General features: G+C 42.9%; 4 protein-coding genes across 10 annotated transcripts; all 4 read right to left on the bottom strand.

The window, feature by feature from the left end:
- Window positions 1–5,725: 5,725 nt before the first annotated feature.
- ASB11 (ankyrin repeat and SOCS box containing 11) lies at window positions 5,726–24,122 on the bottom strand. Its single transcript, XM_072138461.1, has 7 exons — window positions 23,922–24,122; window positions 17,683–17,762; window positions 15,944–16,051; window positions 15,615–15,765; window positions 11,590–11,724; window positions 11,179–11,370; window positions 5,726–8,802 (listed from the first exon to the last, which is right to left on the bottom strand). The coding sequence occupies exons 1-7, from the start codon at window positions 24,097–24,099 to the stop codon at window positions 8,678–8,680; spliced, it is 969 nt and encodes a 322-aa protein (XP_071994562.1). The 5' UTR covers window positions 24,100–24,122; the 3' UTR covers window positions 5,726–8,677.
- Window positions 24,123–27,268: 3,146 nt separating this feature from the next.
- On the bottom strand, window positions 27,269–51,381 carry PIGA (phosphatidylinositol glycan anchor biosynthesis class A). 4 transcript variants are annotated; one of them, XM_072138458.1, is made up of 7 exons: window positions 51,256–51,381; window positions 48,242–48,355; window positions 46,482–47,237; window positions 36,832–36,964; window positions 33,946–34,078; window positions 32,697–32,903; window positions 27,269–32,123 (listed from the first exon to the last, which is right to left on the bottom strand). In XM_072138458.1, exons 2-7 carry the CDS (start codon window positions 48,246–48,248, stop codon window positions 31,866–31,868), a joined length of 1,494 nt encoding a protein of 497 aa, XP_071994559.1. In that variant the 5' UTR covers window positions 48,249–48,355; window positions 51,256–51,381; the 3' UTR covers window positions 27,269–31,865. The 4 variants fall into 4 exon arrangements, with proteins under 4 accessions (XP_071994559.1, XP_071994558.1, XP_071994561.1 ...); XM_072138457.1 differs by having other exon boundaries at window positions 51,166–51,365; XM_072138460.1 differs by lacking the exon at window positions 48,242–48,355 and having other exon boundaries at window positions 51,256–51,369.
- Window positions 51,382–60,603: 9,222 nt separating this feature from the next.
- VEGFD (vascular endothelial growth factor D) lies at window positions 60,604–102,225 on the bottom strand. Of its 2 annotated transcripts, XM_072138456.1 has the most exons (8): window positions 101,987–102,225; window positions 101,767–101,898; window positions 93,457–93,658; window positions 77,224–77,414; window positions 74,951–75,096; window positions 67,730–67,833; window positions 64,120–64,294; window positions 60,604–62,734 (listed from the first exon to the last, which is right to left on the bottom strand). In XM_072138456.1, exons 2-8 carry the CDS (start codon window positions 101,851–101,853, stop codon window positions 62,620–62,622), a joined length of 1,020 nt encoding a protein of 339 aa, XP_071994557.1. In that variant the 5' UTR covers window positions 101,854–101,898; window positions 101,987–102,225; the 3' UTR covers window positions 60,604–62,619. The 2 variants fall into 2 exon arrangements, with proteins under 2 accessions (XP_071994557.1, XP_071994556.1); XM_072138455.1 differs by having other exon boundaries at window positions 101,767–102,225.
- A 171-nt stretch (window positions 102,226–102,396) lies between these two features.
- On the bottom strand, window positions 102,397–142,223 carry PIR (pirin). 3 transcript variants are annotated; one of them, XM_072138453.1, is made up of 10 exons: window positions 142,116–142,223; window positions 137,602–137,749; window positions 130,766–130,858; window positions 124,276–124,359; window positions 122,563–122,769; window positions 116,319–116,403; window positions 107,574–107,618; window positions 106,997–107,079; window positions 105,828–105,894; window positions 102,397–104,316 (listed from the first exon to the last, which is right to left on the bottom strand). In XM_072138453.1, exons 2-10 carry the CDS (start codon window positions 137,713–137,715, stop codon window positions 104,201–104,203), a joined length of 894 nt encoding a protein of 297 aa, XP_071994554.1. In that variant the 5' UTR covers window positions 137,716–137,749; window positions 142,116–142,223; the 3' UTR covers window positions 102,397–104,200. The 3 variants fall into 3 exon arrangements, with proteins under 3 accessions (XP_071994554.1, XP_071994552.1, XP_071994553.1); XM_072138451.1 differs by lacking the exon at window positions 142,116–142,223 and adding an exon at window positions 141,684–141,838 and having other exon boundaries at window positions 137,602–137,892; XM_072138452.1 differs by lacking the exon at window positions 142,116–142,223 and adding an exon at window positions 141,684–141,837.
- Between the last annotated feature and the right edge of the window lie 1,956 nt (window positions 142,224–144,179).

Below are 144,179 nucleotides of genomic sequence, written 5' to 3'. Positions count from 1 at the left end.
GCCCCCTATGTATAGCCAGACAGCCCCTGCCCCAGTGTATATAGCCAGACAGCCCCTGCCCCGGTGTATATAGCCAGACAGCCCCTGCCCCGGTGTATATAGCCAGACAGCCCCTGCCCCGGTGTATATAGCCAGACAGCCCCTGCCCCGGTGTATATAGCCAGACAGCCCCTACCCCGGTGTATACAGCCAGACAGCCCCTGCCCCGGTGTATACAGCTGCCAGCCCCTGCCCCAGTGTATACAGCTGCCAGCCCCTGCCCCAGTGTATACAGCTGCCAGCCCCTGCCCCAGTGTATACAGCTGCCAGCCCCTGCCCCAGTGTATACAGCTGCCAGCCCCTGCCCCAGTGTATACAGCTGCCAGCCCCTGCCCCAGTGTATACAGCTGCCAGCCCCTGCCCCAGTGTATACAGCTGACAGCCCCTGCCCCAGTGTATACAGCTGACAGCCCCTGCCCCAGTGTATACAGCTGACAGCCCCTGCCCCAGTGTATACAGCTGACAGCCCCTGCCCCAGTGTATACAGCCAGTCGGTCACCCCTGTATACAGCAGCCCCCGGTATACAGCCAGCCCAACCCAGTACATACAAATAAAAACACATGAAACTCACCTCTCCGACGCCCCGACGCTGCGCCCCTGCTTGATCCAGTCCGGCCGCGGTGACAGCTCCGTACGGGCCGGCGTCGCACAGAGCATGACGTCAGACGCTTGCCGACGTCATGGTCTGTGCGACGCCGGCCCGTACGGAGCTGTCACCGCGGCCGGACTGGATCAAGCTGGGCCGCAGCGTCGGGGAGTCGGAGAGGTGAGTTTCATGTGTTTTTATTTTTTCACCGGCCCCACCAGTCCAGGACCGGCCCCGGACCGGCCCTAAACCAATCGGCCCACCGGGATTTCTCCCGGTGGGTCTTATGGCCAGTCCGCCCCTGCCTGTCCCCAATGGGGCTCACAATCTAATCAACCTACCAGTATGTTTTGTTGTTTTTTGGAGTGTGGGGGGAAACTGCAGGACCCAGAGGAAACACACACATGGAGAGAACATACAAAGTCTTTGCAGATATTGACCTGGGTGGGACTTAAACCCAGGACCCCAGTGCTACAAGGTTGTAGTGCTAACCACTGAGCCACAGTGCTGCCCAATGTAAATCCCTTCTATGGTATAAATCTTATGAAGACTTATAAAGATCATTTTAACCCTTTACTTTACAATTTTACTCAGTGTTATTGCTGGTTTAGCTCCTATCACTCCCTAGGCTGCTCAGTGCAAAATCCCAGGATGTGGGTGCGGACTCTAAGCAGACACATGACTGTGTTATCCATCTAGTTCTGTGGGGTGACATTAGTTCTGTGTGGTTTCATTATCAGGGTACAGGGTTCATATACACTTTCATCAGACTTCTGACATTGTACTAACACACTGACATATAGAGAGAGAGATGAGACAGATCAGAGATACATGATGCCTATTACACAGAAGCTGACAGACTTTTACACTGCTACACTGTGAGCTCTGCTACATCTCACAGATATGTGCCTGCTTCCCCCTTCCCCCGGATCACTTATCTCGTTGTAGTTTGTACTTTGAAGCCTCTCTCTGCTAACAATCTCCTGTGAGAGACTCTGAGCTCTGTGCAGGGGGCGTGGCTACAGACACACAGCAGGGAGAGACAGAAATCTCAGCTCCATGATCTCACACAGAAATCCAAGATTGCGGCCACCCGACCTTAAGTCAGAAGTTGCAGGGCCGTGTCTAGGGGCAACTGAAATTGTGTACAGCAGAACTGATAGAAACTGGTTAGAATTATATCTGTGAAATGCCGCATTTTTGTTAATAACAGTGAATTAGAGAATGTGTTATTTTGTTATCCTGAGTAACATATAAGAAACTTGTCTTCGTGGGAATAACCCTTTAAAACTAAGTATAAGAAATAGGCAATTGTCTGGTAACATGATGTGCACATCAGCTCACAGGATTCAAATGTATCATAGTATCATAGTATATAAGGCTGGAAAAAGACGCAAGTCCATCAAGTCCAACCTTTAAGAATTAAATAAATGTTTTATCCCCATAACCCGTGATATTTTTGCTCTCCAGAAAGTCATCCAGGCCTCTCTTGAACATGTACATAGAGTCGGCCATAACAACCCCCTGCGGCAGAGAGTTCCACAATCTCACTGCTCTTACAGTAAAGAACCTTTGTCTATGGTGATGGTAGAATCGCCTCTCCTCTAGGCGTAGAGGATGCCATCTTGTCCTGGTCACAGGCATAGGTATAAAAAGATCTTTGGAGAGATCCTTGTACTGTCCGTTCAGGTATTTGTACATTGTAATGAGGTCTCCCCTCAGTCGTCTTTTTTCTAAACTGAATAATCCCAAATCTGTCAGTGTATTCTAATCCCCCCATTCCCCTAATAATCCTGGTTGCTCTCCTCTGCACCCGTTCCAGCTCTACTATATCCTTTTTATACACTGGTGCCCAAAACTGTACACAATATTCCATGTGTGGTCTGACCAGGGATTTGTATAAGGGCAAAACTATGTCCTTATCATGATAATCTATTCCTCTCTTGATACATCCCATAATTTTATTTGCTTTAGCAGCAGCCGCCTGGCTCTGGTCACGAAAATTAAGTTTACCATCCACCAATACCCCCAAGTCCTTTTCAGTTTTACCAAGTAATAGAACATAATTATACTTTTTGTTTCCATGGGCCAAGTGCATAACTTTACATTTATCTACATTAAACCTCATCAACCATTTCTCTGCCCACTCCTCAAGCTTCCACAAATCCCTCTGTAATGCTAAACTAACGACCTCAGTATTTATTACTTTACACAGCTTAGTATCATCTGCACATATTGAAACTTGACTGTGTAAACCCACTACAAGGTCATTAATAAAAAATATTAAAAAGAAGTGGCCCCAATACTGACCCCTGTGGCACGCCACTGGTAACATCAACCCAATCTGAGAATGTGCCATTAATGACCACCCTCTGTTTTCTATCACTAAGCCAATTACGTACCCAAATACACAGATTTTCTGCTATTCCCAGCAGTCTCATTTTATATACCAGCCTTTATGTGACACGGTGTCAAATGCCTTTGAAAAGTCCAGATATACAACATCCATGTAGTAAATAGGAGAGAAATAGTAGATTAAAGTGTTACCTTAGATTAGTCTGTACCCTGAAAGCTTAAAGACGTCTTTTTATCATTCAGATGTCAAGGCTGAGGGAGTATTCCAGGTGCTTCATGATATGTGCAGTTGCAAATGTGCAGAACAAATGTTCTTTGTGATATAATAATTTGAAATTTGCAGAAAGAAATTGTTTTCTGTTCATCTATTTTGCAGGATAAGACATTGAAGTTAGCCAAGGCCGCACAGTTGTAAAGTAGTCGTGATAAAGATTGGGCTTGGGAAAAGTCTTCATATTTAAATGAGATTTGCTGCATTTTTAAAGGGGTTGGCCACTTTACGTAATGTATTTTATAATGTGTGTGTAAGTGTGGGGGACAGGATATTAGGAAATGTACCAATATACATGCATAGGGTTGGTGTTGCAAAAGTGCCCCTCCGTCTGTCAGGAGCGGACTGGTGAGCCTACGCAACTCACTCAGAGGCCTCTCACATGGCAGCTGTAAACTGGGAGGTCATGAGTTAACTGTTCTAACCAGTAACTGGAAGCTGATGGGCCCCAGTGCAAAGTCTGTGCCAGGCCCCCGACTTTAATGTTTTGTTTATAGTAATAGTCTTCTCATATGGGAAAGTGACACTTTATGGGCCCCCTAAGCCACTTGGGCCCGGTTGCGACCACACTCTCTGCACCCCCTCAAGTTACGCCCCTGGTTCTAACCAATGATATGCTCTGTCATTACAGTAAGGAAGGAGTCTGCTGGTTGGACAAGTGCCTGCCACCTAATAAGGGGGAGTTGATAAAACCCCTTGTGGGTGGGAGCACATGGTCAGATTAAGTCAGCACACAGAAATGTGCAACACAGTGCTGCAGAGTCAGTGTTTCAGCCTAGGAAGCAGAGATGTCACAGGCCTGCTGCCTGACACCTTAGCTAGTCATAAGAGACCAGGCAAGAGCTTGCTGGTGGCCAGGCCCCCTGCAGCCTGTGTGTATGTATGAGAGATACAACAGCTCCAGGATGCAGCCATGTTATAGCAGAACATGCAAGGTACCTGTATAGCTGATGTCTGTGTCTCTTACATGTGTATTAGGAGGACAGAGCATGTCAGCAGATAAAGCACAGACACTAGCAATGCTTTACTATACATTACACACAGACATGAGCAGGGGGAGAAGAGGGGAGGGGTAACAGCATGACATCTCTACCTCTGACCATGTGACCAGCCTAATTTACATAATAAAGAAAATATGATTTTGCAATGATTAATGTATGAAATTACTAGATAAAGGCTGTGATGGAATCTTTGTGAGCTGCTCCAACAGGTAGAAGTGACATAAATAGTGACAGAGAGCTGATGACAGGTGTCCTTTAAGGCCGTTGCCTGCTGTTTGCTGTTCCAATAAAGAACTGTAAGACGTTCTGCGCCAACATGCCTCATAGTGATCCCTGGTTTAGGCTGTTCACCATCACGGGTTCTCCATCCTCCATCACCCAGGGATCCCTACACATAGGGGTTGCTCCAGGGAGCCTCTCCCTCCATTTTCTTGCACACACCAGCTGCTGGAGACCTGCCAGGCCTGGACAAGGCCTCCGTTACCATAAACCAATCACTGTGACCATTGTGTGCCTAAGGCTGCACGAGACAGTCACTCAGGTATTCCTGGGCCCAGACTTTCTTGATATGTGAAGTGAAGCCTCCTGACTTTTACCTCATCAGCCAGAGATTCCTGTCCATAACATGGCTGCAGATGGAGGGTCATGTGATCTACTGCTTGCTCATGGACAGATAGAGATCACATGACCCTCCATCTGCGGCCATTTTATAGACAGGAATGTCTGGCTGATGAGCTAAAAGACAGGAGGCTTTACTTCACTTACTAATAAAGCAGTACAGAAACTTTGATACATGTTTATTGGGACATTACCTAATAGTGGCAACCCCCTTTAATACTATAAAAAGGGTTTTGTACATTTAGAAAAATTGTCCAGAATTGTCATAAAATAAACAGTTTTTCATGCTACATGTTCATTAGTGTGCCCCCTAGTGGTACTGTTGTATTGAAGGACTTTGCTATTGATTCACATTCAGGCTCTTGAGTTCACTGACAGAATAGAAAATAAATATTTAAAGGGGGTTTCTTATAAAAAGTTATCTCCTATTTACCTGGTGGATGATAATCGATTCTGTGAATCTGAATGTGGTTGTTTCCGCTGCATGGATTTCTGCTGGATATGATGAATGGGGCAGTGGCGGCATTTTTTGCAAGAAATCAATTGCCTGTGATCTCACTAGTCTTTGGCTAGCCAGTGGTTATCATTAGCAATTATAAACAAATTATTGGTATAGTAGACAATATTCCTTACTGTTCTCATTCATCTGCGCCCAATCACCAAACCAAATTGACTGAATCTAGTTTGATCAAGGCCCCTGCAAAACTAGTCACCACCACCACTAGGCACTGGTCACCACCGGTAGTTGGATGTCATATGACCATTGAATAATGGTCTGTATATTCTGCTGCTATCAACAATCTAACACAAAGATTTACCATCTTTGTGTTAGATTGTTGATAGCAGCAGAATATACAGTAAAGTAGCAGCTCTGATTATAACATGCCCAATCCTGTGTTCAAACAAGAGATAAGCAGGTTGTAAGGCGCCTCTCCCGATGGTGATAACATCTTAAAGGGGCATTCAAACTTTTTTAAATTGATCGCATTGAGTGCAATGGCACGCTCAGTAATCATACAGCATACCTCCCAACATCTGTGAAAGGGAAAGAGGGACAAAATGGCGGCACGCGTAGCGATCCCCCTAAGCCACACCCCCACTCACTCCCTGGCCACGCCCCAAATTTTAGCCATATTATAATAATAAAAATCATCTCAATTAAAAAATAAAAAAAAATTTCCTCGTTGGGATTTGAACCTAGAACCTGCAGTATCCATGAACAATAATAACACAGCGCCCCAACCCACTGAGCTATTAGCTCTGTGATTATCAAAGATTAGAATTTTGGTAACTAACTACCGGGCTGAGTCCTCTTCATACAAGGGTGGGGGTTGTTGCATATTGCAGCAAACCCCCACCGCTAATAACCGCGGTCGTTGCTTGCACCGATCGCGGCTATTAACCGGTCCGTTGCCGTCGCCATCTTTATTGCGATCGCCGCACCCTCGAACATCATCGGGGGGCGGCGATCGGTTGCCATGGTAGCCTCGGGTCTTCGTTTGACCCGAAGCTATCTGGCTTCTGCAGATTTGTTACAATGAGCCAGTGACTCATTTTAATGAATGAGCTGCAAAAATGCCATATATTGCAATACAGAAGTATTGCAGTATATAATAGGAACGATCTTACCATCTAGGGTTAATGTACCGTAGATGGTCTAAAAAAAAAGAAAAAAAAAGTTTAAAAAAGAAAAAAAATTTATAAAATATTAAAAATTCAAATCACCCCCCCTTTCCTTAGAACTGATATAAAACATAATAAACAGTAAAAATCACAGACCCATTAGGTATCGCCGCGTCCCAAAATGCCCGATCTATCAAAATATAAAAACGGTTACGGCCGGCGGTGACCTCTGAGGCGGGAAATGGCGCCCAAATGTCCGAAATGCGACTTTTACACCTTTTTACATCACATAAAAAATGGAATAAAAAATGATCAAAATGTCGCACAGACCTCAAAATGGTAGCAATGAAAACATCGGCTCATTTCGCCAAAAATGACCCCTCATAAAGCTCCGTGCGCTAAAGTATGAAAAAGTTATTAGCTTCAGAAAATGGCAATTTTTTTTTTCATTTTTGTACACATTTGTTAAATTTTTTAAAATGTATTAAAACACAATAAAACCTATATAAATTTGGTATCACGGCGATCGCACCGAACCAAAGAATAAAGCTGAGGTGTTATTTTGAGTGCACAGTCAAAGTCGTAAAAACTGAGCCCACAAGAACGTGCACGTGCATTTTTTTGTGCATTAGTCTGTATCACAATGTAACACTGGCTGATAACACTTCTTAGTTACCAGAAATCCTCAGCTCTGTATCACTGGGCTTATAGCTCAGTTAGATAAGCTTCTGTCTGCAGTGCAGAGGATCCCAGGTTTGAATCTCAGCCTGGGCAAAACTTTATGTAATTTAATTAAATAAATAGCTTGTGTCTGGGGAAGACCTGGAGACCATATATGGACAGATAGAGATCTGAGCTGATGACGTGGTCCCTGCTCTCTCAGCTAAGCCGACACTTCTCTGAAAAGGATTCCCTGCCCGATGTCTGCTCTGGGGAACCCTAGGAGATGCAGAGACCATATATGGACAGATGCTGATCTGACCTGATGATGTGGTCCCTGCTCTCCGCTAAGCCCGACACTTCTCTGAAAAGGATTCCCTCTCGATGTCTGTAGAAGCCATTCTGTACTATCAGTTCTGGCTTTCAAAGTATTTACTATGCGAACACAGCGGGACCTGGGGGGAGAATCCGTGACAAGCTCATAGCTGCCCGTGACGCGGGGCAGAGGTACGAAAAACGGGAAAGTCCCATCAAAATCGGGACGGTTGGGAGCTATGATACAGTATGTCTGAATGTCCGATGGTCCCTTACAACAGAGGGGTAGGACGTATCCCACCACATGCTCATACAGTGGCCTACTTTGTTCTGTTCCAACCCCTTCCCCTGAAATTGGGAGGAGGAGTGAACATCAGCAGCAGCCAGTGATTGGCAGATGACAATTTTCAGGGTATTTCCTCCTTATATGGACAGTGACATCACCGGGGATCTCCCTGTGCATAAGCTCAGCCGGGCGATGGATGTAATACTTTGTATCCGCAACCCATTGCCTCTCTGCTGACTGTGTATGTCGCTCATCAGGAGGGAGCAGGATGCAAAGATATAGTTTGCGGCGCCTTCCCATCCTATGTGTTCCACAGTATACAACATATCTACAGTATATACTGGAGGCCTCCATCTGTCACTATATATAGTTTGGGAGCTTTCCTAGCATATACAAAAAGATGTGAATGTAGCCTAAAAAGGACAGGACAATTGAACAAGTTAAAGTTAGGAAGTACAGAAACCTTGTTAAAATTCCCCAAAATCCTGCCATGCAAGCCAGTATGACCCTGAGGCCTAACTGGGGGAGGGTGCAGGGGGTACAGCTTCACCCGTAAACAGGTGCCTTAGTAATTAATATGGAGTCTCTTCCCAATATGAGAGAACAGTCCTACAAAGGATGCATCATATAGCAGGGCCGGTAACTTCAAGTCCCTCCTCTAGGAACGGTTATAAAATCTGCATTTACAATGTGGAGATTTGAAGCCTTATTCACCGCAAAATATTTTTTCCTGGGAAATTGGACAAACCCTTATAGAAGAAGTGTTATATTAAAGTCCTTTTATGCTGATTAACATAAAATAATTTAAAAAAAGTATCTAAGATATAATAAATAATATGTTTGGACCAAACCATTGAAAATCGGACTTTGATGCTCATGATATATGATCTCGATCATAGACGCATTAGTTAAAAAAAAGGGTCTATCGATATAACAAAAATTGTATTAATCTGTTCGGTAACTGGAGCCTGGGAACCACTTGAAGACATGAAGATCCCAATGTTTTCCGAATACTTAGACGACACAATTGAGCCAAGGACGCGGGACCTAGAGGAGAAATATGATATGAAAGTTAGGAAATCGGAATCTCAGCGTTATAGGATTATGTAGCCATAAAGAATAGGTAACGTGAGGAAATTCATTCAATTATTTTTTTTCAATGACATTTCTATTATAATAAACTCTCTTCACACTAAATTACTTTACAAGGTAGGTGTAAACCTACTATTATACCCAATCCATTAGATTCAGGTACAGTGCAGCATTAAAACAGATGTAGTCTCTCCAGGAGAGGGGAACAAAAATCTATAGGTTAGTCTAGTTTCTTAACTTCTTCAAGTGACGCCCCTTTCCAAAAGGAAACACCCGTTTTCTGCTAAGCCCTTAGCAATGCAATATTTTAAATGTATTACAAGGGGTTTGACACTCTATGATGCTTTCGTCTGACAAGTGCCGCCCTGTGGCAATATGCTCCACGACATGCCACTACCGTCTTCACAGAACACATGCAGGTGTTGATATACAGAGGTTAAAGTCCCACTACAGTCTTCAGCTGAAGCCTGTAGTAGGCTATAGAGCAGTGACGGCAAACCTTTTAGACACCGAGTGCCCAAACTACAACCAAAATCCACATTTTTTTCGCAAAGTGCAAATGCAACAATTTAAGCAGTAACTTATTACTCTCTGCTCTGTCACAGGTTTAAAATCTATAGACACCTGAGGACACCAATACAGTAGAAAGAAGGAGAAGAAGTTTGGATCATCATTGTAGCTTCCTTCTAGGGTCCTGGGCTGCCTGTGATTGCAAGAGGCCTTGAGTTCTGTCTGGGGAGCCCTGCCCTGGGGTGATGGCAAGGGTGCCCATATAGAGGGCTCTGAGTGCCACCTCTGGCACCCGTGCCATAGGTTCGCCACCACTGCTATAGAGGGTCGTGGCTTCACTGCTGAGCCTGTGTGTACTAAGTGGTGCAACACAGAAAGGTAAGTATACATTGTTTGTATTTACACAACATCTAGAGGCCCATAAAAAACTCCTGTGACAGACATTTCCCTTCCATTTAATAGAACCGCAAAAGCAAAATGTGAACATAGCCTAATCTATATGACCCATTACTATAGCTTTCCTTCTCTTATTGAACGAGTCTTTTAACATTTTGAAAAAAAAAACACTCAAAGAATTTTATTTATTAATGTCACAAAATGGAAATAAATTTAGAATTTCAGCCTCAGTTTACTTGTTGCCTTTGTTAGTTAATGAAGTCCCCTATGACACACCCCTCTTGCTGCGGCGGTCTCCATATAAAAACCCCCGTAGTTTTATTTGACAATTGATAATTACATAATATGAAGGTTTTGTTCTAAACACAGTTCTATAATAATGTGCAACCTCTTCCTGGAGCTTCAATTTAAAATGTGTCACTAACATGAAGGTTTAATCCAAACAACACAGAATACATTTGTCATTAATTTTATCCCTTGCAGCACACAGGAAAAAAAATGAAAGCAGTTGTATCCTTTATTCTGGCGACAAGTGCAGGTCTCAGCATTTGGAAGCCTTACAAAAGACAATGGCAGCATTTATTATTGGCTTTCCACCATTTTTATGGTATCATTTTTCCCCTTGCTGGGCCATTATGAAGTGTTGGTGCTACAATATTGCAAATTTTCCGACACTCACACCTTTAGTTTTTTTGGTCGCTCGATTTGCCCACCATTTAGTATTCTCTACACTTTTTCTACAGTTCTAGGTTTCCTCTGCACAAACAGAGGAGCTAAAAGCTGGTTTACCAAGTTCTACTTCACCTTCATGAATGTGGAGACAGTTCAGGACCTTTTCGGTCCTGCTCCAATTCTATAACCCCTCGCACCACAATCTTACATCCCAGTGTAAATTCCTGCAAAATTTGTGCGCCATAAACACGTACCCTGTTGCACAATTGATGAATGCTCACCAACTTTCATGTCTTTATCCATACAACACATTTTCAGAATAACTGAACTTTCTTCATATCTTCGTTTCCGTAAAGGGGTTGTCTGGGATGGCTCTTTTTTTTAACTAATGGCCCCAGGTGGTGTAAAACATGAAAAAAAAACTTATTCTTACCTCTCTGGTTCTCCGTACCAGCAGTCTCCCATTACCATCAGTCTCTGTTGCTGTACAGAGGCTCAACTGAGACAGAGAGCCCAATACATAGCAGGTGTCTGCGGTCGACACAAAGTCAAGGTTGAGGCTCTGTATACCAACAGAGACCGATGGTAATGAGAGGCTCTATGCTGGACTGAAGAACTGGAGAGATGTAATTTTAAGTTTTTTTTCTTATTTTTACACCACCTAAAGCTAGTAGCGATCCCAGACAACCCAAACTCAAAATTGTCACTTGTTAGGTCCCAAGTGGTATAGACTACAGATGAGTAATGTCTTACCTTCTGCCACTAGAAGGGCTCGCTCCACTGGACTCCGGGACGCTGAGAGTTCAATGGGGTATTTGCCCTCCATGTTTTTATACTTGACATTAGCTCCATAATCAATAAGCAGTTTGACAATGTCCTCACTTGTTCCTCTGGCTGCAGCGTGCAGCGGAGTGTCCCGCTGTTTACCATGGTTTACCTCTGCACCTAGAATAAAAATGCAAATGCATTTCATGTTGTGGTGCTGAGAGGAGAGTAACATCCTTAGTGTAATAATAAGGTGTAATAATGTCAGTGATTATCATATTCATTCATTTATTACCTCAGGATTATAAAAGTGTCAGCACTGTGGGCAAACGGAACCACTGTCAAATATCCACTGATATAATGGTAACTTGTGTATCATTGCCTCAATGTCATGGTTACCTAATTCGAGGAGTCTTCGGACACATTCTGTTTTCTGATAGGCGCAGGCTAAATAGAGTGGGGTGCCCTTGTTCTGGAGTTCTTTCTCAATGTCAGCTCCATAAGCGATTAACATTTCGGCACATTCCCTGTGACCTGTGAAAATAACACATAGCGGCCAAATGATCCCAGTCCTACTGTTCCATTTGAACAGTCAACTTTTGACTTGGAGAATAAGAATGAAAGAGGACCTGTAAGCTCAGCTGAATTTTCTTTTTTTTTTATAAAAGTATCCCATGAAATAACTTTTATGTAGGGTACAATTACAAGGCATTACCTATTCCATGGGACACAGTGAAGATGGTCATCGAGAAGTTGATACTTCTGGTATAACCGTAACATTACTGAGAAATGGAGCTCCTTCAAAATTTGATGAAAAGGCATAAAGACAACAAACTATTATATTCCTTGACACAAAAAGAAATAAAGCTCCCATATAGAAATGTCATATTGCTGTAAAACTCAACATACAGTTATTAGAGACTTGACGTCCAGGTTAGGCTTTCGGGTTCAGCCGTCTGACCTGTACGTATTGCAGACAATTTGGCAAATGAAAGCCCCTAGTAACTAGCTATGGCTAGGGCGTTCCCATGGACAATCCTAGGCGTGGCCAATAGCTAGGGGCGTTCATTTGCTGGATTGCCTGTTTGGCTACCTATTCGGCAATATGTCGGAGTGAACCCTAACGCCGAACCTGGACATCGGGCCTGCTCATCTCTAGCAGTTATGTCTCACATTTGTAAAAATTACATGTGTTGTCTTATTAGACGCCGAGCCTCGCCACAAAAGGACATGAAGTTACTTTCCTGTTGACCTATAAAGAAGGCCCTCAGACACTCTCAGAAGACTTAGGAGGGGGCACATTACTGCACTAAGTGGATGGATGCAGGGTGGCTGTTTGCATCATTTATGTCAGGAGTCCCCCGGGGTTGCGGCCCAATACTAGCTCATGGTCCCAGGCTGTGACTGGTTGGGGACCGCTGATAGAAATCAGAATTTTAAAAAAGTCTGATACTCACTTTTGCCTTTTCCCCCACAACAGTCCTCTTCACTTCCATTACTTATCCTACATTTGACATCAAAGTCGCCTTTAGTGGTGTATTAATTTGAATGAAGACAACACTTGATTCACTGGATCACAACAGAATACTACTGCTGCTTCCTTGGGTGTAGTAAATGAGAAACTTGGACCGCTACAGCCGGGCCTTCCCAGTCCCCAGATGTTTCACCAATAAAGAATTGATGGAACCTTCTAAGACCTCAACTTGAGCCACCTTGGAGTGTGTAGGCCCAGACGCATCAATCGCCAAATCTGCTACAGCATACCCTATGAAACCACTTCTGTGCCTTGTCATTTCTTATTTTGTATCCAGGTAAGAGGCCTGGATCCACCTTTTAAAGGAAATCTACCATTAAAGGGGTTGTCCACTTTTAACAAATAATTTATATTATTTGTGTAATGAAAAGTTATACACTCTTCAATATACTCTCTGTATCAATTCCTTACCGTTTTCTACATCTCTACTTGCTCTCATATATAGGAAACTTCATAGTTTACTTCTTATGGATAGAAATCAGTGCCTGGTCATGTGATGTCATATAGGTGCACGGCTCGTTATACCACAGAGAGGTATGCACCTGTGTGACATCACGTGACCAGGGACTAGTGTTTATCGACGGGTAGTAAACAGCAAGCAGAGATCTAGAAAACCATGGGGTATACAGAAAGTATGCTGGATTGTGTCACATAATCAATATCAATAATTTGGAACTATCTGTAACTTTAACAGTTAACAACCTTTATCAGTGCAGGAACTGATCGTGGATGTTAAAAATGTAAGTGTCATTTAAATGGTGGTGGCTTGATGTCATCAGGAGGCCACCTTTTGTTTTTTTGATAAGTCTTGGACAACCCCTTTAACAATCAAGGAGTCTTCTTCTTGAAAACAAAACAAAAGAAATGTCAAAATGGCTGGATTATTGTTTTTTATGACTTGAGACAGTTTAAAAGTAAAATTAGGCCTTAAATAACTGTGCATTACTTCTAACGATGGGCTGTGCTATTGTACCTGAAGGGTCAAAAGCCATCAAAAAGGAAGATAACTGAGGACTGATCATTTCACCAAGGGGATCCTCCAACATCTAGGAAATGAGCAAAGGCTCATGGGTAGAAACTCACATGACCTTGTCTTGTGGCACACAATCACCAGTGTCCTCAGGTAGGGTATTGACCACCCTATTTATAATTCACTGTTTTATGTGAAACCTCAATCATTTACAAATAAAAAATCTCCAAAGTCATTTGAAAATAAATCAAATGAAAACTTCATATTCTCCTACAAAAAAAGAACACCTTACACAACTTTGTATACCAAATCATAAAAGTAAGCATGTAACAAAATGGCACAATCAATTTCCCCACATGATTTTATGTTTCATTCTTATAGTACATAGCACAAAATATTAAAGGGTGCCACTAGAAAGTACACTTTGTTACGCAGAAAACAAGCCCTCATGCTTTTCTGTAAATGGAAAAATAAAAAAAAAGTTAAAGGGAACCTGTCATCAAGGACCGGCACAATAAACTTTATTCACACCCCTGTGCCTTTGCTGAAAAGTGCAGGAGTTCCAGCTAAATCTGCGTCCTCCCACCAGTAAAATCATGCCCAACATTTTCTGTCTTTGTCTATGTTGGCCTCACCCATTGGCATGTGGCTTTACACGCCACCACTCTGACCCATCCATCGTGGGGTGAGTGAAATGGTGTCCCACTCAGTGCTCACCACTACATACACCATGCAGCAAGAGGGACAGCTTTCTGGTAAGGACAGGAAGAGGACTTCCTGGCTGCTCACACCAAGATTTGAGAGACACTGAGCTGTCAGCCAAAAGAAGGAGGTGTGATTCACTGGCAGCCTGGAGAAAACATGACTCTTCTATTCAGAAGTTTACTCATTTCTACCTTTTTCATATGAGAAAAAAGGCTGTAATTAAGGTACATGCCTGACTGGCAAATAATTTTAGGTGATATGGGAAGCCCTTTAAACCCTTTACCGGCAGGTATTACTGGTGTGAGGGGTAAAATTCTGTTGACAGGTCTTCTTTAAATTAAATCTACCATTTGATTTCATGCATTATGAACCAAACATACCTTAAGAATGCTGTAGCTACACTGATGCAGAAACATGTCTTGTTTAATCTGTGAGTTGAGTGGTTTTGCTGAAAAAACTATTATAACATTTAGGACTTTGGAAATGCATGATTGCATTCAGCCTGTCATTCATAAACACATTACACATAGATGCCTGCACTGTCCAGACAGGAATAATCAACCTGAGCTGGATGACTCATACACTGCAGCTGTGGGACGGTGCAGGGATTGATTACTTCTGCCTGTCAGGCACAAGACAGTGATTACATCATTCTATGGAGCAGTGCATAATTAGGGTAAGAGGAGAAGCAGGGGCAGCCATAAGAGCGACAGAGCCTCATTATTTATCAAATTTTTATAATAGTTTTTTTTTAGCAAAACCACTCAGCCCAGGGATTAAACAAGATGGGGCAGATTTACTTACCCGGTCCATTCGCGATCCAGCGGCGCGTTCTCTGCGCTGGATTCGGGTCCAGCCGGGATTCATTAAGGTAGTTACTCTGCCGTCCACCAGGTGGCGCTGCTGCGCTGAAAAGCATCGGAACGCGATGGAGTTCACCGAGCCGGGCTGAGTGAAGGTAAGTGCAAGCTCCGCGACAGATTTTTTGTTTTAAATGCGGCGGTTTTTCCCCCGATACCCCCGATATGTTGCTGCATCAGTGTAGCTACAGCATTCTCAATGTATGTTTAGTTCACAATGCATGAAATCAAATGGTAGGTTTCCTTTAAGGCTTTTAGAACGTGGGGAGTAAAAAACAGAAATGCAAAGACATAAAAGGGAATCTGCGTTTAGATTGATCGGTTGTATTGATACGGCAGAAGTGTAACATGTTACCTCTTACAACGGCCTCATGAAGGGGAAAGGCAAGTTGAGTTTCCAGCTCTGGCTTGGCGCCATGGTCCAATAACATGCTAACACAAGCGACACTTCCGCTGCTGCAGGCGTTATACAGGGGAGTGATTCCATCCACTGTCACAATATTTATCTACATGGGATCAGAATTTTTTGTTATTTGGTGTATCCATAGCTGCAGCATGCAATGATCTGCTCTGTATTCAGAGGTAGCAAGATATTCTTATTGTCATGCACAGTAATACCATGAATGTATGTCTGCCATCTAGGGGACACTCTTGTTATTGCACACAGGTTATAATCACACTCACACGAGCCCTATTCTCCAGTAAGACTTTTGCACAGGACACATGACCTCCTAGACAAGCTTCATGAAGAGGGGTAATCCTGTCTACCGTCAAAATGTTCACGTTAAAACCCTGCAAAGAAAAAATAAATATATGGTTAGAAAAAGATGAACTTTAAAGAGGACCTTTCACCATCTCCCATTTGTGAAGATGAACATGAACATATTGTAGGGGACAGCTACACGGAATCAGGGGCAATTTGAATTTTCTTTCTAGCCCCCATGGTTGCTGAGATATCAGCCGCAGTATCTGACCATTGTAATTCTCTCCACTGTCAGGGAGGAGGAGCTAGGAGAGGGCATGTGTTATGCTATTCTTCTCTGACAAGTAAAAAATTATCGTAACACACACCCTAACCTCTGCTCTAGCTCCTCCTCTGTGACAGTGTAGAGGATTATAATGGTCAGATGTCTTTAATGATATCTCAGCAACTGCAGGGGGTAACATGAGTAGCACAGCACTACCTCAGCAGGATCAGCAGGGGATTAACCAAGTAAGTAATAGTCACTTTGTTGTCACATTCCCTGCTTTGAGCCCATTTTTTTTACCACATCATGGACAGTTCCTTGAATAAAATAGTAGAAGGCTTAAAGGGAACCTGTCACCAGGGACCTCATTTTCACTAAATACAGTTTGTAGAAGCCCGTCACACCTGCAGTGCAAATATGTCTTTCTGCCTTCTCTAAGCATTTGCATTAGAATATAATTGTGTGTTATAACTTACCTTGCACCCTGACAGAATCCTCTGTGTAGTCACAGGGTTTGATCTTTGGTTTGGATGCATTTCAAACACCAACATGTGACTTGTCTGTGTCACTGCTCAGCTTTCAGCCCCCACCTTTGTGCTCCTGTACAACTCCTCCCTCCACCATTGATGTCAGCTGACCAGGCTGTGAGCTCTGTGAAGGAGCAGGAACTGTACAGGAGCACAAAGGTGGGGGCCAAGAGCTTAGCAGGGGCTGGGAGCTGCAGCACAGACAAGTCACATGTTGACTGTTGACTATTGAAATGCATCCAAACAAAAGCCCAACCCCTGGGACTGTTGGGATGCAAGGTAAGTTATAACACACAATTATATTGTAATGCAAATGCTTAGAGAAAGCAGAAAGGCTTATGTGCACTGCAGCTGTAATGGGCTTTTGTAACCTGTGAAAATGAGGTCCCTGGTGACAGGTTCCCTTTAAAACACATGAACTCTGGACTGCATGGTGAATGTTTTTTGCATACTGAATGCTGCAAATCCTCTGGACAACAGCGGCAAACCGTTATCATGATTACAGTGTCTGCGATCTACACAGAAGAAGGGACTCCATACATCATATGTCACTATGATGCTTGGAGTCTCATGAAACCGCACCCTGTACTGTAATTATGTTAGTTAACATTGCATTGATCTAGTTTTTAGTTTATTGATAGATACTAGTCTTACATAGCCCTAGAGAGCTGTTTAACCAAGCCTGTGACAACCATGCTAGTAGCTGCAGGACTGTGAAAAATTCATATTCTAACTACACACACATTAAAGTTATAACTGTACAGCTCTCCGCTGCTACCCATTTGCAGTCTTGTTGTTTTTGCTGACAGATTCCAATGAATATACTTTACACACAACCTTGGAGAATATTTCGGATAAGAGAGGATGAATACACAAAGCAGTGGACTAGAGGAACACATCCAGACAACATGTAATACACCGGAAGTACCTGAGCAATCAGTGTCTTGACAGTCAGGAGTTGTCCATGAAATGCAGCATCATGTAGAGGAGACCTGTCAGCCCAGGACCCTGCAAAGTACAATGCAATGGGCAAATGAGGAAATATGGAGGATTTCACTGCAAGTGATGAAAAGTGCATCATTATTGTAAGAAGGTGTAAGCCAAAGGATAATGAAATATTCTCTTTGGTAATAGCTGAAAGGGGTGTTATTGTTTTTATTATAAAAAGTTATACAAATGTCCAATATACTGTCTGTATCCATTCCTCGTGGTTTTCTAGATCTCTGCTTGCTGTCATTCTATAGAAAGTTTCTAAGTTTACTTCTAGGGAACAGAAATCTGACCATGGTCACACAGGTGCACAGTTCGTTAGTAGCACACAGAGCTGTCAGATCTGCGTGATATAACGAGCTGTACGCCTGTGTGACCATAGTCAGCCGTGAACCTGTGTGACATCACATGACCATGGATATAACAATCCGTGCACCTGTGTGACATCACATGACAGGGATATAACAAGCCGTGCACCTGTGTGACATCACATGACCAGGGATATAACAAGCCGTGAACCTGTGTGACATCACATGACCATGGATATAACAATCTGTGCACCTGTGTGACATCACATGACCATGGATATAACAAGCCGTGCACCTGTGTGACATCACATGACCAGAGATAGAATGAGCTGTGCATCTGTGTGACATCACATGACCAGAGATATAACAAGCCGTGAACCTGTGTGACATCACATGACCATGGATATAAAAAGCCGTGCACCTGTGTGACATCACATGACCCGGGACCATTTTTTTATCCACAGGAAGTAAACAATGAAGCTTCCTGTTGAATGACAACAATCAGAGATCTAGAAAACCAGGAGGAATTGATACATAAAGTATATTGGAAAATTGTATAATTTTTTTATTACACAAATAATATTATTTACTGAATGTGGACAACCCCTTTAAGTCATTTAACCTGCTCATACACTCAGATTCTAGATCCTTTGTTCGCCAATAGTTTATCATGAACCACTCCCTCAATCCTTTTAAAGGGTATGTTCATGCAAACTACTCATGCTGATTCCGAATACAGCTTGGTGTAACTTCTCAAAACACGTTCCTACTAATTTCAATCAGTAAAGAGCACTGTTGCAGTGCGTAGGAGAGTGGAGCGTCCCGCCATATTGTGCCTAGCTTCAGATATGTCACAGTATATTACCTGCTTGCAGACCCGTAACTGTAGACTACAGTACAGACCATGGCCAAAATATATTTTTGCAATTTGTATTCTGCTGGTGTGAACATATCCTAAGAATCCACCAGTCTGTCACATACATTTGTTAAGAAGACTGATCACCGGTAACATTGTATCTGCTGAAGATGTCAGTTGTCATATATTTGCTCTGATTTATTTACTTCTCTCTATATACACATGTATACAGCTGTCACCTACATGTATGTAGGAACCTACCTCCTTGGAACGTGTGGCAGATGTGATCACCATAAAGAGCATTTCTAAGCTCCCAAGGTAAAGAGGTTCCAGAAAATTCCCGTCTTTTGGAGACGCCTGTGCTCACATAGACAGCCAGCTCGGAGCTTGTACAGACAACATTAATGAGAGTGCTAGAGAGTCACTGCAAAACATCACGTGTGAATAGTGACCTCCTCTAAGAACAGGATCAAATCTCATCTATGACCAGGAGCTGCCTACTTAAAGGGCCACCGAGCCTAATGCCCCCACTATTACCTCTCATATAGAAATACAGGCAGTCCCCGGGTTACATACAAGATAGGGTCTGGAGGTTTGTTCTTAAGTTGAATTTGTATGAAAGTCGAAACTGTATATTTTATAATGGAAGTTCTAGAAAAAAAAATTTTTTTTGCCCCAGTGACAATTGGAGTTTCAAAATTTTTGCTGTAATGGGACCAAGGATTATCAATAAAGCTTCATTACAGACACGTTACAGCTGATCATTACAGTCTGGGACTGTAGTAACATCCAGAGAGCTTCACCAGAGGTCACAGTGGGCAGAGGGGTCCGTCTGTAACTATGGGTTGTCTGTAAGTCGGGTGTCCTTAAGTAGGGGACCGCCTGTATACATACATTCACATATTTTTGACTATCTTAAATGTTTATGATGGAAATACCCAGAGACGTGTGATATCTAAAGCAGGAATATGTCTGCACTGCACAGCAGTCATTACATACACATTTGTACAGCGCTACGGAATATGAATATATAAATAAAGATTATTATTATTATTATTATTATTAATAAATGTTTTAGTCTTAAAGGGATACTCTCCCTCTTGCTGAACATGTCATCTCATATCCTGAAGCTGCAAGTTACAGAAAGGCAGTGCAATAACAAACTGCAGGTGGCGCTATTCCAAATATCATCCAAACATCTTAGCGCATACAAACAAGTTAGTGAAATGTTAAAATACAGAAATGTTTATAAATATGGGGTGGATTCAACTGCATGTAATACCGCTTGTAGGGAAACCATTTTAATGGGAATAAATCCTGTTCATTATTAAATGAACACGAGGTACCTTTCATTAGCATGTGCTGTGTGACTAGGTAGTTGCCAATTGGGAGGGGCTGGAAAGGAGCAGTTCCCCCCACCCTTGGGAAAAATGTGATCTTTTCAAATATATGAATAACTCCCCACACTCAGGATTGGCTGTAGAGGAGCAGGGGGCGTCGCTAAGCCCAGTGATGGGTGTTTTCCTATATTTGAAAAGGACACATGGAGGAGCGATATCCCAAGGGTGGGGGGGGGGACTGCTCCTTTCCAGACCCTCCCAATAGGCAACCGCCTAGTCACACAGCAGATGCTAATGAAAGGTACAATATAACATATCTTTTTTTCTGAAAAACCTATTTTTTATACAAAAACACTTTGGCAGTGTATGTACTATGCTCTGTGGTGACTGGGAGAGCGCTAAAAATGGGTCTCCTGGGAGAGCTTAGTACAGAAGTCAAGCTCTCTCTTCCTCAGAACATCTCCTCTGTTGTGCTTTACTTCTTGCAATAGACTTCTGGAGAGATGGTAAGTGATGTGACTGAATACAAAACCATCAATCATAGCAGAGGGAACATTGTGAGGTGAGGAGAGCTTGACTTCAGTGCAAAACTCGCTGACTTTATACAACCAATTTACCTCTCACTTCAAAGTAGATTTTCTGGATGATGCCACCACACTGGGTCATTAAAGAAACATGATCTAAAAGGTGTTAAAGAGGTTATCCAAGTTCAGGAATAATTTAGGGCCAGGCTGGGGCGGGCTATTTAAAAATAATAAACATGTATCTACCTTCTCCGGTGCTGCTGATGTCCTGGGCCACGGTACATCTGATCTGTGCGCCGGTTTGTCTCCGGCTCCAATCTGACACCAACTCCTATCCAGCGCTTACAATGCTGAGAGATAGCGACAGATAGGAGGAGCTGGCCACCTCTCCAGGAGGAAGTTCTCTGTGCGCGGCTTCTCTGCCCCTGTAAACAAATGGGGGAACGGATCAGACCGACCCCGCCACGAGACATCAGCGGCGCCGGAGGAGGTAAGTACACGTTTATTATTTTTAAATAGCCCACCCCGGCTCTAAGTAACTTCTTAAACCTGGATAACCCCTTTAATCTGCATGGCAACATACTGCTAGTGGTTTATAATGTCAATTTCTTCTGACAGTTTCCCATTAAAATAAATGCAAACCATAAGATGTTCTCTCCAAATAAAGGGGTTAACATATGATCTGAACATACAATCACGGGGTTCCCCGGATGTTGGACCCTCTGCAATCAGTAGAACGGTTGATTAATAGTTCCCCTTATCTGCTCCATAGCACTGGGACTTATGGGGTTCAGCCATGCTGTATGCCCATCCAGAAGTCCTAGTGAAGTGCTGTCCTGTGCTCCATTGACTTCTATAGGACTTGTGGTCAGTTAATAAGATGAACCAAACTCGAAAGTCCAAAGTAAACGTGTGGCACTTGCGGTCCCCCATTTACTCTACAACCATTTACATTCACATAAGACTTTTTAATATTACAAGAGAGTCAAAATTGCCAAATAATCTTCATTAGATATGCTTTTCTGTTTTATGTCTACATCTCCCAGGCCAGGGGTCTCCAAACTAGGGTGCAATGGTGGGATTTGGCAAGTTCTGTGCAGCACTGCGGAATCTGCGTGCGCTATATAAAGAAAGGAATTATTATTCTTATTATTTTCATATAGACTGGCCCGATTTGAAGATCGCCAGGTTAAAAAAAACCCTGCTATACTCACCTCTGTCTTCTCTCTGCGGCTGTCATCTCCTCATACTATCCAGATGCAGCACGTCTTCAGAAGGGATGCAATACGCTGCATCCGCTCCCCATAGCCTTCTCCTGCCTCCGCTCAGCACATACGTCAGGAGGGAGAAGGATGGAAAGAGAGAGCGATGGTGAGAACGGGGGCAACAACGATGCCTGCGCCTGCCACTATATGTCAATGTATACGCTCAGCATATATACGTTAGGAGCTTTCCTGACATATATTCGCTGAGTATACAAAAGATATGATGCTGGGGTCCTGGGTTCAAGTCCCATCCAGGTCAACATCTGCAAAAAGTTTGTATGTTCTCTCTGTGTTTGGGTGGCTTTCCTCCGGCTACTCCAAAACATACTGGCAGGTTGATTAGATTGTTAACCCCTATTAGGGACAGGGACCGATTCAGCAAGCTCTGTGCAGTGCTGCGTAATCTGTGTGCACTATATAAAGAATTATTATTATTATGTGCACCCAGCCTTACAGACGTTCATCCCAGAATCTCAGAAAAGGAGATAAAGGTTTTACCGTGAGCATAATCGGGGACCATAAGTAAAGGGGAGACATTTCTTTAATGAGGTTATTACTATAAGGCAGAAAATCTTGGACTCCAGTCACACTGTATAGGTTGCAGGGAGTTTTTTATTGATACAAACTATTATACGTGACGTTTCGGTCAACAATAGACCTTTATCAAACTCAGTCTGTAAAGTGGAATCAGTAAAGGGAGGTATGCTTGTAGCAATGTAGCGCTGCCCAGAAGGAATAGCGGTCTGTGCCGCTTAGTGGAGTGTGAGCGCCACACTCCACTAAGCGGCACAGACCGCTATTCCTTCTGGGCAGCGCTACATTGCTACTAGCATACCTCCCTTTACTGATTCCACTTTACAGACTGAGTTTGATAAAGGTCTATTGTTGACCGAAACGTCACGTATAATAGTTTGTATCAATAAAAAACTCCCTGCAACCTATACAGTGTGACTGGAGTCCAAGATTTTCTTACACTATATGGGATTGGGACCCTCTCCAGTGCACCTGCATCGAATACTTGATTAAGTGTGCAGCCAAAATCCAATTTTTAAACTAATTACTATAAGGCAGTGATGGCGAACCTTTTAGCGGCCGAGTGCTCAATCTGCAACCCAAACCCCCCTTATTTAATGCAAGGTGCCAACTAAAAATTAAAGCAGTAACTTATTGCTCCCTGTTCAACAACTTTCAATCATATTGGCCTCCTGAGGACATCAACAAAGTAGAAAGATGGATGAATTTTCATCATTTTAGCTTCTTTCCAGTGTCCCTCTGTACACAGAGAATCGTGGGGCCAGCAGGAGGTCCTCCAAAGATAATTCGGCCCTGTCTACTCATTCTCCCTCTTTCTACAGTCCCAAGTAGCGGAGTAAGTTTAAAAATATGACTGAAAGCAGCATCTTTTAAGTTATTTGGAACTGCAGGAAGATTCTTTGAGTCCTGTCTGGTGCACTGGGGTGATGGACCGGGTGCCCACAGAAAGAGCTCTGAGTGCCGCCTCTGGCACCCGTGCCATAGGTTCGCCACCACTGCTATAAGGGTTTAGGTTATTATTACAGTATACTTATCTCATTGCCTCAGCTGCAGGACAGTAACTGGTTGTACACAAAATCCCTATGCACTTGCAACAAGATCACACAGGATGTGACATCTTGGTAAACAGAGACTCTAACTACTGCTGGAGAGTTACTAAGACAAGACTGAGTAATGATCAGTACTTATGGCACCTTCATCACTCGTAAAGAAAAACCTGTTATACCCAATACCAGTAGATTTGAAGTCTATTGTACACCCAGTACACAAATATGTGATAGTATCCGATCAAATATAGAAACTTTAGTAACTTCAGTAAGTAACTAGTAGCAATAGACATAACTTACATACCTTGTGATATCCCATAGATCTCCTCTGCTATGCGAGCAGCTTCTTTTCTATTCCCTCGGACAATATAGAAATGAGTGAGCAGAGCCAGCGACACTTTGATCAGAAGTTTAAAGCAGAAAAGGACAAATATGGCCACGTAGATATTACTAAAGGCCAGAAGGATAGAACTAGTCTCCATTGTAGCAATCTCTGCAGCTGAAAAGCTCATAGCCGGCTATTTTTGGCATCCCTGAAAATCTATTTTAGAACTTTCCACTGCTTGGAGGACTTCAGAGAACAAATCTCGTTATATAGTGAAACCAAAACAGCAAACACATGCAACATAAAGTGTATAAACAGAAATGATATATTTTGTTTTATAAAGTTATGTAAATAGTTAATTGTAGTGTGTTAGGCAAAATATCAAACAGCTTAGAAGTGGCATTTAGACATGGGGGGGGGGGGGTACATACTTTTAGGGGGAGTTTATAGAATTTTGTTATCACAGAAAAATTTTAAAAGTTTAATTCACATGCAAATTAAATAGTAAGTGCCCTGTGGGTGGTCGCAAGCCTGACGGGTGTTAGGGTCAGTATTGTGAACTTTATCCTCAAACCTCCAATCAGAAAGGTAAAAGGTAAATAGGGGAGGTTTTATCCTAACACAACACAAAAGTCTCCACATAAAGGGGCGTTCCGCTGCACAGTCGGACCGTGCGCGACATTTATCATGCAGAGTCTGATAGAAGTGTGTCACAGGCCCCATGTTAAAGGTGCACCAAAAATAAGTTGGCAGAGCAGTGCATGAAGCACCATTTTGATGCAGAATGTGCGCCAGAAATCCTGAATCTGGCGCCCCCTGCACACTACACAGGTAACTGCACATAGTACAGACTGCACTGTTCTTACTAAATATAGACCATTGACTTCTATTGTTCAGTCACAATGGCGCTTATTTACGAAGGGTCACTTTCGTCAGACTGTGCACTGTTTTACTGTTTTCAGGATTTGCATGACTTTGACAGGTTTTTAACAGGGGTCTGCGCTGGGATTGTGTCGCAGCTGCGCTGGCTTTCATGCAACAGAAATCGGGTGGCGTGCCGTTGGACGATCCGTCTGATTCAGACCGAGTGCGGGATTTAAGTTTCAAATTGTGTCGCAAGACAATGCACTTACATGCACCAGGAAGAAGAAGGTGAACTCCGGCGGACCTGAGCGGGGAAGCGACACATGCAGGATATCGGGCACACGATCTTAGTGAATCGCGGCACAGTGCATTATCGTCAGACAACTCACAACTGTGAACAACTCTGGACGGGTAAGTAAATGTGCCACAGTGTGTTGCATGCATGTGAGGATTTTTTTTTTTTACTTTTTTTTAATTGAATTTTTTTGGTTTTCAACTAGAGCTCCACTTAACACACTGGGGCAGATTTACTTACCCGGTCCATTCGCGATCCAGTGGCGCGTTCTCTGCAGTGGATTCGGATCTTCCGGCGATTCACTAAGGCAGTTCCTCTGACGTCCACCAGGTGTCGCTGCTGCGCTGAAGTCTGCCGTGGTCTGCCGGAGTGCACAATCCTATCCTTGGTGCAGGTAAGTGCGTGTCCCGTGACACCCTTTTTTTTTTTAAATACGGTGGTTTCTCCGAATCCGTTGAGTTTTCGTTCGGCCACGCCCCTCCAATTTCCGTCACGTGCATGCCGCCTCCGATGCGCCACAATCCGATCGTGTGCGACAAAATCCCTGGGCAATTCAGGGAAAATCGTTGCAAAACGGAAAAATTTGCATAACCCGCCAGTAAAACGCGATTCGGACCCTTAGTAATGTGCCACTGGGGGACATTTACTTACTCGGTCCAGGGAGTTCACTAAAAGTGCATTGTCCGACGATAATGCACTGTGCCGCAATTCACTAAGGCCTGTTCTAAATTTGCGAGTGTAAAGCGATGAACTTGCGTCACACTCGCAAGTGTAGAACAAGCCTAAGATCGTGCGTCCGATATCCTGCTTCCGACACGTCTGAATTATACAGTAAGTGATATCTGCTTTACAGCAGCCCTGGAGGGCAATACATTTTTTTGCACTATTTAGTAGTGTGCAGTATATTCCCAGCTGGTCATTGCTGTGATATTGTCAGAATTGTACATGTTAGTGGGTATTGTCTATAGAATATATATGTGTGTGTGTATATATATATAATAATATTTTGTGTAAAGAACTGTATATATTGTTTGTGTTCGGCATATATGGTGTATGTGTGTAGAGAATATTTACGATGCTGTGTCTATATACTGTATGTAAATGGAACATGTGACGTGTGTGTATATACACAAGTCCAATAGATACTAGTACGTCATGGAGCTGTTAGGGATGTATGAAGAGGGCTCACGAGCCCTTGTCATACAGACATGGGGTTTGCTGCATATTGCAGCAAACACCCACGATCAGTACTGCCACCAATCACGGGTGTTAACCCCTTGATTGCCGCCAGCATTTAAAGGAAACCTACCACTTGAAGTGGCAGGTATAAGAGGGAACTACCGGTTTAAAACACTAACAAAAATAAGCTCACCCTGAGCTGGTGCTCGGTAGTTCCCTCTTATACCTGCCACTTCAAGTGGTAGGTTTCCTTTAAAAGACTGCTTGGGTGCCGTAAACTGCCTTTTGATTGTCGCTTCCTGTGATGTCATCGTGGAGCAGTGATCTGATGCCATGATAGCCTCGGGTCTTGAAGTAAAAAATCCACAGTCCAGCCAAGCTCCAAACACGCTGGTTGTTTTCTTTATTGGTGCATTCGTTACATTAGCAGCTAACGCATTTCAGATAGACCCTTATGACTAAGAGTAGTTTTTCTATCATGATCGCTGCGCCTTGATGACATGATATCCTCGGGTCACGGACCCATGTCTCGTTTTAGTCTATTAAAATGTGTGATATGTGCATTGTAATAGATGATGTGGAATATAGTAGGATCAGACGACCTAGGGTTAAAGTACGCTAGGGGGTCTGAAAAATGGTAAAAAAAAATAAAATATATAAAACCTTAAAAAGTTCAAATCACCCCCTTTCCTTTAAACAACTTAAATCACAAGCATGTAATGTATCACTGCGTCCCAAAATTTCCCTCAAAATGGAGGCAATGAAATGCTGCATTTTTGTTAATAACAGTGAATTAGAGAATGTGTTATTTTGTTATCCTGAGTATATTTAAGAAACTGGTCTTAGTTGGAATATCCCTCTAAGGTAGAACATGTGCTCAGCTCGGTCCCGTCACTATGTAGTAGTACTGTGATCCCATGGTTGTATATTAGTGTGATATGCTGTAATAATTAAAACATCCCCTTTGAAGCCCACATAATAATACACATTGATAAGAAATTGTTATAGAATTTTATTACTTTGCTGATCTGACATGACAAAAGAGTTGTAGAAACAAAGCCTTTAGAACAATTCATGGAGTGTGCGCACAATCCTAATCCCTCCATACAACGGGCATGGCAAGGATTACACAGTAACAATAGGCAAACAATCCAAATCTGATTTTTTGTCACAATTCACAAGTGACCAACATTTCTATTACTTCTGTATTTTTGTGACTATGCATATAGCCCTAGCCTATTCCAAAAAATAGGGACTTCCTGGAGTGTACAGAACCTCAGGCCAGATTACTAACCCTAAAAAAAATAATAATTTGTTCTTAAGCATTTTCACATTTCACAGCCTCTCTGACAGATCTGCACGCACCTTGCACTTGGTTTACATTGCATAGGGTTCTCAATAGTCAATAACTCGTTTTTTATACAATAAGCAGCACAGAATATAACATGTAAGTGAAGACGGAATTATTCCTGTACATGAAGTTAAGGATTCTGATGAGTAACTCTCCCACCCCTCCAATTATTTGTATTGTGTGCAATTCCCATGGAGTAGAACTTCTGCATAAATACATTCTGTTCTGGGCTATGGAGTCCAGTGGGTGGGACTACTTTCACGTAAGAAATTACATACAGGTTGTGAATCATTAAAGGAAGACCTCCCCCTGGACTCCTAAGTCCGAAAGAACACAAAAGATTTAGAGCAAATCTAAAAACATTTGAGGACAATTTTTATATTGCAGAAATAAATCATGCAGGTGATAATAGTAAACTTTGCATTATACTTTCTCTGGGTCTTCTTTCTCCTGTAGTGAGCAGTGTATTTGAGGTCTGTCCACTTCAGACAGATAAGGAGGCTAATGATTAACTCTTTCCATGCAATTTCCATAAGATTACAGACAGTCTCTGGATAGTTTAAAAGAGTTAAGTCATTAGACACTTTATCAGGCTCCTCTATCTCTCAGCTGTCAGTGGATACAGGACAGAAAGCTGCTTAAAGGGGTTTTCCCACGGACCCCTCATCGCTCCGTCAGAGGTACATGGGAGCCAATCGGAGCCCTTGTTTTAGTGATTTTTTGGGGGTCTTATTACCGAGACCCCCACTGATCAGCAAGTTAGGCCCTTGGATAGGGCCTAACTTTTGTGTGTGGGAAAACCCCTTTAAATTAGGAAAAAAAGGTGTGTGTGTGGAGGGGGGGGGGGGCACAGGAATAGATTTATTTACTAAAGCATATTACAAAGTCTGTTATCATCATCTGAGCTATTCATGGATGCAAACTTGTTAAAAGGGTTGTCCGATACTGGAAAAAATAAATAAATTTTAAAAATTGGTGGCCAGAAGGGGGCTACACCAGGACATCCACCTACCGGACACGAACGGTCTCCGACAACCCCTTTAAACTTTAGTTACACTTTGAATTAATGACAAGTTATACTAAAAGTTTCCCCATACAACTATACAGCAGGGGTTCCTTTAACAGTAACAAGGATACTAAACCGATGCTCTTTGTTAGGCAGCATAACAGGTGCAGTTGTCAGATCTTACCAAAATTGTACCAGTTGAGGTCCAGAATTTGAGACCTTAAATCCCTCAACTTCTCAATAGTCTAGATGATATTACAAAGATAAGGGATTCAATAAAGAGAAAAATTATAAGAAAACCGGCACTTTTTTTTTTTTTAAAAGAAAAATATTCTGTCCGGAGCCCTGCTGTGCATCGGCATTGGACCAACACATTAGCTGCATCACTACATTATACCAGAAGAGAGAACCTTCCCCTCCCCATAGATAAACCTAGGATTTCTATAACAAAAACCTGATTGTAATTTCCTTTTTATGTTATCCCAAGAAATGTATGGATATCAATTAGGATTGTTCCCATATTTTCAGTCTGGGAAGTTACAAGTCCCACCAACAAGGGGTATGGTATCACAGAAGTGTCAAATTAATTATACATTTCTGTGAGGTTCACTAGATGAGAAGCACAATCCCAATTTAGAATGAATGGGGATGTACTATAAGGGTCTGAATGCTGAGCAACCCCCCATCAATCACAAAAATGGTAGCCCATGATCCAGAGATGGGGGCACCTGTTCGCACTAATGGGTGGTGCATGTGTTTTGCCACTCAATTCAATTCAATAGCATGCAATACTATGGGAGTGTTGGCAATTGCTGAGCACAGCGCTCTAGTATCTCCAGCACTCAAAAAGACAGTCAATGACATTCCTGGAGATAACTGAGCCCTGTGGCTCCTACAGTAATGAATGGAGGGCCAAGACACATGCTCCAACTAGAAATCCACCAGTTAGTCAGAACCGGACCTCCGCAATCCAGAGCATAGGGGTCTCATCATCACAAAAAGGTGTAGTGCAGCAGGACAAGCATACTTCCTGCTGCTCCATTCAATAGTGTGGGAGTGTTGGAAATTGTTGGGTAACAGCGCTCTAATATCTACAGCACTGAGACAATGAATAAAGGTCCTGAAGATACCAGAGCGCTGTGCTCTGCAGTTTCATAGTAATTAATGGAGGTTATATGATCTACCTGCTGCGCCACCGATTAGTGAGGATGGGAATCAACTGGGTCCCAAAACAATCACATCCTGTGGATAGGAGATAACTTGTAGACTTGTTCCAACTCCCCTAAAGATCTGGTATTTCAAATTAATACAAAAACTAATTAAAACCAAGGATTTAAAAAAAAAAAAAAAAACAACACAACAACTACCAATTTCCGTTATAGGAGAAAACTCTTCATTTCATCATTTTTGTAAACTGAGGTATAAAGTCATTTATCGATAAATATGTCTGTTCTCTGATTACTATACATCTAGTATTGATCCCATGAAGATTGGAACAGTGCAAAAAGTAATATAATACACGTACGGCAGGTGGGGCTGTAGGATCCTCTTTGTGGAGACATGGCTTATATCACTAGTATCACAAGTTAGGAGCAGCACATTATAAAAGGGGGGGCCACACAGACACAGAGTTTTGGGTACAAGCAAAAATTACATAAAAGGAGTGTAAAAACCTTAAACTTAATGAAGATTTGTATAAGTAACACAAGTTTCTATCAAACAGCCCAATACATAAGGGGTTGTCATCCAACCCTTGTGATTCAGTGCAGAAACTGGACTTTTCGGAGCTCAAACTTCAGACATTACTGGGCCGCGCATTATCGGGCGATCATAATATTCAGCGCACATTACAGAAATGGAGATGGGAATTTTTCTGTAAAAATAAAAATAAATCTGACTTGCAAATAGTTGTAATACAACTTTCTATGGAAGTGGTCCAAAAATAGTGGCTTATTCTATCTTGGCGCAGCAGCAGTACATTGTGGGGAGAAATATAAGGGAAGTACTCTTATACTATGCATGGACTGCAATGATATTCAGATACCAGACAGACAGTCTCGTATGTCTGTGTGCACTTTGTCGTCTGCACTACAACATAACCTTACCTATCAGACTAAAAAAAACAGTTGTCCCTTCTGTAATTCTTACTGATAGGTAAGAAGATAATCAGCACGAAAAGGGAGAAGTTATATTATCCAGAGACAAAAGTCACAGGACGCCGCCCTCTTATTTTAGGAATGAAAGGGAAAATGGGTGAGGGGCCCTATATTTTAGGCTACGTGCAGCACATGGCCATCATCTTGAAAGCCGCCATATTGGATCAAGGATCCGTTTTTTTTTCCAATGGGAGGGTGGCCATGCTACGTCTCAGAGAAGAATTGTCTCAACATCAATTAGCATGTAACATCCATTGTGTTTTAAAAAGGCATCAACGCAACAACAACCAGGAACATTCCCTGAGATGCACAGCTATGTGATGTGTTGGCACACAGAGCCGAATGTGCTGGATCCAAACCATTTAGACTCGCTGTTTGAATAATCAGAAGAGATATTGAAGATCTGATTTATAGTTAGCGATTTCTGATCTTCTTTGATACGACCACCTTCCCGTTGATTAAAAAAAAAAAAAAAAAAAAAAAAAAAACACGTGCCTTTCATCCAATCTAGCAGCCATGATCTGGACATGGCCTAAATTATTGCCCCCGACCCTTGCTGGGGTATCAGATTTATAAATTTCCCTTTTGTCTCTGCAATAATATGGCGTCCTGGTACAGTGTGTGTGTGTGTGTGTGTATATATATATTATACACATATATACATACACACACACATATACACATGATGGAGGAGATTTAACAGAAGTGTCTGTGGCAAAACTGTTGCCCAAGAAAACCAATCAGAGCTCAGCTGTAATTTAATAAACTCCTGTGGGAATATGAAAGCTGAGCTCTGATTGGTTGCCATATATCTGCTATAAGGCACTTGTGATAAATCTCCCTCCATATACTGCATGTGAATGAAACATGAAGCACAAGTTGTACGGGAAGATACGGGAGGGTTCAGCCGCCTTGGAGTGTTTGTAGACAGAAGTACAATGGGAATAACACGTACATAAAGCAGACGTATACAGGCAGCATTGATCCTTGGGAAATACTTGAAAGGCTATTGATATTATATTATACCAGCTCGCCTCACAGGACAGTTTCTTTTACGTTGTCATTTTTTTTTTTACTTTTTCATTGTTAATTTCTTTCTAGGTTTTTTCCTGCAGTTGTGTTGTGGCCAGGCTGCGTTAGGGCCGCTAGCGTCCACTGCGATGTCTATCAAGTAGTCGGGGGTCGTCCAGCGTAGGAAAACTAGAAATAAGAAACTAATTATTACAAAGAGGGCAAAGATCAAGCCTGTGACCCCTCCGCAATGGTTCACCAGCCGCTCCAGTCTTTCATTCATAGGTAAAACCGTCTCCTTAGAAACGCGATCATACACCTAGGAAAGAAGAACAGCCATGAATAAGTGTATGACAATATCTACAGGGAACACAAAACATCCGGCCATTACCTAACTTTACACGTTATATAACATTACATTTGGTGATTCTGACATAATCTAAAGGGTTTGTACCAACTTTTCAATATATAGGGGATAATAATCTTATTGCAGGGGAATCTGACTGCAGGGACCCCCTCCGAACATGACAATGGGCATCCGTTTTCACTGATGAATGAAGCATCAGGTTAACCATGTGTCTGGCCGCTCCATTGGGGGTCTAGGAAGTTGCAGAGCACAGCGCTATAGTATCTCCAAAACTATCAGACAGTGAATGAGAATGCCAGAGATACCACAGCGTTGTGATTAGCAATTTTCAGCGCTCCCATCGACCTGCTGCTCAAGTAGGTCAGAATAGAAAACCCAGTCTCGTGATCAGTGGGGACCCCAACAGAAGGACCCTCAATGATCAGATTGGAGATAGGGGATTACACCGACATACAAACAATAATTCCATAAGACTCCCCTCCCACAGCATGTAAACATATAAACCCAGCTCCATGCAGAACATACCCTTTCTGTTCTCTCAGCAACATTCCTCCAGGTATAGAAAGTTTTGACAGTATTGTGAATGGTTTCGGGGTTTGGTAGCGTTCCTGCCCGGAGCTGGTGGATCGCCTTCTCCAGACCAGTGCACAGAGACCTCACAGACGGCTCACACAGGATGATGAAGTTGTCAGGCAGAACCTCAGGGATTCCTCCTACTCTAGTGGTCACCACCTGGAATAGTAGTAATACAGGTAACATGTAACCTTCTTCTTGGTTTCATCCTCACTTAGACGTCCTATAGAAAAGCTCAGTCATCTGCTCTGCACCCCATGAGCTCATCTTGGCCAAAGGTGCATGTTCCCTTTAAGAGAAACAGTGCCACCCACTCACGAAATAAAAGTATTCCAAGATGCCCAATGATCTTTTTCTCCTCACTCACCTGTTTAGAGCCCATTTGGAAACCTATCAGTGACCTATCCCTATGTGCATTAGGAATAAAATGAGAAGGTCACCAGATTTTTTTTTTGAAAGGGATAAGAACATCTTGATGTATCCTGCACCTCTTACACAGGGCTAATAATGTGAGGTGACCTAAACCTTATGTGTAACTATGATTGAAACTCATCATCCACCCAAAGGAAATCAACCACCCAAATATAGTAGTGCTCAAAAGCAACCCTACCATCCAAATGATAAACCAGGGACACTTACTCATAGATACAGACACTGTGGTAATCTTCTTATGATGGTTATCCATGGCCTCTTTGCTTCTAAAATTATTCTAATGAGCCTGAAAGGCTCTGGGGGTGTTGCCAGGGCCCAAGTGCTGCAGATTCACATGCTATCACAATGAGCAGTACATATCTCATCCTCCCCCTGCTCTCACCCTCTGCTCTTTGACTGTGTAATCTAGCAGCAGCAGGAAGTGCCAGGGGAGGGAAGACCTGCCTTACTCAATGTAACAGCCGGTGAATGTGCAACACTGAGGGGCTCTGGTAACACCCTTACAGCCCTTCTTGCTCATTAACATAATTTTCAAAGTTGATTTTAGAAGGAAGCAGTCCATGGATAACAAATATAAGAAGATTCCTACAGTGACGGTGCCAGGATCTATGAGTAAGTGTCCCTGGTTTATCCTGCCATGACAGTAGATTTTCTTTAAGCCGTATATGTTTAGTGTGGTATGGCAACTCTCAGATGAAATACTACATAATACACAAAGACATAGTAGGATAGCGGACAATTGGGACAGGTTAGGACTCATAGGAGATACCTGTAATCCGCAGCTTGCGGCTTCTACAATCGCCATGCAGAAAGCTTCAGTGAGGGACGTATTCAGGAAGATCTCTCCTTCAACAAGGACGTCCCTGACCTGGTGATGTTCCAGAGCACCCAAGAGCCGGACTCTAAAAGAGATGAAGGACGATCTGGTAAGTGACAGAGAGGACACATACATGGCTTCATAACACTCACTGATGGATATATCTGTTCATGCTCCCCGTCAGGTCATGGGGAGCGGCGATCGGTTGCCAAGAAAGCTTTGGTTCTTTGTCAGACCCGAGGTTGTCTGATTTCTGAAGATTCGTTACAATGAGCCAGTGGGTCATTGTAATGAAGCCTATGTAAAAACGCCAAATACTGCAATACAGAAGTATAACAGTATATGTTAGGAGCGATCAGACCATCTAGAGTTAAAGTACCCTAGAGGGTCTAACAAAAAAAAAAAAAAAAAAAAAAGTTGAAGAAAAATTATAATAAAATATTAAGAATTAAATATAAAAACTAAAAAAAAAAAACAAAAAAAAAAAAAACAGTAAAATTCACAAAGATGTTAGGTATCGATGTGTCCAAATATGCCTGATCTAACAAAATAAAAAAACCTGTTATTGCTGCCGGTGAACCACAACGGAAAATAGCACCCAAAATATATGAAACACCATTTTACATAGCATAAAAATTTTTTATAAAAAGTGCGGTAGCAATTAAAACGTCAGCTCATCTTGCAAAAAAAAAAAAAAAAAAAAAATTACACAGCTGCGTACACCAAAGTAAGAAAAAGTTATTATGGTCAGAAGATGGCGAAACTATTTATTTTTTTAACAACATTGTTTTTAATTTATGAAAATCTGTTAAAACACCTTAAAACCTATAAAAATTTGGTATCACCGAACCAAAGAATAAAGTAGAAAATAAGCCCTCACAGGTCTGTACACAGAAAAATGAAAACATTAAAGAGGGTGGGGAGCGAAAAAAGGCTGCGTCCTTAAGGGGTTAAAATTCAATTGGTCGTTTCAGTACATGCCAATTAAATCATACCGAAAGGAATTGTGCAGGTCATAATAGTAAACCTTCTAATATATTCCTTATGCACCTTTATAATATCACATGATAATTCAGCCCTCTACAGAGAGGAGTCCATTTAGTGTCTGTAAGGAGTTAATGGAAATCGACCATCATGATAAACCAGGGACACTTACTCATAGATCCAGGCACCGTGACTGTGGTAATCTTCTTATATGCGTTATCCGTGGCCTCCTTCCTTTTATGAGCCATATTGGGACGAACATAGCAGGGTCTGAGGGGCAGTAGAGTGTACATGCCCCCCCCCCATCTTCATCCCCCAGAATCCAGCAGGACATAGGACGTCACTGGAAGTCCTGAATCCTGCTGCTCATGAGGCCGTGTGTTTAGTTCCTGCCTCTGGGCTGATCGTTCTTTCAGCAGTTCTGGATTCCATTTTCCAATATGTTGTTTTTCTTTCTAAGAATTTTTATTAACCGCGGAGAACATCTTGTAATATTCCATCTCTATCCATCTGTCCTGGTTGCTCTTTAGAAACAGAGAGCGATTTAAAGGAAATCTACGATCAAAATCCATCATGATAAACCAGGGACACTTACTCATAGATCCAGGCACCGTGACTGTGGTAATCTTCTTATATTCGTTATCCATGGCCTCCTTCCTTCCAAAATACACTTTTATAATTATGCTAATGATGCAGAAGAGCTCTGGGGATCATTAACAGAGCCCCTCTATTCTCCCTTTTTCCCTCAGCACTTCCTCTGCTGTAATCTCACACAGTGGGAGAGGAAGAATGCTCCTGCACAGTGTAATAGCCTGCTATTCTGCAGCACGGAGGAGCTCTGGTAACACCCCCAATAGCACTTTTGGCTCATTAGATTAATTTTAAAAGTTGATTTTAGAAGGAAGGAGGTCATGAATAACAAATATAAGAAGATTACCACAGTCATGGTGCCTGGATTCACCTCTTGCTGCGCCCATCATTATACTAGGAAGCACTCCATGAAGAACAACTTAATAATTGTGAAGAGGAAATACTGAATTTTTCAAGGGGTTCATTCTAACTCCTTAATGTCTTCCTAATAATTGTATGATGGCGCAATGCATTTCTCCTTCCGGAGCCACTTTAAACTTAGTCATACTGGGCTCCTATAGACAATGGTCACTATAGGTCCTCTATGTTTCCTTTATTACTCACTATACATAATGGGAAAAGGTCCTAACCCCACACATCCTATTTCAGATAATTATAGATTCTAAAGCGAATGTCAAGTGATTAGATATAATATGCACAATGACTACTGGCTAGTGTGACGGGCACTCTTGCCGTTGGCATCTATGTGGTGGGGGACATACTTCCAATGGTGGAGTCTCAAGTCATTTAACAATATGATCAGCTTTGTGATTATTCTCAAACAGTGTAACGTGTTATGCTGTATAACGAACTACTAAACAGCTCAAGTAGATACATTTATACAGTGATACAATGACAATTAGCCCCTTTAAGGCAATCATAAGGCCGATGTGGCACCCAAGAAAAAGGAGTTTGACACCCCTGGTCCATAGGAATATGAAGTAGTCCTTGACGCACCTCCTCCTCCTCCTCCTCCTCATCATCATATGTCAGACTATTGCTCTCTCCTCCCAAGACTATCTACGGTGTGTATCCCCGGCTTCTGATAGCACACGCTCATTTCTGCCATTACAAGGACCGAAAGATTATAAAAGTGCAGGCAACTGATCCACCAGGCAAAAAATAAAGGAATAAATTATAATAATTTCCACAAATAGGCAAACAAAAAAGACCCCAAGTCATGAGGAGCCGAGTAAGACATAATGTACACATCCTCTGCATTACCTGTCATGGAGCTGGTACCGCTCCCTTACTTCTTCTAAAATTATTCTCTTGGGTCCTTCTCCTCCAATAAGAAAGTGTAGCTCAGGGTATTTCTGGCACAATTCATGGATGATACCTCCCAGCAAATCCACACCTCAAAGACAAACACATAAATGAGTACATGTGGGGAAAACAGAGGGGGACAGTCACTGAAAATGCAGCCTAAGCTACTCGCAGCATGTTATAGAGCAGAAGGAGCTGCGCTGTTTATACATAGTGGTTCTATCTGAAGGCAGCATGTTATAGAGCAGAAGGAGCTGCTCTGTTTATACATAGTGGTTCTATCTGAAGACAGCATGTTATAGAACAGGAGAAGCTGAGTTTATTATAGAGTTCTATCTGCAGGCAGCACATTATAGAGCAGGAGGAACAGAGCACATTGTACAAAGGGTCCCATCTCTAGGTATGCCGCCATAGCAAGTGAGGAAACAGTTGGGAAAAAAGCCTTTAGTCAGTCACTTAAAAACAAGAGAGGGCTGTAATTGATATCATAGGTAGAACCTCAGCTATGAGAGACAAAATGTGAAAGCAAATCCAGAAAATCACATTGATTTTTTAAGGATTTATTTGCAAATAAGTATTTGATCATTAACAAAAGTTAATCTCAATACTTTGTTAGATTTCCTTTGTTGGCAATGACAGAGGTCAAACATTTTCTGTAATTCCTCACATGGTCAGTGCACACTGTTGCTGTATGGCCCATTCCTCCATGCAGATCCTCTAGTTTTCTATGTGGATGAGATCCGGAGACTGGTTGGGCCACTCCAGGACCTTGAAATGCTTCTTATGAAGCCGCCCCTTCATTGCCCTGGCGTTGTACTGGGGATCATTGTTATGCTCAAAGACCAGCCACGTTTCATCCTTGGCCCTATTCATTCTTGCAGGTACACGGATTAGTCGTCCTGGTCCTTATGCAGAGAAACAGCCCCCCCACCGCACGGTAGGTCTGGTGATCTCTAGATGCAACTCAGCGTTCACTCACCTCCAAACACGACGAGTTGTGTTGCTACCAAACACTTCTACTTTGGTTTCACCATATGATATTCTCCTGATCCTCTTCTGTAACATCAAAATGTTCTGCAGCAAACTCTGGATATGCACTGGCCTAAGCAGGGGGACACGTCTGGCACTGCAGGATCTGGGTCCCTGGTGGCACAGTGTGTTACTGACTGCAGCCTTTGTTACATTGGCCCCAGCTTTCTGCAGGTCATTAGGTCCCACGTGTGGTTCAGGGATTTTAGCTAAACGATCTTGTGATCACATTGACCCCACGGGGTGAGATCTTGCATGGAGCCCCTGATGGAGGGAGGTTATCAGGGGTCTTGTAAGTCTTCCATTTCCTAATTAATGCTCCCACAGTTGATAGGCTGCTGCCTATTGTAGATTCAGTCTTCCCTGCCTTGCGCTGGTCTACAATTTTGTTTCTGGTCTCCTTCTACAGCTCTTCGGTCTTCACCTTAGTGGGAGTTTGCAGTGTGACTGCTTGAACTTGTTATCAGTGTAAAAGACTCCTGTCCACAACCTCAAACAGGAGCCATTACTACAGGTAATGAGAGGAGGACAGAGGAGCCATTACTACAGGTAATGAGAGGAGGCCAGAGGAGCCATTACTACAGGTAATGAGAGGAGGCCAGAGGAGCCATTACTACAGGTAATGAGAGGAGGCCAGAGGAGCCATTACTACAGGTAATGAGAGGAGGCCAGAGGAGCCATTACTACAGGTAATGAGGGGAGGACAGAGGAGCCATTACTACAGGTAATGAGAGGAGGACAGAGGAGCCATTACTACAGGTAATGAGAGGAGGACACGGGAGCCATTACTACAGGTAATGAGAGGAGGACAGAGGAGCCATTACTACAGGTAATGAGAGGAGGACAGAGGAGCCATTACTACAGGTAATGAGAGGAGGACACAGGAGCCATTACTACAGGTAATGAGAGGAGGACAGAGGAGCCATTACTACAGGTAATGAGAGGAGGACTGAGGAGCCATTACTACAGGTAATGAGTGAAGGACACAGGAGCCATTACTACAGGTAATGAGAGGAGGACAGAGGAGCCATTACTACAGGTAATGAGAGGAGAACACGGGAGCCATTACTACAGGTAATGAGAGGAGGACAGAGGAGCCATTACTACAGGTAATGAGAGGAGGACAGAGGAGCCATTACTACAGGTAATGAGAGGAGGACAGAGGAGCCATTACTACAGGTAATGAGGGGACACAGGAGCCATTACTACAGGTAATGAGAGGAGGACACAGGAGCCATTACTACAGGTAATGAGAGGAGGACAGAGGAGCCATTACTACAGGTAATGAGGGGAGGACAGAGGAGCCATTACTACAGGTAATGAGAGGAGGACAGAGGAGCCATTACTACAGGTAATGAGAGGAGGACAGAGGAGCCATTACTACAGGTAATGAGGGGAGGACAGAGGAGCCATTACTACAGGTAATGAGAGGAGGACACAGGAGCCATTACTACAGGTAATGAGAGGAGGACACAGGAGCCATTACTACAGGTAATGAGAGGAGGACAGAGGAGCCATTACTACAGGTAATGAGAGGAGAACACGGGAGCCATTACTACAGGTAATGAGGGGAGGACAGAGGAGCCATTACTACAGGTAATGAGAGGAGGACAGAGGAGCCATTACTACAGGTAATGAGAGGAGGACAGAGGAGCCATTACTACAGGTAATGAGAGGAGGACAGAGGAGCCATTACTACAGGTAATGAGAGGAGGACACAGGAGCCATTACTACAGGTAATGAGAGGAGGACAGAGGAGCCATTACTACAGGTAATGAGAGGAGAACACGGGAGCCATTACTACAGGTAATGAGGGGAGGACAGAGGAGCCATTACTACAGGTAATGAGAGGAGGACTGAGGAGCCATTACTACAGGTAATGAGAGGAGGACAGAGGAACCATTACTACAGGTAATGAGAGGAGGACACAGGAGCCATTACTACAGGTAATGAGAGGAGGCCAGAGGAGCCATTACTACAGGTAATGAGAGGAGGACAGAGGAGCCATTACTACAGGTAATGAGAGGAGGAGAGAGGAGCCATTACTACAGGTAATGAGAGGAGGACAGAGGAGCCATTACTACAGGTAATGAGAGGAGGCCAGAGGAGCCATTACTACAGGTAATGAGAGGAGGACAGAGGAGCCATTACTACAGGTAATGAGAGGAGGCCAGAGGAGCCATTACTACAGGTAATGAGAGGAGGACAGAGGAGCCATTACTACAGGTAATGAGAGGAGGCCACAGGAGCCATTACTACAGGTAATGAGAGGAGGACAGAGGAGCCATTACTACAGGTAATGAGAGGAGGACACAGGAGCCATTACTACAGGTAATGAGAGGAGGACAGAGGAGCCATTACTACAGGTAATGAGGGGAGGACAGAGGAGCCATTACTACAGGTAATGAGAGGAGGACACAGGAGCCATTACTACAGGTAATGAAAGGAGGACACAGGAGCCATTACTACAGGTAATGAGAGGAGGACACAGGAGCCATTACTACAGGTAATGAGAGGAGGACAGAGGAGCCATTACTACAGGTAATGAGAGGAGGACACAGGAGCCATTACTACAGGTAATGAGGGGAGGACAGAGGAGCCATTACTACAGGTAATGAGAGGAGGACAGAGGAGCCATTACTACAGGTAATGAGAGGAGGACAGAGGAGCCATTACTACAGGTAATGAGAGGAGGACAGAGGAGCCATTACTACAGGTAATGAGAGGAGGACAGAGGAGCCATTACTACAGGTAATGAGAGGAGGACAGAGGAGCCATTACTACAGGTAATGAGAGGAGGACAGAGGAGCCATTACTACAGGTAATGAGGGGAGGACAGAGGAGCCATTACTACAGGTAATGAGAGGAGGACAGAGGAGCCATTACTACAGGTAATGAGAGGAGGACACAGGAGCCATTACTACAGGTAATGAGGGGAGGACAGAGGAGCCATTACTACAGGTAATGAGAGGAGGACAGAGGAGCCATTACTACAGGTAATGAGAGGAGGACAGAGGAGCCATTACTACAGGTAATGAGAGGAGGACAGAGGAGCCATTACTACAGGTAATGAGAGGAGGACAGAGGAGCCATTACTACAGGTAATGAGAGGAGGACACAGGAGCCATTACTACAGGTAATGAGAGGAGGACAGAGGAGCCATTACTACAGGTAATGAGAGGAGAACACGGGAGCCATTACTACAGGTAATGAGGGGAGGACAGAGGAACCATTACTACAGGTAATGAGAGGAGGACAGAGGAACCATTACTACAGGTAATGAGAGGAGGACACAGGAGCCATTACTACAGGTAATGAGAGGAGGCCAGAGGAGCCATTACTACAGGTAATGAGAGGAGGACAGAGGAGCCATTACTACAGGTAATGAGAGGAGGCCACAGGAGCCATTACTACAGGTAATGAGAGGAGGCCACAGGAGCCATTACTACAGGTAATGAGAGGAGGAGAGAGGAGCCATTACTACAGGTAATGAGGGGAGGACAGAGGAGCCATTACTACAGGTAATGAGAGGAGGCCACAGGAGCCATTACTACAGGTAATGAGGGGAGGACACAGGAGCCATTACTACAGGTAATGAGAGGAGGACAGAGGAGCCATTACTACAGGTAATGAGAGGAGGACAGAGGAGCCATTACTACAGGTAATGAGAGGAGGACAGAGGAGCCATTACTACAGGTAATGAGAGGAGGACAGAGGAGCCATTACTACAGGTAATGAGAGGAGGACAGAGGAGCCATTACTACAGGTAATGAGAGGAGGACAGAGGAGCCATTACTACAGGTAATGAGAGGAGGACAGAGGAGCCATTACTACAGGTAATGAGAGGAGGACAGAGGAGCCATTACTACAGGTAATGAGAGGAGGACAGAGGAGCCATTACTACAGGTAATGAGAGGAGGACAGAGGAGCCATTACTACAGGTAATGAGAGGAGGACAGAGGAGCCATTACTACAGGTAATGAGAGGAGGACACAGGAGCCATTACTACAGGTAATGAGAGGAGGACACAGGAGCCATTACTACAGGTAATGAGAGGAGGACACAGGAGCCATTACTACAGGTAATGAGAGGAGGACACAGGAGCCATTACTACAGGTAATGAGGGGAGGACAGAGGAGCCATTACTACAGGTAATGAGAGGAGGACAGAGGAGCCATTACTACAGGTAATGAGAGGAGGACACGGGAGCCATTACTACAGGTAATGAGAGGAGGACAGAGGAGCCATTACTACAGGTAATGAGAGGAGGACACAGGAGCCATTACTACAGGTAATGAGAGGAGGACAGAGGAGCCATTACTACAGGTAATGAGAGGAGGACAGAGGAGCCATTACTACAGGTAATGAGAGGAGGCCAGAGGAGCCATTACTACAGATAATGAGAGGAGGCCACAGGAGCCATTACTACAGGTAATGAGAGGAGGACACAGGAGCCATTACTACAGGTAATGAGGGGAGGACAGAGGAGCCATTACTACAGGTAATGAGAGGAGGACAGAGGAGCCATTACTACAGGTAATGAGAGGAGGACAGAGGAGCCATTACTACAGGTAATGAGGGGAGGACACAGGAGCCATTACTACAGGTAATGAGAGGAGGACACAGGAGCCATTACTACAGGTAATGAGAGGAGGACACAGGAGCCATTACTACAGGTAATGAGAGGAGGACAGAGGAGCCATTACTACAGGTAATGAGAGGAGGACAGAGGAGCCATTACTACAGGTAATGAGAGGAGGACACGGGAGCCATTACTACAGGTAATGAGAGGAGGACAGAGGAGCCATTACTACAGGTAATGAGAGGAGGACTGAGGAGCCATTACTACAGGTAATGAGAGGAGGACAGAGGAGCCATTACTACAGGTAATGAGGGGAGGACAGAGGAGCCATTACTACAGGTAATGAGTGGAGGACACAGGAGCCATTACTACAGGTAATGAGGGGAGGACAGAGGAGCCATCACTACAGGTAATGAGGGGAGGACAGAGGAGCCATTACTACAGGTAATGAGGGGAGGACAGAGGAGCCATTACTACAGGTAATGAGAGGAGGACAGAGGAGCCATTACTACAGGTAATGAGAGGAGGACAGAGGAGCCATTACTACAGGTAATGAGAGGAGGACAGAGGAGCCATTACTACAGGTAATGAGAGGACAGAGGAGCCATTACTACAGGTAATGAGGGGAGGACAGAGGAGCCATTACTACAGGTAATGAGAGGACAGAGGAGCCATTACTACAGGTAATGAGGGGAGGACAGAGGAGCCATTACTACAGGTAATGAGTGGAGGACACAGGAGCCATTACTACAGGTAATGAGGGGAGGACAGAGGAGCCATCACTACAGGTAATGAGGGGAGGACAGAGGAGCCATTACTACAGGTAATGAGGGGAGGACAGAGGAGCCATTACTACAGGTAATGAGAGGAGGACAGAGGAGCCATTACTACAGGTAATGAGGGGAGGACAGAGGAGCCATTACTACAGGTAATGTGGGGAGGACACAGGAGCCATTACTACAGGTAATGAGAGGAGGACACAGGAGCCATTACTACAGGTAATGAGGGGAGGACAGAGGAGCCATTACTACAGGTAATGAGAGGAGGACACAGGAGCCATTACTACAGGTAATGAGGGGAGGACAGAGGAGCCATTACTACAGGTAATGAGAGGAGGACACAGGAGCCATTACTACAGGTAATGAGGGGAGGACAGAGGAGCCATTACTACAGATAATGAGAGGAGGCCACAGGAGCCATTACTACAGGTAATGAGAGGAGGCCACAGGAGCCATTACTACAGGTAATGAGAGGAGGAGAGAGGAGCCATTACTACAGGTAATGAGGGGAGGACAGAGGAGCCATTACTACAGGTAATGAGAGGAGGCCACAGGAGCCATTACTACAGGTAATGAGGGGAGGACAGAGGAGCCATTACTACAGGTAATGAGAGGAGGACAGAGGAGCCATTACTACAGGTAATGAGAGGAGGACAGAGGAGCCATTACTACAGGTAATGAGAGGAGGACAGAGGAGCCATTACTACAGGTAATGAGAGGAGGACAGAGGAGCCATTACTACAGGTAATGAGAGGAGGACAGAGGAGCCATTACTACAGGTAATGAGAGGAGGACAGAGGAGCCATTACTACAGGTAATGAGAGGAGGACAGAGGAGCCATTACTACAGGTAATGAGAGGAGGACAGAGGAGCCATTACTACAGGTAATGAGAGGAGGACAGAGGAGCCATTACTACAGGTAATGAGAGGAGGACAGAGGAGCCATTACTACAGGTAATGAGAGGAGGACAGAGGAGCCATTACTACAGGTAATGAGAGGAGGACAGAGGAGCCATTACTACAGGTAATGAGAGGAGGACAGAGGAGCCATTACTACAGGTAATGAGAGGAGGACACAGGAGCCATTACTACAGGTAATGAGAGGAGGACACAGGAGCCATTACTACAGGTAATGAGAGGAGGACACAGGAGCCATTACTACAGGTAATGAGAGGAGGACACAGGAGCCATTACTACAGGTAATGAGGGGAGGACAGAGGAGCCATTACTACAGGTAATGAGAGGAGGACAGAGGAGCCATTACTACAGGTAATGAGAGGAGGACACGGGAGCCATTACTACAGGTAATGAGAGGAGGACAGAGGAGCCATTACTACAGGTAATGAGAGGAGGACACAGGAGCCATTACTACAGGTAATGAGAGGAGGACAGAGGAGCCATTACTACAGGTAATGAGAGGAGGACAGAGGAGCCATTACTACAGGTAATGAGAGGAGGCCAGAGGAGCCATTACTACAGATAATGAGAGGAGGCCACAGGAGCCATTACTACAGGTAATGAGAGGAGGACACAGGAGCCATTACTACAGGTAATGAGGGGAGGACAGAGGAGCCATTACTACAGGTAATGAGAGGAGGACAGAGGAGCCATTACTACAGGTAATGAGAGGAGGACAGAGGAGCCATTACTACAGGTAATGAGGGGAGGACACAGGAGCCATTACTACAGGTAATGAGAGGAGGACACAGGAGCCATTACTACAGGTAATGAGAGGAGGACACAGGAGCCATTACTACAGGTAATGAGAGGAGGACAGAGGAGCCATTACTACAGGTAATGAGAGGAGGACAGAGGAGCCATTACTACAGGTAATGAGAGGAGGACACGGGAGCCATTACTACAGGTAATGAGAGGAGGACAGAGGAGCCATTACTACAGGTAATGAGAGGAGGACTGAGGAGCCATTACTACAGGTAATGAGAGGAGGACAGAGGAGCCATTACTACAGGTAATGAGGGGAGGACAGAGGAGCCATTACTACAGGTAATGAGTGGAGGACACAGGAGCCATTACTACAGGTAATGAGGGGAGGACAGAGGAGCCATCACTACAGGTAATGAGGGGAGGACAGAGGAGCCATTACTACAGGTAATGAGGGGAGGACAGAGGAGCCATTACTACAGGTAATGAGAGGAGGACAGAGGAGCCATTACTACAGGTAATGAGAGGAGGACAGAGGAGCCATTACTACAGGTAATGAGAGGAGGACAGAGGAGCCATTACTACAGGTAATGAGAGGACAGAGGAGCCATTACTACAGGTAATGAGGGGAGGACAGAGGAGCCATTACTACAGGTAATGAGAGGACAGAGGAGCCATTACTACAGGTAATGAGGGGAGGACAGAGGAGCCATTACTACAGGTAATGTGGGGAGGACACAGGAGCCATTACTACAGGTAATGAGAGGAGGACACAGGAGCCATTACTACAGGTAATGAGGGGAGGACAGAGGAGCCATTACTACAGGTAATGAGAGGAGGACACAGGAGCCATTACTACAGGTAATGAGGGGAGGACAGAGGAGCCATTACTACAGGTAATGAGAGGAGGACACAGGAGCCATTACTACAGGTAATGAGGGGAGGACAGAGGAGCCATTACTACAGATAATGAGAGGAGGACACAGGAGCCATTACTACAGGTAATGAGAGGAGGACACAGGAGCCATTACTACAGGTAATGAGAGGAGGACACAGGAGCCATTACTACAGGTAATGAGAGGAGGACAGATGAACCAATACTACAGGTAATGAGAGGAGGACAGAGGAGCCTCTTAATAAAGAAGTTACAGTCTGTGAGAGCCAGAAATCCTAATAGTTTGTAGGTGACCAAATAATCATTTTCCACCATAATTTGCAAATAAATTATTTAAAAAAAACACACAGCAACTCCAGAAAATCACATTTGTGTGTAACATTTTTGGCTCTGATAGCTGAGGTTTTACCTAGGATGTCAGTTACAGGACTCATCTTTTTTTAAGTGTGGGAACTTGTACGAATAGTGGCTGACTAAATCATTTTTTCCCTACTGTATACAGCTGCAGGATCAATCATTTTCACGACCTGAGGGAATCCCACAAGATAACCATTTATTAAACAATATTATACATTTCCTCCATACGTCATAAGAGTCTTAGATGTCTGTTACATAATGTTAATTAGTATCATCTAAGAGACAATGATGATGGATGTGTTACCTTTTCTGTAAACGAGTCTGCTGACCACCACAATGGTGATTTTATTGTTTTTTTCTTTCTGCAAGTCTGGAGTGAAGTCTGTAGGGTCTACGGCATTAGGGATCACAGAGACAATCTGTGGGTCCAGGGCTGCTCGGAGCACAGTGTTTTCCTTGCTGGTGTAAGACACGCAGATGATGTGATTTGTATCACACAACGAAACTGTGAGAAGTTTGTTGGTGAGTACGGAGCTAACATCTGCAAATCCAAACAGAGAATGGTCCGTGAAGACTGTATGGAGTCCCAAAGTCTTGGCGTGAAAAAGGGCGTCATGGGCCATTGCCGAAAAAGAGCTGTGCGAATGGACGACCGAGACTCGCTCCCGTACAAATATATACCTGAGGAGAGGTAGGCTGTGCAGTAACGTGGTGGCCGTGGACTGGTTGTACATGACTTGTAGGGGTAAGTAATACACCTTCAGACCATTAGTGAGGTAGCGGATCCCTTTCCTGTCCCTATAAGCATGGGTGACAATGATAACCTTGTGTCCCCTTTCGATCAGGCACTGAGAGAGCTGATAGATGTGACTTTCCACCCCACCCATATTGGGGTAAAAAAAGTCTGAGACCATACATATGCTGTGAGTCCTAGGAGGCGGGTGTGCAGTTTCAGGAGTCCGTACAGAGTTCCTATGGGAGCAGGTCCCAATTCCTTCCCTCCGGCTGTGTACCATGGCGGATATGGGTGGCCAGGAGCGCCCCCGATCACTGGGTGCATCTACAACAGAGAGAACACACAAAATGTAAATCAACACGTAGACACCATATAATACTACTCCTAGGTGCCATAATGTTATTCTGTGTGATGCCAAACATGCACATCACAGTAAAAAATAAAAGGAAACTGATCATATATTCGGTTTCCATGGTGTATTATCTGTATATAGGACATAACAGCCCTGGTACACAGAACTTAAAGGGAACCTGTCACCAGATTTACCCCACTAAAACTACCAGCCCCCTCGGGCAGTGTATGAAATGTCCATTCTACAATTCCCTGTTTTGTGAAATTTCACCCCCACTCAAAAAAAACAACGCATTGTCTACATTACTTTTTCCAAATCACATTCACTTTAATGCTACTGTATTATGCTAAAGATTTTCCATGCAGAATCTGCAATGTGTGCAAAAAGCCTAAAGGTTGATTTGGAACACCAAACCAGCGATCCATAAGGACCTGGTGGTGGTTTAACGTCCCAAACTGCCCCGCTCCGTCCTCTTATAAATATTGCCGATCTAGTTCTAAAAAAATAATCTTCCCAAAAGAGGGAATTCTAGAAAAGACATTTCAACCCCCACCTGAGGGGGCTGGTAGTTTAGAGGGGTAAAATCTGCTGACCGCTTCCCTTTAAAGGAAACCTACCACCACGGATCTACCTATTAAGGTAGATCGGGTGGTAGGTGCATCTATAGGATGTGGGGATAGCCCTTTTAAGGGCTAATCCTCACATCCCCTCTATCTTTTGATAACTTTTATTTCCCTATTATGCAGATTTTCTAAAGAGGCTATTGGGGCGTGAAGTAGCCGGAGCTGAGGCTACACGGGGCGACTACTCCAAGCCCCAGTAGCCTCCTACCAAATCTCTTCGGCGCGCAGCTCATTCGCGAAGCCTGCCATCTGCGCATGTACAAATATTTAAGATCTGATTACTGCCATCCATTTCTGAGACAACCCTGGTATGCAAGATGCTACATGACCATCTTCCCATTGGAAATACTTGCCCTTCATTCAATATGGCGGCTTTCAAGATGGCGGCCATGTTCCGGATATAGCATATAAAGATAGGACCCCCTTCACCCATCACTTGCTGGGGGATTTAATTTTCCCATTCATTTCTGAAATAAAATCCAACATGTTACTATACATGGGAGATGTAAGACTTCCAACACAAGTTTTACTAGCAGTCAGGTGTAGCTGGTTTGGTGTCCCGAATCCCTCTTTAGCTAGACCCTCCGTGCCGGCTATTATAACAATGAAACCTTTAGGCTATCCCACACATTGAGGATTCCGTAGTGTAATACAGTAGCATTAAAGTGAATGTATCGCCTTTGTTGTAATACAAGGACTGGGTGTGGACCTGGGAACTCTTCTGCTTGGTGCACAAGAGCTGCCGGGCTGTCAGATCATTACACGTACAGATAACGATTACTACAAGAACTTGACACACGGGCTGTGTGCAGCCTGAGCACCCTGATTCAGGAATATAATGCAAGGGCTTCAGAACTGCTGGTTACAGTGAGGATTACACAACGAAGAAGACAAGGGTGTGAACGCTGCTAAGGTATGCAGGCTTCAGGGTGAGGTTGGTTACTGAATTATAGAAGGGATTGTCCTACTTGTGCTGGAGTGATGGAACAGGCGACACGACTGGCACATCACCGGAAAGTAACAAGACGATGGTGCCAGGGTGATCACCAAGGACCGTGACTGGCATAGTGGAGTGCAGTGCAGACAGGTAGCGGCTGATTCAGTAGGCCACATAAGGAAGGGAAGCTGTTACATTTTAGCAGATATACACTGGGGCACATGTATCAGTTTTTCAGCTGTCACTTTTTGAAGTTTCCTTAAGTTTGCCTACTTAATCATTGCAACCCATCTTAAGTTTTTCCCCCTTTGTGATACATGTGATGAATTGCAGTGTGTGCTTTTTAGTCCCTAATAGTAGCTGCAAAAGTAAGTCTGGGTCTAGAATTCTCTGTTTTGGGACAATTTCAGAGCTCAAAAGTCGCACAAGTTGAAAAAACATCTGGGCTACAAAAATAAATCTGGCTATTGCATTACATCCTTGAGGCAGCCAACTTTGGTACGCTGCTTGATTCTGCGCCTAAAAAGTCGCAAACTTCGAAAAGTCACACACAAATTAAAAAAAAAAAAAAAAAGAATGCTATAGGAGTAATACATTTCCCTCTTTGAATGTGTTCCCTCTGCCCAAAAGGAGCAGTCAGGACAGATGGTACTGGCTGCATATGGGGAGAAGAGAAGGGTCCGGGCATCAGTCATAATTTCTTTAGTTGCCACAGTAACGAGCTTTTATGGCATGATTTACATTTACAGAGAACATAACACTCAGCATCTTATCATCTGTAACTGTAAGGAGATTTCTTACATTTACAAGACCCTCTGCACATGGACCGTTCTCTCATACCTGTCCTGGACTGAACCCGTCTATGGGCCGGTGCTGATACTCTGTACATGTATGGAAACACAGTATTTACTGTGGATAGGAATAAGAGGGTCTGTGCTCTAGTGTCACCCTAGTGTGGGCAGTATTACACATCTGTGATGCTAGAAGAGGCCGATAAAAAGAGGAAGTGGCTAAAGGGATCAAAAACAGATGTGAAAATCCGACAATTCGGATTGCAATATGATTTGAAAATAGCAGTGACACTAGTCCTGGCTTCACCGATCAAAATATAGGACTTTTAAATTGTTTGTGTGCCATTGGCTTGAAGAGAAGCTGTCCATTGTCCATTGTGCTACGGTAGTAGTTGTAAGGTTACTACTAGCATTTGTAAAGGTGAACATGCTCTCTCTTTACAATACAGTTTCCTTACTCCCCAAGGTGTTGGGTGCAGTATAGAATTATGTCACATCATAATATGATTTATTTGCACTTCTGTTAATGGTTAATCCCATTCCATAATCAATCCATTTCCAATCACCGCTGTAATCTCTGTATGTAAGCTCCTGCAGCCGGGACACTTCCTCGTCAGGTGACCAGGACTCCTTGGAATTTAGAAGAAGGACAGACTGGGAAAGGGAAGGCTGTGGGAGTGCAGCAAGTGAGGACAGATGATTTATATCGCTTTACATCATATTAGTGTCGCTTAAAACATCGCACAAGATCTTAGATGGCCCGTTGGACAGCGCCTTGCTAGCCGGCATGCCAAAATGACAGAGACAAAGTACACAGCACCCCATAGTGACAGTGATGCAATAGATTGCCGTCACTGTGGCGACGGCCCAAAATGACAGCGACCTGCCAGTCAGCACCCCACAGTGGCAGCGGGCGCTAGACTGCACCCCACAGTGACAACACAATAGATTGTACACAACTGTGGCAGCAATTCACTTGATAATGTATTGTGTTGCTGTCACTGTGGTGTGCTGTCTACTTCGTCGTTGTCACTGTCACTATATTGCGCTGTCAAAGGAATTGCTGCCACTGTTGTGCACTGTGCAACATAGTGACAGCAGGGAAGCAGTCAGCACCCCACAGCGAGGCAGCACCCCACAGCGACAGCGAGGCAGCACCCCACAGCGACAGCGAGGCAGCACCCCAACAGCGACCTGCGAGGCAGCACCCCAACAGCGACAGCGAGGCAGCAGACATCACCCCAAAGTGACAGCGACCTGCCAGACAGCACCCCATGGTGACAGCGTCACGGTAAACGGCAAGGACCAGCAAGACAGTGGAGACAGTACCATAAAGTCCTAGTTAAGTGCGCACCACAGCAACTAATCAAATCACTGCTTTCTTTGCTCAAAGGCTCCCTGTAAAATAAGAGCTGTGTTCTAATTGGTCACTATGAGTGGCTGTTCTTCATGTCCCCTACAACACAACATGAATTCTCTCTTCAGTATCACTAGTATTACTCTCTGCCCTGCGTCTATAACAACCAGAGGAGGAAGAAGCCGCACAGACCTGTACACACTCCGTGCGTTACTGCGCTGTATACTCCGCTGAGCCTTCCGGCACACCGTCCCTTCTTACATGACAGCGGCGCTTCCTTACCGGCTCCTGAGCGCTGCAGCTCCCCACATCCTGCGCCTGCCTCAGGCAATCACACACATAGAGCTTCCTGGTCCCGCCCACCGGAAACGGGAGCCAATCACAGAGAACAATACACACTCCTTACTAGGTTCTGATATTACGGGATATTTCAGTGGATTTACACCTTCTCGTCTATCATTGGTTAAAATGGTCCGCTCTGTCAAAAGCTATTGGCTTGGCACACACTGTGGGCGGGGCTAAATGTTTAAATAAATATTTGACGAATACAAGTCAGTCTGTCAGCGACAGTGCAAAGCGGCCGCTTATATGTGTTTATTACCACACGCTTGTCATACTACTAAGCTATGTGTGCTTCTATTAACATCTTCACTTAAGGTTTTTTGTTTGTTACATTTACAATAAAGGGTGAAAAACAGACCCAAACCCCCACACCCTAGTCACCCACTATAGGAAAAGACTCATAATAATATAAGAAAGACTGGAAAAGGCTCTTAGATGGAAATGGAGGTACATGCACACTCGGCACCACGATTCTGGGTAGAATACTAATGCATAGGTGCGCCATGTGGTGTCGCCTATGCCCTGCAGAGGCACATCGCCACATCCAGGGCATCGGAGACAAATCACGGAGCGCCTATGTAGAAGTATTCTACCCCTGATACTGGTGCCGAGTGTTCCCGTGCCTCCATTTCCATCTAAGAGCATTTCACTCCTATGATAACGAGTCTTAAAGGACATCTACCTCCAGGATGAAGGAGGTAGAAAAATTGGGGTTCATAAGAAAAATAATCACACAAGTGTGAGGAGAAAAACACTGAACAACCCCTTAAAAGGAACCTGTCACAAAGGACCTCATTTTCACTAAAGCCTATTACGCCTGGATTGCAAATATGTCTTTTTGCCTTCTCTAAGTATTTGCATTACAATATAATTGTGTGTGATAACTTACCTTGCACCCTGAATCCTCTGTGTAGTCCCAGGGGTTGGGCTTTGGTTTGGATGCCTTTCACAAAACAACATGTGACCTGTCTGTGCTGCAGACTGCTCGGCTCTCAGCCCCCACCTTTGTGATCCTGTACAGCTCCTCCCTCTCCCTATGATGTCAGTTCACCAGGCTGTGAGCTCTGTGAAGAAGCAGGACAGTGGAGCTGTACAGTGGCACAAAGGTGGGGGCTGAGTGCTGAGGAGTGAGGAGAACAGACAAGTCACATGTTTTTTGCAATGCAGCCAAACCAAAGCCCAACTCCTGGGACTACACAGAGGATTCTGTCAGGGTGCAAGGTATGATATAACACACAATTATATTGTAATGCAAATGCTTAGAGAAAGCAGAAAGGCATATGGGCACTGCAGCTGTAATGGGCTTCTGTAACCTGTCTTTAGTGACAGGTTCCCTTTAAATACCACACACGCCATTGACTGTGGCATATGAGGTGTTCAATATATATATAGCATGGAATGGGAAGGGATTGAGAACCTTGCACCATGTGAATACACTATACCTGAGAATCCTAAGACTACATACAAGAGGACTGCCCCAGGACACCCAATGTACCATTTCCTAATACCCTATTATAATAAAAGTTCTCCCTCACCTTGAGTTAATTTGGTTAGACAGTGCTGGATATAAACTACATACTCTACATTCAGTAGTGTGGATTTATGAAATTGCTTGAAAGAAGTTGATGTCTTTTTAATCATTATTAATATAACCAGCAACCTGGATGCGCAGATGTATGGATGTGAGGCTATTCCCTTAATCAGGTGTGAAGACCCATTTAGGACACCAGGTGGCAGTGTAAACATTAATATGAGAAGGAATAAGACTTTGCTACATGTGATGTTACAGCTTCAGCAATGCACTGACCACAGTAACCTGATCATTCCTCTGCTCAACATAATCATAGATTATCAGATTAGAAACCACAATTAATAATGAAGATTGTCAATGATAAATGTCTACACCCCAGAATACTGGGTGACCTCAAATAATAAATTAGCATCAATATAGCCAGGGTCAATGGGGAATTGATTCTGGGGGTCCACCTTACTACTACATAGAAATAAAACCTATAAAGCGGGAGTCCTGGACGGAGAATTTCTAGGCACTGGCAGTGGATGTTCTGAAAGAAAAATAAAGCAATCCCTTTCTCCTTCTCTCTTTTCCAGTGGAGGAATCTTGGTTTTTAAGCTGTGGTGCCATTATGCCAGGGCATTAGTTTGGGGTAATTAGAAAGCTGGTGGCTGGGCTTTGGTTAGGAATGTAGGCGTCAGCACTAAAGATGAGCGGACCCAAAGTGTAGGTTCAGTGCTCGGGCACGTTCCTCTCAACCCACACATTTTACCGGATTGGCTGCCGAGCCAATCATAGCCATGGCTATTTGTTAGGGAGTTAATTTGCCGGATTGGATGCAGACAATAGATCTGAGTCGGAAAGCAGAACTACACTTCAGGTCCACTGATCTTCAGTCAGCACAGAGCTTCCCGCTTGCTAATCTCCGTCATCTCCATAGAGATGAATGGAGCAGAATGGTCATGTGCGGCGTCTGCTCCACTCATCTCGGGAAGAGACCAGGGGTCTGACAGAGGTACCTCAGACACCCCCCCTCCCCCCCCCCCCGTTCTCGTGATCTTTGGGGGTCTCATAATCTGAGACAACCACTGATTAGCAAGTTAGGCCCTATCCTGTGGATAGGACCCAGCTCGTTTTGTGCAAAAACCCCTTTAAGAAAATGCTGGTAACATTAACCACTTTAGGGCAGAGCTAGTTTGAGGCTTAATGCGCAGCCCTATATTTCCAAATATGACATGTGTCACGGTTATAAGCTTTAAACACTCTAACTTACCAAAGTGATTTAAGTTAGTTTTTAGTTGTACTTCATATTACTGGTAAATAATGGTTCATATTTTTTTTCAGCATTTATTAAAAAAAAACAACAACTAAAATTTGGTGAAAATTTTTTTAAAATTCTAAATTGGGTCATTTTCAGAAAGATAGATTCACCACCCATATGAATTACTAACTTACATTTCCCATATGTTTGCTTTATGTTTTCATCATTTTTAAAAAGTCTTCATATTTTATCTCCCCAAACTTACACATAATACTATCTGTACCCATACTCCTCCTCACATGATGTGGTCCCTGTTCTCTATCCTCCTCCTGTCCTCCTGTGACTTATCTCTGCTGCAGACTGCTCAGCTCTGAGCCCCCACCATTGTGCTGCTGTACAGCTCCTCCCTCCCCCACTGATGTCAGTTCGCCAGGCTTTGAGCTCTGTGAAGGAGCAGGAGGGAGGAGCTGAACAGGAGCACAAAAGTGAGCGCTAAGGAGCAGGGTCGGACTGGGGTGCCTGGGGCCCACCAGAAGAATTGATTGTGGGGGCCCCCTCTCTTGCTACATAGAAACATTACATACATTACCTGCATTGTAAGAGTCTGAGATCAGGGAATATTTAGGTACTGGTTGGGAGGCAATGGAATAGCTGATACAGAAGTTCTCCTTCCCTCTCTCACTTGGCTTCTGTTTGTAAACTGAGGCTGCAGTGGCCATATGTCATGGCATTAATGTTGGGTATGTTATAAGAGTTACCCCTGATTTTGTGGGCTTCCTGCTAGGGGCCGGGCTGTGTTCAGGGGTGTAAGTGTCAGCTCCAATTGGATCTGTTACCTCACAGGTGACACGTCTTATCCTTTTGGTCCAGAAGTGCTGATGACTTCTCCCTATCATGACCTATGGCTGCAGAATTTTCCACCAATTGTCTTGATGTCTTCATCTCCAAAACTGCACATGTCTGTGTAACTAAGGAAAACCACAGTCACTTACAGCATAATATCACCTGGATGTCACTGCAATATACCAAAAAATGCTCCTAAATAATACCCACCTATACAACCTACCACATTGTGCCCCCATATATATCAAGCACACACCCCACATAACAAAACTACATTGTTCTTCACCCAGACTCCTCTGTCCTCCTCCCTCAGACTCCTCTGTCCTCCTCCTCCAGACTCCTCTGTCCTCCTCCCTCCAGACCCCTCTGTCCTCCTCCAGACTCCTCTGTCCTCCTCCCTCCAGACCCTTCTGTCCTCCTCCAGACTCCTCTGTCCTCCTCCTCCAGACTCCTCTGTCCTCCTCCTCCTCCAGACTCCTCTGTCCTCCTCCCCCAGACTCCTCTGCCCTCCTCCCTCCAGACTCCTCTGCCCTCCTCCCTCCAGACTCCTCTGCCATCCTCCCTCCAGACTCCTCTGCCCTCCTCCCTCCAGACTCCTCTGCCCTCCTCCCTCCAGACCCCTCTGTCCTCCTCCCTCCAGACTCCTCTGTCCTCCTCCCTCCAGACTCCTCTGTCCTCCTCCTCCTCCAGACTCCTCTGTCCTCCTCCCCCAGACTCCTCTGCCCTCCTCCCTCCAGACTCCTCTGCCCTCCTCCCTCCAGACTCCTCTGCCATCCTCCCTCCAGACTCCTCTGCCCTCCTCCCTCCAGACTCTTCTGCCCTCCTCCCTCCAGACTCCTCTGCCCTCCTCCCTCCAGACCCCTCTGTTCTCCTCCCTCCAGACTCTTCTGTCCTCCTCCGCCAGACTCCTCTGTCCTCCTCCCTCAGACTCCTCTGTCCTCCTCTCCCAAACTCCTCTGTCCTCCTCCCTCCAGACTCTTCTGTCCTCCTCCCCCAGACTCTTCTGTCCTCCTCCCTCCAGACTCCTCTGTCCTCCTCCCTCCAGACTCCTCTGTCCTCCTCCCTCCAGACTCTTCTGTCCTCCTCCCTCCAGACTCCTCTGTCCTCCTCCTCCTCCAGACTCCTCTGTCCTCCTCCCCCAGACTCTTCTGCCCTCCTCCCTCCAGACTCCTCTGTCCTCCTCCCTCCAGACTCCTCTGCCCTCCTCCCTCCAGACTCTTCTGCCCTCCTCCCTCCAGACTCCTCTGTCCTCCTCCCTCCAGACTCATCTGCCCTCCTCCCTCCAGACTCCTCTGTCCTCCTGCCTCCAGACTCCTCTGTCCTCCTCCCTCCAGACTCCTCTGTCCTCCTCCCTCCAGACTCCTCTGTCCTCCTCCGCCAGACTCTTCTGTCCTCCTCCCTCAGACTCCTCTGTCCTCCTCTCCCAAAGTCCTCTGTCCTCCTCTCCCAAACTCCTCTGTCCTCCTCCCCAGACTCTTCTGTCCTCCTCCTCCAGACTCCTCTGTCCTCCTCCCCCAGACTCTTCTGTCCTCCTCCCTCCAGACTCCTCTGTACTCCTCCCTCCAGACTCCTCTGTCCTCTTCCCTCCAGACTCCTCTGTCCTCCTCCCTCCAGACTCCTCTGTTCTCCTCCCTTAGACTCCTCTGTCCTCCTCTCCCAAAGTCCTCTGTCCTCCTCTCCCAAACTCCTCTGTCCTCCTCCCCCAGACTCTTCTGTCCTCCTCCCCCAGACTCCTCTGTCCTCCTCCCCCAAACTCCGCTGTCCTCCCTCCAGGCCCCTCTTTTCCTTTCCAGGCCCCTTTGTCATTCTTTAGGCCTCTCCTACATCACTTCCGCCCTTCCAGGCCCCTTCTTTCCTACTTTCAGGCCTAGTCTTTCCTACATTCAGGCCCCCTTGTTCCCTTCCAGGCCTCCCTGTCCTCCTTCCAGGCCCCTCTGTCATCCTTCTAGGCACCCATCATCTCCCAGGCTCCTCTGACTACATCCAGACCCCTCTTTCCTCTTACAAGCCCCCCTGTCTTACATCCAGACCACTCTGTCCTAGATCCAGGCCCCACTCTGGTCACTGTAGGCCCTTCTGTCCTCCAGGCAGACACACTGTCCTCCATCTAGGTCCCTCTGTTCACACTTTAGGCCAGGGGTGCACAACCTTTTTCGTTCCGAGGGCCGCATTGTCATACTGCTACCCTTCAGGGGGCCACACTATTAACCGAAACCCTTGATCCTTGATTCTAGTCCCCCTCCTCCTTCCCCCAGTTCTAGTTCCCCCTCCTGCCCCTATATTTCCCCTTCTACCCCCAGTTTTATTCCACCCTCCTCTCATGCCCTGAGTTCTATTCCCCCCTTCTGCCCCCAGTTCTATTCCCCCCCCCTGCCCCCATATTTAGAAACCCCCCTGCAGGACCCAGTTCTAGTTCTTCTCTCTCCCTAGTTCTAGTTTCCCCTGCTGCCCCCTGTTCTAGTTCCCCTTTCCCCCTAGTTCTAGTTCCCCTCTCCCCCTAGTTCTAGTTCCCCCTGCTGCCCCCCTGTTCTAGTTCCCCTCTCCCCCTAGTTCTAGTCCCCCCTGCTGCCCCCCTGTTCTAGTTCCCCTCTCCCCCTAGTTCTAGTTCCCCTCTCCACCTAGTTCTAGTTCCCCCTGCTGCCCCCCTGTTCTAGTTCCCCTCTCCCCCTAGTTCTAGTTCCCCTCTCCCCCTAGTTCTAGTTCCCCCTGCTGCCCCCCTGTTCTAGTTCCCCTCTCCCCCTAGTTCTAGTCCCCCCTGCTGCCCCCCTGTTCTATTCCCCTCTCCCCCTAGTTCTAGTCCCCCCTGCTGCCCCCCTATTCTAGTTCCCCCTGCTGCCCCCCTGCTCTAGTTCCCCTCTCCTCCTAGTTCTAGTCCCCCCTGCTGCCCCCCTGTTTTAGTTCCCCTCACCTCACTGTTAGCAGCCTGTTCCGCAGGTGTTTGTATAGAGGAGAAGCCGGGGGGTCATGTGACGATGTAATGTAATATAAAATGTAATACATTCGGGGCCCCGCTGTCCTCTGTTTAGGCCCCTCAAGTCCCCTGCGTCTTCTGCTCACCTGAGAGGTGAGTTTCTGAGAGGACTTGATTCTCCTGCAGGGCACAGGATCCGCGGCCGCGTGTTGTCATCATTTAGCAGCCGCGCATCCTGGGTCAAAGTGCGACGTGCGCCAGGAAAGTGTCCCAGACGCGTCACACTGTGACTTTCTGTAGATGCCGATGCCATTGATAAAGATCCATCAGGCAATGGTGCACGAGCGGCCAGTGACAGCCACACCGTGTACTTTTGCTAGAACTCCTATCGAGCAGAGCTCCCTGCCATAGAGACAGCTGCTGGGGCCCACCGGAGGATGCTCCGGTCCTCCGCCGCCCCCAGTCCAAGCCTGCTAAGGAGTGAAGAGCACAGACAAGTCACATGTTTTTTAAATGAGAGGATACTGTCAGGGTGCAAGGTAAGTTATAACACACAATTATATTGTAATGCAAATGCTTAGAGAAAGCAGAAAGGCATATGCGCACTGCAGCTGTAATGGGCTTCTGTAACCTGTCTTTAGTGAAAATGAGGTCCCTGGTGACAGGTTCCCTTTAAATACCACACACACACCATAAAAACATTGACATTAATTTGCTGAAGTGGGAATACCCCTTTAAGACAAGAACAAATACAAGTACAAATACAAAACTACAGGGATCAGGAGACTTGCTGAACACTGGTGTGAACTTAGCCCAAGTTGCATAATTGTGAGGCTTTAACGTGCTGCAGATGCATGGGGCTTCCTCTACATGTGGCTCTACATCTGCATATAATATGACTGAGAGCCCAGCACAAGCAGTCAGTGGGAGATTTGCCCCCTCTTTTGGGACTCCAGGAGGTCTCCACTTTTTCAGGAGCCTCCAGGATGTCTCAGGAGAGTTGACAAGTATGCTGTAGGCTCAGTCTATATATATATATACAGTAATGGATTTATAAACTGCCTTAACTATTCAGGCTATTACAGACTTACCTCCTACTGACAGTTTTCATACTGAACCACATGCGGGACTATTACATTTCAGCAGACTGCAGATGTCTTCTGTGATAGATCAGCTGGTGTGTATGTTGACCATGTGAGCTATGTATAACTGTCCACACTGCTGGAAGTGGAGAGACCATTGCTTCTCCTCGCTGGTGATTTGTTATTTCATCCTATAATGACAGTAGTATATGTCTACATTCTTCAAATCCCCACACAGTAATACATTGTGCCTGCAAAGACATAGTCCGAATATGTTACATTGTTTCTATTCCACTTTCATGACATCATTGTGACACTTCCAGATGTACTGTTACCACGATGGAGATTTATTCTCCACACTTAGATGTTGGCCAGAAGTCTAATAATCTTCTTAATATACAAAGTTTTAATAAGTAGAACAAAGAAATGTTCAACAGATATGCAAGTATAAAATGTGGTCATCTATATCAGTGGTTTCCAATTAGTAGCTCTCCGACTATCAGAGGAAGAGAATGGTGGGTGTTGTAGGTGTAGTGCAACAGCTGGAAGACCAGTATTGTACCAAGTAGAAGGATTGTGGTCGTCGTGTGGAAAATGGACCACGCACTGCTGGATTTTACAGACCGACAACAGTGCAGAGTTTGGGACTCCATGCATCATAGTGATATATGATGCTAGGAGAACTTTCTTTCCCACTAAACAGCAGTGCAAACCCATGATTTCAGCAAGGAAGAAGGGACTCCTTGTATTATACATCCCTGAAATCCAGCCACAACATGGTGAGTGATTCATGGAGGGACCACATTCATGTGCTGCTAGCTATACAATGGGGAATAAGTGTCTGAATTATGGTGTCTAATAGTTCAGCAATTCTGTGTATGCACGGCCCCATCATACCTTGTGCCTAATGTCATGATAAGTAGTGGTCTGTGTGCAACATCCCCCACCGGGGCCTAGCCTTTTTCGGTGGCTGGAGGAAGCCGGGTCCCGATTACCGGAGTGGCCGGCTAGTGCAGCCTAGAGCACGGCAATGATTACTGGTATCAGGAACAGAGGCCTCGTCCACAGCCTGGCAGGTCTCCGGCAGGTAGTATGTGCAAGAAAATGGAGGGAGAGGCTGGAAGTGTATGTTTCTTCCTGGGGGAAGCCCTGATGTGCAGATAGGGATCCCTGGTGATAAAGGATGGGGCGCCTTTGGTGGTATTTAGCCTGATCCAGGGATCACTAAGAGGCCTGTTGGTAAAGCATAACTTACAGCCCTTTATTGAAAACGGCCACAACATCAGCAAACTTCAGCTGGGTAGAGCTGGCTGGTTAGATTTTTGGTTCTGAGGAAGATATTTGCATAGCCTGGATAAACAGGGATACAGTATGGAGGGGAGTCGCTGGGGAGCACACAGAATGGGGAAACCTGCTGGGGGGCTCAATATGAGGGAGCTGTGGGAACCCAATGTGAGGGGGAGGGGGGCACTATGCTGTGTCGGGGTAGAGTAAGGGGCAGAGCAAAAAGTGTGGCTTAAGGAAAGAGAAATCTGCGGGTAAAAGAAAAGTATGGATAAAAGTTTAATTTTTGTCTTGTTAAAGGCCCCATGATTAGATATTTTACAAATCTATTTTATTCCCATGAAAACCCCTTTGACAAAATAAAGAATTAAGAATTTCAAGCATTTATATAAATGTGTTTTATTTGTGTTACATATAAAAGTGTTATATTCTCAGTACATTCAGGCCACACAAGTGATGTCATAATCAGACAGAATCTAAACAGTTTTGAAGCATTTGCAGCCAAACCAGATTAATTACCACCAAGCTTAAAATATTCATATAAAATACAACAAATAAAACATTCAATATTAAATTCTGGCCCATTATTTCACCATAAGAGGTTCTTTACAATTATGTCCTCATGGGCTGCCAAATTTCACAGAGAGAGAGGGGTCTCGCAGCTGGAGATATAACAATTATCTGTCCTTTTATAGGTCATTATACAGCTTATTGTTAAAGGAGATAGTTCATGAAGTCAACTTTGAATACGCCATAGGAGGAATCCGTATTACTGCTCTGTGCAGGAATGTTCATAGGAATTTTTTGGTCCAACTGCAAAATGAAAATTGAGCCAATGTTTACTTTTTGGCACGGCTGCAAAATAAGTGTCCTTCTGCTCCATGTTTAGTTCCAAATTCATGATGTTGTATTATATAATTAACGTAACTAAGCTTAGATTATAGTTTACTAAGCTTAGTTCTTAGGAACTTGTACAGAATTTGTACAGATGGTATATAACATATTCAGGAATGTGGACAACAATCCAATCTTCAATAGTAAGATATGTCCTTCTCTGTCCTTGTAACAGATTTTATATCGGTAAAACAATCAGAAATATGTTTACACGAGTTAGAGAACATCTTAATTCCATTGAGACCGGGAATGGCTGTCCGAGGCTGATCGAACATATGAGGCTTTATCACCCCAATGACTCTAATTCACTCCGCTTTGCGGGCATAGAGAGGGTAGATAATAACCCAAGGGGCGGAGATCGCCAGAAAGCCCTTTTACGCCGTGAAGCCAAATGGATTCTTAGATGTAATGCTATGGGTGCCTTAGGATTGAATGATCGGAATGATCTTAGTGTTTTCCTATAACTTCCGACGATTCACGTAGAGACATAGTTCGCCCCTCCGTATACATCTCACTCAGCCATTACGGTCTCATCTTGAAAACATTAACTGTTCATGTAATGCATTTTCCCCCCATTTGCTTTGTTTTTAACTTACTGTTAACTTAGTCACGTTTATCCATGATGGTGCACCTGTATGTCTTGTTGCTGTGTATCTATGACAACCTCCCGGGACCAGCGCTTAAAACACGCACGCCCCGGAAGGATGACGTCAGAGGCTAGAGAAAGCGCTGGTTAGCGCGAAACGGCCCGTCGCCTTGCCGCATGTCGGCGTCCTGTATCACCTGTGTGGTTTCTAATAAACACTGAAGTTTCCTTGGTGAGTGCCGCAACTTTTCTTCTATTTATCTATTTGGGACTGCCTTATTGCTCCGCTGAGCACCACCTGGGACTTCAACACCACTGCACCAGATGCCAAAATATAACTCCAATAATACCGTGGTCCAATCGTGTCACGCGGTACATAGGGGTGGTGCCAGACCTATTGTCTCTTTCTGTACATAAGAATGTAATAGTTCAACAGTCTCATTTCCAGCGGGGTCCAGTGGTAACTGCAATCCACATAGTTTCTCTCCATATATCTTGAGATATCTCATTCCACACAGAATCCAATCAACATAGCTTCCCAGATTAGTCCAAGATTTGCAGGAACTACCAACTGATCATCACTGCTGCCATTGGCCATCCACAACATGAGTCCAGCCAGTCAGTCCACCATTGATTTCAATGGGTCTCTGAGTTATGGGAATGGACATGAATTGAAAATTGGGTGATGTGCTTGCACCGATCAACTAGATTATATAGAAAGCTTTAACGACCCATGGAATGAGTTCTGCGTTGATCATGTACATCCATCCGAATAAAAAAAAACTGAGTGATGCTTATACTTATATTATTTCCCTTCTTGTCCGTTTTGTAACAATATGTTTTAAAGTGATATCAATACATATAAGAATGTGCTCTCATGTCAAAGTGCAGGATTGTCTAGGGAAGTCCAAGAACTCTGGAGAATTTTACTTATGGGTTTTCTCTGCTGTGGTAAGGACCTCTTCGGAAACAGGAGAATAGATTTGCACACACCTTTCTACCTCCGGGGCACAACGTTGCTTCGAATGGACAATCATCTTTACAGCTGTAGGACAGAAAGTGAGACCATCAGAATGTATATAATACTGAACACATAGGGGGTATCTGGTGAGAGTAGCCATGTCTGAAACTAAACTATATAAAGACTATTTTAGAAGAAACGTGATGACTGGACATTATGGGCCATAGTAATACTGATTCCTAGATGTCTTACTTTAAAAGAGTAACTTCAATCTCATTTGATTGGAAAGGATATGGAGACTGATTTCTGACACAAGTACTTGGACCCTCACACTTTTGATGATTTATTATAGTACCCGCCTCTCCTGTTGACACCAAGCAAAGCTGATCATAGCCAAGTGATTGCAGTTATCTTTAACCTTCTACAGTAAAGTCAATGGTGGGAACCTTCACTCATCAAAATTGATGTAATGTGACAGCTACACTTTAAAGGAAGTCAACCACATTGATTTAGTGTTGTTAACCCACGCATACTTACACGCTGGTGTGTGTGCCCACAGGATCCATTCTTCAATTAGCTGTTAATGGCTTATTTTTTTGTGAAAAAGTATGCATAAAAATATGCAGATGAGCCTCAGGGGATCCATGAAGGAGATCACAGAAGCCCCTTCTGACTCGTCGGCTGTCACTGGGTCTTTGGCAGGTGGAAGTGAGGGAGGAGGCGTACATAAGCACTGAAGGAAGGTGTGAATAATTAGAAGCTTACGGAGCCAGAAGGGGCTTCTGAGGCTCATTTGCATATTCAGTATCACAAAAAATAAGCCATTAACAGCTAAATAAAGAATGGATGCCGTTCCAGGGGGCACATGCCAGCATGTAAGTATGCTTGGGATAAAACCACTAAATCCATGCAGTTGATTCCCTATATGGAAAGGCAGCAGATCTATTCCAAGTGCTCCTGGTATTGAATCTTATTTTGAAGTTTGGTTCTTGGCTTTGGTTGCATGAAGAGATGAGCTTTTATTTCTATAACATGCCCCATACCTAGTAATTGCACTCAAATTGGCACAAACTTCTGCCCACAATTTGGATTTAGTAGTGGAATAATAATAATATTAATATGGAATAGAATATTATGGAATAGAATATTAGAAACTTTGAAATATAATCATGAGTACAATATGGGACGTCTTGTATAATATATCAGTATGATGTACATAGTCCCGTCCTCTGCACTGTGGTCAGTTCATGAAATCCGGCCAGCGCAGGGTCATGTGCCGCTGACTCCTAAGATCCCTAGTCCAGCTCAAAGAACTAAAAATCACACACAACTTGAAAATGTTGAATACAGATTATATATTGGCCACAAATAGTGTTATCCAAACCTTTATTACATTTATTAAGTGGGGTTGTCTCAATATACTCAACCCCTTTATAATCCCTTCCATGGTTAATATTGGTGATCCATACCTGCAGGTTTCTGGGTGAAATATTTTCTTCTTTTCGCAGCAGCTATCCAGATTTTCGCTACATTCATTACAAGTGCAGTTCTCTTTGTTAAGCACGAGGTTTCCAGGACATCTGAGTTTGCACACACATTCACAACTGTCTTCAAACTCCATGTGGGCGCCACATAAAGCCAACTCTAAGTCAAAAGCAATGTATAATATATTAATTATCTACATACAATGCAAGAGACACATGTGTATAAACTGTTGGTGACGGAGGATGAATGTTATTGATATATATCAGACTAAACCTACTTTACAACTCTGTTACTACCAACAAAGTATGGATTAGTATAATCATTTTTTAAAATTATATATGTAGGTAGTCCCTGACATAGGCCTCATGCACGCTACCATATGGGGGAACATGATCGGGACGCACAATTTGCCCTTATGGATGTATATGGCAGCGGTCACAGAGAACACATTGGGGCTCATTTACTAAGGGCTCTGCGGCCACACTTTCGGCGGGTTTCCCGACCTTTTCCGTTTTGCGCCAAATTCCGCCGGGATTTTGCAGCACGCGATCGGATTTCGGCGCTGGCTTTCACGCGACAGAAACGGGGGGTGTGGCTGTCGAAAAACCTGACGGATTCAGAAAAAACGTGGAATTTAAAAAAATAAATTGTGTCACAAAATCAAGCACTTACATGCACCGGGAAGAAGATGGTGAACTCGGATGGTGACCTCGGTGCAGCAGTGACACCTGCTTGAAGTCGGACGCACGAGCTTGCTGAATCGTCGGAAGACCCGAATCTTCATCGCAGAACGCGCCGCTGGATCGCGACAGGACCGGGTAAGTAATTGAGCCCCATTCTGTCTAACTGCAACGTGACCAAGCTAGGAGGCTGCGCCACTTTGTCGTAGTATGGCACTGGATGTACAGCTTAATGGAGCACACACCCCTCCTCTCTCCTACACCTGACTGTATGCCCACTTTAAGAACAACCGACATAGGGTGCATTTACACTGACGTATGCCCACAAGGCTATGGCTGGGCAAGCATAGAGATCAACGGCGCAGGGCCCATAACATGGGAAAAGATAGGACATGTTCTATCTTTTCCCTGTGTACAGAGAGGGAACGTTACAGTGCCGTACATGTGCAGCACCGTATTGCTCCGCGTGCCCATTGATGTCTATGGGGGACGTATGTGCATAATTCCCCCTACGGTCGTGGCCTTACAGACAACCACTAGTTACAGTCGGACCTCTGGATGTTGGTAATTTAATGTACTTTAGCCTACAGACTACAATGATCAGCTATGAGAGCCATCAAATCTGCCAGCAACGACCCTTTATTGTTAATTCTTGTCCTGATGACAACCCAAATTTTTTTTAAATCTAATTGTCACAGCGACCAAAAATATTTTAGTTGGAGTTACAATTATAAAATATACAGTTCCTACTAACATACAAATTAAACTTAAATTGGGTTTTCCCATGAAACAAGGTAAGCCCTATTCACAGTATAGGGCCCAACTTGCTGATTGGTGGGGGTCTCAGTGATCGCTCACTGAGGAGCAGTATGTCGAGCATGTCCGTTCTGCTCCATTCATCTCTATGGAGCTGACGGAGATTGTGGCGTGCCATACTCTATAGAGGGGTCCCCTGATCTTTCATTACTGAGACCCCCACCAATCAGCAAGTTAGTCCCTCTCCTGTGGATAGGGCCTAGCTTGTTTCATGGGAAAACCTCTTTAAGAAAAAAAACTATCTTGTACATAAGCCGGAGACTACAATAAGAAATCGGAGAGTACAATAAGAAATTCATGGCTACCCTATCAAGGGTTTAAAAAATATTTAAAAAAGACTAGATAAAAACTAGTGAGGGGACATGGTGCATTGAGGAGAGATAGTCGACAAACTCGATTATCCTTGACTTTGTCAGGTCTATTACGTTTTTGGTATTTACATTTGGTGAATGAAGGGATGTTCATGGTGTTAAGGAGAATCACAGCCATGTCTAACTACATGTAATGGTTGATGTAATTTAGATATAGGTAAACCTAACCAGTATAATGTCAAATCCTTTGAAAAATCTCCAGAATGGGGATAATATAAAAAGAGGGTGTTAATTTTATATACCCTGCTGCTGCTCACTCCTCCGCTAAGCTGACTAAGCTTATAGGTCCGCCACTTCCTCTTGCCGCCCCATTAAGCTGTCCCTCTCTCCCTCCTTATCCATACTTGTTTTTTTTTTTGTATTTTGATGTTTTCTGTTTTTCAGTAATTTCAGCCACAGCGGAAATTGTTATAGAGGAGAATCTTGCGTGGAAGTCGAAGTGCTAGTGTGGGAGCCCGGTTGAGCAAATCGCTTCGGGCAGCTGTAGTTTTCGAGCAGTATGAATAAACATTGCCTTTAATCTGCTTGTTACGATACCAGCAGTAAATAGCTGTGACCTTTTCCGCCCAATTGGAAGTCTCTTGTCATCTTTATCTTTAATGTTAAGGGTATGTGAATAATTTTTACGGTTATGGTTTTATATCTTTTATCTAAAGTGATTCGTAGACCAGTCTATTGCTTCTCTCTCTAATGGGCAGCACGGTGGCTGAGTGAGTAGCACTTCTGCCTTGCAGCGCTAGGGTCCTGGCTTCAAATCCCTCCCAGGTCAACATCTGCAAAGAGTTTGTATGTTCGCTCCGGGTCCTCCGGTTTCCTCCCACACTCCAAAACATACTGTTAGGTTGTTTAGATTGTGAGCCCCATGGGGACAGGGACCAATTTAGCATGCTTTGTGCGCTGCGTTACCGGTGTACGCTATATAAATAAAGAATTATTATTAAATGAAGTCAGTCCAACATCACTAGTTAGAGGGCCATTTTAACGGCCCTCCAGCCACTGATATGGGACGGGTAATGATAGAGGGGGCATGCGGACAGTAATGACTGCCTGGCCTCTTCCATCCACTTGAGAAAGTCCACCACTGGAAGTCCCGTGTCCTGCTGGCCAGGAATCACGTGACCCATAGCTACTAGCGGGGAATGCCGAACATAACAGGGTAAGTATAATGTGGGTTACGCTTTAGGGTCTTATACTTACCCTGTTGAAGTTTGGTATACTTGGCCAACCCCTTTGGGATTTTTAATGAAGTACACTGAAAAAATCTAGATTTTAGATTAAATCTAGATAAAATTTCTGGGACAGTTCTGGTGTTGTTATACCCTTTTATACCAACCATGAATTTACAATATGTTCAACGCTTCTACCATGTCTATATACTTAGAAATGTTTGACTTAACAAGGCCGAATCTTTACATCATGCAAAGAAGTGAAAAAATTATAACAAAAGGAATGTATCCTTAATACACAGCAATATATTATTAAAGGAACACTCCAGTCAAAGCTAATTCATGGAATAATGCATGGTACAGGGCCTGAAGGGAGGAGCAGGATTCATTTTCATTGTATCCTAGAACCCAGACTCCTGCTCCACCCTGCACAAGGTATGATTCAATCAATCAGCTATGAAGTGTCCCTTTAAGAAGACAGTGAGCAACCAGACAGAAAATAGTATATGTAGCATCTGTAGAAACATACATGTGTATTGTATCAGCTGGTGAGAACAGTACCTTCCCTTCTTCTGATGAGTGGGGTATCCTTTTCAGGTACACATTCACACCTGGAATTGTTCCACTGGAAACCAGAAGGACAATATCTATTTTCTGGAAAACAACTGAAAGAAAATAAATACGTAAATGAATATGAGGAATAAATACATGTGACCAGTTCTATGATCTCACCCTAGACTCCACCATTGGAACCCTCACTGCCCCCACTGATACATGTTGCATGTCAGGAACCTGTAAATTATGATAGGTGGAGTAAATAAAGTGTAAGATTCAGGCTCTCCTGTTGCTACCCGGGCCAGAAATACTATGTTGCAAAAATGGTGGCACATAGTAAAAAACTACAATTTAGAACAGGACTTCAAAACTTTACATGAAACTGTAGTCTTGCATACACTGATGTCATAGTCTAGCATTATGCAAACTGTGATGTCATAGTATAGGAGAAATACATACAATGATGCAATAGTATAAGAGTATTGTGCAGAGTATATACATTCACCGGCCACTTTATTAGGTACACCATGCTAGTAACGGGTTGGACCTCCTTTTGCCTTCAGAACTGCCTCAATTCTTCGTGGCATAGATTCAACAAGGTGCTGGAAGCATTCCTCAGAGATTTTGGTCCATATTGACATGATGGCATCACACAGTTGCCGCAGATTTGTCGGCTGCACATCCATGATGCGAATCTCCCGTTCCACCACATCCCAAAGATGCTCTATTGGATTGAGATCTGGTGACTGTGGAGGCCATTTGAGTCCAGTGACCTCATTGTCATGTTCAAGAAACCAGTCTGAGATGATTCCAGCTTTATGACATGGCGCATTATCCTGCTGAAAGTAGCCATCAGATGTTACAGGGTACATTGTGCTCATAAAGGGATGGACATGGTCAGCAACAATACTCAGGTAGGCTGTGGCGTTGCAGCGATGCTCAATTGGTACCAAGGGGCCCAAAGAGTGCCAAGAAAATATTCCCCACACCATGACACCACCACCACCAGCCTGAACCGTTGATACAAGGCAGGATGGATCCATGCTTTCATGTTGTTGACGCCAAATTCTGACCCTACCATCCAAATGTCGCAGCAGAAATCGAGACTCATCAGACCAGGCAACTTTTTTCCAATCTTCTACTGTCCAATTTCGATGAGCTTGTGCAAATTGTAGCCTCAGTTTCCTGTTCTTAGCTGAAAGGAGTGGCACCCGGTGTGGTCTTCTGCTGCTGTAGCCCATCTGCCTCAAAGTTCGACGTACTGTGCGTTCAGAGATGCTCTTCTGCCTACCTTGGTTGTAACGGGTGGTGATTTGAGTCACTGTTGCTTTTCTATCAGCTCGAACCAGTCTTCTCCTCTGACCTCTGGCATCAACAAGGCATTTCCGCCCACAGAACTGCCGCTCACTGGATGTTTTTTCTTTTTTGGACCATTCTCTGTAAACCCTAGAGATGGTTGTGCGTGAAAATCCCAGTAGTTCAGCATTTTCTGAAATACTCAGACCAGCCCTTCTGGCACCAACAACCATGCCACGTTCAAAGGCACTCAAATCACCTTTCTTCCCCATACTGATGCTCGGTTTGAACTGCAGGAGATTGTCTTGACCATGTCTACATGCCTAAATGCACTGAGTTGCTGCTATGTGATTGGCTGATTAGAAAGTGTTAACGAGCAGTTGGACAGGTGTACCTAATAAAGTGGCCGGTAAGTGTATGTGTGGCTGGTAAGGATAATGCACACTGTGATATCACAGTACAGGGATAATACACACAGTGATGTCACTGTACAGGGATAATATATACAGTGATGTCACAGTAATACAAATAATTCACTTATTAGTGTCCCAGTACAGGGTAATGCACACTGTGATATCACAGAATAAGAATGATGTAGAGGTAGAGAGGTATGTATAGCTGAGAGACCCTGTTAAACTTCTACTATCTAATACAGATATAAGCGCCACCTCTTGGCACCCACTTTTCCCTGTTTGATCTGGGAAAAACAGGCGGTCCTGTAAGGACACCTGACTTACAGATTACCCCTAGTTACCAATAGACCTCTCTGCCCCCTGTGACCTCTGGACGCTGCACTCTAGTCCCAGACTACAATGATCAGCTGTAAGTTGTAAGTTTTTTGTAATGAAGCTTTGTTGATAATCCTTGTTCCCATCACAGTACAAAATTTTGAAAACCCAAGAAATCCAATAAAAAATCCAATAATTTTTACCTGTTCCATACAAATTCAACTGAAAAAACCTAAAGAACCTATACATAGCCTGTACCGGAATTTGCTAGGCCTGTCCTGAAAAAAATGGCTAGAGAAGTAAGAAAACTCTGTACAGAGGGTTTGCCAATAAAGACCACCATCAAAGCGTCTAAGCAGAACCTACAATGTTCACTCCATGTTATCTAAACAATGTAAAATATGTAAAATTCATTTAACTCGTTAATCATCTTATGAATAATGTGTTTTACACACAAAAAAAAAATCACTATTTTGTTTTCTTTTATTAAAATAACAATGGCTTCCATCCAAACCTCTGGCGGACATGAGCTGCGCCTCACATTACATATTCTGAGCCATGACTTCATGATGTATATATTTTACTGTCCGCATACCTCCTGCATCAGATTAATTCACCTCAGAGACAGATCTCGTATTATTTAGGCCCAGACTTGAGTAATTTTTACATTGCAGGAGATCAGAGTAATACGGAATAAGATAATGGGAAACAGACGGGCCTGAAGTCTTCATGTTTATCATTCCTTTGTCCGGGCTACTCACGCGTGCTGAAAACATGCTCCACCATGGCTCCGCACATTCGCCTGCCCGGGGACCAAATGAGAACAATGTGGAGACACACCTGACAGGACCGCAGCCTCGTGCCTTCATACCAAACTATTTTAACTATCCCTCATATTGAACCAATTTCTATTTACCTCATAAAACCCGAAGACTGAAGAGCCTGAAAAAAAAACACTACAGACCCCCCTGGTGATTCACGGTACAAACACATGTGTTGAGGAATGCAGACAATAATGGCCCCGCTTTTTTTTCTCCGGAATTTTCGCTTATTGTGTAAGAAGTTTCATTAGACACGCAGAACTCTGTTACATTTTGTTACATTTCACAGACATATCGGCGATTTCAGAGCATCCCGTGCCGACAAAAGAAAGGGTTTTTTTGGGAAATTTTAGTAATACATTTTTTTTTTTGTATAATCACGTTTTTACGGAACGGTGTAATGGCTTTGCATATTTGTTTATCAGTTTCATTTAGTCTACTTTGGAATTTTAATATCTTTGCACAGCAAACATTATTATGACTTTTTCTCAGACTTTTTATTACTTTTCAATTTTTGGTCCAAATCCGAATTCTTAGTGGGTCCAAACTATGGTAGTTATGCGGTTTTCAGTATTTCAGATTCTGGAGCATATGTATTTTCACAGATACTGGGGCACATTTACTAAGGGTTTTGCCCCAGTTTTCGGTCAGATTTTGCACATTATTTCCAGTGTAAATTGCTTGCACAGGTATTTTAGAAGTGTCTGCACCACAATTGTGTCACACGCGACCCTTTTGTGGCAAATTAGGGGGCGTTTTGGGGCCAGATTTATCATGCAATGTCTGTCGCATGCCCTATGATAAAGGTGCACCACAAAAAGTTGGTGAACTCTGTCAGGCCAGTGCTGGGAAGCAACAGATTCATGATTTCTGGTGCCCATTCTTTGTGAATCTGGTGCACCCTGCATTATATACAGGGAAAAGCATTTAATGCAATTTGTACCACTCTTAGTAAATGTGCCCCACTATATTTTTGGATTCGTTTTTTAACAGGTTAACATCTACCAGTGTATATGGTATATAAAGTGAGCAGTCCCTAAAGCCTATGACCAATCACAGCTCAGCTTTCATTTTACCAGTGCTCATGAATAACTTAAAGGGGAGCTGTGATTGGTTGCCATGGGCAACTAGAAATATTCTGACTTTCAGACAGCTTGATAAATCTGCCCCATAGAGTCTTTACATTGCTGCTTGATTGATGCGACAGCTGAATATTGTAGCCACTGAAGTAAAAAATATGTTTTTAAAGGGGTTTTCCGGGTAATTAATTTATTTACATTTGGCCAGAGTCTGTGTAAAGTTGGTATTCGGAGCAAAGGACAGGCCTACAGCTTGACAGGTCTCCAGCAGGTGGTGTATGCAAGAAATATGAAGGCTGATGCTATAGGTGACCCCTGAGGGCACTTTAATTTTTTGGCAATTTTTGAGGTTACTCTATTAATTATATGACTGCCAGGATATCAGTGTTAGGTGGGAGCCCTAGTTACAAAGAAAAACTATTACAAAAGAAAGATAGAAAGTAAAATTAGAAGACCTTTTTAAAAAAAATTATACAAGGGGTTTAAACAGACATACTTAATCACGGCAGCTAAGGAGAGAAATTACAACGAGAGGAGTTATAAGGAGAGAAGTTAAAAAATAAATCAATAAATAATACAACTAAAAAACACTACAAAATCACCCCTTTTACCATACTGTATTAGTGTAAAAAAAGTAAAATAATTTAGAAAATACACAACATAGGTATTGCCGCATCCATAGTGATCTTGGTTAAAAATGAATGAAGTTATGTTATACCTGTATTGTGGAGTGTATACAAAATAAAAATAAAAAAATATTTCAAAATTGCAATTCTAGTGTTTTTTAAAGAATGGAATAAAAAAAGTCAGATGTACCCCAATGTAGTACAACATAAGAAAACTACCTTTACATGTTTGCTATCTCCCTAATTGTACTAACCTACAGAATGATTTTATTATGTTTTTAAAAACTTGCGCTGCCATAGCCGTTTTATTCTGTTAACCTACAGAAAAGAGTTAATATATTTTAATCATCAAGCCACATTTACCATTAAAAAAATTAACCGATTAGAAAATAAAATTCTTTCCGCAAAGAAAAAGCATGCCCTCGTGTGCCCATGTCAAAAAATGTTTTAAAAAGTTATGTCTTTCGGAATTAGAGGATGGAAAACTGAAAACAGTGCTTTGTCCTGAAGGCCATTTTAGTATGTTGCTTTCATGACCCAGTGTGGTGACATCATCCAAAAATCAACTTTGAAGTGAGATGTAAATTGGTTTTATATAGTCAAGGAGACAGAGACTTTAACACTAAATTCAAGCTTTCCCCACCTTTCCCGACTTTTTCTCTTGACATCATTTGCCAGACTTCAGGAGATCGGGCTATTCTGAGGCAAGGAGAGCTTGACTTCAGTGTTAAACTCTCCGCCCCCCTTTACTTTTTACAACCAATTTACATCTCACTTTAAAGTTGATATTTCTGGACGATGCCACCACACTGGGTCATGAAAGAAACATGATCTGGAAGGTGTTTAGCTGTTTCACAATATACAGGTAGTGGTTTATTGGACCAATTTGTGGTGTCAGATTCCCATTAAGTTGTTAAATTGTAAAAATTATGAGTGGGACCATGTTAAAAATAAACTGCATTTACTTCAAAATGTAGTAAAATTAAGTCAATAGCCAAAAAATGGAACCTGTAAAAGCCATTAATGGGTAAATAACAGTATGTCTCACATGTGACACTTTGAAAAGCATTCCTTTTAGAAAGTAGCAGCCATGGCAGCGTCGTTTCAGGAGAGCTTAGAAGCCAAGGTATGGAACTTGACAGCATATTAGCCCACGGTCAAGTCTCCTTGGCGCAGGTCCAGCAGCGGCGTTTCAGCTGAGGAGGCTTGTGCGGGTTCCTCAAACACAAAGCGGAATTCAGCCAGGAATGAAGTATGGGTGGTCGTGACTGGATCGCCTCTGTCCCGTAGAGGTGTAGCCCAGGCCAGGGCTTTCCCGGAAAGTAAACTGACGATGAATGCTTTGGAGCGTTCGGTGACAAACTGGGATGGCTTTAGTTCTATGTGCAGCGGGCACTAGGTGATAAAGCCCCTGTACAACTTGGGATCGCCATCATACTTGTCAGGCATAGAGAGTATAAGCCTAGGTTCTGCCGCTGGTAGATAATTTAGAGTAATGGGAGGGGTTGCAGGAACTGCCGCAGGAATGGTCGCTGAAACCTGAAGCTGGTGCACAGAGGAAATCAGCTGTTGCAGTGCCACGGTGACTTGACCAAGTAGTTCTGCTTGTGAAGCTGCAAGGACTGCTGGGCGACTGTCAGGGTTTGGGGTCAGTGGACCGGAATCTAAGTGGCACCTGGTTTTCACCAGAGCCCAACTTAAAAAGGGATGGTCTTTCCAGGTCGTTCCACAGGTGGGACCAGCCCGTGGTGGCAGCCAAGGTCGTGGTACAGAAACGGAGTCCAGGCTCGAGGTTAGGAACAAGCAAGAAGTCAGGGCTGATGGCTCAGATGCCGAGGTCAGAGGTCAGGTCCGGAACGGCAACGGGAGATCAAGGCAGGCAGGTACAGGAATGCATGGAACAACACAAGGGAGCTTTCTCTAGGGCTATAAGCTCATAGAGAAATCCTTGGAACAGCCGTCCTTCAAGGAAACCCGGGAGAGACAGCGCCAATCAGAGAGGCGCTGGCCCTTTAAATCCTTTAAAGCTCCTGAAAAACGGGCAGCTTTTTAAAGGGGCTTATCCATAATAATAATGAGCATGCTCTTTATTTTCCCCGTGTACGGCACAGAACGGTGCCACAGATGTGGCACCATACCACCGCCGGACGCCATTGTCATTTATTGGACATATATGGGGCCGCAAATTTCCAACCGCATATACATCCCCCCAGACAGCCATGTGAATGCACCCTTAGATAGGGTTCTTATACACTGACATAGAGCCGATATGACTCCTATAGTACAAATAAGCTCATGTCAGACAAACCAAACACAAGAGAGAACTATCTTAGTCTACATTGTTCTTGCCCCTAGTGTTGTATGGAGGTCATGATACATTAATGGATAAATACAAGAAAGAAACATACAAATATGGTATCAACTAGATATACAAGAAAAATCCTTTATATAATGCTTTTAAAACCTAAATGCCTCCTCTTCAATAAGAGGAATGTTATTGAGGTGGAAAATATAATGGCACGCTTTTATCAGCCCTTAAAATAAATGTTCTGCACAAAGCATAATGAATGCCAGACTCTGAGTCAGTCACCCTTTAAAATTGGTTTGATAAAGAGCGTTTCCTGAGTATTGTATACACTATTAATAGTAGTAAGTGTAGAAATCTCGGATGAATTACCCATATTCTGGATAGCGCACTGATCTACGGATGATGGTCGGTGGGTGACGGGAGCCAGTGGGAGAACACTTGCAGCTTGTGTGATTGGCGACCTTGATCGTTATAGGCTCTGGCGCTTGAGTCAAAGGGACAGAAATCTGAAAAACCTAATGGAAAAATACAAGGATTGGTTGTCTTGGATGACGAAGAGATGCACGTTCTTTCCAGTGCAAAGTCAGACAGAAAACTGGTGCAGACACTTTAAAGGGAACCTAGCACCCCGATTCTACCTATAAAGGTAGAAGGGGTGGTAGGTGGATGAATGGGACGTGAGGATAGCAATTTTTTGGGCTAATCCTCACGTCCCGGGTGTCTTTTAGAAAACTTTATTGCAAACATATGTAAATTTTATTAAGCAGCTACTGGGGCGTGGAGTAGCCGGACATGAGGCTACTAGTCGTGGCTACTCCACGCCCCAGTAGCCACGTTACTCCGCCTACCATGTAATCTTCGCCCTAGTCCCCCGGCACCCGCGGCCTTCTGCGCATGCGCAGTAGCTTCGGCCCTGGAGCCGTGACCGCGCAGCCGAAGGCCTGCGTTCTGCGTCCGAAGATTACATGGTAGGCGGAGTAACGTGGCTACTGGGGCGTGGGGTAGCCGCGACTAGTAGCCTCATGTCCGGCTACTCCACGCCCCAGTAGCCGCTTAATAAAATTTACATATGCCTGCAATAAAGTTTTCTAAAAGACACCCGGGACGTGAGGATTAGCCCAAAAAAGGGCTATCCTCACATCCCATTCATCCACCTACCACCCCTTCTACCTTTAGGTAGAATCGGGGTGGTAGGTTCCCTTTAATAAATGTGGGCCAGTATGTGTTACTTTTCACATTTAGATTCTCAGCATGCACAGATTGATAATTTTGAGTATAATTCTAGCAAATAATTTGTGGACTCCTGGATATTTCCTTCCTGACCTAAGTCCATGGCCATTACTGTACTAATAAGATGCAAAGACTCGCTGAGATGTATCCAATTGGGTGTCTATTCCTTTTGGAAAAGACTTACTACGGTAGTTGGCTATTATTCCATGTTATGTCACTAGTCTTCATGAAAGTTATACATTCCTATATAGATTTCTTTTTCACTTACTGGAAAACATATTTGCATATTACCTACCCAGAATCCCCAATGGAGCATGCAGGGGTATTAAGACTCCATACGCCTGAAAAGTTGTCCCTCAAAGGCAAACTCCAAAAGCAGAATGAATTCCTTCCTGACCTTAACATCTTTAATGCTTGATTTACTTCTTGTCTGTGTCATTCTTCAAATTCTCCAGCAACAGCAGAGTTTAAAGCTATCAATTCCCTTTGATCCTATTATTGTGAACATGGACAATAATAGAATGTTCTACTCACTTCTAGTTAAATGATCTATTGCGAAGTAACCTTGAGTCTGACCAATGGCTATGTAAACATTTGGATAAAGATACATTAAGATATGTCCAAAATAATTGGCTGTCCATTTGGAAAAACATCCATAAATGAATTAGCTCCATACCAAAAGTCTGAAGGAATGGAGAAAAAATTTTGGGTCAATTTTCCATTTCATTTTATAGAGTCCGTTCTGTTTAATAGAGAAGACACATCTGTATCTGGAATGAAGTTCAGTCCAGATTTTTCTTATAACACGTCTCTGATTTGGACAAAGTATTTGAGGCCTGAGCTAAAACCAATGACCTCTAGTTAGAAATGAGATGGTGATGTGTTGTGTTTTATGTGTTGCCAAATGTCTAAGATAAAAATAGCGTAATGACAATTTATTACGATACAGGGAGGGCTTGGTGCCAGATTTAAATTGTTAAAAACTTTTAGCTTTTTTTCCACCATTTTTAGAGGGTCAAGGAAAATGTGAGAAGCTTTTAGCAGGTGAAAATTTTTAATTTGTGCTACATGGATGACCAACATGGTTGGGGTCCTACTGCATCTGCATGTCTCCTCAGTACTCCTGAATGGAACAGTGTTGCACCTACTCAACCAAAACTCCATTCACTCCTGCGGTGATGTGGAAGATGGGTGTTATCCAGGATAAGATTATGGAGAATTTCAGACCCAATTTCCTCATCTACCCTACTTAGTCCTCTCCTGTAGATAGGGCATAGGTATGCTTCAACGTCAAGGCTCACCTTGTGATAGATGGCATAATGAAATAGTCCTATGTTTTACTGATATCCCCAATCCACAGGGCAGGAGATAACGATCTCATCAGTGGGGATCCAGCAGTAAACATTACTTACCGATTTCAGGACATAAGAAGTGCTGGTATTCAAGCAGGTGACCCCCTCTTCATTACAGCAACCTCCACATCTGTACACCGAAACACACGGAGGCTTGAAGAACGTGCTGGTAGCCGTACCAAGGTCCTTCCCAACATCTACACAGGTTTCTCTGGGCATGCACTGTGTCTTCTGCCACTCCTCATCAATAACTGCATTAAAATACATGATAGATTAAGAAAGAATCAGGCCATTTTCTACACATGTTTTTGTAATCAATTCTATGATTTCCCATGAAATAACTTCTTTTCTTACAGTCCTGCAGATCATGGAAAAGCTGTCTGTTTCCAGTAAGGAAGCGGGGGCTTCCCATGACACAAATAATCATTGACCAATTATCAAAGACAGTGTAAGGACACACCCCTTTGACAAAGTTATGGTAACACCTGGTTGTTTAAGTATTCATAAATAGTTTGAAATAACAATGGTTGTTATTTTGCAGCTGTAACACAAGATTTTTGACAATCCCACTACTGAATTACTATTCTGTTGATGTATATATAGGCGTATATAGGCCACCAGTGGGAAATAATCAGCATTAAACTTTACTAGTAACGTCTCCCGATGAATACCCCGCTTATTGCACTGTGTCAAAGCTTTGGGAAGGCTGTAAATGCAATTCTGTAAAAACAAATCTGCAAAAACAAATCATAATGAAAACCTCAGATGTCTGGTCAGTATATATGTGTTTTGGCTTTGGCTTTAAATGAGAAACTCTGGGGATTATATCAGATTTAATGCGTATTTTCCATGCTAAATTTAGATCCAATATGATGTAAAGATCTGGCAGCTCTTAGAGTTTTCTATACTTTATCAACTTTTCCATAGATTTGGAAAGACTACACAGAATTATAAGATCACTATTTAAGGCCATTATTTTCTCTATAAATATTTATTGATACCCTTATATATAATACTTAAGAGAACAAGCCAGAACATGAGAGTAAAGCATTGATGTATATTGTCGTTAGTTTTTTCATTTATTTTGCTGTCAAAGCCAAAAAAGTGTATAATGCGAAATATATCATGGATGTAACATATGGACACAGAGCTGATGACAAGCCCTTTATGCCGGAAATACATTTGTACTATTCTTTGCACAGTGTATTCATCTATCAGTTACCTTTAGTTTTTGGTGTCTAATTATGTTGTAGAGAAAAAAAGAGTCACAAAGTTCTCAGCTGTAGTTTAAGGTTTATGTACATTATGTTAATAACACAAACTATACAGGGTACATGTAATGGATGTATAGAGTTCCATAGGCAAAACAAGCTCCCTAAAATCCAACACTAAGACTAAGTTTAGTGTTCACTATTCCTCATCACAAAATGGGTCGGTCCAGGTTGCAACTATGATTTGAGGCCAGACTGTATTTAAGTGATGCTTCTAAGCAATAAAACAAGAATTAAAAAGAGAGGAGACAATTCCAGAAAGGGCCAGAATATTATCGGAAGTTACTCAAACTGCATATAGAGGAATAACCAGTAGACAAGCCAGCATCACGACATTAGAGACAAGGGCTAAATCTAGGTCGAAAGACTAACTTATGAGAAGCAGACATTCAGTGAAGGTACAGAAAGCGAGCCAAGTACATTATATATGAAAAGTTTTAACACCTTAACAGGCCCTTTTTTTGTTTTTGCGTTTCCATTTTTCACTCCACACCTTCAAAAATCTTTCCCATTTTTTACTTTTCCACGTAAAGCACGTTTTGAGGGCATATTTACTGCATAAAAAATTCACTCCATAGTGACGGTATTTAAAGGGGTTTTCCCACGAAGGAAAGTTAAGCCCTATACACAGGATAGGACCTAACTTGCTGACCTGTGGGGGTCTCAGTGCTCGCGGAAACGAGGTGTCCGTCAGACCCCTCGTCATTCCATCAGATCAATGGAGCAGATGGCCGTGGATGACCGTTCTGCTCCATTAATCTGTATGGAGCTGATCTACGACGGACCCCTCGTTTTCATGATCTGCAAATTAGGCCCCACATGGATAGGGCCTAACTTTCCTTTGTGGGAAAACTTCTTTAATATTCCATGCCGTGTACTGGGAAGCAGAAAAAAATATTCCAAATGCAGTGAAATTGGTGGAAAAACACATTTGTGACATTTTCTTGGGTATTTATGGCTTTCACTGTGCACGCCAAACAAGATACTACATTTATATAGGTTATATTGTGTTTTAATACATTTAGGAAAATTAAAACATTTGGTACAAAAATAATTCTTCATTTTGCAATCTTCTGGCGCTAATAATTTTTTCATACTTCGCTGTACGGACAGGTCATTTTTTGCGAGATGAGATGACATTTTTATTGCTACCATTGTGAGGACTGTACGACCCTTTGATCACTTTTTATTATATTTTTTACATATTTATTTAAATATATGTTGCAAAATGGCGAAAAAGTAGCATTTTGGATATTTTGGTGCTATTTTCCATTGCAAAGTTAAAAGCTGGGAATAACCGTTATTATCTTTTGATAGACTGGACATTTTGGACGCGGCAATACCTAACATGTTTACGATTTTTACTGTTTATTTATCTTTATATCAGTTCTATGGAAAAGGGGGGTGATTCGAACTTTCAGGGTTTTTTATGTAGTAAACACCCACCTTGTATAGAGAGGTTCTGGCACATGAGTTCTCTCCTTTCAACCGCTCCCGACGCATGCCTTACTATTACAGCGCATGTCGGAATGGGTTAAAACTTTTATACAAATTAGACAGATGTCCGACACGCATTTATTCACACAACAGCTGTGTCTCTTGGCTCCAATTGGTTCAGCCAAAATTGCATCAAATGGAGAATGGAGTCTTCTGGCAGTGGTTTATCTCCCCATAATGAAAGGATTGGATTGTTGAACTACAACTTTCACATATTCTCCTTATACAATGTTGGCAGAGAATCTGGAGCCCCGTAGACATTAGATGGATGGTTGAAGCTGATGAGATTGGCACATTCACACAATTTTTATCTAATCTGACCATATATATTAAATGTGCATTAGCTGAACTCAACAATTTTGGCTGGATGGTCTTTCAATCTAACATGCATTGGACTCCAGAAAACCCAACAGATGATGGAGAGACAAGGATTGGCAGTCGAAAATAAGATAGATGAGCTTAGGGCTTTCTCCCCTCTTTCGCTCATCATATATGTACTGCTCAGTGAGAGAAGCATGTGTATGGGGAAGCCGGCCTAGATAGCTTCTTAACAAGAGCCAAAGTCAAGTTTGTAAAATACAGGGCAACCTGACTGTGTAAGACACGAGTTTTAGCAAAACACCAGGAAACATTTGGAAGGACCGCTCTGTTTTCACTGGTTGTATTCGTCAAACATGGAAGTCATCCCAGCTAAAAAGGCCATTTAAAGTTAAAGCAAATAAAACAGATGCAAAATAAATGACTGGAAAAAAAATCCAAAAGCGCCAACATCAACATACAAAGATGTACGAGAAACGTAATGAGCGTCCCTGCTGATAGTTTGATGATGTGTGCTATGATAAACTCCCCTTGTGCCAGGTTATGATAATTCTGCTTGCTGTGAGATCATCTCTCTATGCCAGCATCTCATATAGTTCACCATCCTCGAGCCAGTGTGTCATTAATATCTATATTATTGCTCATTGATTCAATGTAAGGCTGGTGGGGGGGAGGAGGGGGAAATCCGGTGAAGTTCTTACACCCATAATCACATAAATCCAGCTCTTCTTGGCGAGCTGGATCGTAAGGCTCAGCTCACTAAAAAGAGACTTCTTTTCTGTCTCCTGAACGGCTTCCTATTTAATATAATATATGGAGTCTCCGTTCAGTTGCTAAAAGTGTCGGTTCTGACATAGAGGCGGAGTCAGTCCTAAAGGGGCAGAGTTAACTGAGCCATCGCTCAATGCTGAGAGCTGTCTCCCTTTGCTTACTGAAAAGAGCCGGCTCTTTGAGACTTCTTGGTCATTATAACCCATCATTAACATACTAGCATACAAATGGCTAAAGTGAAATAGTCATTATGAAATATTGGTATTTTTCTAGTATACACTATGGGGCACATTTACTTATCCAGTCCTGCGCGTTCCCCGATCCGGAGTGTCCGACGAGAATGAACTCTGCCGTGATTCACGTAGATCCGGCACCTGATTTCCTGCATGTGTCATTTACCCAATCAGGTCCGCCTTCTTCTTCTTCCCGGTGTATGTAAGTGCTTGATCTTGCGACACACATTTAAAGTTATATCCTGCGGTTTGTCCAAATCTGTCAGATCTGTGGGGCACATTTACTAAGGGTCCGAACACTGCATTTTTGTCGGGTTTTGCAATTTTTTTCCATTTTGCCCTGAATTGCCCCGGGTTTTTGGAGCACGTGATCGGATTGTGTCGCATCCGATTCGTACAAACCGCGGAATTTAAAAAGCAAATTGTGTCGCAATTGCATGCACCGGGAAGAAGAAGGTGAACTCCGCCAGACCTCAGCAGGGGAAGTGACAGATGCAGGAAATTGGACGCACGATCTATGTGAATCACGGCAGACTCGAATCCTCGTCGGATAACGCACGGCTGGGATCGCGACGGGATGGGTAAGTAAATGTGCCCCACTATGTAGATTTCAAGACTTATTCAGTCACTTGTTTAGTCACTACAAGTTAGGGCATAAATAACGGATCAGTGGGTGTCCCAGTGGTAAAACGGGGTTGAGTTGTACCCCAATTAAATTGGAGAATGTCCATGACACTGATGAAGATAGCTAAGCACACTCAGCTACGTATTTCCATTAGTGTGGCCGTATGCTCTATTTATTTGGGGTTAAATGGGCCTCTGTTCTTGTGATCCGTGGGGTTCCCACCATTGATGTCCTCACCTATCAATAAGTTAACCCCAATGCTCTGGAAAACACGACTTTTCACTTCACTTGCTGGAAAACCCCTTTAAAAGAAACAACAGGAACCTTAAAGGAAATCTACCAGTAAAATAAAACAAAATGAAACTGTGGAGTAAAACAAAAAGGAGCAAAAATATTATATAGAATTCTGCAAGTGATAACATAGCTATTTTTAGATGAACTAATGTCTGCATAGTGTTAGTGAATGGATGGGGCTTCTGTCAGCATCTTGTCCTAAAACGTCCACTGAACATCTGCAAGGTCAGAGGAACTGATAAAGTGTTCACCAAACCAGTAAATCTTGAAAACACAAGGAGACATAACCAAGCTGAAGGCTACAGAACTTCAGGTGTTAGATGACAAATATTCTTAGCTCTTTGGATGCAATGTACCCTCTTATCTTGAGGACTCTCACTTCCCATCCATTTTATTAGGTAAGAAAATACTAAATTCAACACTCATTATTTACATGGGGTAAAAAAAACTGCTGGTAACAATTACATACAGCACAATGCAACAAGTTTCTTAAAGGAGTATTCTTTTAAAACTGTTCATCTATCCTTAATAAAGGGAATCTATATCAGATTGGTTGTTGTTCAACACCTGGTACCCCTGCAATTGGATTTTAAAAGTAGTCACAGCGCTTTTACTTGTAAGCAACTCTCCTGTCTTATTTTTACACTGGAGCTGTCCATATGCTTTAAAGAGGTTTACTCATGTTTAATAGTTCTGACATATTCATGGTACATGACACAAATAAATGATAGAAGGTGGTCACACCTCTGGGACCCGCACTGTCCACTGACACCCACTCCCGCGGTGGACCAAATACAGAGGTTTTTATTGGAAAAAGACACATGTCCACCAAGTCCAACCTACAAGATGTTTTTTCCCACAACACGAGATATTTTTACTCTCCAGAAAGTCATCCAGGCCTCTCTTGAACATGTACATAGAGTCCGCCATAACAACCTCCTGCGGCAGAGAGTTCCATAGTGTCACTGCTCTTAAAATAAAAAAACCTTTGTCTATGTTGATGTGAGAATTGGCTCTCCTATAGGTGTAGAGGATGCCCCCTGTCTATGGTGATTGTAGAACTGCCTTTTCTCTAGATGTAGAGGATGCCCCCTGTCTATGGTGATGGTAGAACCTCCTCTCCTCTAGGGTAAGAGGATGTCCCTTGTCTATGGTTATGGTAGAACCACCTCTCCTCTAGGTGTAGTGGGTGCCCCCTGTCTATATGGTGATGGTAGAACCACCTCTCCTCTAGGTGTAGAATATGCCCCCTGTCTATGGTGATGGTAGAACCTCCTCTCCTCTAGGTGTAGTGGATGCCCCCTGTCTATGGTGATGGTAGAACCTCCTCTCCTCTAGGTGTAGAGGATGCCCCTGTCTATGGTGATGGTAGAACCACCTCTCCTCTAGGTGTAGAGGATGCCCCCTGTCTATGATGATGATAGAACCTCCTCTCCTCTAGGTGCAGAGGATGCCCCCTGTCTTTGGTGATGGTAGAACCTCCTCTCCTCTAGGTGTAGAGGATGTCCCCTGTCTATGGTGATGGTAGAACCGCCTCTCCTCTAGGTGTAGAGGATGCCCCCTGTCTATGGTTATGGTAGAACCGCCTCTCCTCTAGGTGTAGAGTATGCCCCCTGTCTATGGTGATGGAAGAACTGCCTCTCCTCTAAGTGTGGAGAATGTCCCCTGTCTATGGTGATGGTAGAACCGCCTCTCCTCTAGGCATAGTGGATGCCCCCTGTCTATGATGATGGTAGAACCTCCTCTCCTCTAGGTGTAGAGGATGCCCCCTGTCTATGGTGATGGTAGAACCGCCTCTCCGCTAGGTGTAGAGGATGCCCCCTGTCTATGATGATGGTAGAACCGCCTCTCCTGTAAGTGTAGAGGATGTCCCCTGTCTATGGTGACGGTAGAACCGCCTCTCCTCTAGGTGTAGAGGATGCCCCCTGTCTATGATGATGGTAGAACCGCCTCTCCTGTAGGCATAGAGGATGCCCCCTGTCTATGGTGATGGTAGAACCGCCTCTCCTCTAGGTGTAGAGGATGCCCCCTGTCTATGGTGATGGTAGAACCGCCTTTCCTCTAGGTGTAGAGGATGCCCCCAGGCTATGGTGATGGTAGAACCACCTCTCCTCTAGGTGTAGAGGATGTCCCCTGTCTATGGTGATGGTAGAACCACCTCTCCTCTAGGTGTAGAGGATGCCCCCTGTCTATGGTGATGGTAGAACCACCTCTCCTCTAGGAGTAGAGGATGCCCCCTGTCAATGGTGATGGTAGAACCACCTCTCCTCTAGGTGTAGAGGATGTCCCCTGTCTATGGTGATGGTAGAACCACCTCTCCTCTAGGTGTAGAGGATGCCCCCTGTCTATGGTGATGGTAGAACCGCCTTTCCTCTAGGTGTAGAGGATGACCCAGGCTATGGTGATGGTAGAACCGCCTCTCCTGTAGGTGTAGAGGATGTCCCCTGTCTATGGTGATGGTAGAACCGCCTTTCCTCTAGGTGTAGAGGATGCCCCAGGCTATGGTGATGGTAGAACCGCCTCTCCTCTAGGAGTAGAGGATGCCCCCTGTCTATGGTGATGGTAGAACCGCCTCTCCTCTAGGAGTAGAGGATGCCTCTTGTCCTGTCCTAGATATAAAAAGATCTTTGGAGAGGTCTTTGTACTGCCCATTGAGGTATTTGTACATTGTAATGAGGTCTCCCTTCAGCTATCTATTTTTTAAGCTTAACAACCCAAAGTTTGGTAATCTATCATTGTATTCTAGTCCCCGATTCCCCTAATAATCTTGGTCGTTCTCCTCTGCACCCGTTCCAGTGCTACTATGTCATTTTTATACACTGGTTCCTAAAACTGTACACAATATTCCATTGGTGGTCTGACCAGTGATTTGTATAATGGTAAAACTTTGTCCTTATTATGAGAATCTATTCCTTTCTTGCCTACTTAATTTAATATTCCTCGTTAGCAGCTGCTTGGCTCTGGTCACTAAAATTAAGTTTACCATCCACCAATACCCCCAAACATTTACTGCTGCAGTTCTACCAAGTATTTTGTGTTTATAACAAAATGGTACATTTATCTATATTGAACTTTATTAGCCATTTGTCTGCCCAATCCTCCAACTTCCACAAATGTAATATTATACTATCTTGCTCTGTATTAATTACTTAACAGAGCTTAGTATCATCTGCATATATTGAAATTTTACTGTGTAAACCCTCTATGAGCTCACTAATAAAAGTATTATATACTTATTATATACAATACTGACTGTGGCACTCCACTGGTAATTTTGACTTGATTCCCATCTGAGAATGTGCCATTAATAACAATCCTCTAATTTCTATTACTAAGTTAATTTCTAAACCAAATACACAGATTTTCACCTAGTCCCAGCATATTCCAGGAACGCATCTCTAACAAACCCATCAAATATTTTCCCCACAACCAAAGTTAAACTAAAATAGCTGAGCATATAGACTTGTCACATAAAAGAGGTTCTGTGGACCCCCTCTTGATATAGATGCCAAATCATGTGGACATGTCATTAATATTAAAAATATGAATGCTTGCTTGGATGACAGCTATTCCTCCAGACCTGTGCCTTACACGTGCATTCTCAGTTGTGCAGAGCATGCATTCATTAGCCCTTGAGAACAAATGAAGCTTAACATGTCACACATTTCTTTTCCTTGACATATTAAGGTCAGAATACTACCCCCACCAGTTATTACAGTGTATAATCTAACTGATCGTTTAATCTGTATAAAGAGCACTATTCTGTATTATAGAGGTTGGCCAATCTTTTACATAAATTTCCCATGTATGTGCCTTTACAGCCTTAATAATAATCTGTGAATGTTCATCAATTGATTCATCATCCCTGATGCTTCCTTTAGTGCTATCTGTAAACCCCTTGTGGATCTTTGTTTACATGTCTGTGCACTGATAAATAGCAGGAGATTATGATTTATCCTGCTCCCTCCCTCTCTCCTTTCCCTGTGTCTGCCAGTCAGACGGACAAAAAGCGACACAGTGGAGCTCGCCATTAGGAACAACTGAAGGAGCGAGAAACAGGAACTTGTGTAAATATGCAGAGGGCAGCATGGCGGGAACAGGGAAAGGCTGAAGCCCTCAAAGGAGACAAAGACACAGGTACATAAGACATGCAGGAACATTTTTAATGGAACAGATAAGTAGACAACCTTTTTAACATCTCCCTGATAGTGATGGGAAGTCCGGCTCTTCTTAGTGAGCTGGATCATTAGGCCCTGCTCACTAAGAAGAGGCGGCTCTTCTGGCTCCTGAACGGCTCCCTATTACTGTATAATAGGGAGCTGCAGGCCAGTCAGTCACCGCACATCACACCACTTTTAACCCGATTTTATTGGGTAAAGGGGGTGTGGTGAGCCGATTAGGGGCAGAGTTGAGTGAGGCATCTGCTCCCTGTATGGAGCCGACTCCCGTCGTTCACGTGGAAGATCCGGCTCTTAGAGCCGGTTTGTTCACAAACGTCACATCACTACTCCCTGACTTTCATACTTCCCCCAGGGTTCTCTGCTCATAACAGATGATGTCTCGACTGTACTATCTGCAGTCAGCATCGTTCCCATGGCCGTGTAGATCACACACACATTGCCGTTCTCACGCTGTTAAGAGACCATTAGTGGTTCCCATCCAAGACATGATCTGAGCTAGATTCATTTACTTTTTGGTAGCTATGTCAGCCATCACAGAACACCACTTATCAATGGGAAGACATTCATCCAGGCAGATCATTAACATTTCCTTTTCCTGTGACTTTCTCCAAATAAAACTAATCTGCATGAAAAGATATGTCTTCTTATGTCATCCACTGCAGACAGGCTATGTAAGGGAATGACATTACATGGGAATCGCTTTATACAATTTCACATTCTAACATCCAAAGGGGGAACAGCCTTTTAATGGTTATACATAGCGTAAAAGAACATAAGACCTTATATAAATATACTGTATATAATAATAGGGACGTAGTGACCCAATGGTCGGACACCCACAGCTCAAGAGAATAGGGATCCAATACACCCAAATGGATGGGATGGCAGAGTGTCAGTGCGACCACCTATTCAATTCATTTTGTGGTACAACTGACCAAAGTTCTCATGATATCTGGGGGTCCCACCACTTGGACCCCCACCAATTAGTAAGCTATTCCCTATCTATTGGACAATCCCTTTAAGTTCTATGCCGGCATATGACATATGACATCCAATTTAGTATATTGTAAATTTGTCCAGAGAATATTCATTTGGTGGAGCAGGGTGACTGGCTGGACTGAGGCACCATAATAAATATTTAATGGAGTGCTGTTTAGGAGCCAGAAGAGCCGGCTCTTCTTAGAGGCATCTGTACAATGTTCTGTGAACCCTTCCTCCTTCAGCAGGACCCGACAGGCAGGAAGTGGAGGGAAGATGAATTGAGTGACCCTCAGAGCTTCCTCTGTGAGTTCTGCTTTCCCTTCTCCTGCTCCGCAGGAGTTTGTGATGATGAATCTGCCTGAAGCTGCTGTCATACAGGCAGGCATATTCTGTAACTAGGTCTGCATCCTGGATGGCGATGGGCCCCTCAGAATCCAGGGGCCCCGGGCGATGTCCCATGAAGCCCTAATGAAGATCCGCCATTGTTGATGACCTTTATTATCATAGGTTAACTATATTATAAACCTGTAAAGCTCATTATTATTATTTTTTATGATATGGGGTAATATAAAGTAGCTATAAAGTAGTCAATATACTTAATTTAATAGTAACTCTCACTTTCAGCTCTCAGGGGTGTTACTTGTCCTGCCAAAATGCATCTTGCACCAGATCTTGGAACACTTTACACCAAGATCAAGTTGCAACCACAATTATGCATCTGGCCCCTTGTATGAAATGTGGACATACAAATACTTGGATGTGAGTATTTTCATTTTGACTAACATTTGGTCTGTATAATGAGAAAAATAAAATATATATGAATGTAATATGTGGTATTGTCCTGTAGTGGGGATCTAAGATTCCCCAGCTGGTCCATATTGATTGATATTGTGGTTAGGCTTTATAGAGATTATTGATGATTGTTATCTTGGATCAGTCTGAAAACGGGTTGTGGCATCCTCAGTAGGTGCAGTATGAACCAATGCTGGGCATCTAGAAAGGGGTTTTCCCACGAATCAAAGTTAGGCCCTATCCACAGGATAAAGCCCAACTTCCTGATCGGTGGGGGTCTCAGTGATGAGACCCCCACAGATCACGAGAACAAGGGGTCCGATGGGGTCCCAGTTACCTCAGTCAGACCCCTCGTCACTCGTCATGGAGCAGGAAGCCACACATGACCGTTGTGCTCCATACATCTCAATGGAGCTGACGGAAGTGGCCGAGTGCGGAGCTCGGTAATCACTGAGACCCCCACTGATCAGTAAGTTAACTTTGATTCATGGGAAAACCCCTTTAACAGGCTGTTTCAAAAACCCATATATAACTGGACAATCCTTGTTTCTTTAAAAGGGATTTTCAAATTAAAAAGAACCTTTCACCAGGTTTTACCCCACTAAACTACTAGCCCCCTCAGGAGGGGTATCAAACATACTTTCTACTATTCCATCTTTTATGTGAATTGTCATACATATTCCTATTAAAATTTCCCCCAAAGTCTATCAAATATGACTCTTCTGACATGAAATGAGTCAAGTTTAGTGGTTGCAGGTCATTATAGATGTCCCTATCTTCTTTTCTATAACACCTAGAAACATGCTTATTAAGGATAAGAATCTTTATAAAGGTTACATCAGGCTTATGATTCTTTGAGCTACAGACCTGGATAGGCAGGAACTGGATCTTTATCGGTTGCTTGCATTTACAAATATGTATTTCGCTGTCTGTATCTAGCTGTATCTATTTTGCTGTCAGTTTCTCCAGTTCTATAGCTCACAAATCCATAAGTCTGATGTGATCTGCGAGATTATATCCGTATCTTAAATATGGCATAAAATAATGTTTCTATTAACCATAGAACTGAAGATAGAGGCTTCTGAATGGACCCCTGCAACCATTAAACTTGACTCATTTCATGTTAAAATTAGGTGAGAAGAGTCAAATTTGCTTAACTGGAGGATATATTTATACTAAAGTATAGTAAGTAAATAGGCAAGATTTCACATAAAAGAGGGGATTCTAAAAAAAAAGGACATTTCACCCCCTACCTGAGAGTGCTAGTAGTTTAAAGGGGTAAAATCTGGTGACAGGTCCTCATAAAGCCCACATATACTATAACTAATGTAAGTGATGTTTGTCTATCGGTGGTAGGAAAGAAGAAAGCTTCACGTTTCCTAATGCACCCTAGGAGAACTAAAACATACTTTTCCCCAAAGATAAGAATAATTTTCTGTCACAACCTGCGTCTTGGCTCAGTCTTCTAAATACCTAACAAATATACCAAAGATAACTTATTCTACATCTTGGGATAATCTGCTGATTATTTGTCTTGAACAAGGATGGTTCTGGCTTGCACCCCCTCTTGGCATACAAAAGGGTTCATCCGGTGCTCTGATGATGGATCTGGGCAGATGTTTGGTCACATCTTGGATCAAGAGCATGACTTATCTCTATCTTTCCTTACCTGAAATAATATGAAGAGAACAGTATGTTCCTCAGAAGAGTGCACCCCAATAGCTGTAGTCACCCATTGTTCAAAGGATTCTTTCAGCTGGCATTGTCATCTCCGATTACATGCGAGTTACACGATCACAAGCCATCAGGAGATATGGTGTTCTCCCTCTGTGGACAGTATATGCAGTACTAGATCAGAATACCTGTTGTATACTCCAAAAGTTGGCGCCCTCAGTAGGTACGGTACAAGCCGATCCTGAGATATAGACCCAAGGGAGTTGTTTTCTCAGATAATATGTGAGTTACGAGATTAGAATCCATCAGGAGATACAGTGGTTTCCCTACCTAGACAACACTAACTCAGAATACCTTTGTTGTATACTCCAACACTTACCACCATCAGTAAGTAAGGTATGAACCGATGCTGGGGATACAGACATAAAGGAGTTGTTATCTCAGATTATATGTGAGCCACATGATTACAATACATTAGGAGATATGGTGGTCTCCCTCTGTGGACAGTAAGAGCCGTACTAGATCAGAATAGCTCTGTTGTATACTCCAGCACTTGGTATCCTCAGTAGGTAAAGTACGAAACAATGCTGAGGATCTAGACAGAAGTTCAGTCTTTAACTGGCTGTGTCGAAGACCAATGTCCAACTGGACAATCCTTGTTTTTTAAAAGCAGAATATCCAAAACTAGACCTATGCCCAGGAGAGTAATCACAGTGGTAGCAGCCATAGCAGCTAATATGGGGTCCGCAGTATCAGGGGGCCCTGTCATCAAACCTGACACACTAAAGAGTGGATGATGTGCACTATTATATACATATTCAACATAAGAAGAACACCCAAGGGTGAAATGTACAGCTCACCCAAAAGGAGACAATCCCAGCTCCCCTGGTCTCGGCCTCAGTGCAGACTACCACATCCACGCCAAAGGATCCATGCAATGCAAAAGGTAAGCAAAAGGTTCGGTACTTGGAAGAAGCCACCAGGATAAATAAAATGTAGTTTCTCTTTATTTCAGTCTCAGTAACATAACAGCTTTAGTGCATACGATCAACGCTTTTAGACGCAGCACGTCTTAGTCAAGACGCGATGTGTCAAAACGCATTGATCATATGCACTAAAGCCGTTACGTTCCTGAGACTAAAATAAAGAGAAACTACATTTTATTTATCTAGGTGGCTTCTTCCAAGTACCAAACCTTTTGCTTACCTTTTGCATTATATACATATTATGCTGCACATTGTAAAGTATAATATGTATATACCATATATAATTGTGTATAAGCTAAGTTTTTCAGCACAAAATATATGCTGAAAAACTTCACCTCGGCTTATACACGAGTCAATAAAAAAAATGAACTTACGTACTCACTCTCCAGTGCCCTGATGCTCCACGCAGCTCCTGGCGGCTCATCTTCAATCTTCTCTATGCTGTAGTAGCGGGCAGAGACGTGTCCATGGGATCTGCTGGTCAACGCACACTATGATGACGGCAGATCATGTGGACACGTCTCTGCCCGCTACTACAGCATAGAGAAGATAGAAGATGAGCTGCTTCGAGCATTGGGGTGCCGGAGGGTGAGTATGTAAGTTTATTTTTTTATGTGCTGGGCAAACTACGGGCGGGCTGGCTGTATACTACATGGGACTGGCTGTATACTACATGGGGGCAGGCTGGCTGTATACTACATGGAACTGGCTGTATACTACATGGGGGCAGGCTGGGCTGTACACTACTTGGGGGCAGGCTGGCTGTATACTACATGGGGACAGGCTGGCTGTATACTACATGGGGGCTGGCAGGCTGTATACTACATGGGGGCAGGCTGGCTGTATACTACATGGGGCTGGCTGGCTGTATACTACTGGGGACAGGCTGGCTGTATACTACATGGGGGCAGGCTGGCTGTATACTACTGGGGGCAGGCTGGGTATATACTACTGGGGCAGGCTGGCTATATACTACTGGGGGCAGGCTGGCTGTATACTACTAGGGACTGGCAGGCTGTATACTACTAGGGGCTGGCTGTATACTACATGGGGGCAGGCTGGCTGTATACTACATGGAGGCAGGCTGGATGTATACTACATGGGGACAGGCTGGCTTTATACTACATGGGGGCTGGATGGCTGTATACTAAATAGGGGATGGCTGTATACTACATGGGGCTGGCTATATACTACAAGGGGCTGGCTGTATAGTGCATGGGGGCTGGATGTATAATACTGGGGGCTGGCTGTATACTACTGGGGGGGATGCTGGCTGTATACTGCATGGGGCTGGCTGTTTACTACTGGGAGCTGACTGACTATATACTACTGGGAGCTGACTGGCTATATACTACTGGGGGCTGGCTGGCTATATACTACTGGGGGCTGGCTATATACTAAAAGGGGCTTGCTGGCTATATAATGGAGGCTGTGACCAAAGCATTTCCCACCCTCGGCATTTCTATACGGCACTGTATGCTCATGCTCTATATGTGTGTGCAGAGTGTATAAATGTGTGATTGTAATTGTGAGTATTACAAATATGTATGTTTATTAAGTGGGAAGGGGGGTCCATTCAGAAGTCTGCTATGGGGTCCTGCCACTCCTCATTACATCCATGCTTATGCCCCTTGTTTAACTGCAGCTCATTATGTCCACCTTCCGTTTCTGTTACGTTCTCCTAAAACGAAGAATGTAACAGAAAGACCTGACACAAGTGTTGACGGGGCCTAAGACACACAGAAGCTTGTATATGACAGGTCTTCATAGCCACTGTTAGCAGTTTGAGCCATGGCAAACTACACATAGTACTAGGTAGTCACTGTCGCTAAGCTGTAGTCACAGATCATAGTTCTACACTAAAAGAGATGCTGTAAAAGAAGCTTTAGAACAAAAATCAAAGGAAAATTGGGTGGTTCTTTAAAGAGAACCCATCATGCAAAATAACCCCCTAATCTAAATAGATTTTCATAAACTGCCATTAGAAAGCATTGCCTCTATCCCTTCATTGTGCCTCTACATGCCTGTAAACTTAAGCAATGAGGTCCTAAAGCTGTATGCAAATGACCTGTGAAATGTCCAATGAGTCATTAGCATATTCAAGCTGTCCAGTTTATTCATGAGTGGGAGGTACAGCCACACCCCCAGTGCATGACTGACAGCCTGTATAATGATGTAATGGCTCCTCCATGTGCTTCCTGGTGCTGGCGCCCCCTGCAGCCTGTGTTTGTATAGGAGAGATACAACCGCTCCAGGCAGCCATGTTATAGCAGAACATGTCAGGTACATGTGTAGCTGATGTCTGTGTCTCTTACATGTGTATTAGGAGGACAGAGCATGTCAGTAGATAAAGCACACACACTAGCAATGCTTTACTATACATTACACACAGACATGAGCAGGGGGAGGAGAGGGGAGGGGTAACAGGGGTGACATCACTGCCTCTGACCATGTAACCAGACTCATTTACATAATAAAGAATACATGATTTTACAATGATTAATGTATGAAATAACTAGATAAAGGCTGGGATGGGATCCTTGTGAGCTTCTCCAACAGGTAGAGGTGACAGAAATGGTGACACAGACCTGATGACAGGTTTCCTTTAAACATTAGTATAGTATTAGTTTACCCTGCTATTAGTAATATGTAATATACTGTATAATGTACCTTTAAGTATTTCAATGTCATAGAATGCTGCAGCAAATCTGGTTGAACGGTGGGGCCCTGACCTGGTGTCAGAGCTAATGTAGGACTTGAGCTTTGACCGACATCTCCACAACTTCAATTCTCTGGGATGGGTGATACGTAGAAGCTCTTCAAGGTTTGAAGCCGATCTGATCCTCTGTTCTAACTCGCTTGGTGACACTCCCTGCAGAGAACAACAGGGTTAACTTCAGTTATTAGTCCTCAAAAGTAGTGATCAGCATTCAATGAAGTCCTGCTACACTTACTGAATCACAACATTCCAAATGTTACATGTTATTTAACGGAGGATTCTTTCCATCAATCCCTTTTTCATAGCATACTTCCAGGAAGACATTCCAAAATATACAGGGCATCTGGTCCACTTTAAAATTCTGCAGAGTCCAATGCCCTCCTTGTAAAAACATGCATACTGATAAATAACAGAAAAAGTCTACCACTAAAGGTAAGTCAGTTGTAATGTGATGCATTGTATATAACGTTGTATGAACCCAGTAAAGAAAAGGCAGGATACACATGTATAAGGACACTTTTACACAATTTGATGCAGTTTTCGCAAGTTTTTTTTTAGAAAGACGTGGATTAAAGAAAATAAGAATTAGAATTGTTCCTTTACTGTATACCCCATAAACCTCTACTTTACAATAAAATTTAGACGTTAGTTTTAAAAACTATACTACAAAATACTGCAATAATAGCCTACAAAACTGAGAAATGTTATTGCAGAACACAAAGGTAAAAGACGCTTTGGGGATGGCGACCTCTGCTGAACATGAGTACTTTGCGTTTTATCCACAATCCCTTTGTTTCTGACTGGTTGGAGCTTTGGGCTGTACATGTATAATAGTTTACTTGTATAGATTGTGATTTATGTAGAAAACTGATAAAAGCTAATGAACATCATAACTTTAGATCCTTGTCTATGATGGTCAAACATGGCTTTTCCCAGAGTGAATTTGGTGGTTTATGAAGTTGTACCCACAGTACCAGGCCAGTTTCTATTTGAAAGTGGTTTCCTTTATAAAGCAAGCTATTAAATTAAAGGGGTTTTCCATATAATTGCTATTGATTGAACCAGCCTTCAATTGAGTAGGGATCTGACATTCCCAGAAATTGGAAACCAGGTGATCCAGTCAGTTGATCATCAGGCTCCACTTGTCATATACAGGCAGTCCCCGGGTTACATACAAGATAGGGTCTGTAGGTTTGTTCTTAAGTTGAGTTTGTATGTAAGTCGGAACTGTATACTTTATTATTGTAACCCTGGTCAAAATTTTTTTGGTCTCTGTGACAATTGGATTTTAAAAATGTTGGGTTGTCATAAGAACCAGGATTAACAATAAATATTAATTACAGACACATTTGATAACTGTTATAGCTGTTTATTGTAGCCTAGGACTAAAGTACAGCAAATTACTAAAATCCAGAGGTCCGTTTGTAACTAGGGGTCGTATGTAAGTCAGGTGTTCTTAAGTAGGGGACCGTCTGTAATTTTATGCGCGCCCTGGGGCTATGCCAGCCCTGTTCTGAGAGGCGGTGAGATTTGAAAAGAGCCAATGACATCACCGGCTCTCAGAACGCAGCTGGCATTATATTACAGTGGAGCCTGATGGTGCTCTGCAGAGCACCAAAAGCTAATTTGCATATTTTAGTAACTTATCTTTTACAGAAATGCGGCCATGCAAAGATATAATAAATGAAGCTTGGGACAGACAAGGAGAGGACGGGTGAGGTCGGTAATAGTCATCTACCATCAGGTAATCTGATGGTAGATGTCCTTAAAGGTAGGGGAACTTTATGTACTTTATCTACCATCAAAAGATGTTGGAAGGTTGTTGTCAAATGAATAGATCACACAGTGTAATCATTTAAAGGAGCCGTCCACATTGTAATAGTTTTTAATATTTTATGGTAAATATGTACAAAATCTCTGGTTGACAGCATTTTGTTGATAAAGTTAAATTTTAACTTATATATCCATTAAAAATGTTGCTTCTATTAATTATATCAGAAATCACACCCTATGTTCTAAATAATTATTATTGAGGAATTATTATTGACCTTTTATTTTCAGTTTATTATTAGAATGCATCCTGTAATTCATCAAACAGTGGGGCAGGGTTACCAATAGTGTGTACAAGTTAGACTAAAAGTTAGACTAAACATTCTTAAATTTAGACACATTTATAGTCCAGCATTAGCTTCATTTAGTGCAGTTTTAAAGCTGTTCTGTAGGTGAATGGACTGGATGGACAGAAAATGACAGTGAGCCCCAAGGCCAAAAACGCTTCCCAGTTGTTCTACCTATTGGCACAGCCTACCCTAAGCGGTAGGTGACAACTGGTCAACGTTCTCTTTCTGCTACAAAGCTTAAATATAGAGACAAAGACAAAACAATACAAACACTTAAAGAGTAGTCAACAATATATGGGTCAGAACCAAGAGGACAATGCAGTACAGAATGGGTGGCCATAATGATAGTCAGGAAACAGACAAAGGATCAAAGAATCCAAAACAGAGAAGTCAAGATAAAGACTATCTACTTCAAATTAAGAACAGCAAGCAAGGCAGAAATGTTTTCAAATGTTTTATGAGACTGGACCAGTTCTCTGACATCCAAGCAGGGCAGAAATGTGAGTGGAGGGAGAATCCATTTATCACAGCTGACTTAACTGTTTACATGCCAGAGCAACTCCACAGGAAACAGACGATTGTGGTGAAAATCCATCAGGAAAGTAGTAAAACAGTGTTCAGTCTAGCAAAGACAGAAAGAAGCAAAATGACACTTATCAGCATTTCCTCAGACATACTTTACTGATGGGTGGCAGCTGTCTCAGGTGTCTCAGGCAAAGAGCAATTTGGAAAAAGCTTCTTATAGGGGGGGGGGGGGGTACTTAACACTCTGGAACCCAACCAATGAGAGATGGTGTCTTTTATTACCAGGGGCTACTGGGTAATGATGTGGCAAAATGCATGAGTTCACAAAGCAATGGCATAATGATCCCCGGGGGTTCACTGATTCATCAAAATAAGCAAGTATAAAAAACAGCACATGATGCTTCAAAATACATGTTCCAGTACCAGTGACCATCTCCCTATCCCTCTCAGTTCATATCAATATGAGTGGACAGACGTTCTGGAACATATTGAGAAACACAATAGACCCTCTACACTTGTGTAGCATTCTGCATTGTCATTTATTGTAATTAATAATTCCTTTATACAGCGCACACAGATTATGCAGCGCTGCACAGAACTTGTCAGATCAATCCCTGTCCCCATGGGGCTCACAATCTAATCAACCTACCAGTATATTTTGGAGTGTGGGAGGAAACCAGAGGACCCGGAGGAAACCCACACAAACACGGAGAAAACATACAGACTCTTTGCAGATGTTGACCCTGGGACTTGAACCCAGGACCCCAGCGCTGCAAGGCTGTAATGCTAACCACTAAGCCAATTGGTATCTCTTGCCAAGCTGTTTCCTATTAATAAAAGTGAATTATTCCACTGAGAATATACAGGTCTTTTCATTGTACATTGAGGGAGATTTATCAGGAGCGCCCAAGAGCAAAACTGCTCTAGTTGGACGCGGCGATACCTAACATGTTTGTGATTTAAATTTTTAGAGGATTTTAACCTTAGACAGTGTGATCATTCCTACCTTATGCTACAATAAAAGTTAGCAGATTGTAGCCCATCTGCAGGCAGCATGTTATAGAGCAAGAGGAGCTGAGCAGATTTTACACAGCGTCTTACATGCCAACAGCATAATATAAAGCAGGAGGAGCTGATCCGATTTTTAACAGTGTCCTATCTCCGGGCAGTGTACTAAAGAACAGAAGAAGCTGAGAAGATTGTACATAGTGTCCTATCTGTAAGTTGCATTTTATCGAACAGGAGAAGCTGAGCAGAATGTACATAGTGTCCTATCTGCAGGCAGCATGTTATAGAGCAGGAGTTGCAGAGCAGATTGTACATAGTGTCCTATCTGCAGGCAGCATGGTTTGACATGGTGTCTTATTTGCAGGCAGCATATTATAGAGCAGGGGGAACTGAGCAGATTTTACATAGTTTCCTATCTGCAGGCAGCATGTTATAGAGCAGCAGGAACTGAGCGCATTGACACAAATATAACTGATCAGGTTTCTAATGGACAATTAGATCAAATTGTTTGATTTTATTGTGTACAGAACATAAAGAGAATAATATCCCTGCACATTGCTGTGATGGTCTCACATACTTACATTAGCATCTATAATGTGCATTGTAGGTAGAGTTTCTCTTTCTTTGTTTGCCGTGAATAGTATCATGTCCAGAACATCCAAAAAAGGCCTCATCATCCAAAACGATGATGAGGCACAAATGTTTTCGATTATCTCGCCCATTATCTTGTAATGTGAGGGGTGATTTCAGATACATGTCTGGAATGTCTACTATTGCAGATGTTGTGTGGATTGCAGCACAGCCTGACCAATAAAACCGCACATTTCACTTGTCTAAAAGACTTGTAAAGTCTTGAAAGGTCATAGACAAAATAGTGGACGCATGCTGAGGTTGTACAAACCGCTACTGATACTGAATGGCGTAATAGCTGACTGTATACTTTTATCTAGTGGTACACATAAGGCTTCATATGTCGATGATGATTTTTTTTCCCCAAAAGTAATATACGGCATTGCCTCAAAAGATAAACTGGAGGTGAATTTCAATGTAAACTATAGTATAAAATGTAAGCCTAATACTAGGGATGAATCTACGGCAGCCCCTCAATCCCATTCACTAGTTATATGATTTTAGTAAGTCGGTTCTCCATGCGGTGTCTCACACCCATATTGGCATTGGGTATTGAGACACTATTTTTAGGTGTCTAGTCCTACTTTATAGCAGTTGATTGCGCCCATGATGCTGTCCCCCATCTTGCTGCAGTTGGTGCTGCCTGAGGCAAGAGACTCAACCCGCCTCATGAATATTGCACCCCTGCCCAATGCACATTCAGGGGTTTCTGAAGAAGCCAAACACACTGGCAATACGCATGGGGTAGGGTGTTGTTTGTGGGGTCTCCCCTTATCTCTTGGACCTTGTGTATTGGTATATTTGTTAGTATATCTGTGTTCCTATGCAATTATTCTATAATACTCAGGGACTGGTAGCGCTTGTTTTGTTATATATAACTGCATCTTGTTGTTTATACAATGTATTGGTATTTATCTTGTATGTATTGGATCCTTGAGATATTACTCTGGGAAGGGAAACCCATGTATGGCAGATGAGTCTTATCATGGACCATGGTCACAACCTTTTTATTTTCATACATGTATTTTAAAGTGTTTGTTGTGTTGCTATGAATTTAAAGGAAATCAAACACTTAAAAAAACAAAAAAAAATGCTCAATCGACTCACTCCTGCTGCCCTATATCTTGATCCCGGGCAGTGTCCTTCGCTAATCTTGACACACCGGGAAAACCTAGAAAAGAAACTTATAATTGGCAGCACGGAACGCTAGGTGTCTGGCGCTCCGAGCTGCTAAATATGTGTGCACCACGCGAGAGGAGTGCATAATTAGCAGCACGGAGTGCCGGATATCTTGTCCCTGTGCTCGGTCCTGCTAATTATAACTTTCTTTTCTAGGTGATCCAGACATGTCAAGATTAGCAAAGAACAGCGCCGGAATCAAGATGAAGAGGTGAGTATCTTTAGCTGCTCTTTTTAAGTGGTTGATTTCCTTTAAGTCTATTGGGTGTGCAGAGTGCTACTGTGTCCTTGTTCTTGATTAAATTGACTAAATTGTAGGACTACTTTGCACCCCTGCTTTGTGCTCACTTTGCGATTCTTTCACTGCTTCTACACCACAAAATTGGCATAGAAGCAGCGATAAATCATCCCCTTGGTGAGGTTGTTGATAGGGAAAGACGAGTAAATCGTTACCTCTGGAGGAATTTAATTCACCTGAGAACAAAAAGATCTGGATTACAATTCCTTCTTTTATGAGAGGAGAATCGGTAGAACTCGATGGACGATGGGTGGCTGCTCCCACTGCAATCGGTGGGTTTTATTCAGCATTAATCAGATATTTATGGATTGGTTGCCTTTAGTACTCATCAAATTGAGCAAATAAAGAAATAAAACCAACACTAGGATATTCTCAGTCCTAGTACATCTCAGTAAAATAACATCTTGTGAAATCATAAGGGAGGGAAAACAGAAAAAAGATTGTAGTAATGGAATATTGAAAAAATTAAATCAGCATAATCTACTGTTTTGGAGGATTTTCAATATGTTCTTTGCTTGTCGCAATGAAATAACCAAAGTTCTATTCAAGGGAGTGGATGAATCCTCTTTAGACATTGAAGCAGAGCGTGCAGTGACACGTGCCTGGGATCTTTTGGAGATGACCAAGCCATTTGATAACTCATAGGTCGAAAAGCGTCACATGTTTTATGGGTATACAGGCAGTCCCCGGGTTACGTACCAGATAGGTTCTGGAGGTTTGTACTTAAGTTGAATTTGTATGTAAGTCAGAACTGTATATTTTATAATTGTAACACCAGAGAAAAATCTTTTGGTCTCTGTGACAATTGGATTTTTAAAATGTTGGATTGTCATAAGAACCAGGATTAACAATAAAACTTCATTACAGACACCTGTGATAACTGTTATAGCTGATTATTGTAGCCTGGGGCTAAAGTACAGTAAATTACCAACATCCAGAGGGCCGTTTGTAAATAGGGGTCATCTGTAAGTCGGATGTTCTTAAGTAGAGGACTGCCTGTATTGTACTTATTTGTGCTTGTTTTTAAACTGTGTAGCACCCTAGAATTAATGGTGCTCTAAAATACTGTGTGCCATAGAATATATTCAGATCTGTTTCGCACTTAAAAGGTTCATCAGCAAAGGCACAGACACCAATAGCAGATTGATTATACAGCATCATTCGCCGCCTAATAAATGATCATGAAATATTGTAAAAAATAATAGACATAACCTCTTGTGTCTTACAGAATTATTATAAATGATGATAAATGGATGTGATCTTTGGACATAATGACTAAATTTAATAGCAAAATGATGACATTTTTTTCCCATATGGCAACAGATGTAAAAATCCATTGGATGAAAATATTGTTCTGCACGATTACAGGGGAACAATGTGTTTCATGTACAAAGTTTGTCCTGAAATCTCCTGTAACCAAGTTGTTCTTCACGCAATTACCTAACCGGTGCGTATTAGATCCTAATGTAATGTAAGACCTATTGACCAACCTGCTGACCTGTCCAAGGCTAAGCAGTTACATAGTGTAGGGGATAATGTAACTGGAAGGGGAAAAAAATTGGATGGAGATGGAGGAATGGGGAAAATTCTACTTTGTCTTGCAAAATAGCAAAGTTTAGGAAGTACAAAGTTTTCCAGCTTTCTATTATATATATATATATATATATATTATATATATATATATTAGATAGATAGTGGTGTCTATTACTGTATATATCCATATAGAAGTGTGTCATATAGCATTGTATTTTGTATGTATGTAGCAGTGTATTATAAATCTATATAGCTGTCTACGATATATATCTATATAGTAGTGTATTATATATCTAACAGTGATCTTTATATGTGTAATATATATATATGTCTATTTTATATCTATATAGCATTGTATTTTATACATATACATATATATCTGTATATAACAGTGATCCATATATATCAGTGTATTATATATCTACTGTATATAGCTGTCTATTATATATCTATATAGCATTGTATTATGTATGTAGATAGCAATGTATTATAAATCTATATAGCTGTCTATTATATATCTATATAGTAGTGTATTATATTTCTGTATATAACAGTGATCTATATATAGCAGTATATTATATATCTGTATATAACAGTGATCTATATATAGAAATGTATTATATATCTGTATATAACAGTGATCTATATATAGAAGTGTATTATTTATCTACTGTATATAGCTGTCTATTATACATCTATTATATCTATATAGCATTGTATTATGTATGTAGATAGCAATGTATTATAAATCTGCATAGCTGTCTATTATATATCTATATAGTAGTGTATTATATATCTGTATATAACAGTGATCTATATATAGCAGTATATTATATATCTGCATATAACAGTGATCTATATATAGAAATGTATTATATATCTGTATATAACAGTGATATATAATACACTATTAACAATTTCATTCTCATTAAAACAAGTCCTTTATAAATAAAAATATATGTCCTTACCTTCACATTCCCACCATCATAGGCAAATGCTTGAAGGAGGTGCAAGAATCCTACCAGAAAGCTTGCAATGCCCCAAACACAGGTCATATTGTTGTGCAGTCTAAGCCCTGGATAAGGTACAGCTATAGGAGTCTGTAGTAATGTACATGGTGTTAAAAAGTCCCATTAAATACAATAAGCCAAACGCCACCAAAACATGTAATAAATAGGGATTAGTCACCGAAATTGAAGCAGCTGCTCGATGACCTTAGTGGATTTGTGTATTTTTTTTTCTTCTGAAACATAATGAGTTAAGATTGAAGACTACGTTTTTAAGGTTATTCTACCTAAATAAATTGTCCCTGAATTACTAGATGCATCAGAGGCTTCACCATGATCTCAGTAAGAAGAAGAGCAGTAATCCAAATTCAGTATTGAAACTTTCTTCGCAGCGTCCAAGGAAGCATGTGTGTTAAATTTGATACAGGGCTTGGCAGTAAAGGCAGACAAACTTTGGCTCCTCTCCCATTCTGAGGCTTAGCAGATGACAATAGCCAATAGCCTTCCAGTATCCTTCCAAATAACTTCTTGCTGAGCTTCATTATATCAAACTGAGATACCTGAAATTAGAAGCTCCAAACGACACCAATGGACCATTTCCAATTTTTTTAAATTTTTTTTATTATTAGACACATAGAGACATAACAATAATATTTTAAGGCAATAATTGCAATATAAAATATATACAGTAGGAATAGGATAACATGACAAGACTGGGTTTTCAAGTACGTGCTGGAAGCAACTAGCAATTCTTTCCAGATATTGAGCCTCAAAGTGGGTATCAATAAGCCCCCCGCTCTTCAGATTAAGTACCAGAGATATGAATATTTTACAGTGTGCAACAACATATAACTATTTCTTCAATGTGTCTTCTTTGGAACAGCTTATCCAGGGGCGTAACCTGAGGGGGTGCGGTCTCAACTGGGCCCAAGAGGCTTTGGGGCCCCATAAGGTCTCACTTTCCCATATGAAAAGATTAGTACTATAAACCATACATTATAGTCGGGGCCCTGGCACAAACTTTGCACTGGGGCCCATCAGCTTCAGGTTATGCCACTGAGCTTATCTATGCTGCTAGGCACTGTAATAATAAATCAGTCTCCTTCCCCCTCTGGCAGCTGATAACATAGCCTACTATTTCTGTAGCCTACTATTTCACTAGACTATTTAGACTAGACTATTCTACTATTTCAGCCATGCTGCCATGTAATGTAGAGACTCTGGTCCCACCCTGACAAGCAGGGCAAAAAACTATTTCTGTTGGCTGTTCTGCAAAAGAATCTCTATACATAGACCTCACATTGGGAGAATTACTGCTTATGGGTACACCAGCACTTACACATTACCCTTTAATGCAGGATATTCAGAAATTCCTATTTTTGAAGGTTATTTTATGAAAAATATAGTGCAAAAAAAGCTAATAACTATGTAATGATTAAATAAGCAGCAGAAGGATATGTTTGCTTGTCTGTGAATTGACCTTCCTAAAAAATAGGAAGAAAAGTAACTATTCCTATATTCCTAGTGGTCGAATTAGATGGACGAATTCTACCCATGGCATCTGCAAATTGTGCATTGCAACAAAAGACAAGGGGGCACATTTACTTAGAAAGTCACTGGAGGTCACTGAAAGTGCATTCACTAAGATTGTGCGCCACAAATCATGAATGTGTCGCTTCCCCCGCACTGGTCCGACAGAGTTCACCATCTTTTTTGTGGTGCACCTTTAACATAGGGCGTGCAACATAATTTGAAAGTTAATTTTAAAAAAAGTTTTGGAAAACTATAAGTGCAGGAAAGGTGTTGGGGTTGCACCCAAATTGTGCAATAAAACGTCATGGGTGTTGGAAAAGCAGCTAAATGGTGGCAGCAACAAACAAAAAATGTGGCCACCATAAAACTGGCCGAAGCCAATAATAAATGTCCCCCAGTCTATCTACCCCTTTGACTCTTCTCCACCTCGGTGACTCCTCATTGGTTGATTGAAAAGTTCTTTTTCAGAATAATTCTTAATCTCCCAGCACATGTAGAAGGACAGGATTGCGTTCCTATCACTGTCATGGATAACCGGTTGGTGGCAGTCTGTGGTCTTAAAGCCTTATAAGAATCCCTTTTAGGCAAGGGATTTTTTTAGAATATTTTATTATTTGTTTTATTTCTAGAAGTGTAACCGTTCCATTTTATATTATGTTTTTTTTTTTTTTGTCTATTCTCCATATTCTTTGTGTCTATTCTGCAGACATTCGGCAGTTACACGTAGAAATATATACAATATGATATTATTGAGACTGTAACAAAACCCTTAAACCCCAAGCACCCATCATATAGATTATATAGTCTATACATTTCACATCTCCTATACATGAATTCTGAAAAATACTGTAAATAAATCAATCTATCTGTTCCCAATCTTAGATTTCCACGTCAGGGCCTTCTCAAATCCATTTTTGTAGAGGGAGTAATCTTCAATGGTTTTAGATATTTCTTCTCTTGTGTTCATCACAAAAGGTCCTAAAATAAAATAAAAAAACAACATATGTACATATTTAATATCAGCAAAGGTTACACAACTATTTCCCCCATAATATGACTGGTATAAACAATTTACCACCAGCAATGCAAGTCAAACACATTTCTCGTCGAGAGGACGGTGACTCATATTTCACAAATTTCAACAATGTCTTTCGATCCCCACTGAACTTTGGAATTAACATATGATTTGGAAAATATGAAAAATTTCTCTGTATTTAGGTCACAGATTTAGGGCAAAAAGCAATGGGATATAATATATATATATATAAGGAAAGGATACACACGTATAAATATATATAAAAGGAAGAGTCAAGAATAAATGTAACACTAAATAGTTACTTGATAGACAGATGCCGAAAAGGTGCAAACTACGAATAATAGGTGAATAAGAATTGGGGCTGTAATCTTGGTTCGACTAAGGGAAACTTTGTTAACTCAAGTTTCTAAAATCGTAGCACATTTGTCACTTGTAGCCCCACAGGGAATCTCTTAGAAGTGAACGTAAAATTCTAACCTACTGGTTACGAAATGCTAAGAAAAAAATAGAACAAATAGAGGTATGGACCCCCTGATGGCAGCAGTGTGTTCAGAGGATGTCAGTGGATCCATCACTTAAAACCCATTCCATACAGGCCTGAAAAAACATCATTTTTTCCCCTCAAAAATACCCATATAATGACTTTCACATACTTTCCCTACCACACAGTACTGCCTGAAAAATAGATTTCTATACTCTTCATCAAGATATTTGAGAAACTGTACCTCCTCCTTAAAGGGTATTCCCATTTCAGGAAATAAATATTTTTTGTACAATGAAAAGTTATAAAAATTACTTTATATACTTTCTGTATGAATTTCTCAGAGTTTTCTAGATCTCCGATCTCTGCTTGCTGGATAGGACTGCCTATATCTGGTTGTCTCTGATTTGGCTGGTATGGGTTAAATAAAACAATGATCATGAGGAGTAGATAGGAGCCACTTGAGGTCTGTGTTTGAGTTTGAGTTTGGCCTCCCGACCCGGATTGGCTGTTTGGTCATCAATCCAGAAAATGAATGCCCATAACTATAAGCCATGGCTATGATAAGCCAGGGGAACTCTCCCTAGCCAATCCTAGCCTTGGTTTGTTACTAGGGGCGTTCATCTGCCGGATTGGTGGCTGAACCAAAAATAGATATCAAGTCTGCTCATCACTAATGAGGAGCCTAACAGGTCCCCTTTCCCACTCCAAAACAGTGGGACCAGAAAGACCTGTGCCTTGTGCTCCATCGACTTTATGGGACTTCCGAAAATCTGTGGTTCGGTAGGATCTGTGGTTCGGTAGGATCTGTGGATCTCAGCTGCCGTTTCCCCAACAATTATACATTTTTTCACTGGGAATAACTGTTAAACATGATACAACGACTTTGTAACGGCTGTAAGGATCCCCAAAGACCCCATCGTTATTCATACAGACACATTATACAGAGAAGACTTGGAACGATCATCTTACCATGCTGCACCACAGGTTCATTGATGGGTTCCCCAGCAATCAAGACCAAGTGGGCCAGTACATCCCCCTGCGTTAGAAGAACAAAGATGCATGACTTGTACAAAGAATATGTTATCGATATTCCCTAGTACAGTGATGGGCAACCTTTTGAGCTTGGTGTGTCAAAATTCGCCAAAAAACCGAGCATAACTCGGGTGGTGTGTCACCTTGACAAAAAAACATATTTTTGTGATATTTAAAGTTTAAATAACAAATATGTATAATTATTTAACTTCTAGGGTACTTTAACCGTGGATTGTCTGATTGATCCTACCATGTACTGCCATACAATCAGACAGGTGTGAAATTGCTTAGTAACCTGCAAACTTTCAGTCATGAAAGTTCACAGGTTATAGCGAGGGCGCAGGCGCCGCTGTCCGTATTTCCTTCATGCCCTCTTGGCATGGAGAAGGTGTGCGGAGCAAAATAATCGCAATGTCTGGCGATTTGCAAGGCGTTGCGATTATTTCAGGGCTTGTACGTCACAAAACTGACTCACAAGCCCTGATGACTGTCTTCTATCATACAGTGCACTGACCTTACTTACTGTATGATGGGAGTGGTTGTCCTCCCTCATCCCTGCTCTGGAGCTGGTCAGTGTAGAGGTGGCAGCTGCTGGGACATCACACAAGGCAGCAGCAATGTGGCCTCTGACTGTGTTGCCATCCTACCCCCACCACAACTATCAGGAGCTGCAGAGGAGCCTCCTGGGTGTATGGCCGGGTCACCTCTCCTGTTGTGCCCTGTGCTGATACCTGTGCTGACTGGAGACACTAGGCACAGCTCACACATGGGGAGGGACCGGCCAGGGGGAGGAGGAGGAGGAGAGGGGAGTGATGGAATCTCAGTGCAATCTCTCAGCCTCCCGGCTACTGCACCTGGTCATGTAGGATGAAACTTAACTCTCAGGCAGCCGTGTGTCAGTGAAAATGGCTACGTGTGTCAGCACTGACACGCGTGTCATAGGTTAGCCAACACTGCCCTAGTACATAGCGCATTATGGGTATTAGGAGAGATTCACTTTAAAAAGTACCATAAGCTTTCAATAAATGTTAAAACTAATACATCAATAATCTGAAGGTTTGAGGGGCTCAGAGTATTTGACCGACACAAAAACATTTCAGTCCTACCTTGTTCTCAAATTGCACGCTGTCGCCATCATCCAGCACTGCCGTGTGGTGAGCCTCAATTTTTTTTTGGGCATCAGCTGGACCTTAAAAGATGAAAAGTATGAAAACTTACAACAGGTTAAATGTGCAGTAGCAAAAGTTATATGCCAAAATGTTATCTTTTAAGATGAATACTATATATTTGGTGACCTTCTGATCACCGGTGAACTCTTTGTACCTGTCATAGCTACAGTGGATTAAGCAATGGGACGCAACTGCCCCTAGTACAAAGCACTAGATCAGAAGGAGACTTTTTAAAATCAATTTTGCTGGAGTTCGTGTTGCCAGAATTTGCACCCAGCAGGGGTGTAACTTGAAGACTTGCAGATGATGTGGTAGCAACCAGGCCCAAGAGGCTTTGGGGGCCCATAAGGTGTCACTTTCCAATATGAGAAGACTAGTACTATAATCCATACACTATAGTCGGGCCTGGCACTGACTTTGCACTGGGGCCCATCTCCAAGCCCTAACCCTGGAGAGCTGCAGTCACCAGTATTCTATCAGAATTAACCTGCTTAAATATTCCTTAGAGACTCACCAACATGTATGTCTCCTTTCAGGGTGTAGATAAAGGCCGTCCATCCTGCAAAGTAATAATAGAAAATTATATTTTCTTTAATGTTCAAAGTTACACAAGTTACCATTACAACTCCAGGTCCTTTTTCCCATTAATAAAACAAAGTATATTAAGTCAAAGTTCTGGAGTAATGGTCCCAGGACCCCAGCTAAAGTCTTGAGTCCTGAGTTATGACTGTATTTACTGGAAATCAGCATTATATATCCATAAATCAACAAACAATTCCTTTTTCTCCACATTAAAGGAAATCTACCACCAGGATGAAGGATTGTAAACCAAGTACACTGACATACTGGTGCCATCTCTGGCAGGATTTGCTTTTTTCTAAGCTTCCTTTCTAAGCTGCCCTTGTTTAAGGAAAGAAAGACTTTAGAAATCATGAGGGGCTTCAGGCTATATTAACACCCATGGAGTCTGGAGCCCCTCAGGCTCATTTGCATAATTTGAAAAGCCCTTTAAAAAAAATAAATAACAGAAAAAACACAGCGAATAAGAAGCTAAGGAAAGAGCAGATCCTGCCAGACACACACCAGTATGTCAGTGTGCTTGGTTTACAATCCTTCATCCTGGTGGTAGAAGTCCTTTAGGTGGCCCCCAGCCATCATTAACCCTTGAATGTGGTTCAGAGCTCTGATTTACAAATTTACTGCCTATTCCTGTCTCCATTGTAATGTAACAAGGATGGATACATTTATAGATGCTCTTAACATTTCAACTATATTTAAATATTCTGAGTGAAGGTACGTGTGTTTCATCGTAATTGGGAAGAATATTGTCAGCCAATTTTTAAATCATTTATGTAGATTACATAGTATTCCAATGTCATAAATGTCATAAATGACTGCATTGAACTGATTGTGGCTATGGATACTTGGAATGGTTATTAAATATTGTAATGTAGTGTTAGGCAGTTTCTTTCACACTAGTTTTTTAAAGGGCGCCTACCAGCAGTTTTGACCATATAAAGCTGCAGTGTTTCTATTTCAGGATTGTTGCTGGACTTGGAACACTAGAGGAATCTCCTCTGTGGCTACCCAGCCCCACTTTGTGATTTAGTATCTAACCACTCTTCTTATTCATACAGAAGGGGACTATGTTGTGTGTTCAGTGAAGACATCTCATACACCAGTGCCCTAGAGAGTTCCAAGTCCAGCTACAATACTGGAATATAAATGTATTTTTCATAGTCCTGCTGCTACTACTAACCACACACACACACACACACACGGTATGGTTACACCAATACCTAGAATTGTTTGCTGCTTTATATGGTCAAAACTGCTGATAGACTCAGTTTGAAGAACCTTTTTAATAAAGTTTTTTAAGGTTATTAAAACTATGGGAACATATATCTTCATCCCCACATGGCATGTGTAAAAGTGTCCCTGATTTTATCATTTTCTTGAAGAAATTTGTGAAAGCCAGGGGCGTAACTTTAGGGGGTGCAGAGGTTGCGATCACACCTGGGCCCAAGAGGTTTAGGGGGCCCTTATGGTGTCACTTTCCCATATGAGAAGACTAGTACTATAAACCATACATTATAGTCGGGGCCCTGGCACAGACTTTGCACTGGGGCCCATCAGCTTCTAGTTACGCCACTGGTGAAAGCTAAATATGTAGTGGGTTCTAGAGAATATTACTGAAGATCTATCAATCTGGGGACATATTTGGAAATTCTGGCAAGCCAAGCAAATTTACATGTGGGTGTCCACCTTATGCTCCACCTTGTTTTTATTGGCTGAGTTTGGACTCTATTGATCCCTGCTCAAGGCCCAGATAAAGCTGGAAGAGGCGAAACCTGGGTCGGGAGAAGTGTTTGGCGGTTTGGACATTTTAACCCCTTCTGGTATGTGCGCTTTGTAGCTTTGTTTTTGAGTAGACAATATTATGTACTTTTTATCCAAAATGTTTCTCTGTGAGGACCTGACTTGATTTAGGTAACACCTTAAATTGTGACCTGAAAATTAGAGCAATGGATTCTGAATGTGGAAGTGCAGTTTTTTAATCTTTTGGGTTATTTTTATCTTCTTCTCCAGATTTCTAACAACTATAGGATTGTGAGCGACTATTTCTGAAAACTACATCCTTTGGAACTGGTAGGAGACTGTAAGCGTTAACTTTTTTACATATATATTTTTTTTTAAAGTGGTGGTTTTTTGAAATGGGACCTTTCTGTTAACAGCACCTCTTTGGTGGAACTTTGGTTTGAAAGAATCCTTAAAGGGAATGTTCAGAATCATCTGGATTTAGATGTAGGTCCCGGGGGGTATAAAAATGAGAATCACACTATGCTCTCTTCTCTCCAGCTCCCCAGTACAGTACAGGTGGTCCCCTACTTAAAAACACCCGACTTATAGACGATCCATAGTTAAAGACGGACCTCTCTGCCCACTGTTACCTCTGGTGAAGCTCTCTGGATGTTACTATAGTCCCAGACTGCAATTATCAGCTGTAAGGTGTCTGTAATGAAGCTTTAGTGATAAAATTTGGTCCCATTACAGCAAAAATACTTGAAACTCCAATTGTCATTGGCAAAAAATTTTTGTCTGGATCTACAATTATAAAATATACAGTTTCGACTTACATACAAATTCAACTTAAGAACAAACCTATGGAACCTATCTTGTACGTAACTCAGCTCCAGTCTCTTATAATACATACTGAGAAGGGTTGACTTTCTGGAACTCTTTAATTACTCATCTACTGTATAAGAACCATTTTGGACCACAATGGAACCAGCACAACATGAAGAATATCTGCACCACATAAGCTCTACAGTATATGCAACCAGATGTTCCAGGAATATTTTGCTGGTTAAGATATTTTAGATGGATTTTATGACAAATTTTATTACAACATAAAATGACGTATGAGAATATTTTAGAGGAGGGCGTCTGGTTTAAGGAACGTGGACACGGCCAACAGCAGAACTGTAAAAGTTAAATATATTGCTAAATCAATCGAGAAATAAATGAAAAATGATGTTGAGAAATCAAAGTTGTCTGTTGACAAATGAACTGTGTTGTCTAATTCTAGACACACAGATAACCCCCTTCGTAAATGCCCTTTTAGGGCTGGAGCCAAGAGCCAAAACTGTGTCAACTGAGAGCATGTAATAAATTACTATTAATTGAATATGGATCCAATGTTCTGCTCTCATTATGATCAAAGGAACATCGACTGCACAATTCAGAAACCATTATAAGTACAGAGCATAACTAATGGGACTAGCTGCTATTATTGTGAGCTAAACCTTACCTTATCACTGAAAACAAAGGCCACTGAAATGCCATGAATACAAAAAAGTTAACAGTTTGTGCCACATTGTTGCAGCGTGGAATGTAGTGTCAGACTGGGGCTCCTTGGGCCCACCAGATAAAACTTTTCTGTAGCACGCCTTCTGCTGTACCTCTAGGGTATAGCAATGCATTAGAGCTTGGGCCCACCGGAGGAACCTCAGGTCCTCCGGTGGGTCAATCCGATACTTTTAAGTGTCAACCTTTGCTACATCTGCATATACAGTATGTCTATCCTTGTTTGTGTGCCATTTTTCTTAAACATGGTTTCTCCAAACCTTCCTCCCCAATCCTGGGTCCATTCGTGGTGAGTGAGAGACTTTCAATCACGCTCAGACGCTAGCCCTGGAACAATTACTATGTTACTATTGTTTGGTTTTACAACATAATGAAAGTAGGGGTTCTCCAGAAGATATGCGAATAATAATAAATCTGACTCAACATGTTAAACCCTCAGTGGTGGATATGCTTGGTATCGCAGCATTGTTTCACTCAAGTAAAAACTGTTCTTGAGTTTAATAAAAATTACAGGAAATTGATTGGACCCTTGAGTTTAGGGACCACAGGTGGTTCGATAAATGTATTCCATATATTGTGGATAGGAGTTGTCATTAGTAGAAAAACATTTTTAAAGCGCTCATCCAAGTCTGAGTTTATCCCCTCCTATACATTTTTATGCCATTGCCCTTTATCAAATCTGGCGGTCACATCCTCGTTCATGCCACAATCCTATCCCAGAAACCACATTCCAGACTCCTGCAAAGCTCCGTTTCTTCCCAAAAAAGTTATCTGTTCTGTCTCACGTTTGTTTATAATAAACTTGTCTTTGTGTATTGTGCGCAGAGACATATTTGGAGAGAAGGAGGAAAATATCTTTTCCAGTAAAATACAAGTGAACTTTCTGCACAGTAACTTTTTTACACACAGGCATGGGTTGAATTTCCTATCCACACTTCTAAAAACTCAGTCTTTTCTAGATGATATTTCAAAATTCTCATCTTGTCACTATTCCACATAAGTTGCACTCAATGCAGGTCCTTAAAGGAACACTCCAGATTCATTGAATTATACCTTGTGTAGGGCCTGAAGGGAGGAGCAGGACTCCAGGTTCTAGGAATACAATGCTCCTCCCATCAGGCCCTGCACCATGGATTATTGAATGACATAGCTTTGACTGGACTGTTCCTTTCATGTCTGTATACAGAGAAACATGTGCACACCACATACTCCTGATGATCCATTCCCTCTGCTACAAACCCTAATTGGACCAGAAGACTATTTGCCATCATCATGATGCCTTATAAGTTAATCCCTTATCGACATACAAATACATCACACATCGATAGCGTCACATGGGCTGAGCCCTCTCCGTATAAGGTGGGCGTTTGCTGCATACTGCAGCAAACACCCACCGGTAATACCCACGGTTGATGCTGGCACCAATCGCGGGTGTTAACCCTGTAAATTCCTCCGGCAAAGCTGCCAGAGGCATTTAAATCCTTGCGCTTGGGTGCCACCATATTGAATTCGATCGCCGCTCCCTGTGAAGTCATGGGGGGCGACAATAGGTTACCATGACAGTCTCGGATCATACACAGATCCGAGGTTGATTATTTATTACAATGGTTCTGCCAGTGCTATATCCAGCTATATCCAGCTCCCCCTATGCACTACATAAAGAGATACTGTTTGGTTGAAGAGATACAGGCAATCAAGTAAGCCAAAAAATGCTAATTATGCCCCCAGACTGTAAAAAGCCCCCTTTTCCTGTGTCCCAGCCAGGGGTGCACCAGCCGTGAAGCAACAATAATCTATATTTATATAGCGCCATCATATTCTGTAGCACTTTACAACTAAAATAGACAGTACAGAGTACATACAATCATATGGAACTATAGGAGTGCTCACAAGAGTTTATAGTCTATGAGGATGAGGGGGTGACACAAGAGCTTACAGTCTATAAGGATGAAGGGTGACACAAGAGCTTACAGTCTATGAGGATGAGGGGGTGACACAAGAGCTTACAGTCTATGAGGATGAGGGGGTGACACAAGAGTTTATAGTCTATGAGGATGAGGGGGTGACACAAGAGCTTACAGTCTATGAGGATGAGGGGGGTGACACAAGAGCTTACAGTCTATGAGGATGAAGGGGTGACACAAGAGCTTACAGTTTATGAGGATGAGGGCGTAACACAAGAGCTTACAATCTATGAGGATGAGGGGTGACACAAGAGCTTACAGTCTATAAGGATGAGGGGGTGACACAAGAGCTTACAGTCTCAGGCAGCACCACCTGCAGCAAGGCGGGAGGCAGAATCGTGGGCCCAGTCTCCTGCTATAAAGTGTGTGAGGAACTGCATGGAGAACCCACCTACTAAAAGAAATAACCTGATATATTACTACTAGATGGGAAGGAGGAGGGTGCTGTTCTATAGCTCACTTCAGGCAGCAGAGAGTTAATGTTCACCCGTGGTCCCATTCACAGTCTATAGTTCCCTCTTCCTATAGCCCCATCATATAATGCCCCCTGCTCTATGACCACCCCATCAATCTACATCATTCTCCCCTGTGAAGAATACCCCCAGCCTCAATGTGCCCGCTAACTAATATTGCCCCCTTCCTGTACCTCCTTGACACATAATGCCCCCTTAATTTTAGCTCCCACTTAAATCCTCCCTTTCTGTAGCCGACCACTGATGCTGCCTTTTTCTGTAGGGTCTTACGTATAGCCCAGTGGTGGCGAACCTATGGCACGGGTGCCAGAGGTGGCACTCAGAGCCCTTTCTGTGGGCACCCAGGCCTTCACCCCACACAAAGTTTACAAGCTAGGACTCAAGGCTTTCTCCTGTGATACAATACAGCCCAGGACGTGCCAAGCTCAGTGCTATTTTAAAGTGACATCCTTGGCTGCCAAGACATCTATCTATTGTATTGGTGAACTCAGGACGCCAATACGATTAAAACCTGTCATACAGCAGGAATCAATAAGTTACTGCTTAAATTGTCATGTTGGCACTTTGCAACATATAAGTGGGTTTTGGTTGTAGCCTGGGCACTCTGTCTTCAAAAGGTTCACCATCACTGGTATAGCCTCTCACTTAGAATTTCCCCCTTACTAATGGTCACTTCTAGTGTCCCCTTTTATTTACTTTCCACTCTCCAACTTACAATGTACGCTCCATATACGTACACACACACATATTGTGGTGCCAGCCCCCTGCAGCAGAGGTCTAATCAGTGACAGATTAAGTGTCTCATGGGCCCCGGGCTGTTCACACGTTGAGGGCCCCCCCCCCTCAGCGTTCTGTGCTTGGATGTTAGGACTTAAGTACTACTCTATATCCCCTATATTCTTTATACTCTCTATATACTCTAAATCCTTAATCTTGTACTGTGTGTAAATGTAATTTTATAATAGATCCCCCTCTATTAATGAAATGTTGCCACACCGCTGCGTCATAGTGATGTGTGCAGGCAGGAAGGAGAAGAGGCCGAAGGCAAGTATAGACTGATGGCAGATCTTCCAATAGGGCCCAATTGCCCCGGGCTCCCACCCATGCCACCTATATGAAGATCCGCCATTGGGTATAATGGCAGAGCAGGGAGTGCATAGCTCCTTGCTTCACCATTACACTTAACATCTCCACATGCAGATATGCAGTAGTTTAGTCCTTGGACATATCTTCTACCTCTCAGCACAGCAGGACCGAAATCGGAGTATCCTGCTGAATCTGCGATATTTGGGAGGTTTGCACGTAATAATATGACTATGACTCAAGGCACTTACCAGTCTTTGCCGAAATAAGCAAAACTGCGGTTTGCGGCTGTGGTTTTACTTACTATTACTCTTAACTTGAGATTTATTTTCTCACTTGTGACCTTGTACACATTGTACTACATTACAGATGACAAAACCAGATCTGGCGAGGAGGGGCCAGCAAAGAGCTCAACTTCCCCTCTAAAGCCAGCAAGACAAATCCCTAGCCAAATAAACACATCCACCGAGAGTCAACAAGCTAATTTACTGTTCTGTGGATACAGTCTGTCATAAAGACATTACCCAAGCCTGGAGTAAATAGGCGAGCATCTGTGTCAGACAGCAGGTGGAAGCGGAGCAGGGGCCGTCCAGCTGTTTGGCGTCTCAGCGTTTCCTATGTTGGCTGACGTGTAGCCCCGGCACATGGAAAACATAGTGATCTAATATGCAGATAGAGAATACTGCTGCTGGGAGGATGAATCAGTAACAAAATACTCAATACCCAAATACTACACGAGGATCAAGGCTTCGATACTACGTCTCTAATGTAGTCTGTTAGAAAACAGAAATCTAAAGCGAACCTGTTACCTCTATACAATCCTGGCGAGACATCAAATCTAAAACTATTTCTTTTTTTTACAGGTTTGTTCCTCTGTTATTCCTCTTGGAAGTATGTGACTAAATTACCCGCTCTCCTTTATAAAGACACATGTCCTAGCACAAAGTCTGCATTGTCAACATTGTTTATACTCCCAATTGCCATTGTAGTTATTTACTTAAAGATTTTTAAGTAATATAATTTTCCAACATTTTTTAAAATATCATGGTCATTGGTTTTTAAAAAGATTGAGGGCTCCGTATGGTCTACAGGTGCGTGGAAACTACAGCATATTTAAATCTATTACAAGGGGATAGCACCAAAACCAATCTTACTACATAGATACAGCACCAGAACAAAGCTACTACATAGATATGGCACCAGAATCAAGACTACTACATAGATACAGTACCAGAATCAAGATTACTACACACATATGGTACCAGAATAAAGATTACTACATAGATATGGTACCAGATCCAAAACTACTACTTACAAACAGCACCAAACTTACAAAATAAATACAACACCAGAACTAAGCCACTACACAGATATGGTAACAGAATCAAGATCGATATGGTACCAGAACTAAACCCACTACTTAGGAACAGCATCAAACTTACTTTATAAATACAGTACCAGAACTAAGCTACTACACAGATACAGTAACAAAACCTAGCTTACTACATATATAGTACCAGAAAAAGCTTACTACTTAGATACAGTCTCCACTATGTAAACTTCTACTGTTGTACGTGTCCTCAATCTAAGACTACCAAAGACCACAACTTCAGTTTCCTAGAAAAACAGATTTGGCAAATCTCTCTCTTCACTGTCCAACATCTACAGCAGAACGATCCCATTTTGCGGACAGGAATATGTGATTTAGTAATGTTACATTTGCCAATGTTGTAGTAGCAAGATAGGAAAAGAAGAGCCTCGTTGTCTCTCTATGATTTTTTTCATTTGCTCAGTTTTGTTTATAGAGGATTATAATGAAAAGATAGTTAAAAATATAGTAAATACGTAACATGTTACCAAAATCTGTCTCACCTTTAGGTACGGCCTGGATGAACTTTGCGCCTTTTTCTAGTTTCAAGTCCAGGTACATGGTTGGTGTTCGGGTATAGACTTTAGACTGAAAAATAAGTATACAAATTATATAACACAACTACGTTATAACAAATCAAAAACAAACAGTTGCAAGGGAAACATCATATGTATATAGTAATAGGCAGAACATCCTAATTCAGTGAAAGCCAATGCCCGGAATAAGAGGGGATAACAAACCACAGAACTGTGTAAAAGACAGTCCAAAAAAAAAGGAAAACTAAAAAGGTCACCAACTTTTACACCTCTAAAGCCACAGCACTCTCAGGTAGCTTAACATCTTTTTTCTTTTTTTTGTTAAATATTGTCCATTTTACCCTTTTTTAAGAAAAAAACCCTTATGACAATAAGCTGAGAAGCGTCGCAGTGGGTTATCTGGCTGGAGCAGAAGCGTCATTTCAGATGCTCTTATTTAGAGCTCCATAGCACCTTGAAACCTACTTCTGATGTCAATTTAAAGATACTTATCTCAGCTTTAAATGGGCAGGTTTATAGTACGATGTGCTGTAGAACCGGAGATTGAAACTGTTGAAAACAAAGGACATTTATCATTGTTTCTACGTGTGCCATGGGGACGTTCCTGCCATGTGCCTGAGCACTTCCTAACAGCCTGGGAACGTTCACTGCTGAATGTTCGCAGTTTCTGTGCAAAACCACGGCAGGCAGACATGTAAGCAGCCGCTGGACGAGTCCCAATTCCAAATGAAGGAGATAATAATAAGCCGCAAAGCTCCAAGAGAAGAAAACCCTATTTCGGACTGATTTTGGAGCCGAACAATTGTACCACCATCTATTTCTTATGGGTGAATTTACATATATCCCCTTATATCTTATAGACCTCTAGAATGATCCAGAGAAAGTTTATGAAGCATTTAATTAATGGGGACATGTTCCGTACAGATGTTGTTGGGCTCATCTCTCCCAGATCTCTGCTGTTGGGCTTATCCCTGGTCATTCTAAAAATGAGGTTTATCCGCTCACACTTACACTGACCATCACTGAGTGATAGGAGCTAAAATATCTATAAAACTGAGTAACATTGTAAAGTAAGGGGTTAAAAATCTTTTTTTTTTAAATATCACTAGGGGGTTAAAATCTGAGAGATTTCTTTGATGGGCAAACCCCTTTAAGTGCAGTGACTTTGTAGCTGTAGTATTGTGGCTCACCTTGGAGCACCAGAGTGCTGGGGCTCCTATAGTCCCTGTCCTTAAAGGGGAAGGGAGGTATATAAAACAATAAACACATTTACTCATCTCCGTTGATCCTGTTCTCCCGTGGGGCTGCCTAATTTTGCCGGTCTCTGTTTTGTTTTGTTTTTACAGAGGCGGACGTTCCCATCCTGACCGCAGCCGCACGACAGCTACATACTGAAACCATTGCTGCAGCAGGCATGAGGCAGTGATCGCGAGAGAATGGAAGCACCAGAGGAGGCGTTTACAAGCTTGAGTTGGTATGTGGCTCTTAAATGTATAGTAGGCACAAGATGCCTGCCATTGGTTTAATAAGTGATACTTAAAGGAAATCTACCATTTGTTTTTATGCATTGTGAACCAAACATACCTTGAGAATGCTGTAGGTACACTGATGCAGAAACATGTCTTATTTAATCCTTAGTGGAGTGGTTTTTCTCAAAAAACAGGACCTTGGGAAAGCTGGGTGCAGGCCGGTTGCCATACATAAACACATTACTTCAACACACACAGGAGCTGCCTGAACTGCCCAGACAGAACTAATCAACCTGAGCTGGATGACTCATACACAGCAGCTGGGGGATGGTGCAGCGATTGATTACTTCTGCTTGTCAGGGACAGCACAGTGAATACAGTGTTCTCTGGAGCAGTGCATAATTAGGGTAAGAGGAGAACCCATAGGAGCGGTAGAGCCTCATTATCATAATTTTATAATTGTTTTTTCAGCAAAACCACTCGGTTCAAGGATTAAACAAGATATGTGCCCGCATCAGTGTAGCACAGCATTCTCAAGGTAAGTTTGGTTCATAATGCATAAAAGCAAATTGTAGACTTTCTTTAAGTAAATACAGTGCCCCGCATGGTCCATACCGATCCTCAGTCTCAGGAAACTGGAAAGAGCCTTTGCATGCTTTAAAAGTCACAGAGGGGTAAAATTAAAAAGAAAAAGCCAAAATAATAAAACAGACAAAAAATATAGACATTTCTGACATTTTCCATTGAAGCTATAAAAGGTTGAAAGCCCTTGGTCCAGCAGACATGTAGTAATCCTTTATTGGCCGTTCCATATAGCAATAACTCATCACTTCCACATCCAATGGCTCTTTCCCCCCCCATGAATAATTGTAACAAGAGCCAGACGAGACGACTTACAGCAGTTTTCACTTATTATCCATGTTACCAATTTACATACTTGCCGTCCGAATTGCTTTTGGGTTTTCATAAAACTAAATTGATATAAGAGGATCTTCTGAAGACGGGGAGATGAAAGGAAGTTGCTGTATGAAAGATGAGTTATTTTGTGTATAGGATCTTTTCTTCTACCGTATTTTAAGAGTGCTATAAATTAGCTGTGTCAAAGGAATCACCGCTGGAAGATCAGTCAGACCTACACAGCCGTGTGTTCCCCCTTAGTCTGGGTCTGTTAATGCTTTGTCATCTTGGCCTGGTTTTTCAGTGACTTTGGAAATATGCAAATGAGCCTCAGAGGCTTTGGGGGCGTCACCAGAGTCCTTCTGGTTCCCCTGTGTTATAATTAGATCCACCTCCTTTTACATTCGATCCCGCCTCCTCCCTCCCCTCCCTACCCAGAGAGTCGTTATGTCAGTCATCTCTCTGCAATTCTTGTGCATGCGCAGTCCCCATTGTGTTACATGCCGACAATGAGGATACTACCGCGCATGAGAGAGAATTACTGAGAGCCGACTGACATATCTGGCTCTCTGGCTGGCGATGGAGGAGATGAGATTGAAAGTAAAAGGAAGTGTGCATAATTATGACACAGTGGTGCCTGGAGGAGCTCTGGTGATGCCCCCAGAGCCCATCAGGTTCATTTGCATATATTTTTTAAGCCACAAGATGATAATGCATCAACAGATCAGGGGGAACACAAGGCCTGACACAAGTATGACTGGTCTTACAAGGAATTGTACATTTTTGTTTACAATTGCATTATATATACTCGAGTATAAGCCGACCCAAGTATAAGCCGAGGCCCCTAATTTTACCACAAAAACCTGGTAAAACCTATATTTTTTTTTTACTCGAGTAAAAGCCGAGTTTGGGGTTTCAGCACAATTTTTTGTGCTGAAAAACTAGGCTTATACTCGAGTATATATGGTAAGTGTTTCCTAAAAAAACATGATGAACACAAGTTGTCAATCTAAAAATAGCTGTAATTTGTAGTACAATATGGCATTGAGTGTTCTAACTCTCTGCAGCTCCCCCGGAGGACAAATAAAGAGTTGCAAGGTGCCAGTTGCGATCAGCGAAATTAGAGCCCTGCCACACATTTTTACTGGACCTGGTGGAGTAAGAAGCTGGCTCTGTGTTGTATACTGAGTGGCGCAGGAGCATTTGTATAGGCTAAATGACAGGTGTGTGATCTGTGCCCTGCATAACACAATTGTGTCTACAATAACCTGCTTAATCCCTTTAGCAATATTTTTTTTGTATTTCAGGACCTTTCAAGCAGAACATGCAAATTATGCAAAACCTTTCCAAAGCCCCTATTTGCATATCTACATAGCCCTGACAGTTTTTTTTTTCTAGAATCACACCCCTGATCCCTTACTCTACATTTAACCTGTTCAAAACATGGGGATCAAAATTCAGGCTCAAGAACGTAGCTTTCGGATTATATTAATAATCTTTATTTCTATAGCGCCATCATATTCTGTAGCTTTACAAATGATAGGGGACATATACAAATATAATATTACATTACAGGGTACCAACATTCATATGGAACAATAGGAGTGAGGGCCCTGATCACAGGAGCTTACAGTCTATGAGGATGAAGGGGGTGACACAAGAGCTTACAGTCTATGAGGATGAAGGGGTGACACAAGAGCTTACAGTCTATGATGATGAGGGGGTGACACAAGAGCTTACAGTCTATGAGGATGAGGGGGTGACACAAGAGCTTACAGTCTATGATGATGAGGGGGTGACACAAGAGCTTACAGTCTATGAGGATGCGGGGGTGACACAAGAGCTTACAGTCTATGAGGATGAAGGGGGTGACACAAGAGCTTACAGTCTATGATGATGAGGGGGTGACACAAGAGCTTACAGTCTGAGGATGCGGGGGTGACACAAGAGCTTACAGTCTATGATGATGAGGGGGTGACACAAGAGCTTACAGTCTATGAGGATGCGGGGGTGACACAAGAGCTTACAGTCTATGAGGATGAAGGGGGTGACACAAGAGCTTACAGTCTATGAGGATGAAGGGGTGACACAAGAGCTTACAGTCTATGAGGATGAGGGGGTGACACAAGAGCTTACAGTCTATGATGATGAGGGGGTGACACAAGAGCTTACAGTCTATGAGGATGCGGGGGTGACACAAGAGCTCACAGTCTATGAGGATGAAGGGGGTGACACAAGAGCTTACAGTCTATGAGGATGAGGGGGTGACACAAGAGCTTACAGTCTATGAGGATGAAGGGGGTGACACAAGAGCTTACAGTCTATGAGGATGAAGGGGTGACACAAGAGCTTACAGTCTATGACAGTGGTGGCGAACCTATGGGACGGGTGCCAGAGGTGGCACTCAGAGCCCTTTCTGTGGGCACTCAGGCCATTCATCAAACAGGACCAAATCCACCAAATCTTCCTGCAGTCGCAGGCAACTTATGAGAAGCTGCTCTCAGCGCTATTTTAAAAGGGACACTTCATTGGCTGTTTGGAACTGCAGGAAAAGTGAGAAGGTGCTGGCAGAACTGCATTATCTTAGGAGGTCATCATGCTGGACCCACCATTCTTCCTGTACAGAGAGACCCTGGAGAAAAGCTATTTGCCCTCTTTCTACCAACTGTATTAGTGGCATTAGGCTGCCTATACAGTTGAAAGATGTGGAAGAACACGTAGCAATAAGTGCCATGTTGGCACTTCACGGTAAATAAGTGGATTTTGGTTGTAGTTTGGGCACTCAGTATCTAAAATGTTCGCCATCACTGGTCTATGAGGATGAGGGGGGAACAAAAGAGCTTACAGTCTATGAGGATGAAGGGGTGACAGTCTATGAGGATGAGGGGGTGACACAAGAGCTTACAGTCTATGAGGAGGAGGGGCTGACACAAGAGCTTACAGTCTATGAGGATGAAGGGGTGACACAAGAGCTTACAGTCTATGAGGATGAAGGGGTGACACAAGAGCTTACAGTCTATGAGGATGAAGGGGTGACACAAGAGCTTACAGTCCATGAGGATGAGGGGGTGACACAAGAGCTTACAGTCTATGAGGATAAGGGGGTGACACAAGAGCTTACAGTCTATGAGGATGAGGGGGTGACACAAGAGCTTACACTCTATAAGGAAGAGGGGGTGACACAAGAGCTTACAGTCTATGGGGATGAGGGGGTGACACAAGAGCTTACAGCCTATGAGGATGAAGGGGTGACACAAGAGCTTACAGTCTATGAGGATGAGGGGGTGACACAAGAGCTTACAGTCTATGAGGATGAGGGGTGACACAAGAGCTTACAGTCTATGAGGATGAGGGGGTGACACAAGAGCTTACAGTCTATGAGGATGAGGGGATGACACAAGAGCTTACAGTCTATGAGGATAATGGGTGACACAAGAGCTTACAGTCTATGAGGATGGAGATCAATTTTTTTTTTTGCATATTCTTTAGAATGAAGCTTTCTATAGAATGACAGCAAGCAGAGATCTAGAAACCATGTAACCTATGTTTACTTCCTGTGGATAGAAATCTGTCCCTGGTCATGTGACATAGTGGGTAATCAGAGCTGTTATAACGAGCTGTGCACCTGTGTGACATCAGCAATTGATGCAGAAAGTATATTGGAAAATTGTATAACTTTTAATTATACAACCCCTTTAAGTACCATTTACTGTGAAAACTATGTGCTTTTTTTGTTGTAGGCATATTAAATGTTTAATTCTTAGATTTTAATACTGTATACTTTATACTTTACAAACAACCAAGTAAAATGAATCCAGAGTGTGATATTGTGATCCATAACTGACCTTGATGCCCATGGACTCTCCAGAAATAACGGTAGCGGTTACTCCGTCTTTCGATGGTTTGGGAATGTCCGCACTCTTTAGCTCCTGGTATTCTGGTGGAATCATCTTCTCAGAACTTCTCAGATTAACCCACAATTGTAACCCATGAGCTGGTTCATCAGTACACGGCATCTCAGCATGGACGATACCGCGGCCAGCTGTCATCCACTGAATCACAAATTTAGAAATGATCATTAAAAAGAAAAAAAAAATTAAGATCCTAAGAAACACACAAGTAGAATAATGTGAAAAATTCCTTTTTGCATTCAGCTCTGTGTTAGAACTAGGTCATAAAATTATACAACTACAATTCATGGTCATTAAAATGGCCTCTGCATCCAAAATGTGGCTCCTACTTCGGTAATACATGTTGGTCATTCCTGTAATCCGGTGGCCTTGAAAAGGGAACCTGTATAGGCATCAGTCATAGGATGGGTCGCCCAGCACCAAAATCAATACAGAGATCTGAACTAAAAGAACAGCTTCACTATTGCAGCTCAGATCCCAGGTGCATTTACCAGGGCCGGCCACTACACGGATAATGGAGCTGTTTTTTCATTTCATTCTTTTTGTTGATTTCAGTACAAGATGCAGTCAGAATCAACAAATCAGGTGGGGTTCGGAATATTAACCTTTTAGTGCTGCCTAATTTGCAGAGTGCTTCTAAAAATAATATGCATGTGCATACCCGGCCAATCCGGCCAATGCTTGGGATAGGTAGGTGTTACGAACGTGTCCCTCTCCTTGTCAGGAGAGGTCTGGTGAGCCTGTGCAACTCATCCAGGGGCTCTAACATGGTACACTTAGAAACTGCAGCTGTAAGCCTCTGGCTGGGAGGTCATGAGTTAACTCTACTATCCAATTATATTCTCTGTAATTACTGTAAGGAAGGAGCGTGGTGGTTGGAGAAGTGCTTGCTACCTCACAAGGGGAGGTTATAAAACCCCTTGTGGGTGTGAGAACACGGTTGCTCTGCTGTAAGAGGATAGAATAGAGAAGAGTGTCTAAGCCCAGGAAGTCCCAGAGGGGCCTCAGGCAAGTTGCTGGACACCTTGACCAGTCCGAAGAGACTATGCTTAGAACAGAGGTCCACAACAGGACTCTCTTCCTACACAACTCATACACACAGCTCAAAGAGTTTGTTTTCTTTAATAATCTCATCTTGAAGTTACCTAAAGAGGCTGTGAGGAACCACCTTCCTGCAGACCTGCTCCCACTAGCTACATCTAACCATTTAAAGTCTGCTGATGTTAAGGCCGTTGCCTGCAGTTTGCTGAATAAAGAACTGGTGCCTCCATGTGATCCCTGGATTAGGCTGTTCACCATCACGGGCTCCCCATCCTCCATTACCCAGGGATCCCCATCTACACATTGGTGTTGCCCCAGGGAGAAACCTCGTGCATCAGCCTCTCCCTCCATTTTCTTGCACACACCACCTGCTGGAGACCTGCCAGGCTGTGGATGAGGCCTCTGCCCCGGATACTAAGCCCCGTGATCACCGCTGCCCACAAGGTCGCATTGCCAGACACTCTGGTAGTCAGAACCCCGGCTTCCTCCAGGCTCCAGCCCGAAAAAGGTTAAGCCCCGCCGGCGGGGGGGTGGAAGTTGCACATGCAGTTCTTAATTGGCTAAGATACAGGACTATAACCATAATGTGTGCACATATAACAGTACCTGCAAGTCTCCTGGGTCCAATCTGCCAACGTGTCCACAAAAGTCTTCATGTGCCATTGACCCTCCATCCAGTAAATAGGAAACCTAATACAAAGAAGATTATTGTAACAATTATGGAAATGCTTCATTTTATATCCATTTTCAGCAAATTAAGAAAATACAGCCAATATATAGTATAACTGGAACTGTAATCTAATACAGCATACATCATACATGCTATAGCCCCCAAGAAGAAAATACAATGTGACACCCCCCCCCCATGCTGCACGTGCCTAGGACTATGTAACGCGTGGACCTACAGCGGAGATTCCTGCACACGTCCTGTGTGATCCTCCGCACTGTTATATACTAATGTCTGCAATTCTCAGAAGTCTCCATGATTTCACTTCACAAAATGCTTTATATCATGATGAACCTCACCAGCGAGTCTCCAGGTGCTGAGCATCTGCCTCCAGTTTTGTGGCAAATACTTTCATTGCACATGTTATATTCTAAATCTACTGTACAGAAGATAAGTGATAATTTCTATACAATACATATAGACATACGTGTACACACAGAGGCATAACTCCCAACATTTATGACAATGATAGGGTGGAATATGTTTATTTAGCCCTTGTTGTATATTTCCAGTTGCCCGCTTCCTGTGGCCTCTGCTGTATGATGCCTACTGTCCTGTGGTCATTCCCCTACTGTACAATAACCCTCTTTGGATCCCCTATATAATACCCCCAAATGTGGACCACCAACAAGTAATGCCCCACTGATGCTCCCTTTTTGTAGCCCCCACTTTTCGGTTGGCTCTGTGTAAGGCTGCATTCACACTACAGTATGGGGGACGTATATACGGCCGACGTATATGCGACCGATATACGTCCCCCATACACTTCTATGGGCTCGCGGCACCCTACGGGAGCGGTACGGTGCAGCACACGTGCGGCGCCGTACCGCTCTGTAGCCCGGGAAAAGATAGGACATGTCCTATCTTTTCCCGTATTACGGAGCCGCGGCCATGTGTCACTATGGAGAGGGGCGGGGGTGAGCTGCGCTCACCTCCTCCTCCTCCTCTCCCCGCGCTGCCATGTGCCCGCTGTGCTACGGTGCGGCGGGCACACGGCAGTGTGCATGTAGCCTAAAGCTGTAATGAAGCCATCACCTTGAGCCTGCAGGTCACACACAGCAGCGGCAGAGGTCTAATGGAGGACAACGTCCCCCTACTTCACTACATCAGGGGTGGTTGAGAGGTAGGCAGATGTGTCCCCCTAACCAATCATAGCCATGGCTAGTATTTACGGGCGTCAATTTGCCAGATTGATCAATCCACTATATGTCGGGTCACACGACCGAATCTGAACGCAAATGTCAGGTCCGCTTATCTCTGAGTTCATAGCTGTAAAGTGTATTTTAAAGGGGTTTTCACACGAATTAAAGTTAGGCCCTATCCATGAGATCCCCACAAATTATGAGAACGAGGGGTCCGTCAGACTATTGGAGCAGAAGGCTGCCCATAACTGTTCTGCTCCATTAATCTCTACGGAGCTGACAGAGATCAGTGAGCGCATCACTGAGACCACCACTTATCAGCAAGTTAGGCCCTATCTCATGGATAGGGCCTAACTTTAGTTTGTGGGAAAACCCCTTTAAGCAATACAGGTTTTTTTTTTTTAAAAAACTGTAATTTATTTCTTTCAGGAGACATTGGAGCCTTTATATTTTTTGCAGCAGAAAAGGTCATACAGTCAATTTAGAGGTCAGTTTCCAGTAAATTTTCCCTTGCAATTGGAAGAGAACTGGTGGGATGTTATATTAGTGAATTTCTGACCGCAGCAGTTCTGTCATGACTTTAACCAAAATGACCTAATACACTATCTATGGAAAATACAGCGATTTTCATCAAAATAATATTATGCAAGTGGGGTCAAACAGACTCTGGTGAATGATCCTTACTTCTCCCTCCCTACCTCCCCTCTTTTGGGTCTTTGATCTATGTTGTAGGCCCCATGTTGGGGTCTTATTTCAATTTTTTTAAAAACACATTATAAAAATAAATTAATACAAAAATAATATTATGGACTGCGCATTCCCCCAAAATATATTGTAAATGCAAGTGTATGGAGTACAATACAGAATACTGTAATACACTGCCCTCTAGTGTTAATTTTGGAGATTGCACCCTCAAAATTACAGAACCAAATGTAAAGTACAAAGTGTTTCTGATTCCTTTGAGAAGAGATTAATTTCTATTATTTCTATCATTTCCTGTGATGACAGGGCCAATTGTCACAAAATAAACATTTTTTTCTTCCTTCTGTAAAGGCTAGTTTATAAGTACCTTCTTGTATGGCAATAACAGATGCTTGATAAACCTGGGTATATATTCTAGTATGAAAAAATACAGTTTTCTTACCAACCAATGAGAAATGGGAAAGATCTATCTGGGAAGCTGATAAAGTGCCCCAAACAATGCGGGTTTTACCTGTAGGATTATTTGTGAGATGTGACACTGCCTTTAGAGGGGTTTTTTCCTTGTTAGACATTTTTGGCAGCAGCTTACTTGGTTGTTTTTCCAAATTCCTACAGATTTCATTGAGTGAAAGATGTACACATCTGGATATATTCTTCTCCTGGATGCAGATATGTCATCTATGGCTGAAATACCAATAATTTAAAGAAATCTACCACTTCCCTTTGTGATACATTAACTATTAATGATGCTGTGTAAATCCCAGCAGTGTTAATAGAAAAATATATATTTATTAGGCGCATTGTTGCTGTAGATAACTATTAAAAAATATGTTTTTATGCAAATTAATATCAGGGGCTCCAGGGGGTGTCACCGAAACACCTCTGAGCTGCGTGGGTTCAGGCTAGAGCGTGCCCCTCCTGGAGCCCTTCTCCTCCGTCTCCCTGCTCTTTCACTCGCTCCCTTTCCCATTCTATGCTGAATGCTGGATATCTCATCAGCACAGAACCAAAACAAACCACTTACCCAAGATTTCCAGCAGATAGTAGGAGGGGGAGTGAGTGAAGGAGTAGGAAGGTGGGGGAGAAGGGCTCCAGGCTCTTCTACTGGAGCAATGTTCTTAATAAACATATATTTCTAGTAACGCTGAGATCTACACAGCAGTGTTAACAGTTAATCTACCACAAGGGGAAGTACTAGATGTTATATAGGAGCCAATCGTGATTAAATGTGAACATGACAGATCATTTCTATCATTGTTCCTGACATATAAACCATCTCTGCTAATTACTGACTACTACCCACTCACTGTTCAGACCTGCAAGAGGCAGCTACATGTAGAAGCTGCTGGTCAGAGCAAAGATCAGCACAGATCCACAATAACTGTACTGTAATGTAGCAGTTTTTGCTCCGGACGTGGCACACAGGACACTGGGAAACACGACTGCAGCATAGAGTGAACCTGATTAAAAATAACTATTTTTACCGTCTGATATAGTATGGAATGCTTATAATCTAGAAGAGTTTTCAGCATGAAAACAACTTTCAGCAAATAATCGATTGTTGTAATGAAAAGTTATACAATTTTCCAATATACTTTCTGTATCATATCCTCACAGTTTTCACAGATCTCTGCTTGCTGTCTTTCTACAGGAAGCTTCATTGTTTACTTCCTGTGGATAAACACTGGTCTATGGTCATGTGATGTCACACAGATGCAAAGCTTGTTATGGATCCCTGGTTAGGTGATGTCACACAGGTGCATGGCTCATTACAGTAATCAGCGCTTTGATATAATGAGCCTTGCACCTGTGTGACATCACATGACCAGAAATGGGTGTTTATCCACAGGAAGTAAATAATGTAGCTTCCTATAGAATGAAAGCGAGCAGAGATCTCAGAGCCCCTCAGGCTCATTTGCATAATTTAAAAAACCTATTTATATTAAAAAAACAAGGGCATAAGAAGCTGAAAGAAGATGGGATCATGACAGAGGAGGCAAACACCAGCATGTCAGTGTGTTTGGTCAACAATCCTTAAAGGAAACCTACCACTACGGATCTACCTATTAAGTTAGATCCCGTAGTAGGTGCATCTAACAAATGTAAGGATAGCCCTTTTAGGGCAAATCCTTTACTCCCCTCTATCTTTGCTAATCTTTAATCAGGGTAATATGCAAATTGTGCTATATTCAGCGCGCAGCTACAAGGAGCTGAACGCACGCGTCCGCAATGCCGGAGTTCTGCGCATGTGCAGTAGCTCCGGCTTTGGAGCCAAGATCCGGCTCCTTGTAGCTGCGCGCTGAAGATATCTGGGTAGGAGAATCAAAGGGGCTACTGGGACGTGGAGTAGCCGTGTCGTGTAGCCTCAGCTCCAGCTACTCCACGCCCAAGTAGCCTCTTTAGAAAATTTTACCCTGATTTAAGATTAGCAAAGATAGATGGGAATAAAGGATTAACCCTAAATAGAGCTATCCTTACATACTTTAGATGCACCTACTACTGGATCTACCTAGATCCGTAGTGGTAGGTTTCCTTTAATCCTGGTGGTAAATTTCTTTAACCTGTAAACAATAATTACAACAAGTAATCCCAGTTTTCTTTGCACAGTGGATACTGCGATCCTGTAATCTTGAGTGCACTATAAATCTATTTTATTATCATATCACAGTCTCCACACCTGATCTGTCTCCTCTATTTTCTAATCAAATTCCAGCTCACACTATTTTTACCAGATTTTTCTCTAGATAAATTAGGATGGTTACATTTCAATGCTTCCTAACCTTGATTTCTTATAGCAATTGCCTTCTATGTACTGGGACATTTTATACCTGAACTATCAGGAACTACTGATTATTACCCAGTGTTGTGATGTCAGCAATCTGCCAACCAACAGACAACCAGTCGCTGCATCTAAAAATATAATTTCCCCCCTGCGTGCCCTATGTAAACAGATCGAAGAATACAGACTGCATGGAGATAAACAAATTGCGTGCGTAATGATCAGGAAATAACTTTGCTAGGAACGTCACTTTCTATCTCACTGCCTCGATTCCACTTCCACTTTTCCCAGATTCTGCTTCACCCTAGTGCAGTGGTGGCGAACCTATGGCATGGGTGCCAGAGGCGGCACTCAGAGCCCTTTTTGTGGGCACCCGGACCATCGCCCCGGCTATATTTTGATACTAACTTCACTACTTGGGACTGTAGGAAGAGGGAGAATTTGACAGGGTCTAATTATTTTTGGAGGACCTCCCGCTGGCCCCACGATTCTCTGTGTACAGAGGGAAACTGGAAAGAACCTAAAATTATGAAAATCTTCTACTGTATTGCTGTCCTCAGGAGGCCAGTATGATTAAAAGTTGTTGAACAGGGAGAAATAAGTTACTGCTTTAATTTTTGGTTGGGACCTCGCGATAAATAAGGGGGTTTTGAGTTGCAGTTCGGGCACTCGGCCTCTAAAAGGTTCGCCATCACTGCCCTAGTGCTTACAAGTAGCAGAGCTGCTCCCCTAGATGGCACTGTTGTGTTTTTTCTGAAAGCCAATACAATTTTCGTGAGCAATGGAAAATTTTAGTGTCCTCGCCTCTACTGCTCACAGAATGAAGCTGCTTGTTCACTTGGTTTAGAAAATTTGGTTAGAAATGTCATAAAGAGGACCATTCAGATTTATCTTATATCCAGAGTTAGAGTACAAGGGGGGATGACTTCTCGCTATTTCATGTTTTAGGTGGATACATCATGAGGCTTTAAGAAATGTGTGCTGAATAAATATGTTTCATGAAGAATATGAATAGTGGTCTGTTTAGATGACCAGTAATGAACTTTGATCGATTATTATGACTCATAATTGCTGAAGTTATGATTATTATCAATGGTTTATGAGGATAAATAGTAGCTTGCACCTGGCCCTTAACCAAATAATCAACAAGGGACTTTTGGCATATCAATATTACTTCATGATTATTACTTTGTAGAGACGTAGGCAATATGTCGTTTTGTGTCATTATGACCTGCTAATTACTAAATATAGAAGAAGAAACTGACCAATTGCTATGAAATTATCTAATGGTTCTATGACGCTGTCCAATGAATGTAAGCCAGCGAACAAGTAACCACCCTTCTTATGTATGCTTAAAGGAAACCTACCACTGCTCGCATGGTGAAATCATGCGGGCACACCACCCTGTAGGCTATACAATTCTGATTACAGCACATACTTTGGTTAGGCACGGTGATCTTTAGATTTCTATACACTGGAAGTAAACAATTCTTCTCGCTATTTCATAGGAAGTAAACATTTCATGGAAGTAAACATAGAAGCTTTCTATAGCAGGACAGCAAGCAGAGATCTAGACAACCGTGAAGAATAGATACAGAAAGTACATTGGAAAATTGTATAATTTTTCCTTACACAAACCATATCAATTATTTGCTGAAAGTGGACAACCCCTTTAACAATATTTTTGTGACCAAATAAAATATGGATGAAGTGAGTAATAAAATATTTTCTTTCTGTTTTACTTACCGTTTCAAATCCCCTGTGAGGGTGGTCTGGGAATCCCCCTGGTCTGCCCCCTTTAAATTCATCCAACATCAGAAATGGATCCAAATTTCTTAGCTAGAACACAAACAAGATAATTTAATGGAATTTTACTAATCATCCAATACAGAATATTATATGTTAAAATATTTATGGAAACAAATTACGTGTTTGATCAGAAGACTGAAATAGTAATTCTACTGTTTTTAAAACGTGTTGAAATTATTTGTCCCCCTAAAGATAAGTGACTCATGTTGGTAGGGGAGCTAATCTGCTCTGACATAGTGCACCTTTAAGGCCCCTTCTACACTCGCGAGTGTGATGCGATGAACTTGCATCACACTTGTAACGCGTGCTGCTCGAATTGCACGACCTGAACGCTGCAAACCGGAACTGAATTCAGCATGTCAGTTCACTCCCGGTTTGAAGCGTTCGGCTCGTGCGATCCAAGCAGCATGCGTTGTGAGTGTGATGCGAGTTCATCGCATTACACTCGCTAGTGTAGAAGGGGCCTAACATGGGGTGTGCGATACACTTCTGTCGGAATTTTTCCTGTTTATTCTGGTACAAGGTCTGACTGAGAACCGGAACGCGCCCTTCATAGTATCATAGTAAATGTGCCCCTCTATGTTAAAGGTGCACCAAAAAAGTTGGTGGAGCATGAGTATTGTTTCCCATTGAATCATGTTGTCGTGATTGAGGGGGGTCCTAACAGTCGGACTTTTCATATTGTTACCTCCTAACCTATGACAGTTTAAATATTTTCAGATAGTATTCTGCTTGAAAAATTAACCATCAATGCATAGAATGAAGATTGTGGTAAATGGGCAACAAGATTTGCAACAGAAAATTTGTTACAAATCTTGAATTTGCAAATTCTACTGCAGATTAAGGCTACATTCACACGATGTATGCCCACCATACCATAGTATGGTGGGCATACATCAGCGCCGGGGAGAGGAGGAGAGGGAGAGCACTGCTCACCCCCGCCCCTCTCCATAGGAATTCACAGTGCACGGCGCCGTATTCCGTAGAAAGATAGGACATGTCCTATCTTTCTACAGGCTACGGAACGGTACGGTGCCACACCTTACTGCTCCCGTACGGCCCGTACTGCTCCCGCACCAAACTGCTCCCTTAAGGCCATAGAAGTCTATGGGGGACGTATATCGGCCGTAAATATATACGTCCCCCAGACGTTCGTGTGAATATAGCCTACTGCTGCATTCACAAGACTGTAAGAAAACAGCCGTATGCTACCTGTACTGTTTTTTTTTCACGGGTTACATACAGCCGCATTCACTTATATTGCCGTTGTTAACACTGTACCGTATACTAGCCATATAAAAATATAGAGCATGTCCTATTTTCTCCCGTATTTCAGTTCCGTATGCCCTAGAACTCTATGGGGACGTATAAAATACGGGTTACATATGTGCTGCATACGGATGAAAACCGTCACGTATGTACAGTCCAGGGGTGTAACTACAGTGGTAGCAGCCGCTATGGGGCCCGCAGTGTCAAGGGGCCCCATCATCTGACTTGACATACTAAAGAGTGGAGGATGTGCATGATTATATACATATTATGCTGCAAACTGTACAGCATAATATGTATATAACATATATGTGATGTATAGATGCGGTATTTGTCAAGTGTATTTGCTGTATGTGTATACAGTGTATGGTGTCTGTATATACTGTATGCGTATATGTGTATAGATGCTGAATGTTTGTATATGGCACTATATTAGTGTGTATATTCTCTATATGTGTGCTTGAGTGTATAAAGTGCAATTGTAACTTGCAGGTGTTAGTATCCAAATATGTATATTTTTAAGTGGGAAGGGGGGCCCCATGGAGAAGCCTGCTGTGGGGATCCGCTTCTTCTAGTTACACCACTGGTACAGTCTCATACAGCGTGGAAATATGGGACAGGAGGAAACACACGTACGTGTGAATGCAGCCTTACATGTAGCCCAACACCGTGCTGCCATCCTGCTTTCTAACTCCACTCAACTCAATGGAGTTTTTAGGTAATTTTTTGTACAAGGGGGAAACTCTAAAAATAACCCCCCTACCATTGCCCCTTCAGAGGTCATTAAAGGGCACCTACCACAACAAATCTACCTATAAAGGTAGATCGGGTGGTAGGTGGATCAATGGGACATGAGGATAGCCCTTTTAAGGGCTAATCCTCACGTTCCCGCAATTTTTTGGTAACTTTTATCAATAGTTTATGCTAATTTTCTTATGCGGCTACTGGGGCGTGGAGTAGCCGCATCTGAGGTTACACGAGGTGGCTACTCCACGCCCCAGTAGCCTATTTTCTCCTCCTACTCACCATCTTCGGCGCGCAGCTGCTTGTAGCTGCACGCCCTCGTCCGATGATCCGGCAGTCTGCGCATGCGCAGAACAGCAGGCCCGCGCCTGTGCAGCCCCGGCTTCGGAGCAGTGACCGCGCAGCCGCGGGCCTGCTGTTCTGCACATGCGCAGAATGCCGGATCGCAGGACGAGGGCTGCTCGTAGCTGCGCGCCGAAGATGGTGAGTAGGAGGAGAAAATAGGCTACTGGGGCGTGGAGTAGCCGCCTCGTGTAACCTCAGATGCGGCTACTCCACGCCCCAGTAGCTGCATAAGAAAATTAGCATAAACGATTGATAAAAGTTACCAAAAAAATTGCGGGGACGTGAGGATTAGCCCTTAAAAGGGCTATCCTCACATCCCATTGATCCACCTACCACCCGATCTACCTTTATAGGTAGATTTGTGGTGGTAGGTTTCCTTTAAAATACCATATTTTTTGGACTGTAAGACCTGCGTCTTATAGACCGCTGTAATGGAGATCGGGTGATGCCCTGATATAGAGCTGCACCCAATCTCCCAGAAAGGAGAGGCTCTGCACTACTCTCTCCCTCTGCCTACAGGTACAGGACCTGCAGTGATGTCCGAATCATGTGACTGATCACATGCTTCTTACATCACCACAGGTCTCATACTGCCATGCTGTGCTAGGACAGGATAAGAAGGGGAAGAGAGTTAGTATGTGTGTGTGTGTGTGTGTGTGTGTGTGTGTAGGATGGGGGGGGGGGGAGAGTTGTATGAATAATGCAGAGCTGTGTGTGTATCTGTATGAATGATGCAGAGCTGTGTGTGTAAATGTATAGATATAGCAGAGCTGTGCATGTGAATTTATAGATGTAGCAGAGCTCTGTGTGTAAATGTATGGATGATGCAGAGCTGTGTGTGTAACTGTATGGATGATGCAGAGCTGTGTGTGTAACTGTATGGATGATGCAGAGCTGTGTGTATAACTGTAACCGTAACTGAAGGTGACTGCTGAGTTTATATTTTTATGTACTGGGACAGTGGTTGATTCACGGCAACCTTCACCGGTGGTGGCAAGAACAGTCCTGCTCTCGATTACTATCATACTAATACTGCTGTATACATTTCTCAGTGTCAGCAGTATGATGTACATTCCCTAACAATCCTATATAAGGCAAGGCACACCAGCAGGGTATATTCCCAAATGGCAAATGTGTTGCAAAAACGTTGCAGCTACAGGTATTTTTCCATATACAACAATAGCTCTTTTCTCTCCCTAATGTTGGCTTCTGATCTCCTTCCATTCCTGCTCCGATGTTGTTGATTTATTCAATCTCCGTCTATATACTTGCCAGTTGCCGCGCCCCAGCTTGATCTCTCTAGAATCAACAAACTATTGTAGGCGAATTTGGCAGGAGGACCAATAACTCCATCACAATTAACCATAACAGTTGTTCTTGTTGAATCTTATTGTGAACATAACATGAGGAACGTTCCAGAACATGAATCATTCGGCTTGTTTTTATTCCTGTGCGTCCTCTACCCCCCCCCCCCCCTCTCGCTGAATAGAAATACATTGACTACAGACATTTCTTCTTTATGTTCTATATGGTTATGCTATGGGTGCACTGTATGTGAGTAACATATGGCAGAGAGGGGTGACAACCATCTAATGCAAGGGCAGAATTATTTTAAACAAATTATACCAGTTTTATAGTCAGGTAATAAGCTGGCATGGGTGCACCTTGTGTGCCCGACACACACCAACAACAATAACTTCTGAACTTTCCTGCAAAACCTGAAAGCCGGGTGTTGTCTCTCAGCTAACACTTTCTCCACCAACGCACAGTAGGAAGTATTCTTGTTAATCTAATAGTTCTATTAGTAAAATTAGGTTATAATAATAAATCGTTATTTATACAACGCCATCATATTACGCCGCTGTAAAGCAGGCTCTGGGAATGGACAAATGACATAGATACAAACAGTGGACTAAACCCCCATCCCAGCTGTTCCTGCCTACTTTCCTTGCTTACCCTAAGTGTCAATGGACAACTAGCCAATGGCCAAAGTTACCCCTCAGCTCCCTCATTCGTGAAACACAGTGGGGGTCATTTACTAAGGGCCCGATTCGTGTTTTCCTGACGCGTGACCCCAATATTTCCGATTTGCGCCGATTTTTCCTGAATTGCCCCAGGATTTTGGCGCACGCGATCGGATTGTGGCGCATCGGCGCCGGCATGCACGCGACGGAAATCTGGGGGCGTGGCCGTGAAAAAACCTGACGGATTCGGAAAAAACGCCGCAAAGTGTCGCTCGACGCGCGCTTACCTGCACCCAGGATGGTTTGGTGAACTTCAGCGCAGCAGCGACACCTGGTGGAGGTCGGAGGAACTGCCTTAGTGAATCCCGGTTGGACCCGAATCCACCACAGAGAACGAGCCGCTGGATCCCGAATGGACCGGGTAAGCAAATCTGCCCCAGTGACTCGGCTGAAGAGAAAACTAGTGACTTGGTGAGGCTGATGGCAAGGTGGCAGCTACTTTTTAAAAATGTATTTATTAAAGTATTATAATAATGTCCATTTCTCACTATTTGAAGGAGTGGGAAATTGCTGAGTACAGCACTTAGCAATCTGCAGAACAGGATAGTGAGAACAGGACTCCCATTCTCGTGATTGTTCGGGGTCCCAGCAGCTGGACCACACTGATTAGTTTGTTATCCTCAAACTAGGGGATAAAAATAAAACTTGATGCAACCCCTTTAAGGAAAAAAATCCTTTCTAACCTGATCAGTGTCCTATTCCAATCGTGTTCACTATAAAGTTATATTTTATACATTTAAGAACAGCATCAAAGTCCCTTTCAAACAATGCATCAAACATCACAAATCTTCATAGTCTCACTACTATGATGGCAAAACCTTTCCTCATCATCATTAACTCCTTAAGGACGCAGGGTTTTTCCGCTCATTTCTCGCTCTCCAACTTCAAAAATCCATAACTTTTTCATTTTTACATGTACAGACCTGTGTGAGGGCTTATTTTGTGGGTAACAAATTTTACTTTCCCGAAATGTTATTTATTTTAACATGCCATGTACTGCGAAGCTGAAAAAAAAATCCAAATGTGGAAAAATTGAAAAAAAAAACGCACGTGTCACGTTCTTGTGGGCTCAGTTTTTTCAACTTTGACTTTGCACTCAAAATAACACCTCAGCTTTATTCTTTGGTTCGGTGCGATCGCGGTGATACCAAATTTATCCAGGTTTTATTGTGTTTTAATACATTTTCAAAAATTAAACAAATGTGTACAAAAAAGAAAAAAAAAATTTTGCCATCTTCTGACGCTAATAACTTTTTCATACTTTGGCGCACGGAGATGTGTGAGGGGTCATTTTTTGCGAAATGAGGCAACTTTTCATTGCTACCATTTTGAGGTCTGTGCGACATTTTTTATGTGATGTAAAAAGGTGTAAAAGTCGCATTTCAGACATTTGGGCGCCATTTCCCGCCTCGGAGGTCACCGCCGTCCGTAACCGTTTTTATATTTTGATAGATCGGGCATTTTGGGACGCGGCGATACCTAATATGTTTGTGATTTTTACTGTTTATTATGTTTTATATCCGTTCTAGGGAAAGGGGGGTGATTTGAATTTTTAATATTTTATTAATTTTTTTTATTTTTTAAACTTTTTTTTTCTTTTTTTTCCCACTATTTCTTAGACCATCTAGGGTACATTAACCCTAGATGGTCAGATCGCTCCTACCATATACTGCAATACTTCTGTATCGAAATATATGGCATTTTTGCAGGTCATTCATTACAATGAGCCACTGGCTCATTGTAACGAATCTCCAGAAGCCATGTAGCCTCATGTCAAAAGAAGACCCGAGGCTACCATGGCAACCGATCGCCGCCCCCCGATGACGTTCGGGGGCGTGGCGATCGCAAAAAAGATGGCGGCGCCCGCGCGCGGCCGTCTTTTAAACGCCGCCGGCGACTTTGTCAGTGGCAGTGACAGGGTTAATAGCCGCGATCAGTGCAAGCACCGACCGCGGTTATTAGCGGTGGGGGTTTTCTGCAAAATGCAAAAACCCCCACCTTTGTATGAAGAGGACTCAGCCCGTGAGCCCTCTTCATACACTCCTTATACCTCTGCGCCGTAGAGCTACGGCACAGAGCGTTAAGGGGCCACAATAATAGATCTGTGTAATCAGTGCCGGCTCCAGCACTGGGCATACACTGGCAAGTGCCGGGGCCAAGAGCTGCTAGGGGGCCCCACATAAGTCTGTACATAAGGAATCCATGGGGGTGAGGGGCTTTATATAAAATAACCATGAGGGGATTGCTTGGGATGATAAACTAGGGAATATTTTAGGGAACAGGAGACTGTTTTAGTTTCTGAATTGCAGAAGGGGCCCACTGAGGCTCTGTCACCCAGGGGCCTATTGAAACTTGGAGCCGGCCCTGTGGATTATGAAACCCATTGCCTACCTCAGGTCTGCCGATGCTCCTGCGGACACGTGCACCGACTCCCTCTGACTGCTCAACACTGAGGACGACTTTTGTTACTTTCCTGCCGGCCATTCTTGCAAGCTGGGACAGCATACACGGGTCAGAATCCGGTCCTGGATGCTGCGATCTGTAACATGCACCAAAAGGTTCAGCAGGAGGATTCGGTGTCTGGTCACCAAGAACTGAACACACTAACAGAAAGCACAGAGCTCTAGCACACATGAGAGGATAGCACAGGATATCCCAAGATCCTCGATTTGTTTTTCTTAACTAAATGGAAAAAAAAATGTAAAAATAACATTAAGAGGAAATAAGACTTTCCAAGAGGGATCTGCGGTGTGATGCCAGGTCTAAATTTAAAGGGGAATTTTTTTTTGCAAATTTATTTTAGTTCTATTTTCAAAGAAACACAAGACAAAATGCAAATAGGCAGAACATAGAGAAAATGTACAGGAGTGTTGTAGAAACGGGAAGGGAGGGGGAGGGTATGATGCTGCAACCGTACACTCCACTGTTTTACATATACAATTTGTCAATTTTGACTATTTCACATCTACTGCTACATGTCAGGAGAGTGTGCCAAAACAAGGGCAGATACAAGCAAATGTCAAAATCGGCCGTGTGCCATCCATTTTTTGAACAGAAAGTACATGGCTTCACTAGATGCAATACTTTTTTTTAATGTAGCAGTAGGCTATTATTTTCAAAATTCAGTAGTAAGTGGAGCATGTCCTAGTCAGAATAATTTTTCAATGATAACTTGTAGAAAATTTAAAATGATCCGTGGAAGAACAGATGCCAGACTGATGAAAATTAGCTATGAAAAACACATGATAATGTCTGTTTTTTACTGGGAAGTAAGAGTTCGAGACTTTGCCAATGAAGGCCGCCTTGCAAGCACGTGGAGACTTACAGCCATTGATGCTCCACTTGGAGATTTTGGGAAATATGCAAAAAGGTCTTCCAGGATGGGATAAGGAAACCATAACCTAGTTCCCAGTACTGATGAGATCCAGAGACATTGAAACAGTGCTGTCTACAGTTGGGAATCAGTTCCTTTTGGAATAGATGTACTAGTTTGGATTTGAAGGAAACCTACCACCATGGATCTACCTATTAAGTGATGGGATTAAGGCCCCTTTCACACTTGCGTTTTTCACACGCGTTTTCTGCGCGTGCTTTTGACGTGCAGAACTTGCATTGCACTCTGACCCATTGTAATCAATGGGTCTTTTAAGACTTGCATTTTTTTTTCACGCACACACGCACGTTTTTTTTAACGCGCGTTTAAATCTCATCAGGCTCTACTTTTGCAAGTCACGCGCGTGAAAAACCCACCATACAAGTCTATGGAGACGCATCAAAAACGCATTGTACTCTGAGACACTTGCAAGTCCAATGCAAGTGCAATGCGTTTTTCATGCATGAATTGCCATAGAAAAGATAGAGCTCAGTCCTGAGTCCATTTCATGCGCATTTTCTTCGCGTGAAAAACGCATTGAAATTGCATTGAAAACGCGCGTGAAAAACTGAGACACTGAACAAACACTGACTGAAAACTGATTGCACTCTGATGCAAAATGTGCGTTTTTCACTGATCAAACCCTGATCGCTCCCTGATCAAACTCTGACGTTATCTGCAACGCAAGTGTGGAAGGGGCCTAAGTCTCAGTGATGGGACCCACACAGATCAAGAGAATGGATCCGTCATTGCACTCTATGTGCAACCAGCTTCTCCGGTCATCTTGGGGAGCCATGAGGGGTCCAAATGGGGTACATCGGACCCCAGTTCTCATGATCTATGAGGGTCCCACCACTGAGACCCCAACCAATCAGCAAGTTAAGCCTTATCCATAGGACAGTAGAGCCATGTCCCTACAGAAACTCACAGCATCATAAATCGCAAAATAGTTCGGACCAGATGAAGTACATGTAGGCTGGAAAATGCATGTGGTGCTTCTTAACCCAAATATAAGGGACTGAATGGGTCCAAAAAGTAGTACATAGATGCTCATGCATTTACCGTACATGGGGCACAGAATATCTAAAAACACTGAAACCCAACTAGCTATAAAAGCCACTAACAGAATTATTGTAGCTCTGGATCTCCCTAAAAGTTCATAGATACAATAATATCTGCTAAAATCAAATTCTTAACCCACCAGTAGCGCAGTGATGGGGTGCTGATTAGTTGCCAAGTCCCCCAGGCCTAGCATAGCTATATACACATAAAGCTGGACCAGCTGAAGGTTTGTCTGTCTTGGTATTACTGACTACTATAAAGCCACAATGCTTTGGCTTTTGTGTAGTAATATACTAGTTATATACTAATCCATATTATGTAAAAGAATAAAGATCAACAGTTGGAATACTAAAGTCTCCTTAGGCTGCGTTCCCACATTCAGGTTTTCTGATGCTGTTCTTGAAGCTGAAAGCAGGTGTGGATTTAATGGGTGGGGATATATAATTAAGAGGTGCAACTCCTCCTCTCCTACATCAGAAAACCAGAATGTAGAAAAAAAATTGCAGTCAATAATCAATAACAAGTTTATTATCAGAAACCTGAAATAGGTTAATTAACAGAAACCAAGCCAATATACTGACGCAGAAATGGACAGTCATGGCTTCCCACTATTCAAAGACATAGAAACAACCTTTTTTCATAGATTATACAGGCGGTCCCCTACTTAAGGACACCCGACTTACAGACAACCCATAGTTACAGACGGACCCCTCTGCCATGTGTGACCTCTGGTGAAGCTCTCTGGATGCTTTACTATAGTCCCAGACTGCAATGATCAGCTGTAAGATGTCTGTAATGAAGCTTTATTGATAATTCTTGGTCCAATTACACCAAAAATTTTGAAACTCCAATTGTCACTGGGGCAAAAGAAAAAAAATTGTCTAAAACTTCCATTATAAAATATACAGTTTCGACTTACATACAAATTCAACTTAAGAACAAACCTCCAGACCCTATCTTGTATGTAACCCGGGGACTGCCTGTAACAGATAAAGTTATGCGATATACAAAATACCGTAAGTCGCAATAAAAACATGCACTCACAAAAATAAACAAATCTGGTACATATATATATATATATATATATATACAGGCAGTCCCCGGGTTACGTACAAGATAGGGTCCGGAGCTTTGTTCTTAAGTTGAATTTGTATGTAAGTCGAAACTGTATATTTTATAATTGTCGATCTAAAATAAAAAACTTTTTGGCCCCAGTGACAATTGGAGTTTAAACATTTTTTGCTGTAATAGGACCAAGGATTATCAATAAATCTTCATTACAGACACCTTACAGCTGATCATTGCACCCTAGGACTATAGTAAAGCATCTACAGAGCTTCAACAGAGGTCAGAGGGGTCTGTCTGTAACTATGGGTTGTCTGTAAGTCAGGTGTCCTTAAGTAGGGGACCGCCTGTATATATATATATATATATACACACACACACGGTATATGGAACAGTGTATATAGTAGTCTCACACACTACTAAAATCAGTTAGGTCAAAATGTATTATGAATATATATTTGTACAGGCGGCCCCCTACTTAAGGACACCTGACTTACAGACAACCCCTAGTTAAAGACGGACCCATCTGCCCACTGTACAATTATAAAATATACAATTTTGACTTACATACAAATTCAAGTTAAGAACAAACCTGCGGAACCTATCCTGTACGTAACCCGGGGACCGCCTTATATGATGTTCCTAATACATGAGCCATAATTTGTATTCAATACATGGAGAGCGTCTACACTCTACAGACTCCAGACAACTCTGTTATCTACAAAGTGCAAAATGACAACGGTAGAAATAAAATATCCATGAATTAAGCACCTGCAGATTTACCCATTAAACAACCCAATCTATTGCTAGGGGCCCTGTGGATCAGAGGGGCCCCACAATAATAACAATAGAGTTTAGAACAAGGAGCAATTCACAGATGCATTAGGTGGACCCAACAAATCTACTCTAATCCGCCCCCTCTGTGAAGTATGGAGAGTCATGGAAGATCTGGAGATCCTGCTCTCCAACCTACCTGCTGCTCTTTCTCCAGGGACAGCCTGTACACAATGGGTGCGCGGAGGATGCGGAGCGTCCTATATAGGCTGTGGGAACTTGCTCACTATGATTCAGCAGAAATTCTGCACAGTAGTGAGCGTGTCAGCAGATCACACATAGCACTAGCCTGTCCCTGCTGGAGGATTATAGGCAGTGAGTGACACATCATACAGGGGGTCATGTTAGGATAACCCACAAAGCCGCCCTAATACTGAAAGTGAAACCCCTACCGGAATAGTTAAAAATAGAATTGATTTCATTTACATTCAGAAAAAAAAATCCTGGCATGGAAAGAGTTAAAGGAACATTCTATCAAAGACTCCGTCCTGTCACATTCCGCAGGGTTCTAGATTTTTAACACTTTCCTTTCCAAATTGCTCAGTGCTTCTGAGAAGGTCACACACAATACCTGTGATGTCATCCTGCTGAGCAGCTGATGGAGTATATAAACAATGGGAAGACCCTCCCGAAAACACAGGAAGTCCCTCCTCTCTCTGAGTGACAGTCAGGGGGACCATTCAGAGAGAGATGTAGAATCACTATAGTAACCAAGTGTGTAAACACAGAACTGAAACATATGGCAACTGGAAGATTTGCTTCTTTGATACAGTTTTTAACCCCTTATCACTGGCACTAGTTTTCAGCTCAATGACCAGACTTGATTTTTCGAATCTAACATGTATCACGATATCACTTCGGAACGCTTTAACATATCCCAGTGATTTTGAGACTGTTTTCCCGTGACACACTGTACTTCATGTTAGTTGTAAAATTTAAGTGATAAGTTTTGCGTTTCGTTAAAACTAAAATTTGGCAAAAGTGTGGAAAATTTCCATTTTCGAAATTTTGAAATGTCCTGCTTTCAAGAGAGGAAATAAAACTACCCAAAAAGCTTGATAATTAACATTTACGGAATGTCTGCTTTATGTTGGGATGATATTTTGGGGCAGATTTACTTACCCGGTCCAGTCGCGATCCAGCGACGCGTTCTCTGACGCTGATTCGGGTTCTGCCGGGATTCACTAAGGTCGTGCGCCCAATGTCCACTAGGTGTCTCTGCTGCGCTGAAGTCCGTCGGAGTTCACCTTTTCCGTCTCGGTGTATGTGAGTGCTATTCTTGTAACACAATTTTTTTTTTTTATTCCGCGGTTTTTCGGAATCCGTCTGGTTTTTTGACGGCCACGCCCCCCGATTTCTGTCGCGTGAAAGCCGGCACCGATGCGCCACAATCTGATCGCATGTGCCAAAATCCCGGGGCTATTCGGCGCAAATCGGAAAAATTCGAGAAACCCAACGAAAATGCACGATTCGAGCCCTTAGTAAATGAGCCCCTTTATGTGTCCTCACGTTTTTCTAGGATGTTATGAGGCGCAGAACTTTAGGTGCAATTTTTCTCATTTTCATGAAGATCACCAAAACTCACATTTTGAGGGACAACTCAGCTTCTAAATGACTTTGAAAGGCCTAAACAATAGTAAAATCCCATAAATTACCCCACTATAAAAAGTTCACCCCTCATCGTATGTAAAACAACTTCTATTGAGTCTATTAACCCTTTAAGTGTTTCACATGGGTTTAAACAATATGAACCTGCGATTTAGAAACTTTAGAATTTTGGGGAAAAATACATTAATTTAAGGCCTAAACTGACGTCTGTACTGGCCGGGCATAGAATGGAAGCAGCGCCATTCACAGCAGATTTGTATTGTCACAATGTGGGGTGAGAAACACTTCATTTTCGGGGTCTATAGCTTATTCATGAGATTTTATTAACTATTTAAAGGGGGGCACAAACAAAATCATACATTTTTATTTTGGATTTTTAGCACTTTTTCCCCCGCTGCTGATCATAATGTAAAAATAATATTATATCTTTATATCTCTGGTTCACTACGATTGTGGTGATACCTCATTTATATAGTTTTTCTTATCTTTGCTCAATTTTACTGAGCAAAACCAATATTCAGTGGCGTACCAACCGCGGTCGCAGCGGTCGCCATTGAGACCGGGCCCATCGGACGGGGGGGGGCCCGGGCGTCTCAATGGCGACCGTGGTCGGTACGTCAATGGCAGTCGGGCAGGGGCCTCCATCCGGACAGGAAGCTCCTGCCCGTCACTAATAAGTGCTCCATGCGGTCAGAAGCGGCCGCTCGAGCACTATAACTGGAGCGATGTGGCCGGAAGACAACCCCGGCGCACATCGCTCCATGAACTAGGATGCGCGGCCGCGTGATGACGTCATCACGCGGCCGCGCACCCCTTCCTGTCTGGCCTCGGATGGAAGAAAGAAGACGCGGGACCCGCTACCGGAGGTGAGTACAGAGGTTTTTTTTTTATCTGAGGTAAAAGGGGCTTATTGTATAAAATCATTTATTTGATGTGCTAATTAATTGTGGGGGGGGGCAGAATATTTAATAATTCATTGTGGGGGGGCAGAATATTTAATAATTCATTGTGGGGGGGCAGAATATTT

Source organism: Engystomops pustulosus, chromosome 2 (assembly GCF_040894005.1).
Source record: "Engystomops pustulosus chromosome 2, aEngPut4.maternal, whole genome shotgun sequence".
NCBI lineage: Eukaryota > Metazoa > Chordata > Amphibia > Anura > Leptodactylidae > Engystomops > Engystomops pustulosus.
Note: the sequence above shows the minus strand (reverse complement) of the source record. Positions and strands in the feature narration are given on the sequence as shown.

Excerpts from the sequence above, each read along its gene's own strand:
- PIR (XM_072138451.1), bottom strand. The coding sequence starts at position 137,844 with ATGTGTGCTAGAGCTCTGTGCTTTCTGTTAGTGTGTTCAGTTCTTGGT. Across the intron at positions 124,360-130,765 it reads CTCACAGGGGATTTGAAACG|GTTTCCTATTTACTGGATGG; the intron begins GTAAGTAAAACA and ends TCTTTGTATTAG. Across the intron at positions 107,080-107,573 it reads GAAAGGAGACATACATGTTG|GTCCAGCTGATGCCCAAAAA; the intron begins GTGAGTCTCTAA and ends TCATCTTTTAAG.
- VEGFD (XM_072138455.1), bottom strand. The coding sequence starts at position 101,853 with ATGACCTGTGTTTGGGGCATTGCAAGCTTTCTGGTAGGATTCTTGCAC. Across the intron at positions 77,415-93,456 it reads TGACATTGAAATACTTAAAG|TTATTGATGAGGAGTGGCAG; the intron begins GTACATTATACA and ends ATTTTAATGCAG. Across the intron at positions 75,097-77,223 it reads CTTCTTATGTCCTGAAATCG|GTTTTTCAGATTTCTGTCCC; the intron begins GTAAGTAATGTT and ends TTTTTCCATTAG.
- PIGA (XM_072138458.1), bottom strand. Across the intron at positions 36,965-46,481 it reads CAGACTCGTTTACAGAAAAG|GTGTGGATTTGCTGGGAGGT; the intron begins GTAACACATCCA and ends TTTGTCTTTGAG. Across the intron at positions 34,079-36,831 it reads CGGTACCAGCTCCATGACAG|AGTCCGGCTCTTGGGTGCTC; the intron begins GTAATGCAGAGG and ends CATCTCTTTTAG.
- ASB11 (XM_072138461.1), bottom strand. The coding sequence starts at position 24,099 with ATGGAGACTAGTTCTATCCTTCTGGCCTTTAGTAATATCTACGTGGCC. Across the intron at positions 17,763-23,921 it reads GATCTATGGGATATCACAAG|GGTCCTGGGCTGACAGGTCT; the intron begins GTATGTAAGTTA and ends TGTACTTTGCAG. Across the intron at positions 11,371-11,589 it reads CCGAAGACTCCTCGAATTAG|GTGCAGAGGTAAACCATGGT; the intron begins GTAACCATGACA and ends TTTTTATTCTAG.